The sequence below is a fragment of the Halichoerus grypus genome, chromosome 9, assembly GCF_964656455.1.
Source record: "Halichoerus grypus chromosome 9, mHalGry1.hap1.1, whole genome shotgun sequence".
Taxonomy (NCBI): domain Eukaryota; kingdom Metazoa; phylum Chordata; class Mammalia; order Carnivora; family Phocidae; genus Halichoerus; species Halichoerus grypus.
This window is the reverse complement of record NC_135720.1, coordinates 144,970,310-145,108,496: the sequence shown is the minus strand read 5'-3', so window position 1 is coordinate 145,108,496 and position 138,187 is coordinate 144,970,310. Positions and strand designations below refer to the sequence as shown.

The window sequence follows — 138,187 nt, the reverse complement described above, 5'->3', positions numbered from 1 at the left end:
CAAACTGAATCAGGAAGAAATAAAAAATCTGAACAAACCAATAGAGACTAAAGAAATTGAATCAGGAATCAAAAACCTTCCAACACAGAAACCTCCCTCAGGACCAGACAGCTTCACTGGAGATTCTACCAGACAGTCAAAGAAGAATTAACACCAATTCTTCTCAAACTCTTCCAAAACATTGAGGAGGAGGGAATACTTCCAAAATCACCTTGTGAGGCTGGCATTGCCCTGATACCAAAGCCAGAGAAGGACTCCACAAGCAAAGAAACCTACAGACCAATATCTCTGATGAATCCAGATGCAAAAACTCTCAACAACATATTACCAAACTGAATTCAAGAACATATAAAAAGGATTATACATCATGAGCAAGTAGGATTTATCCCTGGAATGCAAGGATCATTAAACATACACAAATCAATAAATGTGATCCATCACATTAATAAAATGAAAGGGAAAAAATCACATGATCATCTGAATACATGCAGAAAAACCACTTGACAAAATACATTATTTCGTAAAAACCCTCAGCATATCAGGTATAAAAGGAACATACCTCAATATACTAGAGGCCATACGTTATGAGCCCATGGCTAACATACTTGCTGGTGAAAATTGAAAGCCCTTCCTCAAGAAGCAGGAACAAGACATGGATGCCCACACACACCACTCTTATTCAGTTTGGTATTAGAAGTCCTTGCTAAAGCAATTAGGACAAAGAAATAACAGGCATCCAAATCAGGAAGGAAGAAGTGAATCTGTCACTGTTTACAGATAATATGATTCGGTATATAGAAAATCTAAAAGGCTGTTAGAGGTCAGTCAAGTTGCAGGATACAGAATCAACTTACAGAAATTGTTTATGTTCCTATACACTAAGAATGAAACATCTGAAAAAGAAATAAAGAAAACTACCCCATTAACAATAGCATCAAAAACAATAAAATATTAGGAATAAATTTAACCAAGGATGCGGAAGTCCTGTACAGTGAACTGTAAGACTTTGCTAAAAGAAATCAAAGAAATGGAAAGACAAACAAATGGAAAGACATACTCTGTTCATGGATCAGAAAAATTTATATTGTTAAAATGTCCTTCTTGAGGAAAAAAAAACAAAACCAGAGATATCACACTTCCTGACTTCAAACTATACTACAAAGCTTCAGGAATAAAAACAGTACATTACTGCATAGACAGACAAAAATAGACACATAGACCAATGGAACAGAATAGAAGGCACAGAAGTGAACCCCTGCGTATACAGTCAAAAAATTATTCAACAAAGAAGCCAAGAACACACAATGGGGAAAGGACAGCCTTGTCAACAAGTGAGGTGGGGAAAACTGGATGAGAACATGCAATGAAATTAGACCCCTATCTTACACCAGTCACAAAAATTCACTCAAATAGATTAAAGACTGAAACAGAAGGACCTGGTACTATAAAACTCCTAGAAGTAAATGTAGGGAAGAAGCTCCTTAACGTTGCTTTTGGCAATGATTCCTTGAATATGACACCAGCAGCACCAAAGACAAAAGTGAAAATGAACAAATGGGGCTCCAGGAAACTTAAAACCTTCTGCACAGCAAAAGGAACCATTAACAAGATGAAAAAGCACTCTACAGAATGGAAGAAAATTTTTGCAAGACATACATTGGATAAGGAGGTTTTTTTTTTTTTTTAAGATTTTATATGTTATTTTGACAGAGAGAGACACAGCAAGAGAGGGAACACGAGAAGGGGGAGTGCGAGGGAGAAGCAGGCTTCCCGCGGAGCAGGGAGCCTGATGCAGGGCTCAATCCCAGGACCCTGGGATCGTGACCTGAGCCAAAGGCAGACGCTCAACGACTGAGCCACCCAGGCACCCTGGATAAGGAGTTATTACTGAAAATATATAAAGAACTCATACAACTCAAAATCAAAAACAATCTGACTGAAAAATGGTTGGAACGAGACCTTTCTCCAAAGAACACATCCCAATGGCCAACAGACACATGAAAAGATGCTCCACATCACTCATCATCAGGGAAATGCAAATCAAAACCACAATGAGATATCACCTCACACCTGTCAAAAGGCCTATTATCAAGAAGACAAGAGATAAAAATTGCTGGCTACAGTCTGGAGAAAAGGGAACTCTTTCATGCTGGTATGCATGTACATTGATTCAACCACAATGGAAAACTATATGAAGCCTTCTCAAAAATTAAAAATAGACCCAACAATGATGCAATGTGATTCCACTTCTAGGTATACACACAAAGGAAATAAAAACAGGGTTTTTAAGAGAGATATGCACTCCTATGTTTACTGCAGCATTGTTCACAATAGCCCATAAGTGAATGGATAAAGAAGATGTGGTATATAAATACAATGGAATATTATACAGCCATGAGAAAAGAGGACATCCTGCCATTTACAACAACATGGTGGACCTTGTGGAAATTATGCTAAGTAAAATAAGTCAGACAGAGAAAGACAAATACTATAGGACATCACTTATAAGTGTAATCTAAAAAAGCCAAACTCACAAAAACAGAGCAAAATGGTGGTTACCAGGGGTTGGGGAGTGGAGAGGACAGGGCAGATGTTGCCTAAGGGTACAAATTTATGATGAATAGTGAACACAGACAACAATATTGTATTATAATCAACAAACTTGCTAGGAACCTAGAACTTAATTATTCTAATGACTAAAAAGACAGGATAATTGTGTAATATGATAGAGGTGCTAATTGTTGCAATCATTCTATGATATATAATGTATTAAGATACATAAATGTATCAACATGTACACCTTAAATTTATACAATGTTATATGTCAAATATATTTCAATTAAAATAATGGATCAGGGTCAAGATCTGGGTAAGTCTATCGGGTGAATATCAAAGCAAGGTTGTGCATCAGGGTCACAGTCGAGGATAGGATAAGGGCCTGTGTCAGTTAAGATTTTGAATAAGGTTCAGGGTCGAGGTCAGGGTTAAGTGAAGTTTCATGATCAGTATGTGGGTGGATCAGGATCATGAGGGTCAGGAACATGATCAAGTCCAGCTGAGGTTCAGTCAGATCACTGTTAGTGGAAGGGTCAAGGTCAGTGTTAGGGTGAGAATCAAGAAGAGGGTGAGGGTTAAATTCACATGAAGTCCAGGATAAGGGTCGGTGACAGAGTGAAGGTCAGAAGGGTCAGGTTAAGGTTGAGTTTTGTCAGCAAGGTGTGAGGGTGTCTCAGGGCCTGAATGACAATCAGTCACATCAATCCAGGGTTGTTGAGTGTTAGAATCAGGGTCAAGACCAGGGTTAAGAGTAGGCTCAGATCTGTGTGAGGGACAGAGTCTGGGTGACGGTTGCATTTTGGGGTCAAAGTCAGAGTCTGGTTTATCAATAAGGGAAGATCAGGGCTAGGGTCAAATTTAGATGACTGTCAGTTTTATGGTCAAGGTCATGATGAGAGTCTGGGTGAGGATTATGGTCAGAGTCAAAGCAAGCCTCAGGGTTAGAGTTAAGTTAAGGTCACAGTCAGGGTCGTGGTAAGGGTCAGATAGCATTTGGATATTTTCAGAGTGAAGTTCTGACTGAAAATCAGGGTTATGTGAGGGATGTAGTCAACATCAGTGTCAGAGTCAGACATGATCAGGGGAGGGTCCGGGTGAGACCCTCAGGTAAGAGTGAGGTTGAGTGAAGGTCAGGTTGTGGGTAGGATTAGGGAGAGATTACTGTTAGAATGAGGGTAAAGCTTAGGGTAGAATCAGAGTCAGGGTAATAAGTCAAGTTCAGAGTTGGAATTAGGGTGTGTGAGGTTGAGGTTCAGGGTTAAGTGTAACAGGGTCATGGTCAAGGTGAGGGTCAAGGTCAGTGTCACAGTGAAGTTGGTCAGCAATCCCTTCCCCACCGCCCAGCACCACGTGCAGCTCTTGCAGATGCTACCTCCTGAAACGCTCTCCTGCACTGAGCTCACCTGCTGGGAGTCCTCAGTGCTGCCTAACCCTCCCTGCCGACCTCCACGGGGATACAAGTGTCATGAAGCCAGGGATCTTGGAACAGAATGTTTTGTCCATTGATGGATTCCAAGCACTCAGAAGAACCTGTGGCCTACAGTAGGTGCTCAATTGAAAGCTTATTTAATAAGTAACGAGTATCCATTAAGATATTTCTGGAGGGAAAAAGTACATCTGGAAATAAAAGAAACTGTTCACAGTAGTTCTCTCTGTGGAAAAATTACAAGAAACGTTCATGGTTGACTTGACATATGTCCAAACTATTTAAAATTTTTAAAAATTAATGTTGATTATTTTATAATGACCAAAAATGGATTCTTCCACTTTGAGAAAAAACAAAGAACTCCAGGTAAAGTTCCTGGTAAAGTGACAAGAGACTCATTGCACTGTAGCTATTACCCAAACCTCAAACAACTGGCAGCCTTTTGGGGAGCCTTGGAGCATCCTCGAAGAAACCCTACTCTAGTTCTCTTCTCTAAGGAGGAAAGACACACCAAGAGGCAAGACAACACGGAAGGTCTATTTATTCAACAGCAGCTTTGAAAAGGAATCCTCAAGACAGTGAGGTGATGTATTTCCCCATTTCTACTTCACTTCTTTCCCATATGGTTCTGTCCTTCGCAGGCTAGAGCCTGATGCAGAAAAGGGGACTGTCTTAGATGTACGTATACACGACCTTGGAGGGCACAGTCTGAAGGTGCAGACGGACAGGACATTTGTAAAAGTGGGACAGCAGAGTCTCACTGTAGCCCACCAGGAAGTAGAACTTGTGTGCAGGCAGCTGCCTCAGGACCAGGGCACAGATCTCCAACTGGTTAGCCCGGCACTTTAGGATGAGTTGGTTGGCCAGACACCCTGGGAAGGTGCCCAGCATGAACTTTCGGAGGAAAACATCCTCCACTGTTCGCTCTGCAGCATGATCCTCCCCATCCAGGTTACCTGAAAGGAGAAGGGCACCTTGAAGACTCAGCAGAAACTCCAGAGGTAACATCCAAGAGCACTGGGCACTCAATTCCACCCCCACTCTAGCTTCTTCGCTCTTCTTCTACAAGTGGAATAAAAATAATAACACTTTAAAGTTCAAAGTACATTATTTCATTACATTCACAAACAAATCCTGTGAAGTAGGTATTATCGGTTATTGCAAAAGGGAAGACTGAGGCCTTAGCAGGGCACAAAAGTCAGATGATCCTTTCCTGTCTAGCCTTTTCACACTCTTTCTGGATGTTTATAGAGGCGCTGGCCATCCCTTAGCCCAGAGAGATGAGGCCACCAGCTACTTCTGAGACTGGGGACATGAGCTCTCTCACCAGCCAGGGCCATGGCCTCAACCAGTGGATTCTCAGTGTAGATCCTGAGACTCCTACACCTCGTACAGTATGCCTGAAGAGTCTCCACACCCATAGTAGAAGGGAAGTAGGGTCCTGATGACGACGTTTGGCTGATTTGTGGTCCTTACTTCCAACTACTGAGTCCTAGAACTTTTGCCTCCAGATAATGCTGTTGCTGTCATTAATTAACATGCTTGATTGAGGTGAATCCCTTAGAAGTCTCCATCCCTTAGAAGTCTTCGTATTTGTCTGTTGCAGAACCAACACCTCTCTAGGCACATGGGCCTGGGATGTGCTGGAGTTGGGTCACACTAGCTCCTGACTGTTAAATTTTGGGGACTTTTGTGAGTGAGAATTAAACTATTGGTAGCTTGGACCAGCCATTGTAGGAATATTTACGCCACAGAACTTGGCTAGCCCTTCAATCGGGGGCTGTATTTCCCCCAACCAAACTGGTTGCCAAACACTTACCAGCATGCCTCTGATCACCCACACAACAACTCCGTGCACCCTCTCCCTTTGATGGAGAGAATCTGAAGCAGAGAAAGATTAAGTCCCTTGTCTCAGACAGTACAGTCAGTGAGCACGAGAGCTGATATTTGAACCTAAGTGGGCTGGTTGCAGGGGCTGCATGCCAACCTCAGCGCACCACATCCCTGCAGGGAAGGGGAGGCCCCAGAGGTCAGAGGCCCCTGCTTGTGAACAGCATTTGCCCTCGGGCTGGGGAGAAGGTAGGTTGTTTCAGGGGCACAGGGATTAGAAGGGTTGATCTGATGCTGGAGGGAGGGATTGCATGACTCCCATCCTATGGAGACAAAGCTCACTAATTTTATTAAGACCTTAGGGTCCCACAGTCCACAGACAATTAGTCCCTGATTGTTGTAGAGAGGCAGGGGACTATCTAGAGGAACCATGCCAGCATTTACTATCCCTGTGGTAGGTAAAGAGGTCCCCCACTGCTTCTTTCTGTCAGGAATAACAAGGTGGTCTCCTCCCTACCACTCCAGACACTCTCCCAGGCTTCTAGATATTCCCCCAAGCCTCTGATCCAATCATGTAGGATCCCACTCTTTAAAGTACTCAACTTCCTTCTGTTCCATCGACTTCTGTCTGAGTTGGACCTGACTGCAACAGCACAGAATTACAAAACCTTAGGGCTGGAACAGTCTAAGGCTCATACAACATAGCTGAGTCATTAACATGCCTGTCCTCCATTGCAGTAGGGGCTCATGGGGTCAGCTAATCAATGGCACCCTGGCCCTGGTCCAAATTATAGTGGCTCTGTGAGGTCCATGGGCCTACCTAGTAGTCATTTTTATAGTTCCTGAATGTGTAATTGGAATGCATACACCTGGTGTTTGGCAGAATCCCCACATTGGTTCTTGGGCCAGTGGAGTAAGTGATATGGTAGGAGGATGCTGAGTGGGAGTCCCGAATCTGTACTCCCTCTCCACAAAGACACTAAGTCCAGAGCAATATCACAATCCAAAGGAAATGGTGGAGATTGATGCAGGAGGTGGTTGTTCCTATCCTGTCCACTTCACTGACCACTCTGGTCACTACAAACACCAGACCAGATCATGGAAGAAGACAATGAGCCACCAGAAACACAACCAGGTAGTTGTCCGAACTGCAGCTTTCATGCCTGATTAACATGGTTTGGGGCTCGGTTACATGGCTCTTGGGTACTGGTGAATGTGTTTTCAAATACTATCAGGATGGAGGACGAGAAGCAGTTTGCATCTACACGGTGTGTGTACAACTGTACATTTATGTCACTATATCATAACTCTGGCATCATAACATGGTCCAAAGGGACGTGGACAGCGTGTGCTGGTATCTACACGGTGTGTGTACGACTGTACGTTTGTGTCACTATATCATAACTCTGGCATCATAACATGGTCCAAAGGGACGTGGACAGCGTGTGCTGGTATCTACACGGTGTGTGTACGACTGTACGTTTATGTTACTGTATCATAACTCTGGCATCATAACATGGTCCAAAGGGACGTGGACAGCGTGTGCTGGTATCTACACGGTGTGTGTACGACTGTACGTTTATGTTACTGTATCATAACTCTGGCATCATAACATGGTCCAAAGGGACGTGGACAGCGTGTGCTGGTATCTACACAATGTGTGTACGACTGTACGTTTATGTTACTGTATCATAACTCTGGCATCATAACATGGTCCAAAGGGACGTGGACAGCGTGTGCTGGTACTACAGGCAGAAAAGTGTGGTCTGTCCTATTTGCTGATTTCTGTAGAGGGAATATTTCTACCACACCCAATTTTAAGCTGCCAGTGTGACTTTACTGAAAATGCAGATTTGGAGAGCTGTACATGGTAACACACTTCCGTGCAGTATATCATAGTATTTTTTTTAATCATACAGACACAATAGATGTCAATAAGCACAGTTTAGCATAAAATATAGCTCTTCCCGTAAGCAGCCTGAGGTGATCTCTGAAAATATTTCACTATTCACTTGACCCAGGAAACCCTACAAAATCATGCCAATCAAGAGGTTCGAATCTTTGTGTTCACTTTAGGAACACACCTGAAACTGCCCTGGCCATCAAGAATATGCATATCTGGAAAGCCACCAAGTATCTGAAGGATGTCACATTGCAAAAGCAGCGTGCACCACTCCCTGGCTACAATGGTGGAGTTGGGAGGTGTGCCCTGGCCAAACAGTGGGGCTGGACACAGGGCTGGTGGCCCAAAAAAGAGTGCTGAATTTTACTGCACATGCTTAAAAATGCAGAGAGTAATGCTCAGCTTAAGGGTTTAGATGTAGATGCTCTGGTCATTGAGCACATCCAGGTGAACAAAACCCCCAAGATGCGACACAGAACTTACCGGGTTCATGGTTGGATTCACCCACACGTGAGCTCTCCCTGCCACATTGAGATGATCCTTACTGAAAAAGAGCAGATTGTTCCTAAACCAGAAGGGGAGGTTGCACAGAAGAAAAAGATATCCCAGAAGAAACTGAAGAAACAAAAATTTATGGCCTGGGAGTAAATTCTGCATAAAATAAATGCAAATAAAAGTAAAAAAAATCACAGAATATAGTAAAATAGCTAGGAAATTATCAGTTTTAAATATTATCTCTGCTTTTAATATAACTTATAAATTTATAATGACTTATTTTTAATAGCTGTATTTAACAACTGGTTTGCAAAATGCCTGAAAATCTAACAGCTCTCATGATATTTTTTTTTCAAAGATTTTATTTATTTATTTGAGAGAGAGAGAGAGCATGGGGAGGTGGGGAGGTGGGGACAGAGTGGCAGAGGGAGAGGGAGAAGCAGACTCACCACTGAGCAGGGAGCCCAACGAGGGGACCCATCCCAGGACCCTGGGATCATGACCTGAGCTAAAGTCAGATGCTTAACCCACTGAGCCACCCAGGTGCTCCTTTCATGAGACAATATGAGGCAGCTCCAGCAGCCCCTGGACATGGCCCTTCTGGACATTCCACAAAACCTCACTCGGTTCCATCATATTGATGACATATAATTATTCGAGCAGGATGAGCCAGAATTGGTGAATATGTTGGTGGTATTGGTACAACAAATGTACTCCCAAGAGTGGGAGAGAAACCCTGTGAAGATTCAAGGCCCTCCACATCCCTGAAGTTTCTAGAGGGCCAGTGGTCTGGAGCATGCCAGGTCATCCCTGTAAAGTAAAGGACAGATTATTCCTTGTCATATTTAACACAGTTAATGGTAACACCACTAATGCCTGGTCATCCTTTTATTCTAGAGGCAACATGTTTACATTTATGAGACCATTTCCAGTGATTGGCTGGAGCCCAGAACAGAACAGGGCTCCGTAGTAGCTCCACCACATCCAACAGACCCTCCGGCTGTAGAGGTCACCGTGGTGGGAAAAGATTCAGAGTGGTGTTCCTGCTGGTAAGCCCCCAAAGGAGAGTCACAACACAAACCCCTGGGTTCCTGATCAAGCCATGCTATCTACTGCAAAGAAGCGTATCCTATTAGGGGATAGCTCCTGCCTCGCTACTGGGCTTTAGTAGAGACAGGGCTCCTGACATGGGACATCAAATGTCCATGGGGTTATCGGGAACTGCCCATCATGAGCTGGGTTCTATCAAACCAGTCAAGGGATAAGGTCAGGAGTTACAGCTTTAATTACCGTAAGATAGAAATACTATGTCCCAGATCAAGAATGAGCAGAACCGAGTGCTGCACAAGGCCTATGAGCAAGTGGTTCAGCTCTCCACGCCATCCACATTCTTGCTTCTACCTCTCCCTTTACTCACACCGGTGGCTGCACTGGGGGTGTTCCAAGTTATCTACTGTTGCATAACCAATTGTCCCCAAAATTGGTGACTTAAGCCAACAACTATTTAATGGTAGCTCATAATGTTGTGAGCCAGACACAGGGAAAGTTTGGCTGGTGTTTCTTTTGTTCCATGTAGCATCAGATGGGATCACTTGGAGGGGTGCAACCGGTAAATGGACTGCTCTAGAGCATCAAAGAAAGCTTTATTCCTATGCTTAGTACCTTGGTTTGTTCAATCATAAGTCTCGGTTCTTCTGGATTGCTTTCCATCCACCTGTTCTCTTAGGACCTCTCCACATGGTCCCTCAGACATGGTAGTCAAACTTCTTACATGGTGACTCAGGGCTGTAAGAGACCAGGGTGGGACAGCCAGTTCTCATAACACAGTCATAGCCAAACCTAGACTCGAGAGGAATGGAAATGGACTCCCTTGATGGGAGGATTGTCCTAGAGTTTGTAACTACCTTTAATCTGCCTTGGAGGAAGGTGTGCCTTATGACACAATGATGGAATGAAAAGAAACTGACCTTGGTTCATGATGGATCCACTCAATGCATAGATGAGAGCAGAGCACGACTGCTGATGACCATTTGGACCGTAACCATATAAGCTGTATCCTAAGAATAGCAGAGTTCAAGGAGCATGGCCCTGAGTGTTTTTTTGGGGGAGAACTACCATACTGACTCTGAATCGTCTACCTATGGGTTTTGACGTGGAGTGAAATATACTGCTGGCCCTGTAAAGCCATGTATTTTCACGTTTGTTAATGGTAGCACAGCCTAATCCTGAGTGAAACCGCCAACTTACAGAAGAAATTTGACCACATGGTAGTCAAACTTCTTTTTTTTAATTTAAATCCAATTAATTAACATATAATGTATTATTGGTTTCAGAGGTACAGGTCTGTGATTCATCATACTGGTTCATAATACCCAGTGCTCATTACATCACATGCAGTCCTTAATATCTATCACCCAATTACTCCATCCCTCCACCTCCCTCCCCTCCAGCAGCCCTCAGTTTGTTTCCTATGATTAAGAGTCTTATGGTTTGTCTCCCTCTCTGGTTTTGTCTTGTTTTATTTTTTCCTCTTTTCCCCTAAGATCATCTGTTTGTTTCTTAAATTCCACATATCACTGAGATCATATGATAATGTCTCTCTCTGATTGACTTATTTTGCTTAGCATCATACCCTCTAGTTCCATCCATGTTGTTGTAAATGGCACGATTTCATTTTTTTTCGATGGCTGAGTAATATTCCATTGTACATATATACTACATATTCTTTATCCATTCATCTGTTGATGGACGTCTGGGCTCTTTCCATAGTTTGGCTATTGTGGACACTGCTGCTATGAACATTGGGGTGCAGATGCCCCTTTGGATCACTAAATTTGTATCTTTGGGGTAAATACCCAGTAGTGCAACTGCTGGGTCGTAGGGTAGCTCTATTTTCAATGTTCTGAGGAACCTCCATACTGTTTTCCAGAGTGGCTACACCAGCTTGCACTCCCACCAGGGTGTAGGAGGGTTCCCCTGTCTCTGCATCCTCACCAACATGCGTGGTTTCCTGCCTTGTTAATTTTTGCCATTCTAACAGGTGTATCTCTGGTGTATCTAACTGGTATCTCATTGTGGTTTTGATTTGTATTTCCCTGATGGCTAGTGATGTTGAACATTTTTTCATGTGTCTGTTGGCCATTTGTATGTCTTCTTTGGAGAAGTGTCTGTTCATGTCTTCTGCCCATTTCTTGAGTGGATTCTTTGTTTTTTGGGTGTTGAGTTTGAGAAGTTCTTCATAGATCTTGGATATCAGCCCTTTGTCTGAAATGCCATTTGCAAATATCTTCTCCCATTCTGTGGGTTGCCTCTTAGTTTTGTTGACTGTTTCCTTTGCTGTGCAGAAGCTTTTGATCTTGATGAAGTCCCAAAGTTCATTTTTGCTTTTGTTTCCCTTGCTTGGAGACATGTCTTGAAAGAAGTTACTGTGGCCGATGTCAAAGAGGTTACTGCCTATGTTCTCCTCTTGGATTTTGATGGATTCCTGCCTCACATTTAGGTCTTTCATCCATTTTGAGTCTATCTTTGTGTATGGTGTAAGTAAATGGTCTGGCTTCATTCTTCTGCAGGTGGCTGTCCCATTTTCCCAGCACCATTTATTAGAGACTGTCTTGGGGCCCCTGGGTGGCTCAGTCATTAAGCGTCTGCCTTCGGCTCAGGTCATGGTCCCAGGGTCCTGGGATCGAGCCCCACATCGGCTCCCTGCTCAGTGGGAAGCCTGCTTCTCCCTCTCCCACTCCCCCGCTTGTGTTACCTCTCTCTCTGTGTGTCTCTCTCTGTCAAATAAATAAATAAAATCTTTTAAAAAAAAAATAAAGAGACTGTCTTTTTTCCATTGGACATTCTTTCCTGCTTTGTTGAAGATTAGTTGACCATAGAGTTGAGCGTCATTTCTGGGGTTTCTATTCTGTTCCATTGATCTAAGTGTCTGTTTTTGTGCCAGTACCATACTGTCTTGATGACTACAGCTTTGTAACAGAGCTTGAAGTCAGGCATTGTGATGCCCCAGTTTTGGTTTTCTTTTTCAACCTTCCTTTGGCTATTTGGGGTATTTTCTGGTTCCATACAAGTTTTAGGATTGTTTGTTCCAGCTCTGTGAAACATGTTGATGGTATTTTGGTATGGACTGCATTGAAAGTGTAGATTGCTCTGGACAGCATACATAGACATTTTCACAATATTTTTTCTTCCAGTCGATGAGCATGGAACATTTTTCCATTTCCTTGTGTCTTCCTCAATTTATTTCATAAGTGCTCTGAAGTTTCTAGAGTATAGATCCTTTGCCTCTTTGGTAGGTTTATTCCTAAGTATCCTATGGGGTTTGGAGCTATTGTAAATGGGGAATCAATTCCTTAATTTCTATTTCTTCAGTTACATTGTTAGTGTATAGAAATGCAACTGATTTCTGGGCATTGATTTTGTATCCTGCCATGTTGCTGAATTGCAGTATGAGTTCTAGTAATTTGGGGGTGGCGTCTTTGGGGTTTTCCACATAAAGGATCATGTCGTCTGTGCAGAGAGAGAGTTTGACTTCTTCTTTGCCTATTTGGATGCCTTTTATTTCTTTTTGTTGTCCGATTTCTGAGGCTAGGACTTCTAGTACTATGTTGAACAACAGTGGTGATAGTGGACATCCCTGCTGTGTTCCTGACCTTAGGAGAAAAGCTCTCAGTTTTTACACATTGAGAATGACATTTGCTGTGGGCTTTTCACAGATAGCTTTTATGATACTGAGGTATGTTCCCTCTATCCCAATATTTTGAAGAGTTTTAATTAGGAAAGGATGCTGTATTTTTATCAAATGCTTTTTCTGCATCAATTGAGAGGATCATATGGTTCTTGTCTCTTCTTTTGTTAATGTGGTCTACCACGTTGACAGAGGGGATTTTAATCTGACTGAGGGTAAGTAGAAAGTTTGTTCTTCTCCAAGATGTCAGCTCCTACCTGGCCCCCAACAGTGGAGCTCCAGGGTGGAAGTTAACCAGGGTCTACACTCCTGGCCCTGGCACCTACTGGATGGGTGACCTTAGCCATGTTTCTTAACCTCCGAAACTGTTTACTTCTTGATACAGTTGGAATAAGAGCATCTTGTTTGCAAGGTTGCTGTGAGATCCAGGTGATTGGGTAGCTGTGAGGCATGTAGGAAGCACTCCACACATGCTAGCTACTAACAGCCGTAGCAAGTAGCTCTAGATCATCACAAACTCCTTTGAGTGGGCCCCCCACCCATGTCCTGGCTCCCATCACACTGCTGGCTGGCACTCCTGGAGCCCAAGAAACGAATAAATGCAGAAACCACTGAATGACTGTGTCAGGGGGGAAGAGCCAGGAACAAAATGGTAAATGAGAGAGTGTGGAAAAGACAGAGACAAGGGAGAAAAGGCGAGGTGTCACTAAGGAGAGGCCATCTACAGGAACTCAGGAAGGAGGGAGGGGAGCACCAGGAGAATGAGAAATTCAGAAATGCAAACAAAGTGATTAGGAAGAGATTTGAGGAATAACAAAAACAGCTGGCTACTGTTTAGGTTACAGTAGTTGACTATCACAAAGAAAGCAAAGGAGGGGAGACTGCTCCTTGGCATGAGGTTTTGTTTGGGGCTGATGAGATGTTCTGGAGGCTGATAGTACTGGTTGCACAATAGTGAATATACTAAAAACCACTAAATTATACACTTTAAAAAGGGTCTATGTAAACTCTATCTCCAGAAAGAAAACAAAGGAATAATTAGAAATGCAGTATGGTGGTTCCATCTGGGGTGTGGGCACGTGGGAGCATCTAAGATACTTGAAACATGTGCTCAGTTCTTCGTGGTCATGCCAGGGGTTGACTTTCTTACTCATTAAACTGTAGAGATGTGCTTTACTCACACTTTTTTAAATGTATAAAAATATTACAAAAATTTAAAATATGTCCTATAAGGGAGAGAAGCATTGGTGAAAAAGAACAAACCAGGGAAGATAGAGAAGCAGAAATCTCTAGGAAAAAGAGATGCAACAGGATGGGAACCTGTATTAGGAGATGCTCACGCTACCCTGCAGGCTACCCGGGCACTTGGGCCAGCCGGCCCCACCCCAAGCCCTCCCTGATGCTGGCGGTCGGCTAAGACCAGGGAGCTGCCCTATCTCTGACTTGGCCTTCTATGCCCAATGCTCCTCTTTTTTATAGAAAACATACAGTCACCTCCTCTAGGATGCTTTCCCTGATACATCCACCCAAATTCATCCTTCACCTTATTAGAGACCTTATTCCCTCACTCAGTGTGCTAGTATTCCTGACCCTGAAAGCTCGGGGTCTTTGATAATGTTTCTGTGAACTCAATGATTTTAATGTGCTTGGGGCCATGCTTGCCTCCTACCTGTAAGCTTGTCAAGGCAGTGACTGGGCATGTGGACCAATCCCCCCAGCCAGACAGTTGGCTCAGCAACTTGGGCAACCAAACTGCTCTGTGAATGGGGTTGTTAGACACAAAGGGAAAACCTCTCTCATAGATACAACATCCTGTCTCTAATAAGCTCCCTTGCAAAAAAAAGATGCACAGAATATATGTAGTATAAATAGCTCTACAACATTCGTCTGACAAATAGATAAATGATCAACTCTAAGTAGATAGCTTATAATCTGAAAATCCACTTGAAAAATTCATGACTTTGCTGGTTCTTCCAACAAACGCATAGGGACAATGCAACACTTAGAACAGCACTCAGGACACAGAGGCATTCCATACACGTGGTGCTGAAGTATTTAATCAGCTCACGCCTGCATGCTTTCCACCAGCTTCCTTTATGCTCAGCCATCAGCCCAAGGCCCCAGCATACAGCTCCATCCATCTGCCAGCATGTCCTGCTGCCCCCAGCCTTCTAGACCACACTGACCGGGAGGGACAGGAAGGGAAGGAACTGCTGAGGGAGGTGTGCCTGGGAAAGGACACTGGCGGGAAGAGGGGAAGAAAAAGGTGCGCCTGCTGTGACCTGACCAGTACCAGGTGAGGTTTCGGACGACAGCTCGGAACACACTGCCCTCATCCCTCCAGACCAGGGCAGGAACAAGCCATGGCCAACCAGAGCTCCCCTGGGGGCTTCCTCCTTCTGGGCTTCTCTGAACACCCAGGACTAGAAAGAATCCTCTTTGTGGTTGTCCTCACTTCCTACCTTCTGACTCTGGTGGGCAACACCCTCATCATTCTGCTGTCCGTGCAGGACCCCAGGCTCCACTCCCCGATGTACTTTTTCCTCTCTAACCTGTTCTTCTTGGACCTCTGCTTCACCACAAGTTCTATCCCCCAGATGCTGGTCAACCTCTGGGGCCCAAAGACCCAGCTTCCTTGGCTGCTCTGTTCAGCTCTTCATCTTTCTGTTCCTGGGGACCACTGAGTGCATCCTCCTGACAGTGATGGCCTTCGACCACTATGTGGCCATCTGCCAGTCTCTCCACTATACCACCATCATCCACCCCCGCCTGTGCTGGCAGCTGGCATCCAGGGCCTGGGTCATCAGTCTGCAGGAGTCAGTAGTCGGGACACCACCAACTCTCCGCCTGCCCTTCTGTCCCCACCAGCAGGTGGATGATTTTGTGTGAAGTCCCAGCTCTAATCAGACTGTCCTGTGGGAACACCACCTACAATGAGATCCAGATGGCTGTTGCCAGCATCCTCATCTTGGTTGTGCCCCTCAGCCTCATCCTTGTGTCTTACTGTGCCATTGCCCGGGCAGTGCTGAGGATTAACTCTACAAAAGGGTGGAGAAAGACATTTGGGACCTGCTCCTCCCATCTTGCCATGGTCACCCTCTTGTACAGCTCAGTGATTGCTGTCTACCTCCAGTCCCAAAATTCCTATGCTCGCAAAAGGGGCAAGTTCTTTGGTCTATTCTATGCTGTGGGCACTCCAGCACTTAACTCTCTCATTTACACCCTGAGGAACAAAGAGGTAAAGAGGGCCTTCAGGAGGTTGCTGGGGAAGGACAGGGACACAAGGGGGAGCTGAGAACTGCTCCTTGTGCTTTCCAGTCCAGAGGAGGTCCTCGTGCTTTTGATGGGAAGCCTGTGTTCCCCACGCCTGTGCCCTCCCCCACTGTGCCATGCCGGTGGATGATAGCCATGTGCGTGCGTGCATGTGCTGTTTGTGTGTGCCTGTAAGGCAGAGACTGGAGGTGGGCTGAGGAGGGGAGCGTACCAATATGTGAAACAGGATAGATTTCAGATTGAGTATTTCTTCTTTGCTCTATTTTGTCTTTAATGGTCTTTGCCTCCACCATGATGTGCCTAAACTATGTGTCATAACAGTTTCACCCCCATTTCTGATCCCTGCCACATCATTTTGCTTCTCCCTCCAGTTTTTCCCACTTCCGTCTGTGTGTTTTGCATTGTCCATCCATTTCATCCTCCCAAATGACAGCAGGAGAGGGGAGCTGAGGCCAGACAAGCTCTGAAACCAGACCAAGAACACACACTTTAGACCTAAGATCCAAGCCATGCAACCTCTCTTATGGTACTCAAGTGTCCCCGCACCTTAGGCTTAGGAACAGAGGAACCTCGGGAGAGAGAGGGGAGAGTCACTTGAGTGTCTGCATTTCTCACACACGCACACACCACAGGTCACCTCAGCACCGGCATTGCTTCCCAAATGTGTCCACAGGTCACCTTAGTCCCTCCATTCCTTCCACCAGCATCCACGGGCCACCTTGTCTCCTCCATTCCTTCCCCCGGCATCCATGGATCATCTTGGTCCCTCCATTCCTTCCCCTGGCATCCACGGGTCACCTCGGCTTCTCCATTCCTTCACTCGGCATCCACAGGTCACCTAGTCCCTCCATTCCTTCTCCCGGCGTCCATGGATCACCTCGGCTCCTCTGTTCCTTCCCCCAGCACCCACGGGTCACCTCAGTCCCTCCATTCCTTCTCCCAGCGTCCACGGGTCACCTTGGCTCCACTGTTCCTTCCCCCAGCGTCTATGGGTCACCTCGGCTTCTCCATTCCTTCCCCCGGTGTCCACGGGTCACCTTGGTCCCTCCATTCCTTCCCCCAGCATCCACGGGTCACCTTGGTCCCTCCGTTCCTTCCCCCAGCATCCACAGGTCACCTTGGTCCCTCCGTTCCTTCCCCGGAGTCCACGGGTCACCTCAGTCCATCTGTTCCTTCCCCCGGCGCCCACGGGTCACCTAGGTGCGGGCCTCTTCCTCTCCAGGCCAATCTCGGAGCCAGGAGCACCCCCACCTCGGGGACTGGGCAGGAACATGTCCACCAGGTGGGCTCTGGCAGCTTCTACCGGTGGAGTGTGGCACAGCACCTGGCTTCTCTTGGAGGTCATCATCAGTCCCACACTCTGCTCAGACAGATGGAAATGGTGACATTGTCATCGTCAAGTATTTATGTATTGATTAGGGCACTCCAGGTACCATTTAAAGTGATTTACACATATTGACTCATTTAATCCCTGTCACAACACCATGAAGCAGATCCTAGCTTTTTCAGATGCACAAAGACACAGATTTAAGCAGCAGCTTAAGGTCAGTGATTTGCCCCCAGGAGGCCGACTCAAGTCTCTGTGTACTTAACCCTGTCTTTTGGTAGAAACAGTATTTCCACCACCCGGGTAAGAAGTCTCAGCTTCTCAGTAAACTTTGAGGAAATCATCCCCATCTAGAAATATATCTAATCCGATTTTGCATCCGAAGGAGGTTTCCTTCCTGGGAAGAAGAGTTTATTGAATGCCTCAAAGCATCCCACGTGATCAAGTAACAGTATCTGCTTGGAAGAAATTTTGTTACGGCTCATGGTGTGTGTTCCTGGCTTAGATCCCCCACTAGATTTCAGACTCCTGGAAGGCAAGGGCCAAAATGTTGCGGAAAATTGGCACTCAATTAATTCTATGAATGAATGAATGAATCTCTCCAAAGAATGCGTAGAGCTTTCTGGGGGTCCTAATTGCACACATGCTGTCTCAGCTTTTTCATGGCAATGACAACACCAAATTCTCTTTGGTGCATGCTGATGAAATAAGAAAATGGAAAAATCCTACTTTTATTCTAATCCCAACACAAAATGGCTTTGGTGGAACTTTCTCCCTGCACCAGCACACAACAGCATCCTTAACTCTGTGTTCATCCTACTCTTCCCAGCCATCCAGGTGCGGTAATCTTATTGTCTCCTCAGCCTCCTATTAGACTATATCCTGATCTTAATGTAGATCCCCCATCTGATATTAATATGCTAATCTCATTCCTACAAGTATTGCTAACCCTAATCCCACTTTTCAAATCACTTATGTAATTTCTTTTTCTCATGACCCCTTCCACCTTTTCTCTCACCTGCACCTGTTCTTCAGCTCTGTACACAGAGAATTATATGAAGCAGTCTAAAAGAAACTGTTTTAATGAAACCTGACCTGTTGAATACATGGTTTAACACTCGCATCTCATTCTGAATTAATTCTACCTCTGAAGTTATCTACTCAAAACTTCAGGGGAAAATCTATGCTAACTCAGTCATAATCCTCAAAGTGTGCAGGGAAGATAGAGATGGTCAGAGACATATTTCCAGCTTAAATAACTGAGTTTGAGGCTGTTAGCCTTACGAGTAAAAACTGCCAGTTATCACACCAGCACAAGATGGGTTTACTCAGGAATTAAAAAAAAAAAGAATTGTAATCTGGGCCAAACAAAGTGCAGCAAAACAGTAGACAAGTCCAGGAAACACAGGAGAGGCACACTTTTTTTTTTTTTTTTTTAAGGATAAAGGGGTAAGTGGAGAAGGCTGTTAGTAACTAGCAGTCCACTGCAGTAAACCGGGGATGGGGGTTCAAAGTGTGGTGGCTCCTCACTGCCTGAGCGGCGGGAGGGGAGGGGGATGAGAAAGCTCCCTCCATCTTGCTGGAATAGTAGAGTGGTATCCACCTGCGAGGTCCCCTCCCTGTCTTCCTGTCGGGCCTGCTGGTCACCAGGAGCGGTAGGGCCGACAGCTCCCTCTGCTGGCCTCCCAGCACCGTTTGTGTGAGATCTCCCATCACTCCTCACAAGGAACCCAAAGGAACAAAGTGCGTGAGTGCATGGGTGTGTGGGAAACAGAAGGTTCTTCCTAGAGGTTTGAACCACCGCAGAGGGAGCAAAATTAATATGGAATATTTGCCGATGTACCACGTGTAAAGTGGTAAACGGTCTTGAGTGATGAGGGAACAGAAAGCTACCTGAGGACAAAGCGGAAGCTGACATCCCACAATCTGCCCCCCATGGGATGTATGTGACATTCCTCAGGCACTCCTGGCTGACCTCAAGGAAAAACAAATAGGTAACTAATGAAGATCACAATCCTGCAAGACCTGAGTGTCCCTCAGTTTACAAATGTCTTCGCAATCTACAAGAACAAAGCATTTCTATCAACGGCTTAGCTTCCAGAAGAGAATGTAGATAGAATTAAATGTCCTCATAACCTGCAGCCCATGGACAGAGACTTTAAGCGGGCAGAGTGTAATGTTCCTCCAGGAAGCTCCCAACTGTCTTCATGTTACTGCCTTGCTAGAGGGAAAAACAACCTTGACTCGACAATGGCAAGGCCTCCGGTTTCCTATGAACCTTCTTTAACACATGAAAGCTTTCTCGAAACCTCCCTTTTTCTTACCTCCCCCAGCCTCACAGTATATAATCAGCCTCCCCTCCCAACCCCAGGGCAGCAGCTCTTTCTGCCCACGGGTCCTGTCCCCGGGCTTTACTAAACCACCATTTTGCACCAGAGACGTCTCAAGAATTCTTTCTTGGTCGTCAGCCCGGGACCTCACCCCACCGAACCTCACCTATATTCCAAAACCACATCATGAGGATGGGATGCTGTGGGAGAAGGAGTTATACCAGGGAGTGGAGTGATTAAGGAGGAAGGTAGGCATTATTTTAGGAGTGCATGCAGGCTACTGAACTGGACGGAACTAGAGAAAGGGATCCCTCACAAATGCTTGAAGCCTGTAAGAATTAGGTCCCACGAGGACAGGCACTTACCTGCCCACCTAGTACAGCACTTGCGTTGGAAATATTTAAAGGCCAGCATTCAAGGACTCAGGGTTTTAGCTGCCTACTCAATATGGACACCAGCTCCCTTCTGACAGGCTCCCTGAATCCTGAGCAGATGCAAATGCACAGGGCCCAGCTCCCGCTGCTTGCCTCCAGCCCCTGGTGGAGCCAGGCTCCTGTTTCTCCTAGGCAGAATTAATCACGTACCCTGGGAGGGTACCAGCGGACGCCTCCAAAATAGGCCTCTTTGGCATATGGATTATTTTGAGCCAAGGCCGTTGAGGACCAGCCAGGCAGGAAAAGCTCTAAAAGCAGGGCAAAGTAATTCACATTTGTAAAGGTGCCTTCCTCCCTGAGACAGGGATCTTCACACCTTCTATCAATGGTGAAGTCATTGACTTAAATCTGCCTAACCGAACTATGCAACCCTCCTTTACCACTCCTTCCCTGACTTCCTCCCTTAACTCCACTCAACTACCTTTTCCCTGTTTGGCCTAAAGTGGTTAAGCCCCACCTGTAACGGGCCCCTTGGGTCACTCATCACTGGGTGTCCCGCATGTATGTGCGATGCAGTGTCCAAAAACGTGTTTGTCGGGGCGCCTGGGAGGCTCAGTCATAGAGCGTCTGCCTTCGGCTCGGGGCATGGTCCCAGGGTCCTGGTGTCGAGCCCCAGGTCAGGCTCCCTGCTCCGCGGGGAGTCTGCTTCTCCCTCTGCCTGATGCTCTGATGCTTGTGCTCTCTCTCTCTGTCACTCTGACAAATAAATAAAATCTTAAAAAGCAAAACAAAAAAATGTGTTTGTCTTTCTGTTGTGAACACCTCTAGCCTTTCCTTCCCTGCTCCAGGGGGCCATATAAGGGGACACCATACTGGAGAAGTATTTTTGAAAATCACTGCTGTTTGGAGGAGTGGGGAGCCTGTCCTCTGATTTCCCTTGTTAACGGACCATGAAGTGCAAAGGAACAAAACTCCCTGCTCCAATAGCCTGAGTCCCCAGTGACCTGAAATTACAAAAGATGGTGGGAGCGTCCACCATTGGCAGAAAAAGCTAGTGTAGGATGGCTGCTGGCCCTGAATTGCCCAGAAGTAAAGGCCCCTACTAAAAGTCTGACCGCCAGCAGGCAAGACTGGGTGATCAGAGTGGGGTGCAGACACGCAGTGTGAGGAGGTGGGTGACCCGGCTTCTGAGTAGGCAGACCAGCACAGCAGGGGATGGATCATTCTTCCCAAAGGCAGCTGCAACAGCGTACTTATCCCATCCCACATGGTTTCTTACAGTGCGATGCTCGTCCCAAGAGGTGGGGTCTGTGTTTCTTCCCCTTGAACCAGGGACGGCCTGGACCAATGGGATTCGGCAGAAGTGATGCCATGGGACTTCCAAGGCTACGCTGGAAAAAGGACACCCATCAGCCTAGCTGGCTCCCCTCCCGTCTCTCCCAGGATACACCCCATTGGATCCCAGGCCACACAGCAAGGCCACGCGTAGGGCTCCACCGACAGCCACTTAAGTCTCAGCTGACAGCCACCACCCATCTTCAGACCTTTCCCATGACTCCGACCCCCAGCCTTCAAGCCTCCGGGCATCTCCCCACCATCCCGTGTGAGTTCCTGACCCACAGAAACCAGGAGAAAAAAATTGTTAGTGTCTTAGGCTACCGTTTAGGGTGACAGGTTCTGCGGCAATAAATCCCAACAGGCGCGGCTTGCCGGCGGGCTCCACTCCTCGTTAGTGGTGCCACCCTGGGCAAGGGGCTCCCTGTCCCTGAGCTGCAGTCTCCATGCCAGAGCACACAGCACCTTCCTTACAGGGCTGCCCTGAGCCTCAGAGCTGAGGACTGCCACACCAGCACTCCAGGTCGCTCTCCCACCTACCTTGTTTCTGTCCTTGACCTGCTTCCGTAGTTACTCTGCCTTCCCACGACGAGAATGTGCGTCCCGTGAAGCCCAGGGCCCAGAGGGACGCCTGCCCCAGCAGCGCTCCCAATCAGAACTCTCTCACAAAACCAACACAGCACAGAGCCCTCCGAAATGCGCTGCTAGTGACCGAGTGGGCAGAGAGGCCAACCCCACACGCAGCCCAGACCCGGGCGTGCTCCAAAGTCAGGAGACGACGCTGATGCACGCCTGTGGGTGAGTCCTGTCTGGACAGAGGCGGCGCTGGAGGACGGCTGGGTGCTGCTCTCACCACCTCCCTCCCCCGGGGGCCTCTGCCAGCCCTCCTTCAGCTGTCTCCTGAGTCCTGCTTGCAGAGAAAATCTGGCTCACCCTGGGTCCCAGCAGGACTTCTGATCCTTTGTCTATAATTTACACCCCACCTAAGTGCAAAGAAAGTTGGAGGTGGTAATTCTGGTCTTTTCGGTTCTACCCAGGGCGGTTCTGAAGCCAACCATTCATTTTCCAGGCTGCAGGCTTATCCACGGGCATCTCCCCCTTTCTTGGGAATGTGCCACTGTGGGAAGAGGGGAACTCATTTCTTCCAATTGGCCTGAGCCAAATAATCACAGTGGACTCAAGCACTGGTCTGGCAGTTAACCTGCATGCACTCTCATGGAATTTCAGAAACTGGCTCCTGAACAGGATGATGGACCCACTCAACCCTTCAGCTCTTTTGCAAAAATGTGAGAATGGCTTAAGAAAAAAAACCAGTGCCAAAGGGAAAGAGAAAAGTCCAGCTGCAAAGAAACACTTCTCTAAGAGGACATGAAGATTTGTAAGAGTCTCAGCAAGTTTCCTTTCCCTCATTGAGCACTCAATACTTTCTTTTCTTGGACAGTAATTTCCTTCCCAGCTGCTCAGAGCTCTCAGACTTTGCAGGCTGGAAGCCCTCACAGGCTGTCTCATGGGCTGTCTCACCCACTGTTCTTGGTTCTTAGGAGGGAGGGGGCTCACATCTGAGCAGCCACGTCCTCTGGGCTCCCAGGAAGTGCCCACCACTGTCAGAGGGCTCATGCAGCAGGACTGACTGTGGCTAGCAAGGACGAGCATACTCCATGGGCCAAGGACAGTCCGAGCACCGGTCCTTGCACCCAGCGTGACGGCAATGAGCAGGATGTCTGCTCTTACCTTCACAAATGAGGCCACGGAGAACAGAGATCAGGAACTTGTTTCCACGCGGTAGTGACCGACGCTCGGGTCGGCGGACCCAGAGTGGACCCCTCCACACTTGCAGGCACTCATGCCATCACTTGTCTCAGCCTAACCCTGTCCTGATTTGCCCTGCTAGGCCCTCAGTGGACCAACCCAACCCCTCTTTCCACCCCTCCACCCCAGTGCCTTTTCTCTAACATGAAGACCCCGAGCCTCCCTCCTTGGACTGAAGCCCAATCTGTTCACAGGAAGGGGCGAGTCGCTGAGTCACATTGTTCACTGGTTTATTGAGACTGGGGGAGATCCCTCCCCAAGAGACACCACGGCATGAAGGGGATGCCTCCATCTGTCTGTGCCAGTTGTCACAGGGCCTTCTTGTGGTTGGGATTCTCACCAACTGTCTATTGGAAGCAGCTCCCCAAGCCTGCCCCCATTTCTTCTCCCTTAACTCCCCCCAGAAAAACACAAAACCAAAGGGAGCAGTCCTGGGAAGGAGGACTGGGAGTGTGGACCTAGTGCAGTACATGAGCACAAAGGGGGGTTCAAGCAGAAAGCATGTGAGGATGGGAATTGGGGAAGGTGCACAATGACGTGTAGGGTGGGTGCCTCTGGCTCTGTTGGGAGAATACAATGATTTTAAGGTACAAAGGTGAGGGTACCCAGGTGCCATGAGCACACACAGGGAGAACGCATGGGTAAACACGGACGTGCGCCGGTGGGGAAGGCCTCCGCGCGGCAGACAAAGGGCGCAGTGGCCACGAGAGCGCCGGAGGGAGGCGAGGACAAGGCGCACACAGGAGCACAGGAGGGAGAAGAAAGCACATGTGAGCACGCATGCACACAAGCACGTGTGTTGGGAAGCATGAGCACACACAGGGCGGAGGCCGGAAACTCCAGAAGGACGGAGCTGGTGGAGGGGTGAGGCGTGGGCCAGTGGAAGGAGACCAGGTAGGGAGAGAGGGCACTAGCGGGAGGGGAAGGGGCATGGCGCACTGCGAGGGGCCAGGGAAGCTGCAGCCAGGCACCCACTAGACGGCACAGTGGCTATAAAACAGCGAGCACACGAGAGAAAACACGCCGGTTCCACAGTCCTGGGGACCCAGACAACCCCAGAGTCACAGAGGAGGCCTTCCCCCAGCCCCTCCTCCTCCCCTCGGGCCCTCACTTGTACAGCAAATGAACCCGGCTCCCGTCACAGCTGAGCCGGTCAGGGGGCTCGTGGGGGCCCCTGGGCAGGCCCCCTGAGGGGTCTGGGGGCGTAGGGGGGTGGCGCCGGGGGCGGAGCTGCTGCCGAGACCGAAGCTGATGGCGCAGCTCGGAGACGCGCTCCTCTTTCTGCAGGAAGAGAGATTGGGAGAGGTTGGAAGAATGTGGGGAAGGTGGGCTGTGAGCGTAAGACAGGGGGACGGAGGCCAGGGTGGACAGCAGACGTGAAAATGGGGCAGCAGGAAAGATCGAGGAGAGCCAAAGAGCAGAGGGGGCAGCAGGTGAAAAAGAGGGACCAGGGAAATGAGGAGTGGGGGGCCGGGGAGGGGAGAGAGGTCCCTGCGCACAGATTTGTGCCAATGCCCCTCACCCCCCACCGCCCCCGCCGCCCCCACACCTCAGCAATGATCTTCTCCAACTCCCGGTTCTCCTTCTCCAACAGCCGGGACTTCTCTTCCTCGTTGTTGTTGGTGGATGAGCCCGTCTTCATGGTGTCCTGCGCCTCCGACTGCCACTCTCCCCGGGTGATCAGCCTGCGCATCTGGGGGCGAAGGTTTGCGGCATGAGGTGGTGGAGCCCCGACTGTCAGCGACTAGCAGGTGGTGGGTTGGAGTCGAAAAGAATGAAAATAGAGGGGCAAGCTGGGCCCCAACCAAGGGCAGGAGTGGGAGAGGGTCCCAGGAAGTAGGGGTGGACTGCGGGGACAGAGGAGTGGGGGGCGCCTCACCTTCGGCACGAAGAGCACGACCAGAGTGATATAGGAGGAGAACACTATGGCAAGAGATGCGAAGGCGAAGGCTGCGTCCTGCTGGCTGGACAGGATCATGGTGACCGGGGCAGTGATGAGGCACAGGACCTGTGGGTGGACCCTGTTTGGGACCTCCAGGCTTTCCTCCCCCAGGAGAGAGCCCATGAGGACAGGTCCTGGGGGAACTTCCCATCGGAAGAGGGTCCAGACTCCAGGCCACCCTCAACTCCAGATCGGGAAGAATCCCAAACCACATCCCACTCCAGGTCAACCCCTCCCTCAAGGCAGAGGTCCTAGGATCCTCACACACGCACAGAGTCCCCAAGCATCGAGGGTCAGGGAGATCTGGCAGGAAGCTGACTCGGATTCCAGCCAGGGAACCACAGACAAGCCATCTAACCTCCCTGCTTCTGCTTTCTCACCTGTTTAGGGGGGCACTAATGTGTGCTTCATGGGTGGTCACGGGAAGAGAGTCCGCTTTACCCACTGGAAAGTGCTTTACAAACCAGAGGCACTAACTTCCACCCACTGACCCAGTGCTGATTCTCCCCCGGCAGCCCTGGGGTCAGCGCCAGCCGTCCGGGGCTCACCGCCACATTGTAGATGGCCATGCCCACAGCCCGGTGGTCGTTGATCTTCTCCGTAGACACGCTCTTGGTCTCGTAAGCAAGAAAGATGCCCAGCAGCAGCAACAACCCCTTGTAACCATAGAAAATGCCTGGAACGGAGCAAACGGTCACCTGGGCAACACGACCCCATGCGTCCACTCCCTCCCTACGCCCTCCACGTCCTTCACCTACTGCTGTTCCTGCTTAGAGCTCCAGTCGGCCCCTCCGACCTAGCACACCCGTCTCTGTCCATCCCCCCAATGTGTCCAGACCTCACCACTTCCTCCTGGGACACGGGAAGAAGACTGCTGAGAGCCGGCGTCAGCCACACAACGTCTCACCTCCTTACCCTCCAGGCTGAGGGGAGGCTTTGCCCCTTCTGGTCACAGACCAATGTTCAGGGGCCAAAAGGGGCCTAAGCCAGGCCCTCACAGCCCTGGTCTCACCCTAGGGAGCTGACCAGACGGATGGTGTCAGGCTGTCCCCATGGGCCGCTCTGCCACCGGTCTGCCTCATCCCTGCTTTAGACCCCCAGCTCCTCACGGAAAAAGACCAACTCTCCCCCATTCCCAGAAAGGACCAGTACAGTGACACAGAGGACACTCACACTGCCCCTTCTCCCGAAGACCCTCTGTCCCCCAGCCTGCTGTCTTCGCCCCACCCCTCCCCCACACCCCACGCACCAAGCCACGTATTCATCTTCTTGGAGCTGCAGTGCTCCAGCTGGGGCAGGATGGACACGTCGATATCTTCCTTCGGCTCCTCCTTGGCAAAAGTCTAGGGGAGAAATAGGGCCCCAGGGAAGACGGCGGTCACCCTCCCTGCCCCACCTCTGCTCAGTCCCTGACCCCCAACGCTGCCCCCTCTTTCCCAGGCCAGGCCCCACTCTAGGCTCAGGAGTGCTTTCACGAACACCTCGGAAGTGCATGTCCCCCAGCTTTCCACGATGCCTGGGACGTCTACACATCCTTCCTGGACCCCCACCACCTGGATCCCCACCTGCGCTGGGGCTCCTGACAGCTGCTGTTGTGCAGAAGGCTGGAGAGCACTCTCCACGAGTGGCTTTCCTCCTCAGACCCCAGGCAGCGCAGAGACCCCCAGTGCCTTCCCCTCAACGGCTACCTCAATGGTCCGGTGCAAAGGGTCCACGATCTGCCAGATGGCGAGAGTGAGGACATCCATGCCCACCAACAAGCCCACCGTGGCATACAGCTTCCAGGGCTCCAGGGTCTGGATGGACACAGAGCACAGGCAGGTCGGGGAACCCTCTAAACCCCGAGAGCCAAGGACCTAAGGCTGAGGTTAAGAAGCAGCTCACCTTCCTCCACTCCTTCTTCTCCTCCTTCTTTGTGAAGACCGTGTGGACCCACCAGATCTTAGTGAACATGGAGCCGTAGCCCAGGCTAAAGCCCAGACCCAGGAGCCAGAGACGCGCCTAGGATAGGAGAGGGAGCAGGGCAGAACCGTGTGCAACAGAGGTGCAGCCAGGAGCGGAGGGGGTGTGCAGAGGGCCAGCAAGCTTCCTCCCACCCACCTTCTCCTCTGCCAGCAGGGCGACCTTGCTGCGATCTCCTGGGGTGAATCCCTTCGGACCCCCAGTGTGTGGTGCAGCACCAGACCCTTCACAACACAGCTCCAGCCCATCCCCCCAGGCTCCTCGGCCCTTTTCTCCCCCAGGCTCCAGCCACACCGAACCTGATCTACTGGTATCTCCGTCCCTGCAGGCCACATGAGTGACCACCCTAATTCCTCCAGCTGAGGAAAGCCCACGCATCTTTTGATATTCCAATGCCGGTCCAGCTACCTCCTGAGCAGCTCCCTCTTTGCTCCCACAGCACTTTGTGCAGAAACCTCTCATGCTGCCCCGCAGCTTAGCGCCCACCCCCCCACTGCTCTCTGGTTTCACGGGGGACCTACAGCCTCTGGGGAAGTGTGCTTGTGTGTGCAAAGGCCATATGCAAGCCGCATGGTCGGGACAGGGCACAGGAAGGAGGAGTACGGACGGGCAGGGACGGGGGCCTGTTTCCTACCAGCAGAACAGAACTGCACAAATATGGCTACTGAAGCCAGCCTTTCCCACAGCCCCAGGACCTCCCACACCCCAAACACCAAGCACGCACCTCCTTCCTGCCCCCAGCCCCCTGCTGTCAGGTCAGGTCTCTACCTCGGTCCTTCCCCCCCTCCCCCTGGGAGCGCAGTTCCTGGGCTCAGCCCCCACAGCACAGCCAAGCTGCCAGGGTTGGAGGGTTCTTTGTGTAGACCCCTTCCTGCACCCTCAGAGCCTCCCCCTTCTCTGCGAGGCGTGCCATGGCAACCTTGGAACTGGCTAGAGCCACACAGTGAAAAGGTCTGGAGGTCAGGAAGAAGGGATGCAGCCAGGCAGAGACCAGGGGGAGCAGGGACAGGGGAGGAAAGACCAGGCACTGTGCCTCCAGGAGCGGCTCCAGGGCAGGGCCACGTCCCATGGGGAGTCTGCCCACCTCCTGCTCACCTGGCAGACGAAGGGGAACTGGCTTCTCCCGATGTGGTAACCATCCAGCCCGAGGGGGAAGACGGCAGCCAGCGCCAGGGAGCAGCCCACAGCCGTCAGATTGTTCAAGTTGGGCTGGGAGTTCTGGATATAACTAGGGCAGAGGCGGGAGAGGAGGAGGGAGAGGAGAAGAATTAACCTCTTCTTCAGGGAGGCTGGCTCTTCGGAGCCACCAGGGCCTGGCCCAGCCTGCAGCCATGGGCAGCGGCAGAGCGCCTGGTGCAGCCTGGGCCGGGGGCGGGCGGTGCGTGCACAGGGCTCCCCAGCACCCCCGTGGCACACACGGTGTACAGCCCTCACTGTCACCCCAAGAACTTTTAGTTTTCGGTTAGCTGCTCTGGAGCTGGAATAGGACGTGGGTCTGGTTTCCCCCTTTGGTGGTCACGGTCCCTGGGAAAGCATAGGTCAGAGTGGACACCTCGACCCCCGACGACCTCAGCAGTTGCACAGGTCTCATCTCAGTCCCTGCCAGGGGCATGCTCACTGTCTTCGAGGGGCAGACAGAGGAGGACAGTGACAGAAAGGAAACTTACCGGACATGAGAGTTGTAGATATTAAACGACAGACAGACCACAGCCAGGACAATGCCCAGGCTGGAGAGCACAGAGACCGAGATGAAGAGTTTCTGGGACATGAAGCGAAATGTCTTGATGACCAGGGTCTGGTCAGCCGGGGGGGCCCCTCCTGCATGGCATTAGGGGTAAGGGGAGCTCTGGTCAGCTGGAAGACCCTCCTGCAGGGCACTGGGGGGATCTGGTCAGCTGAGGGGACCCTCCTGCAGGGCACTGGGGGGAGGGGGTCTGGTCAGCTGGGGGCCCCTCCTACATGGCATTAGGGGTAAGAGGAGCTCTGCTCAGCTGGAAGACCCTCCTGCAGGGCACTGGGGGGATCTGGTCAGCTGAGGGGACCCTCCTGCAGGGCACTGGGGGAGGGGGTCTGGTCAGCTGGCGGGCCCTCCTGCAGGGCACTGGGGGAGGGGGTCTGGTCAGCTGGGGGGCCCTCCTGCAGGACACTGGGGGGATCTGGTCAGCTGGGGGGCCCTCCTGCAGGGCACTGGGGGGATCTGGTCAGCTGGGGGGCCCCTCCTGCAGGGCACTGGGGGGATCTGGTCAGCTGGGGGGCCCCTCCTGCAGGGCACTGGGGGGATCTGGTCAGCTGGGGGGCCCTCCTGCAGGGCACTGGGGGGATCTGGTCAGCTGGGGGGCCCTCCTGCAGGGCACTGGGGGGATCTGGTCAGCTGGGGGGCCCCTCCTGCAGGGCACTGGGGGGATCTGGTCAGCTGGGGGGCCCCTCCTGCAGGGCACTGGGGGGATCTGGTCAGCTGGGGGGCCCTCCTGCAGGGCACTGGGGGGATCTGGTCAGCTGGGGGGCCCCTCCTGCAGGGCACTGGGGGGAGGGGGTCTGGTCAGCTGGGGGGCCCCTCCTGCAGGGCACTGGGGGGATCTGGTCAGCTGGGGGGCCCTCCTGCAGGGCACTGGGGGGTCTGGTCAGCTGGGGGGCTCCTCCTGCAGGGCACTGGAGGGGGTCTGGTCAACTGGGGGCCCCTCCTGCAGGACACTGGAGGGGGGTCTGGTCAGCTGGGGGGCCCCTCCTGCAGGGCACTGGGGGGGGGTCTGGTCAACTGGGGGGCCCCTCCTGTATGGCACTGGGGGGGTGGGTCTGATCAGCCAGGGGTCTCCTCCTGCAGGGCACTGGGGGGGTCTGGTCAGCTGGGGGGGTCCCTCCTGCAGGGCACTGGGGGGGTCTGGTCAGCTGGGGGGTCCCTCCTGCAGGGCACTGCGGGTTTGGTCTGGTCAACTGGGGGGCCCCTCCTGCAGGGCACTGGGGGGAGGGGGTCTGGTCAGCTGGGGGGTTCCTCCTGCAGAGCACTGGAGGGGGGTCTGGTCAGCCCGAGGGCCCCTTCTGCAGGGCACTGGGAGATGGGGAGGAGGGGACAAGGAAATGAAGATGAGGCAGAGAAAGGAGCAAGGGACAGCTGTCTCTAGCCCTGAGGACATGGGGCCCTCGCTGCCCTGAACCCTGAATCGGGGTTGCTTCAGTGGGGTGCTCCCTACAGCTCAGGGTCTCGGGAAGCAGTCAGAAGTGAGAGGAGGGAATGCAGCTGGAGGCTAAGATGTATCTCCAAAGCTGCAGTCTGTTTCTGTTAATGTTTGTTCTGTGTTTTCTGTCTTTTTGGCAGCAAAGGAAATAGGAGGGAAAGAAGGGAAAGACTGAGAGGTAAAGTTCATGAGGTCTCTCAGAATTCAAATCAAAAGCTGCAAAAGACAGTTGTAGGATCATAAAGCTAAAGAGTTCAAAGTATCCAGTCTGGTCTCCTAACCTCAGGAAAAACACCCGATCTGTGATTTTTAACCCCAGCAGGATGATATTCCCAGAGGTGTTTTCTAGTTATTATTAAGAGGAAGCTCAAATTTGTCAACTAGTTCACAGCGGGGAAAAAAAAAAAAAAAAAAACTAATTTCAATTTGCTTAGCTTTAAAAAGAAAAGTGTAATTTAGGCCATGCAGCATTTATAGCAGTAGAGAATACTGTCCTAAATTCAAATTATAAAAAACATGTCAGAACTCCAGCAGTGCTGGGAGCTAGGAGCTTCCAGTTGGGTAGGGTAGCAGGCAGCTGCCTCCATCCTTAACATGCCAAGCCTTTATTTATCCGCAGGTCCTTCCTTTTGTCCACCTTGAGTATCTTTCCCATTTCCAGTTGTTTAGCCCACCAAGCGCACAAGGAATAATCGCTCACTTTGTCTCTTTAAAAAGCACATTTGAGTGGTAGACAATCATATGAGGTTTTGCAACCTCTCCTATAATTTAAGCAACCAGTTTCCTGAGAGAGATGACGAGGCGACTCCGGGCTCAAAGTAGCTAGTTCAGATATATCAAGGTACCAGAACATCTGGGAAACCCAAACGGGGTTTCCATGGCTACCCCCTGTGCACCCGCACTTCTGATCCTATTACCTGAGCAATGCATTATTTTGGCTAGTGCACTGCTCCCTCTCCAAATACACAGTCCCCTACCCACGTCTTAGCCCAGACCCTGGCCCATCTCCCTGGCACCCTTCAAGCTAATGGCACCTGCCACCCCACCCTCGTTCACACGCACAATGCTTCCCCTTGGCTGCTCAGAGGCGCTGAAGGAAAACACAGACAGGACCTGCTTACCAATCCACTTGTCCGTCTTGGACCAGGAGAGATCATCCTTGGTGCTGTCATAGTAGCCGATCTTCTTGTAGCTGCCCCCTGGGTGGGAGACAAGAGGGGGGGTGAAGAGCCCGGCCCCAGCACCAGCTTCCCACTCCCCTGAAGTCGCTCTCCCTGCCTGTGCCTGAGCCCCTGCGGGTCCCTGGGAGCACCTCACGGCTCTCTCGAGTCCGCAACCTGACTGAAAGGCAATGGAAGGTGGATGCCAGGGCAGCGTAAGGACAAGTATGGGGAGCATCTTGTGTGTTTGAGGCCTCCTTGGAGAGGGCTCCACAGACACATCCCTCAGCCTCACGCCTCTCCCGGCCGTCGTCTGGCACTTTGATTCTGGCTTCTGAAGCTTCAGCGCTTCTGCTGATTCTCCCTCTCATGACAGACAGAATCACAGGATCTAGTTTCCCAGTGGCTTTCATTTTAATTTTAGAAATTTCTCTTCTGTTGGCTTGGGTTTTAATTCCTTGGAAAGTTGCATCTGCCTCTTAGAGCCACGAGGGGGGAATTCAGCCATTCCTAAGAATTCCCGCTCCAGAACTGTTCCCTCAGAAGCCAACCCACAGCCCTCTGGTCTGGGCTACAAGGAACATCTGCGGACGGGGTGGGGCGGGGGCTGGGAGAAGGAGACTTTGCACGTTCGAGGAGGCTGGGAGCGGCATGTGGACAGTCCAACTCGCAGAAGCTCGCCAAGTACGTGTGCGTGCTGACGTATAAGGAAATACAATCTAGAAAAGCCAGACTACACGTGAGACACGAAAATCGGGAATGCTAGCTTATATAGCAAGGAAATGCAATAGGTTCCTCTAAAAATAGCAGGTTTGCTAGATTCGGCTTGCCTGGAGTCCACAGGGGTGCACCTGACAAGGCATTAGCCCCTCAAAGCCAGGCCACCAAAAGCAAATTTCTGAAATCACAAGGGAAGCCACTGGAGAAAGACTGTGTCTGCCCCTCCCAGCTCCGGGCATCCCACCCCTCTCTGAGCTTTTTACTATTCTTACTATGTAAACACGGGATGAACCAGTTCAGAGAAGGGCAGGAGGCGGGGAGGCACCCTCCCCAAGTCCCTCCCCGGGTGGTGACCCAGCCCAGTCCCCGCCCGGCCGCCCGGCCCCGCGCCCGAGCTCACCCTGCAGCTGCTCGATGAGCGTCCAGGCCATCCGGGCTCCACTGGCATCAAACACCACGTGACCCTGAGTGCGGGAACAGGCAGGGCCGGCCAAGGTGATAAAAGCAGGAGCCAAAAGAGAGCGTCAGGCACTCTCCGGATCCTTATGTGTTTGATGTAATTGAGCCTCTGAATGAATTCTATTTATGGCATTTGCCTGCATATAGGACATACCCCAGATGCCCATACCCTAGATTTTAGAAACATTCTTCTTTGGAAAAGCTTCACCCATGGGATTTGAGTGGGAAACATCCCCAGCTAGAGCCCCAGGAGACCTGGCCTCTGGCTGTGACCTGGGCATGTCACCAAATCCCTCTGGACTCTAATTTCCCCACTTTGAGAGCGATAGGAGATGATCTTTCAGACTATCTCCTCTTTTAAAATCCTATGATTCGCATCTGACTCATCAATATCTGGAGATACATGAGGGAGAGGTTGAAAGGAATGGAATACAGCATTTTCCCTTCTGGTCTCTCACGGGTTTTCTGGTTTGGGGGTCTGAGACCGATTACTGCAGGTTAATGGGTGCGTGCAGGAAGGAGGGCGCGCTCCCTCTCAGGGGAGGATAGGGGAGCGTGAGGAGGTGCTTTCACTCACAGAGACACCCTCGAAGGACGAGGAGTTCATTGCCCGGTAGATTTGGTCGGTGATGGTCTGGTTGTTATAGTTGAAGTCTTCCAGGCGCACCCCCGAACGGCCACCCCCTCCGGACGTCTTGTTCAGGGCCAGCGCCAAGGCCCAGATGGCATCGTAGGCCAGCGGTGCCTCCTGGAAACCACCTGTCTCCTCGGGGTGTCTCTTGAGTCTCTTGGTCAGTTTCTCCACAAACTCCTGGGATGTCTGTGGAGGGAAGGACGGGGGGAAAGGGCTGGCGTGGGTGGGTGTGTGGGGCACGGCTTCTGATTCCAGCTGCAACACTTGTAATCAAACGGATGGTTCGTGTTCCTGTTGTCAGAGGGAGCAGACGGACATGTGGAATCTGGAACGACGCCCGTGTGCCTGTCTTGGAAGCTGCCGGACTGGACCTGGGGTGAGCGGGATCCAGTGGCCTCGGGTGCACAGACACGAGCTCAGAACTGGAACCAAAGATCTAAGGAATGGACACTCTGCATGACGAGTGGCTGAAGAGAGTAGACATGGAGCTACAAGGCGATGTTCTCCCAGGCTCAGACTCTCTCAGTGGGCTGGACCCGGGACCTCACAGCTCCTCCGATTCTCAAACAGCCTGGAGGGGCCCCCGCGGAGCCTTCCTCGCTGGGCTCCTCAACCAGTGGGCTACCTCCCTGAGCATCCTCACGTGCTCTCAGCTACAGCCCCCTGGAGGGTTTTCGGGAGACTGGCCCCAGAGACACCCTTCCTGTGTTTGAAAGCCAGTATTCAGCCCCTACCCACAGCCCTCCCCACCCCCAATCTTTGTTCTCCAACATATATAAAATGCTGGGTATAAAGTGTTTCTCTTTGTAAATTTCCCTGTCTCTCAACCTCATCTTTGTCACTGACACTCAGATCTACAGTCCAGCTCAGCATTTCATGTCCTGTATCTCCAACTGCTCTGAGGTATTTGTAGCTATATGATCGATGATCCAGAATTAAAAATATCTAAGACGAAGCTCCACTTTTCCTGGCACTTCCCAGTACGTGAGACTGAAGCCTTGGAATCACCAAGTCCTCTTAATTCTCTGTTGAAATGTTTCATTAAGACCATCAGTGCCTACACAGAATAGTGTTAATAATAATAGCTAGCATTTATATTTCCTGACAATGTTCCAGGCATTTTTCCATTTTTCTGAGGTATGTGTATATATATAATATATATATTATATATATGTATATATATAGAATCAGGCACAGAAAAGTTTAACTTGCCGGAAGTGATACTGCATGGCAGGGCTGGGATTCAAGCCCAGGCAGCCTGGCATCAAAGCCCATACTCTTCCTAACCACCTCGCATTGCTTCTGCATGCTGACATGCCTCTCTCCAAGAGCACCTGCTCGGCAGCCAGCCGCAAGGCTGAGACTTCCTGAGTAATCCTTCACAAGTCTATCCAATCTTCAGTTCACAGTACGCACTGGATCAGAAAAACATCCAGATGGAAAGGGATTCATCTGCCCTGCATGGTGCTCTCCCCACCCAGATCTTCAACTCTCCGCGGGCTCCAGGTCACTCGACCAACATGCTTACCCAAAAAATCATTCCGCCTTGGGCCAACAAAGATACCTTTGCAAATTTTCAGGTGGAAACATTACTAAGCAGCTCAAGGAAAAGTGAACAAGAGCAAAAATTCCACAACCCATAGAAATTAGTAAAGTAATCAAGGGCAACTTTATGACCCTAATTTTCTATCAGCCCTGCTGGCTGTCTCTATGTGAGGGATATGACACCGATGCCCGACTGTGACCTAAACCATGTATCCTGAGGCAGCTTCTGATTTTGTATTGTACTGAGATCTGATGGGACCTCTATCCCAATTTGTGAGAACTGGAATAGAATCTTACCCCCAGGTAAGGCCACCTCCCAGCTGCCCCTCTAGCCCAGAGCTGTCAAGTGTCCCCAAAACCACTCCAACCCACTGGCCCATTCCTGGCTCCTTTCTAAACCAGGGTTTCTCGATCTCTGCTCTACTGACATTTGGATCAGGAGAATGCTTTGCTGTGGGGGACTGACCTGTGCATTACAGGATGTTTAGAAGCATGCCTGGCTTACCCCTTAGATGAGAGCTGTGACAACCAAAATTGTCTCCAGATATTGCTCCAGCCAATAGTCCTCAAAACCAATAGCATCAACATCCCTAGGGAAACTCATTGGAAAGGCCCACCCCAGACCTACCGAATCAGGACTTCCGAGGGAAGAGCCCCGTAATCTGTGTCCTAACTAACCCTCCAGGACAGTGTAGACAGCTCTGCTTCTCTTCTAGATCTCCATGGCTCTGGGTCCCCAGGTCCAACCCTTGCTTCTGACCTACTTCTCCTGGTCTTGCTTGATTCATGTACGATCCATTCCCTGGTCAGCTGTTAAGGCTGCTTCTACCCTCTGGAAAATCCTGGCTTTTCCACCTGGCAATTTCAGCTACCAAGCAGGCCTGCAGTCTCTAGAAGCCCTATGACCTCAAAGGCAGGCACCACCTTTCTCTAGAGACCAAGAGCCAGAAAGACGACCCTCCAGCGCATTCCGCTTCAAAGCCCAGATGTCACTTCATACCCCTAACCAAGGCCCTGCTCCCACCAGGGGCTCCTCTAGTCCCCTGCTATGAGGTAGAAGCCACGATGGGCAGGTCCCGGGCTCAGGGTGCCAATAAACATCTTGGCTTTGGGTCCAGCTCCTCTACTTCCCCAGGTCTAAGGATGACTCACTTCTCAGGTGCTCTACAGGGAAGTGATCCCTCCAGAATCTTCCCATTGTATGTTTCAACCAAGATACCTTAAACATAAAGTCCCTTGGAATTTCCTAGGACAGTGTCCAGAGTCCGTGTGACACAATCCATGGTTAGGACAGACTGCCTGAATCTTCTTCCTCCCTTGCTCAAAAACCGCCATCAGCCATACAGTATCCGCCAATAAAGGCAAAGACTCTTTAATCGGATTTCACAGTTTTCCACGGAGGGTGACAGGGCAGAGTGCTTTGGAGTTAGACTCAAACAAGGGTCAATTCTGGCTTCACCACTCAGCAGTTACCAGGCCTGGGCCAAGTCCCTCAACCTCTCTGAGTCAGTTTCCTGGTCTGGAGAATGGAAATGAAAAACCTTCATCAGAGCTTGGCTGGGAGGATCATAGAAACCATGTCCCTAAATTCCTGGTTTATTGCACAAAAGCAATTATGACTACACCTTTGTTTTAATGAGATATTTGGGGTTTTACAACCGTTAACTTGCCCCTAGCGTGCTTCCCAAAACAGGTCTTCCAGACCTGGGGCTACCCCCGGTGATCATAAGCAGACATGGAGCTTGCCTCATAAGCTCGCTCAAGATTCCTATATTCCTCCAGATAGAACCCTGAGCAAGACAGAGCCTCGGCCTCATACCCCACTCACTCGTGCCCCTTGCCTGCAGGGCTGCCCCAGCCTTCCCAGATCAGAGGACATGTCTTCCAGCCCCAGGCCTGTCACCAATCAGCTCTCTGGAACGAACGGATCTCAAAAGTCCCTTTTACATCTAAAATTCTAAAAGAGGATCATTTAAAAAACATCAGGAGCCAAGCTAATTGAGTATCAGTCAGGAGTGAATATTAAGCAACTCCAAAGGGCTCTGAAGTCACTAAGGAAATAAACCGTATTTCTGCTCAGGAACAGTGCTCGTGTCAAGGTGTGCTTGCGTATACGGCATCTACATTATCATTAACGCCTCTCCCTCATTTGACTTCTTGCCAACCAGTCCTCGTTGCCATGGGAACAGCCCTTCGTCTCAACAGGGGCCTCGTGAACATACCACTCCCATCTCTCTCTCCGGTTCCTGCTCAAGGAAGTCAGCGCAGAGGTGGAAGCCACAGGACGCACAGTGCAAACAAGCCCCACGTGCCCTCCTGTGCCTGCAGATGCCATCCCGCTCCCTTCCCCCGCAAGGCACCCTCCGCTGTCTGCACCTGCCCAGGGGCTGGCCCTTGGTCCCCACGCTCACCATGTTGGAGATGCTGCGGGTGTTGGCAGGGTTCAGCATGACAATCTCGGTGGTGATGTGGCCTTCCACGGCCTCGGTCATCTCATCCACTGTGCAGTTGATGGAGGGGTCATAGGTCTTGAACCAGTTGTCAGCGTACCACCCAATGAGGAACCAGACATACTTCTTCCCGAAGAGCCGCTCCTTATACACCTGAAGGCAGAGAAGGAGCAGGGCGGGGACTTTGTTTCTTTTTCTGTCTCAATTCCCTTGACACTATCCAGCCTCTTGGGAATCAGAGAAGAGCAGAAAATTGAAAAGAGGAATCTACAAGTCTTGGAGGGAGTAGGAGAGGCTCAACTCCTCCTCCTCCTAAGTTCCTCCCCAGCAAGTCAGGAAAGATGGGGTTCAAGGGTTCCTGTAGAAACACAAGGGGGTAGGAAAATGAGATCTGGAGAAAGAGCTGAGTGCGAGAAGCAAAGAGATGGAGTCAGAGCCAAGAGACAGGGACGTCCTGTTAATCATCGCCTCAGATCATCTGCCATCAACCTGAGCAGACGAGCAGAGAGACCCCATCAGGCACCCAAGGTACAGAGCCCACCCAGGCCCCTCCCGCTTCGGATTCCAACTCTACCTCACAAAACACTTTCCGGGCTTCAGTCTCATAGAAAAGTCCCACGATGATCCGGGCATCCTGGCGCTACAGACGGAGAGAAACAGAGCTCCTGAGGGAGCCCCGGAAACACCCAAGCACCTCCACACCTTGGATTCCCTGCCCTGCAGAGCTCAGTGTAGGTTTTGCTCACAGGGTGGTGGATAAATGCCAACTGGACGATGAGAATAAACGTCCCCAGGAGATGCTACTCTCTCCCAGCATCAAATTCTGTGATGTAATAGAGCTGTTGGCGAACGTTAATCATATTGCAGGGGATCAGTGTATCAAATCAACACTAAGCTTACACAACATCATTCATCACTTGTATGCAATATATAACTGCATATAATATATAATGTGTATGATACATTATATAATATATAATTGCAGATTGTAGATATGTATATATAAAAATTTATCAAATCAACTCTTTGCACACCTTAAGCTTATACAATGTTATATGCTAATTATATCTGGATACAAAAAACAAGACAAAAAACAAAAGAAAACCAAAAAAAACCCACCTGCCCCTGCCTGGTTCTCCTCTCCAACCTCCCACTTTGTTCCCCCAACCTGGTCCCTCCGCAGGCTGAGCCCCCCACTCCCAAGCAGCACACCTTAAGGTTTTTGACTGGCACGGCTGGATCTGAGAAGAAACTCTGGCGGAAAGTAATCTCAATTCCAGCCTCCTTCACTCGCTCCTCTAGGTCGTCCAGAGTCTTGGGTGGGCATGAGAAACAAATGGAGAAAACGTGGGGTGTACAATGGGGTCAAAACCAGACATGTTACCTGGGGACTGCACACTCAGAGCAGGAGGAACAGCAGTTCTGAACCCTCCTTCAACCGAGTCTGTCCCCGGGGTGGGGAGAGCTCGAAGGAAAGCATCTGCCGTCTCAGAATGTAAACTCTACATACGAAGGTGCTCGAGAGCCCCTCCTGCGGATCTGTGTCCTGGGAAGCCACCCCACTCACCCCACTCCCAACAGACAGCAAAAGTGGGGGAAAGGAGAGCAGAGGACGTGGGGAAAATGAGTCAGGGTCTGGTGTGCACAGGATGGTCTCAAGCTCAAGAGGCAAGTGCACAGACAGAGGGATCAGAGAAGAGTGCCCTGAATCCCTGAGAGAGAGTGGGGGGAGGATTAAAGGGCCACAGAACATAAGGGTGGGTGGGAGATCCAAAGACTAGAATAAAAGAGAGGGGCTGACTATCTTTTCCAGTTCAGAGCCCTGCATTTCCTCTCCGCACTTCACCTGTCCTGTCTCTCTCTCATTCCCTCCTTCTCTGTTCCTTCTCCATTCCCACTGTTCCTACTCACACACGCACACACACCACCCCCTGCATGTCTCTGGAATTTGCTGCCTTCCTGCATTCCTATCTCATATTCCCTCTCTTATCTCAACTTCGGAGTGAACCTACTTTAATAGAAGTGGGTCATTTGGGGTCTGTCTGGGAAAGAGAGCATCAAAGGGAAAAATTGTCCTAAAACCAAAAACTTGGACAGGATCCTGAAAACCCAACTCTGTTTATTCCTCTGGCTACAGAAAGAACATGCACTTAACCCACTCAGAACGTGTTTGCTTTTGATAAAGAAACAGGCTCCTTGGGGCGCCTGGGTGGCTCAGTAGGTCAAGCATCTGCCTTTGGCTCAGGTCATGACCCCAGGGTCCTGGGATTGAGCCCCCGCATCGGGGCTCCCTGCTCCGCTGGGAGCCTGCCTCTCCCTCTCCCTCTGCCACTCCCCCTGGTTGTGCGTGCACTCTCTCTCTCTCTCTCTCTCTGTCAAATAAATAAATAAAAATCTTTAAAAAGAAAAAAGAAACAGGCTCTTCTCCCCAAAAGGAATCCCGGCCACATCTCTCCGCACTGAAGTTTGAGTGCATGCACGCTCACCGAGGTGAAGACCTCAGTGGTCTGCTGGATGGTGGCGATCTTCCTCCAGCCCCACTTTTCAAAGAGCTTCACGCGGGTAGGATTGTGGAGCGTGGCCGACGGATGAGTTCGAAAGAATGTGGGAAAGCGCTGCCTGTTGGACAGGGCCGGTGAGCTGGAGCCGTAGGAGAGCTAAAGGACAGGGACACAGAGCAGGACATGCTCGCCCAGAGCTCCGCTGCAGCCCTCCTGGCTGCCCCCAAGCCTCCTGCCCAGCTCTGCCCTGCGAGCACGGGTTCTCACAGGCCCACAGCCCCTGGCACAGGTGCTCACTTCCTGCTGAGGAGGGGCAGTGAGCTGTGCTCTCAGGCCACTGCTGGAGGGCCGTAAAGGACCATGAGTCCTGAAAATGGGTCCTCCGCAGTCCCTTAAATACAGAGCTGCAGGACTCCCCTTCCCAGCCCCACAGCCCGGCTTACCACGATGAGGTTCCACATCCTGGCGGCCTCAGCCACAAGCGTGGAGACAGAACTACACCCAGGCATGAGGATGATCTTGATGGGGTCGTTGTAGAGCAGCTCATACAGGTACTTGGTGGCTTGGCCTGGGTCACACTGAATGGGGAGGGGTAAGTATCGGTCACCCGTGCTCCTCCTCGTGGCATCCCCAACAACCTAGTTACTTCCCAAGTACCCGTCCCTCCGCTGGATCCCTTCCGTCATGAGCACCGTTTTCTCCTCCTTCCTGACATCTCTTCCTGTCCAGTCTTTCAGCTCCCCTCATGCATCAAACACCGTCCCCTGTCTTCCCCCTGCCTCCTTACCCATGTCCTCTCCTGCACACACCTCCATCAGGATTACTGCAGAGACCACCTTTCCTCCCTCAGCCCCTCCTCAGACCTCCCCCAGCCTACCTTCCTCTATCACCCCGTCCCCTTCCCCATGTTTCTAAACTCCAAATATCTGTGAGTCTGCAGGAATGTGAATGAGTCCCCAGAAAGCCTCCTCAGAACCATGCTATGAAAATTCCTCCTTCACCTCTGCAAACTCCCACTCCCCACCTTCCATTTGTCCCTGGCTCCTCTCTTTTCAGGGCTAGTGATAAATAAACACAAGGAGAACAGGGAACAAGACCACTAGGGAGTCCTGCTTGGCGGTCCCTCCCCTCCTGCTGGGCCCTGACATTTGACGGGTCCATTAGAAAAAGAGGCACTTGGGGAGGGTTGGAAGTGGGGGAGAAATAGATGAGGAAGAACTGGGGAGAATAAATAGAATGAGGCTCTCAACAAACCAGATGCTTTTAGGGGTGCCTGAAGGAGGGGCAGGGAGATGGGGAAAGTAAACAATGCAGAGACCTGGGGAGGGAAGGGACGGTGGGAGGAAGAGCCGCATGGTGAGCCCCTGCCTGTTCCCCTCCTGCTGAAGTATGACATTTCAGAAGCTGCTGGAGCCCCAAAGGAAGTCGAGAAGAAATGGAAGGCAGTGGGGAGCCAGGGTAGAGGAGGAAGAGACAGGAGGCGCAGGGGCTGGGGAGGGTGACAGGGGGCAGGCAGAGAGGGAATAAGGAAGGCCCCCTAGAGCCTGCTCACTTCCCACTGGGGCCTGACATTTGAGACACTGTGGGAAGTTGGAGAAGGGGAACCGGAACCCTCTGCTGTCCCCCTCACCCCCACCCCCTGCTAGGAGGTGTTTTTGAAGGCTCCTCACCCTGGCAGCTCTGCCATTCTCAGGCCCCACCTTCCTGCACTCTCCCAGCAGGTTACCCCAGATGCTGCCCCAGCTCCCCCTTGCAGCCTGGGGAAGGTTGGCAGGAACAAGTAGGAGCACAGACAACACACACACACACAGGCTGACCCAGGGCTCTTCTCTGGCTTGCTCATTCCTCCCCTACCTTCTCTCCTTCCACACTCAGTTCCTCCCTGCAAATTCCCTGATTCTCACCCCTCCCCAGTAGACTTCTTCTCAGCCTCTCTTCCGCTCTCTCTTCTGCAAAGATCTGGACTTGCCCGCAGGAAAGCACACATTCCAGTTTGCGGCTTTCCCCTCTCCCTCGCTGCCTCTTCTAGTTACTCTTCCATCTCCCTTCTCTCAGGCCCCCCATCTGCTCCCCAGCACCTCTAGGGAGTCACCTGTCACAGTGGATGAGTCTGAGCTCACACACGGGGCTATGGGGCTCCCCGGCTCCCTGTGACCCCCTATCCTGACCCCTGTACCCATCCCTCCCAGTCTCTCGCCCCAGACTCCCACCTCCAGCAGACCTGACCCTCTGCTCCTCTCCCTGCCTCTCCCCCTAACACCTAATGTTTTTTCCTGTGCGTGGCTGATCTTCCATGGGGATCCTGAGGGTGGATACTTAGGCATCCACCAGGACAGGACGTGTAATGGCAAAAGTGCAGATGCTTGGGACTCGTTCCTGACCAGGGAGTTAGAATCTGTTTTAAACCCACTCCTCTGGTGATTCTCATGTACACCGAAGTTTGGGAATCCCTGCCAAAGTGTCAGGAGGGGTTTGAAGTCCTCTCTCCAAGCTCCTTACCGTCCTTGTGCTCTCTTCTCTCCAAGCACCCCCTTCAACCCCACTCTGCCCACTCCTCCCTCACAAACCTGTTTCTCGGAATGACTACATCCTGAGTCCACCCAGGTGAAGACAACCAAATCCTCACCTCTGTACTCCACTCTACTCTCTCCCAGCCCCTTACGATGCTGGGGCCACATGTCAGAGAAGATAAATTTGAGGTCCCACGTTTCTTTCCTTCCCTGTGGCACATACTTCCCCATACTCCCAATTACTCATAGGGAATAGGGTGGGAAAGGAATCTTACGGAGCCACCCTCTACTACCCGACCCAAATGTTCTTTCCTTCCCCCTTTCTCTGTTCCCCGCCTCCCTCACCCTATATCCTATTTCCCTTCTCACATCTCAGAGGCCACAATGCTGTAAGGAAGATAAACTCAAGACCCAAGTTCCACAGGATGCCCAAGAATTGATCTCTATCCCACTCCTCCTCATCGCCCCCCTCCCCTACCACCATTCTTTCCTCTTCTCTCTCCTGCCTATATCCAGACTCCCCTCTATCCCCATGCAATTTTGAGGGCTCCTGTGTGGACCTCTAATCCAATTCATTTTCCCAGGGCCTCTGCCCATCTCCTGACCATTAGCTTTCCCAAACTATAATATGCCACATATCCCACAATCCAGGAATCTTCAACAGGATAGGGCTCACAGCTACCTTGCTGTTTGTTGTGATAAATAAACCAGAGCACTCAAGTCCCTCAAATTTTTCCTTATTCAGAGTTCCAACCTGCTGCCAAGATTTACCTTGTTACCATGGTAAATCTAAAGCCCTGCTCCAGCTCCTCACCTGACACCTCCTCCATCCCCTGAACCCATCCCAGGGTTAGTTTACTCCCAGAGGACCAGGATCAGCTTGTACCCTAAATCCACCACCAGTTTCCCCAACCCTCCCCCGCCCCTTCCATGCATCCTGGGGAGCAGAAAGGTCTGCCTCACAGCCTGATTCACCCTCTTAAACCCCTAGACCCTCATCTTGAACCTCCAGCCCGTGTGACTCTCCCCAAGCTCCTGCACCCCCAGCCCATCTCCCCCGCTAGTCACACGTGGGAGGGGTCTGCTTCGCAGTACCAGAAGTCACTCAGACAGAGGCCCGTGCAGCTGGCCCCCTGCCCCCCAAGCCCCCACCGCCCGCCCACTCCCATGTCGGGGGCTACCTTGCTGTCGTGGTGGATGAGCTTGAGCTCATAGTCCGGCAGGATGTCCCTGCGGCTATTCACGTCCTCCAGCGCCATCTCCACCGCGGGCTGGCAGGCCTGGCCCCCGGGCCAGCCCCCGCTCATGGGAAACAGCGCCCCGATGTACACTGCGCGCCGTTCTGAGGAGGGGTGTGGGGGGACCCGCGGGTGAGGCCGCGGGAGATGAGGGGAGTGGGAGGCCCACAGCGGAGTCACCCCCGCCGCCATCACCACTAGGAGCAGCAGCGGCCACCCCACCCGGGGAGCGGGGACCCCCGGACCCATGACCGGGAGGGAGAGGGGCTGTTTGGGGAGGGGGAGGAGCTCAGGGGGGACACTTTTCCCGCGGAGGGCTGCTGAGGGGGTGTCGAGGAGGCGCCTCCATCCTGGCCTGTGTAGGGAGGAGAGGGCGAGGGCCCCAGGGAAGCGGGGAAGGTTGGCTTCCTAGGGCCCCCACGGCTCCAGCTCCCGCCCCTGCCACCGCCACCTCCGCCGCGGACTCTCCTCGCGGACTGACTGACCGACCGAGGGGAGGAGGTGGAGGAGGAGATGTCTGGCTGGGAGGGGGCCCTGACGTCACGGGCGGCGCGCGGCAGCTGCGGGGGGGAGGGGCGGGGAGGGAGGCGCGCGCCGCCGTGGGAACGACAGGCGGAGGGGAGGGGCGGGGAGGGGAGGAGGACGCGACCCCCCGCGGGAGAGGCCTGGACCGGGAAGGGGGGGGAGGTCCCACCTAGGGGGCGGTCAGGGAGGAGCCGAGAGGGGAAGGGGCGTGCCGGGAGGGCGGGGTGAGCCGAAGCTCGGGGGAGCCGGGGATGGAGACGCGAAGGACGGCGGTGGCACGCGCGTGTCTCAATCGGGGGTGTGGATGGATGGGGCGAAGGGCTGAGGGTGTGGGGGACAGGGCGATGGCAGCGGCTTAGGAGAGAGGTGGTTGGGTGGGAAGGGGGTGGCGTGAAGGGGAGTGATGGGGCGGAGGCTGGGAACCCGGGGCTGGGGAGACAGAGCTCGGGAAGGAATGGGAGCTGCGAGAAGGCAAAGGGTGGAGGTGGAGGGACTGCCGTGCGGAGGAGCCGAAGGGGGGAGAGCCAGGCCCGGCCAGGGGGAGACGGCTGCGCGGGGCTGCCGGGTTGGTCCGGCGGAACCCCCCGGGGAGCAGGCGGCGGACGCGTGGGGTCTGCCCGCGCCCCCCGCCCCCGGCCGGGCTCTGCCCTTTGGCAGGAGCGGAGCCCAGGGCAGGGCAGCCAAGCGGGGAGTTGGGAGGGACCGCGGCCTCGCAGAAAACCGGGACTGGAGGCAGAAAACAGGTAGGGAAAGAAGGGGCCGGCCACGAACTGGGAGGGGGTGGTTGGGGGAAGAAGGACAAGACCCCACAGCCTGCGGGCAGAACCCCTGGGGGTGGAGGGTGAAGAGTGAGGGGTAAGGGGATTGCAGTGCGCGAGATGAGTTTCTGATCTCACCTGAGTGCGGCGTTCGATTCACTGGCAGCAGGAAAGACGGGGATCAGAGAAGAGTTACCACTGGCGCCCAGCTTCCCCGGCCTGATCCCCAGCCCCCTCCCACACCTGTCCAGGCCGGAGAGGACCGGGTAGAGCAGAAGCCTGCGTTTCTGAGGGGAGGGTGCCTGGGGATAAGAGCAAGGTGGGGCTGTGGGTCAGGACCTGTCGGTTTTCTTCTTTTATTTTTCATAGGACAACAGAATTTGAGACAGGAGTGCTAACAGCTAAGACATGGGCAGATCCTGGTTTTGTGGAGCCTAAATATTATAAAATGCAGGGGTCTCTCTTTAAGAGAAAAAAATACAAATTACAAATACAGTTGATTTTAAACTATTGCTTTTAAAATCTTACTTTTGCATTTTTTACAAAAAGCTATGACCATGTGAACACATTATTAGAGCACAAGAAGAGACCTGGGTGAATGAGGAGCCCTGACGCTTAAATTGCATTAGCTTCATGGGAAATCCACCCCTGGATGGGACTCTCAATTTCCAAAATGGAATGGTAAACTACAAGCAGAATAATTATGTTAAGGGAGGAAAGCCAGGTCCAGGACCTTGAACGATTCTACAAGAATAGGGGAAGCATGAGGTATGCCTGCATCTCGCAGAGAAGATTGCAAAGGGGGAATCTGGGTGCCCAGGAAAGGGGAAATTCTGCAGAACTGACTGACAAAAAAGGTGTTGGACACAAGACTGAGTCCCTTGAGAATGATGGAGTTTGTCTGAGAGTTCCAGAAAAGGACTGTCCTCTTCCCCCTCCCCATCCCTGGGTGGTCCTTAGTGCTCTGACAGTTCTGCCCCCAATTTTAAGTCTTTTAAATTTTTACCCTGATAATTTTCCACCCCAGATATTCTTTCCAATCTTAACATTTTTTTCTAAGTACGACATATGATTTATTTCTGAGTCTTTACAATAATTCAGTTATATAACAAATGGAGAGGAATCAGTTGTAGAAGAGGGTTATGCATAGAAAGTTCTAAGTTTAGAGAAAGGGACTGAGGCTATGGGAAACTGGAGTATTTAAATCTTAAGAAAGGTGATGGAGAGTGAGACTCATAAAGGAAAAGAGAACATGTGAAGAATTGGGAGCAGGGAGGAGATACAAAAAGAGGGAGGTAGAGGAAGGAAGCCTCCGGTGTAGGTAAAGTGGGCACTGGGGACAGCAGGAGGGGGCTGGAGACAGGTGGGAGGGGGAAAAGAGTTGGGTTTTCACCTTCACTCCCCCAAAGCCCCCCATGTTGCATAGCACCCCGTTTTTCCCACCAGCCCTTCCCACCCCACTCCCATCCTCTGCAAGCGCCCTCAGCTGCAAGCACGCAGCCATTCCCCTCACCCTGGCAGTGGGGCTTGGGGGTGCTCCACTGGCCCTGGCTACAGATGCTCCGGGAGCTGCCCACAAGATGGAAGTCAGGGTCACATCGGAAATCCACCCGGGCTCCGTCCAGAGCGGGGAGGTCCCCACCCGTCAGGAAAACCTTCCCATTTTCCAGGGCCAAATATGACTTGGAGCAGATGCGGACTGTGGAGAGATATGAAAAATGAGAAAGAGAGGCACGTTGGGAAAGGAAGACTCCTTCCCCTTAAAGAGCAGGGGTCTCAGATTGGGGTTTGGGGCCTCAAGCATCCTAATCTGCAGGAAATCAGGGGTGCAAAGGATTTGCCTCTCTAGTTTCCATTCCTCCCTTAACCCTATAAGCATCCACACATTACCAACAGAAAAAAGGAAAAAGCGTTTCCATGGTAGGAACCCAAGATGGAGCTAGAAGCACATAGAAATGGATCTTTTCAAAGTCAGTGGCAGTGGGCTGTTCCCCAGCTTTGAGACATGCAGATGGATGTAACTTTAGATGCACAATCAGATTTACCATTCTTATTATAGTTGACTTACACTAATGTTAAACTGGGTTTTGCTTTGTGGGTATATGATCTCTGCGTTGGAGACAGGTATTCAAAAATGCCATGAAATCATTTTGAGTGTTTTTGCACAATCTGTCACTAATAATCCTCAAAAAGAAGAACTCACAAGATGAATAATCAAGTTATTTTATCAGTCAGTGACCTAATGCAGGGAGGATGAAATGAAATGAAAGGTGTGGTCGGCTAGCTTGACTGCCTCCAAGTGCACATAGTAAAATCCTTCTTACATAGTGTTCGCTCAATAAACGTATTTGTGAATTTTGTTACAGTGGATTTAAAGTGCTGACTTGTAAGCAATAATGGTAAGTTTGAGGCAGGAAGAGGAATGGTCTTGAAGAGAAGAGGGGCTTTGCAAGGCTACTCACCGCATCGGCTGGGTGTGTCCATATCTGTCCAGGAGCCGTTGGCCAGGCACTTTCGGACCTTGGGCCCCACCACCTCGCGCTCTCCCCGGCACACATACTCAATCTCATAGTCCACGGGCAGGAAGTTGATAGCCTTCACCTGGTCCCGAGTCAGGCCCCTGTACCTGATGCCCCCTTCCCAAGGCGGGTGTATGATCTGGCAACCTGAGGGGTGAGTCCCAGGAGTCAGAGAGGGAATGGGGGGGGGGGGCGGGCAGAGTCAGCTGCGGGAGGCGCAGGAGCATAGGGCGTGGTCAGTGGGCAGGTGGCGGACGAGGGGCCCAGATGGGATGCTAGGGGGTGGGAGTAGGAATGGGTACAGAACCCTGGGCTAAAGGACGGAGAGCCCTGAGCCAGGTTCAAGGCCAATGAGACAGCTCACAAGTGAGGAGGGAAGCGTGCTGGTTGGGGGTAATAGGGAAAATTAAGAATTCGTGAGAGGGTACAATATGCCAGTGAGCTTGGTAAAACAGGCTAAAGGAGGATTTTTGAGTAAATTAGGATGAGAGTACAGGGGAGGCTTCTTAGGTTACCCAGGCAGCAGTGTGGCAAGGAGGGGTGGGGTCAAGAAAACAATGCAGGGTCACCGAAAGGAGGCCGATGCAGTGACGTGGGGCAGAGAAGAAGGGGTGCTGGGTCATAGGTGGGGTAAGGGAAAGGAGGTCAGGGGTGTTAACGTGGGGCCGGGCAGACAGGGTCGCCAGGCCGGGATGCTATCTATGTAGGGCTGACGGGATAGTAATGAGGACCAGAAAAGGGGGGTGCAAGGAGGGGCGGAGTGGGTGGGGTGCCCGAGGTGGCCGGTGAAGGTGCACCTTCTGAGGTGGCGTTGGGGGTCTGCGCCCCGCCCGCGCCCGGGGGGCGGAGGAAAAGCGGCGCCAGCGGCAGCAGCAGCGGCAGCAACATCTGAGGGACAGGCGGCCGTGAGGACCGGACCGAGCCCCGCCGGCGCGGCCCAACCGGGGGGGGGGGGCGGCCTCGCTCGCCGGGCCCCGCAGGCTCCGACCCGGCTCCGACCCGGCTCCGCCTGCGGACGAGACGCGCGCCCCGCGGAGGAGGCGGGGGCGGAGCCCGGCGCGCGGGGCGGGGGGGGAGGAGAGAGCGCCTGTCCCCACCCTCCTCCTGCCTCCCTCGGCCCCCCACCCTCCCGGGACTCCACCTCTAACCACCTCCTCTACCCCGGCCCCCGCGGCTCTCCGAGCCCGGCGTCCCCGCGCTCCCCGGCCGCGGCCCCGCGCGCCCCGGCGCGGCCCTCCCCCGCGCGCCCCTCTCCGAGCCCGGCTCCCGGCCCGGCTCTTACCTCCGCGCGCCGGCCCAGCTTCCCGGCTCTCCGGGCCTCAAGGCCCCAGGCCCGGCCGCTCCTCCCGCTCCCCCTCCTTTCTCCTCAACCTTCCCCTCCTCCCAGCCCTCCTCCCCGCGAATCCGGGCTCCTGCCCGGCCAGGGTCTCGCTCCCCTCGCGCTCCCCCAAACCCCACCCCGGTCTCTCCTTCCCGGGGCGGCGGCGGCCGCGGGAGCGGGAGCCGGGAGCGAAGGAGGCGGCGCCGGGGACCGGGGGAGGCTCCGGGCGGAGGGAAGAAGGAGGGTGCGGAGAAGACAGGGCGGGGGGAGGGAGGGGGAGACCGAGGCGAGGGCGCCTCCCACAAGCCGAACCCCGGGAGCCGCCCCGGATCCCGGCCCCGCCCTGGACCGCCCACGGCGCCGGGGGGCGGGCGGCGGCGGGTGGGAGGCTGGGGCGCGCACCGGAGCCGGGTGGGGGCGAGGGGCCCCGAGTCGAAGGCGGAGGAGCGGGCGCCGAGGCTGGGAATCTGGGATGCAGTTGGAGAAGGACGGCTGCACGAGGAGTAGCTCCGGATCGGGGTGAGAGGAGAGAGGCGGAGGCCGGAGCCACGAGGGGAGCGAGGCAGGTGGGAGGGAAAGGAGAAGCTGAGGTCAGACCGGGAAGGGCGGAGGAGGGGGGTGAAGGCCGGGCGCCCGGAGAGGCTCCCGCCGCCCAGCCGCTTTGCCTCGCTGCCCTGGGCAGGCAACTCGGGGAAAGGACTGAAGGCGAAAGCCGGGGAGGGGAGCATCAGGAGAGAAATGGAAGTAGTAGAAGGGGAGAAAAAAAGGAGACAAAGGAGCCTCCAACGGGCTGGAGCCAACCTTATCTTTCTTTACTCCAGCTGGGCTTGTCAGTATTTCTGGGTAATGGGGAGCTGGGAGCCTGGAGACTGCGGGAAAGTACAGGCCTCTGGACAGTTCCCTTGGCTTCTCGCCTTTGTGTGGTGGTGAGGGTGTGTGTGAGTGTGTGTGTGTGTTCATGGGAGTGAAGGGCGTGAGTGTGTGTTCATGGGAGTGAAGGGCGTGTGTGTGTTCATGAGAGTGAAGGGCATGTGTGTGTGTTCATGGGAGTGAAGGGCGTGTGTGTGTTCATGGGAATGAAGGGCGTGTGTGTGTGTTCATGAGAGTGAAGGGCGTGAGTGTGTTCATGGGAGTGAAGGGCATGTGTGTGTCCATGGGAGTGAAGGGTGTGTGTGTGTGTTCATGGGAGTGAAGGGTGTGTGTTCATGAGAGTGAAGGGCATGTGTGTGTTCATGGGAGTGAATGGCGTGTGTGTGTTCATGGGAATGAAGGGCGTGTGTGTGTGTTCATGGGAGTGAAGGGCATGTGTGTGTTCATGGGAGTGAAGGGCATGTGTGTGTTCATGAGTGAAGGGTGTGTGTGTGAGTTCATGGGAGTGAAGGGTGTGTGTTCATGAGAGTGAAGGGCATGTGTGTGTGTTCATGGGAGTGAATGGCGTGAGTGTGTGCATGGGAATGAAGTGCGTGTGTGTGTGTTCATGGGAGTGAAGGGCATGTGTGTGTTCATGGGAGTGAAGGGTGTGTGTTCATGAGAGTGAAGGGCATGTGTGTGTGTTCATGGGAGTGAATGGCGTGAGTGTGTTCATGGGAATGAAGGGCGTGTGTGTGTGTTCATGGGAGTGAAGGGCGTGAGTGTGTGTGTTCATGGGAGTGAAGGGCATGTGTGTGTTCATGGGAGTGAAGGGTGTGTGTTCATGGGATTGAAGGGTGTGAGTGTGTGTTCATGGGAGTGAATGCCATGTGTGTGTTCATGGGAATGAAGGGCGTGTGTGTGTGTTCATGGGAGTGAAGGGCGTGAGTGTGTGCATGGGAATGAAGGGCGTGTGTGTGTGTTCATGGGAGTGAAGGGCGTGAGTGTGTGCATGGGAATGAAGGGCGTGTGTGTGTGTTCATGGGAGTGAAGGGCATGTGTGTGTTCATGGGAGTGAAGGGTGTGTTCATGGGAGTGAAGGGTGTGAGTGTGTGTTCATGGGAGTGAATAGCATGTGTGTGTTCATGGGAGTGAAGGGCGTGTGTGTGTTCATGGGAGTGAAGGGCGTGTGTGTGTGTATTCATGATTGAAGGGCATATGTGTGTTCATGGGAATGAAGGGCGTGTGTGTGTGTTCATGGGAGTGAAGGGTGTGAGTGTGTTTCATGGGAGTGAAGGGCGTGTGTGTGTTCATGGGAGTGAAGGGCGTGTGTGTGTGTATTCATGAGTGAAGGGCATATGTGTGTGTGTTCATGGGAGTGAAGGGCGTGTGTGTGTTCATGGGAGTGAAGGGCATATGTGTGTGTGTGTTCATGGGAGTGATGGGCATGTGTGTGTTCATGGCAGTGAAGGGTATGTGTGTGTGTTCATGGGAGTGAGTTTGGGCTGCTAGAGGAGATAGGAGACTCCTTATGGGGGAAAAAAGCTCCTTTCTGTCTGGTCCTGCAAAAGAGGTGGGAAAAGGCAAACAGTGTGAGACTGATGATAACAGGTTCTCAGCCTTCAGCCTTTCCTATAACAAATACCTTGCAGTGAATCCTTTACTATGCTGAACTGAAATTCATCAATGATACAACCTACCTACACACATAACTTTGAAAAAGTCAACATGCTTCTCTATCTGTGCCATAAAGGGACAGTGAAAAACAATAATTTGTAATAAAAGAACATGAGCTGTATTTTACCGTGTGCGTGTTGAGCCCTGACTACGCCAGAGGTTGTAATGAGGGAGGCAGGTGCATGCAACTGTGCGGAGACTCACAGGTGTGGGACTCTGCAAGTGGGCAGACACAGGTGCTGAGTTAGTGACTCAGCACCCCCCGCATGTTGCCGTCAATGAAGCGATTTTAAAAAATGTTGAACTCTTGATAGCAAAGTCATTCTTCCCTAAATTCACACAGGACTGTATTGCATTCCTAGAAAGTTCACTGTATATTAATACCATTTTTTAAACAGTATTAATTTCTAGGCTCAGATAATTAAACACAGGTTTTCACCTACATGAAGGTCCTAGGGGACATTTGAGATTCTGGATGAGGGACAATTCATTGTGCAGGCTATGCCTGGAAGAATATCTTATTCCTCTGCCTTACTCATCGATGCCAACGAGGGTCCCCCCATCGCTGTAATTACAAAAGAAAAGCCCACAGCGTTTTTTAAACATTCCCTAGGGAATGGTTGAGACCCACTGAGCTAGAAAATGGAAGAAAGAGAAGAGACTGGGGCAGGATTTCTAACCACTAAAACAAGAGCCACCCCTCCTCTGAGTGGCCTGCTGTCCTCCCAGCAAGGCAGGACCAAAAAATGTGAGTGTCGAGGAAAATAATGTTCTTGACCCCAGGGTGAGAAATTTACCAGACTGCTTTGAAAAGAAGAGTTTCCTGCCGGTGCCCAGTCCGCAGCTAGTTCAGCGGTCCGGCCAGAACGCCATGTCTCTGTGCTGCTGTGTGGTCCCGGCTGCTGGCCCGGGGGACAGTCCAGTCTGCAGCTAGTTCAGCGGTCCGGCCAGAACGCCATGTCTCTGTGCTGCTGTGTGGTCCCGGCTGCTGGCCCGGGGGACAGTCCAGTCTGCAGCTAGTTCAGCGGTCCGGCCAGAACGCCATCTCTCTGTGCTGCTGTGTGGTCCTGGCTGCTGGCCCAGGGGACACCCTTCCCAGACCCAGCATGGCCTTTCCATAGGGGAGGGTGTGCACAGACGCCCTCTCGGGAGCCTACAAGTGAGTTCTCGAGGTCCTCCTCTCATCCTCATTCTGGCAACTTGTCTCTGGCTTCCCCAAAGTCCTGACTGCTTTGAGGGGAGTGGAAGGGTGGAATGCCCCCTGGAAGAGGAGTCTGTGATAATACGAAATTGGAAATTATTCTGGTGATCTTTATTGCCACACTGCTGGTGCTAAACCAGGAAAGGAAACCACCGTCCCGTCCAAATCACAGAATATTGGTTTCGCACATTGGAATGTATCCATTCAATGGAATAGCTATGAAAACACATTTTAAAAAAGAAACTAATGAGGGGCGCCTGGGTGGCTCAGTCGTTAAGCGTCTGCCTTCGGCTCAGGTCATGATCCCAGGGTCCTGGGATCGAGCCCCGCGTCGGGCTCCCTGCTCCGCGGGAAGCCTGCTTCTACCTCACCCCTGCTTGTGTTCCCTCTCTCGCTGTGTCTCTCTGTCAAATAAATAAATAAAAATCTTTAAAAAAAATAAAAATAAAAAAGAAACTAATGACATTAACATGGGAAAATATGAGAGTTTGAGGGGGAAAACAGAATACAAAATTTGTACAACTATGGTATATATATGTTTAAAGCTGGAAGAAAATGCATCAGAATGTTAACAGTAATTGCCTCTGGGACCATGAATCAATGGCCTCCTTTGTGGTGTTGTTATTCAATTTTTGCTCAAATGTTTTACAAGTGTTACCTTTATAATCATTTAAGTTTTCTTTTCAACTGTCCTAAGCACTTTGAAACTGTTCACCTTTTTCCACCAATAGCTGCAATTTCCTCCTTTCACACTTTCATCCTCAGATGTCCCTTCCCAGATCCCGGCCCACTTTCCTCAGGACCCTTGCTGAAGTCTTCCCCATCAGTATCCCAACCCCACCCTCCCACAGCCAGTCCACTCCTTGCCTTCCACACCGAGCACCAAACTCCTCTCCTCTGGGAAGGACCCACTCAATCCCGTCCCCTAGTCCTTGTGCCTTTGGTGACACTGAAAAGGATACTTTTCAGAGATGGTAGCATTCCTGCTCAGAGTACCTGAGAACGGGACTAGTCTTCCTGTTCATTTTATTTCCCATCCTTCCTCTTCCTTTCCTGTCTTTTGCCTCATCTTCTGCCCGTAGTGTATAGAGCCCAGAACTTAACACCCCACAAGCCCTGGTAATATATTAACCAAAGTAGCCAAATTAACGATGGTCCGCTGGGTGCTAAGTGCCTTCAGAGGGCATCTAACATAATTCTTGCCCAGTCATGCAAAGTACATATAATGGCCTGAGTTTGGAGACCAGTCCACTGCGATTTGGGGAAAATAAGTACAAATCAGAGGTCACCCAGCTATGAGATTGACAGAGCCAATATTTGAACTCAAGCCTCTTGGTCCGTTTCCAAATTCTTAACCCTAACCCTCCTCTGGCCCAACTTCCACGCCAAGGCACCCTTGTCGGAGGTCAAGGAGAATCTCAGTTTCCCCCATCCGAATTACTGGGGAGTGGTCTGTGTGTGAAGGGGGGTATTCAGGTGAAAGTCGCGTCTTCAAGGACGGTCGTCTGTCCTATGCAGCTCCTGCGATTTTGAAAACGGTATGGGACAAAGTCTTAAAATTCCAACATGAAGTTATTTACAAGCCAAGCCTCACCTTGGCTTTTTCGTGAGGGCTGGAACCCTTTCTGCCATTCTGCAGCACCACCAAGACGTTCCCGTTGGTCTGCGAGTGCTCCCCCTTCCCCGTGTAATGGGATGGGCTCACTGCACTGCCCCTGGCCAGGAGAGGATCAGCAGTAAGGGAAATCTTTCTTTAACAGATGCCCTCAACTGCTCCCCATGCCCAGTTCTAGTCCAGTTGTGGGTTCTTGACTGGGCAGGCCGTGGGGCTTTGTGCCAGGAAAAGGAAACAGCAAAGTTACAAAGTTATTTCCAGTATGCCTTCCCAGGCATGTACAAGGAAACCCAGAGTGCAGTTCAGAAACTTCAGTGAGATACAAAAGCCCCTTTGCAGTTCCTGCTCTGAAGCCCCCTCCCCTCCCACAAGATGCTCAGGGTCTCGGGGACTCACAGGTGCTCAGGGCCAATCGCCAGATTACAAGGTTGACACTGTTGCTTCTGTAAATAACTTCTCCGTAAGGGAGGCCTTCTGTAATAAATAAATGAACACAATGTCATGAAATGCTAGGCTAACCTAAACAACAGAAAGGAAAAGTTAGCTTGTTTGTCCCTCCTTCTTAAGGGAATGTGGGGCCAGGTTAACAGATTTAGAAAAGATCCAGTTCTCACAGACAAATGCAGTGAGTATTTCTATTCCTGGAACTACAAGAGGATCGGATTTTTAAGGTTTCAAAACAAAACAAGTATTATGTTTAGTTAAATATATGTAATTAAGTATATACCAGGTATGAATGTTCATACCAACCCAAAAAGTATGTATCGTAATGCATGTATGCATTTGGGCATCGGGTTGGTAGAGTTTTTGTTTGTTCATTTTGCTGTAACAGATTTCTCTCATTATGTCCAGTTCAGGAACCGATAATGTTTGTTCATTTATTCAGAGCACACCAGCACACCATCCAAATACTCAGAGAAAAAAGACACATCACTGCATTTTTTTAAAAGATTTTATTTATTTATTTGACAGAGACACAGCGAGAGAGAGAACACAAGCAGGGGAAGTGGGAGAGGGAGAAGCAGGCTTCCCGCTGAGCAGGGAGCCCAATGCGGGGTTCAATCCCAGGACCACAGGATCACGACCTGAGCCGAAGACAAACGCCCATCGACTGAGCCACCCAGGTGCCCCTTATCACCACATTTTTCTAGTAGAAACTACAGAATGCTGAGAAGTCCGCTATTTGACTTGTGTGTACAGGTCTAACATCTGTAATAAGCACAAACATGTTTCTGCAGTAAAATACATGAATTTTTTTAAAGATTTATTGATTCATTTGAGGGAGAGAGAGCATGAGCGGAAGGGCAGAGGGAGAGGGAGAGAGACTCTCAAGCAGATTCTTCGTTGAGCATGGACGTGGAGCCTCACGCAGGGCTGTCTCTCGACCCTGAGATCGAGACCTGAGCCGAAACCAAGACTCAGTCACTCAACTGACTGTGCCACCCAGGTGCCCCAAAATACATGATTATTAACATTAGGTGCAGTGAATAAAGACCATGAATACCTTCACATCTGGTCTTGCCACCAAACGAGTTAAAAACAAAATTTTTGCTTTTCAGAGCACTGTGGGTTTTGGAATTACAGAATAGGGTGTGTGGAACAGTGTACAAACATGAAAAAAGATTCACAAATGGACATTTTAGGAGTCAAGTGAACAAATCTGAGGCAACAGACCAGAGATTTTATTTATGGAAATACTATAAAAACACCAGCAAGGACCCCCATAATGACCTTGTATGGAAATTGTGACCCTATTGCAGTGGGTGGGATGGGTCCTGCCCTGTCCAGGGACCCAAATAGACAATTCTAATCTGAGCAGAAAGGAAAGCCTGGGACAGATGTGAGGCAAGCTCTGCCTTTAGCGATGTAAGCAAACACCTGCTGAGTTTTAACTTTCCTTCCTTGTCTTTCCAAGCTGTCACTCTGAAATTCTGAAAGCCAACGTGACTCATACACATCTTCGGATGCTTTCAGTATTTATTACACTTAGATCAGTGCAGAGACATACTACTTTTTGGTGCATCACCTACAAGCAACTCACATTATCTGTCTTAATTCCCCCAACTGTCTCTGTGCGCTGTGTTATTATTATGATCCATTTTCGGAAGAGAAAGCTGCAGCTCAGAAAGGTGAGAGGACCTGCCCAAGGTCACACAGCCAATGCCAGCAGAGCTGAGGCTCCAGCCCAGGCCTCTGCTCCTCCCTCTTGCTCATGGTGCTCCAGCCATAATGGCCTGATTGCATTCTTTGACTTTGCCCAAATACTTTCAGCTCAGGGAGCAAGCAGCCTGGACACACCCTCTTCAGCCTGCACACCCCGTGCCATCTTCTTCTCATTAACTGCTTTAGTCACCTCCTGGAGACCCCACCCCACCAGCCAGGTGCTTTCCCAGCACAGCTTTCATCTCAGCGGTAATTTTTTTTTAAATTACATAACGATTTATTTAATACCTGACTTCCTGACCGGACCTTAAGCTCCATGGGAGCAGGGACCCTGAGCATGGTGCTCATTTCCTCCCCACCACAAGAACTGCACAGTGCCTGCTACCTGGTTAGAAGCATAATGAAAGATCAATCAACAAAAACATCTTCTGACTCAAAGATCAGTTTTCACTCCACGGTGTGGGATTATCTCACCAGTTGCCAAGCCTGTGAACCTGTTGCTGGTCTCTGTTGTTTGTCACAGATCTCCTAGGCACTGGTGACATGAGATGCTTTCTTCCACGGGCCATGATCGTGGTACCTCCTCCACACATTTAAATCCTGCCACCACACGTCCTCCAACAGCCCTGCAGGTAGGACTTCCGGTGCGTGCAAGTTCTCGTCCACATGGCAGCACGCATGGTGGCTCACGGCAGCCTATTAGCAAGCAACATGGTACCGGGAAGATGGTCTTGCTGCTCTTCCTGCTGCTCTTAGGAACGTGCCTTTCCAAAGATCAGCCTCTCTGGTCGTACCCCCAAAATCCTGCTATGAAATAGGGTCAAAAGTGGAGAATTTCCAGCTCTGTCGAGAGCAAACTTTCATCCTGTCTGGGTAATTACAAGTAGGAAAGGGGGAGGAGACAAGGAAGGAAGGAAGGAAGGAAGGAAACAAGAGCCGATGGACCTTAGGAAAAGGACTGGTGGCCCCATTGTCCCTGTTTTTTGTCAAGCAGCCAGCCCCTGACACAGGGCTCTCACCTCTTCCTCCTGCGCTAGACACCCTCAATCCTAGATCTGATGCTGTGCTTGCATTCTCTCTCCTACATCCAACCCAAGTGAAGCCATGGTGGGAAAATGTCCAATTGTATGAGGAAATGTATCAAGCAAGTATCCTTCACTTTTTTAGTTTCTTATTTTTTTAAGATTTTATTTATTTATTTTAGAGAGAGAGACAGAGATTGTGAAAGAGCACAAGCGGGGAGGAGAACAAGAAATAGCTCAAAACAGAGGTACAACCATTCCTCTTGAGTTTAACTCCTGAGTGATTTCCTCCTCTGAGTTTTGAGAGAGAGGGAGAGAAGACATGAACAGTGGGATATAGTCACATCTGCTTTTCTCAGTTGTAAGACAGTTTCACACGCAATATAATTCATGAAATTCTTTGAGATAAAGGGAGGCAAAGCATAGGTAAAAAAGGTAAAATCCAAAACCCAAAAACCTGGAGTCCAGTCTGCTGTGTGGGCCAGGAAACAGCAGCTGGTGTGAGTGAGCAACTTCAGTCCCCTGACCCCTGGCTTCTTTTCCTGTCAGTGGGGGGCCACCCCCTGTCTGCTCACTTGCTTCAGGACGTCGTTCTGAGGCTCAAACAAGCTAGAGTGCTCTGTAAGCCTGAAACACTGACAAATGTTAGTCCTTAAAATTTTATTATGGGAGACAAGTAGATGAAAGAGGAACGATGATCCAGTCCTCCAAGAAAGTAAGGGTCTATGTGTCAGGTTACAAAGTAGCAGCCACAGTCTGTGATGTGCGGTCTTTACAAACAGAAGCATGGAGCTTTCCCGATTCCCCAGCCCAGAGTGCGCACTTTCCACACCCTCTACCAGTAACCGTTCGCAGTGCCCCGGCTGGGGGAAGCAGCAAGCTCAGGAAGGTGGTGAGCCTCCTCTCCGCCCAGACTCTCAGATCTCTCCTGTCTGGGCACAGCTCCCGCACCCAGGCCCAAACTGACCAGGAAGCACCCCAGAATCCACCTCCCCAAGACTTGCAAAACATTGCTTGGCCTCTCTGTGCCCCTCACCTCCCTCATTCTTAAAATGGGGATAATAGTGTATCCCTCTGGTGGTGTAGGGATTGACTGACAAGTCACCCATGTGAAAGTCCCTAGCCCACAGCGGCCCTCAAAAACAGGTAGCGCTCTCTATGCCCCTAAATTCACTGTGGACACATCTCAGCTCAGACACCTCACAGTGGATCCAGAACAGATGTCCTGGGGGCCCCCTGGCTGGCTCAGTCAGAGAAGCCAGCGACTCTTGATCTCAGGGTCATGAATTCGAACCTCACGTAGGGGGTACAGATGACTTAAATAAATAAACTTAAAAAAAACGAAGAGATGTCCTTGCCAGGCCTCCTGATGGACAGGATTGTGTCTTATGCTTCCTTCAAGAGAGAGATTCCAGCTGTTTATTTTTTTTTAAGATTTTATTTATTTATTTGAGAGAGAGAGAATGAGAGAGAGAGAACACATGAGAGGGGATAGGGTCAGAGGGCGAAGCAGACTCCCCGCCGAGCAGGGAGCCCGATGCAGGACTCAATCCAGGGACTCCAGGATCATGACCTGAGCCGAAGGCAGTCGCCCAACCAACTGAGCCACCCAGGCGCCCCGAGATTCCAGCTGTTTAAACAAATGTGTTTCCCCTTCGAGACTGTAAGTACAGCAGAGTACCGTAGTTGAGGCAAGAATTCCACAATGATAAACAGAGAGCTCCCTCTTGCCTATGATAGCTAAATATTCCTCCACTGCATGGCTGTCTCATAGTTTATTTAATCAGTCCACTTTTTAAAAAAGATTTTATTTATTTATTTGAGAGAGAGAGAGAGCAAAGTGGGGGGAGAGAGAAGCAGGCTCCCTGCTGAGCAGGGATCCCGACACAGGGCTCAATCCCAGGACCTCGGGATCACGACCCCAGCCGAAGGCCGACGCTCAACTGACTGAGACACCCAGGTGCCCCAATCAGTCCACTTTTAATAGACCCTAGGATGTTTATAATCTTCTGCAATTACAAATAATACTGCATTGAATAACTTTATACATACATCATTTCCCAGATGTGGAGTCTGCTTCTCCCTCTCCCTCTGCCACTCCCCCCGGCTTGTACTCACATGCTCTCTCTCAAATAAATAAATCAAACCTTTAAAATATGTTTGATTAATAACAGAAATGAATTGTGCATAAACTTAGCTTTGTTGCTAAAAATCACCTCTCCAAACAGAGTTGAAGTTGGGGCAAATAATAAAAAAGGTATAGAAACCATAACAAAAGCTATAGAAATGGTAGAGAAAGGTTAGGGAACCACTAGGTCATGGGCCCCGTTAAAGCACCTGGTACAAACCAAGCCTCTGTTCGTGGGCAGCAGACGTGCCTGGCAAAGGACCCCGGTCTGTATCTGGGGCCCAGGCTTCCAGGTCTGGCCCACATTGGGCTCCTCACAACTCCTCTGTCCTCAGTTGCCTCATCTCAATATAGCTATTTGATCCACTTATTGATCACATGTTATTGTAAGGGACACATACAATCATGGAAAACGTTTTGAGGACGTTAAAAACTCCGCATGAAGGCAAAAGAGTATTTCCTCCACTGACTGGATTCGATTCAGTATGTTACACACCAGCAGGTCCTTGAACAGGAGTTCATCGATGGAATAATTGGCCAGTGAGTATAAACTGTGGGCAACCTTGAGGAACGACCCCTGCGTCCTCTCACCTCCGGCTCCTCCCAGCTGAACTTCAGGCAAGTGGATGGACCCTGCACCTGCTATGGGTCCGCCATCAGAGCAATAAGTCAGTGTGACCATTAGATGGCGCCAGTGACCAGGAGAGCCTTCGGTCTTCCGAAATTGAGCATTTTCCCTACTACGGAGCTTCTTCAGGTTTGTTTGTTTTGTAACTTAAAAATATATATATATATTATAAAGACCATATGCTCACTGTGAAAATATATCAAACAGTATAGGAAATAAAAATGAAATCTCCCGTTTCTGGTAAGCTTTGGAGCAGTGTCCTCTCCCTGGTTTGAATGCAATAATAGTGTGTAACCCTGATTAACCCTAACTGGGCAGAAAGCCCTGCTGGGCTCGTTGGACTCACCTCAGAAGTATAACCATAGCAACACAAAGCCCCTGCGTCCACATCTCCCCCACCCACCCCCAGACACACACATGTCCACATTCAACTCCACACTCGCCAGTCCCCTTCATCACTTACTGGCTTCTTACGAAGCCCTCATCCGGGTTGAGGGAATGGCATTAACAGGCTAACTGAGCTGGTTAGACTTCTGGGGTGTCAGCAAGTCAGTAACTGAATCAACAGTTTCAAGAAGCATATTAAAAATCTTACAAACATATTAACATAGTTACCCCACACACACACACACACACACATAATATTTTTTCTGGGGTAAAACCATAACTACGTTTGCCTCCTTTACGGAGTGACTTAGTAATAGCAACCATTCCCCGCGCCTCTGAGAACCAAGGGCAAATGGGGACCAAACCCCCAGCTGGTCAAAATGGCCGTCAAAAGTTTCATTCAAACCAATAATACATTATATGTTAATTGAGTTTAAATTTTAAAATGGGGAAAAACTAAAAAGAATAAATACAAAAGGAAAAAACATTTTTCAGGTTTATAAAATAAACATTCTAGGTTTCTTTGAAAATAAAGTTATTACTATGTTCAAAAAACAAGGTTCAGACGAGATCGGGTGCGTTCAGGGTGGTATGCCCGTAGACGCCCAAAAAAGACTCAGTTTAGTTCAATTTGATTTGGCTCAAGTTTTTATTTTTATTTTTTTAAAGATGTATTCATTTATTTATTTGAGAGAAAGGGGGGTGGCAAGGGGCAAAGGGAAAGAGAGAGAGAGAGAGAATCCCGAGACGATTCCCCACTCAGGGCAGAGCTCAACACGGGACTCGATTTCAGGACCCTGAGACCAGGACCTGAGCAGAACTCAAGAGTCGAGGCTTAACTGACCAAGCCACTGAGGCGCCCCTGATTTGGCTCAGGTTTCAAAACGTGGACGTCAGCTTCCTAATTTGCACTCGGAGGATCCCTGAGCGGTCCCCAGACGTGTTCGCTGTGGGTGCACCAGTGCATATACATCCTGGCATATACACAGAGACCCACCATTGCTGCTGGGGAAAAGCAGCGTGCCCCTTCTGGGAGCAGGGGGAAGATGGCGCACAAGAAGGACACCTTTCCTGGACCTGTGAGTCCAGCGAGTAACCGGGAGAAAAGAGAGCAGGGAGGGGAGGGAGGAAACACTGGCCCCTGTGATCTACCTTTGTGCCTGGCCCTGAAAGCAGCAGAGCCGTTCCCTCCAGGCCAGCCGACCCCTGAAGCTCCTCTTCAGCACACAAAGCCCTTAACCCAGAATTCAAAGCCACTAATGTCCAGGCGCCTGGGAGGCTCAGTCATTAAGCGTCTGCCTTTGGCTCAGGTCATGATCCCAGGGTCCTGGGATCCAGCCCCGCATCGGGCTCTCTGCTCCGCGGGAAGCCTGCTTCTCCCTCTCCCTCTCCCCCTGCTTGTGTTGTCTCTGTCTGTCAAATAAATAAAATCTTTAAAACAAAACAAAACAAAAAAAACAAAACCACTAATGTCTGAGTCAACAAGTTGGTGTGATCTAGATCAAGTAAAAGTGCAAATATTGACCCCTGGGGCTAGAGTGCAGGAAGTGTCCCCACAGCCTGATAGGGTGGAGAGCATAGAGGCTGGGGTCCACTTTGTCATTCATTCCTCCAGCACACTTCTTCGGTTATGTATCCCCCGAGGAGGGAGCTGGGAAAACAGGAGAAAGTCCTGCCCTCCCGACCTCACTTTCTGTGCACAGCGGCTGCTAGTATGGTCCTAAAGCGGCCAGACACAGGCCTAGCACCTCGTGTCCCTGTCTCAGTTACTCCTCCCGTCAAGCCCACGGCGTGGGCGTGGGCGTGGGGGGTAGTCCCCCCGTCACAGTAGAGAAACTGAGGCTGGAATGTGCATCTGACGCTCAGGTGCAAGCTTCTATACATCCTCCAGGTGCTAGAACGGGACATCCTTGTGCCAGAGCTCCAAGAATGCGACTGTCCCCTACACGCTTTTCTCTGCCGGAAAAGACTAATTGCCAGGCAGCGACAGGACAGCCAGAATGGCGGCTGCCCAGTTCCAAAACGTTCAGCAGCGCCTTTTCCCAGCGTCGGGCAGTCCCGTGGAGCCCAGCGGGCCCTGGGCAGGTGAGTGCCGCCCGGTGAGTGCGCGGCGGCCAGGTCGGACCGCCGCCGGGAGACGCGCGGCTCTCACCTGCGGATCCCTCCGCCTCTTCCCCGCCCCCAGAGGCTCGGCAACCAATTCTCGGCGGCGGGGTCGTGACGTCACCGTCGCCGGGCAACCCGGGGGCGCGCTCGGGCCTCCGCCCGCGGATCCTGCCACCGTGTGGGCGAACAGCAAAGGCGCCAGGGGGACGGAAAGGAGGCGAACTAGCCCGGGGGAGAAAGATGGGGGACGGAATTATATTCTTGCAGGATCGTACAGCTAGGAAAAGGCCATAGCGTTACCTGGCCTAACCTCCTCGGCGTCGGCGTGACGCTCCAGCAGTGGGAAGAACGGGAAGCGCGCCCGGTCCGGGGGGTCCGCTTGGACGGCTCCGCCAGAAGCGTCCTCTGTGTGCTGAACTGGAATCGGCCTCCCAGGGCCTGCACCTGACCCTTCTACCCCGCCGGGACCATACAAGACCGCTCCACGCCTCTTCCGCGGAACAACCCGTCTCGCCCAAGTGCCTGACTCACCTGATTTATAACAAGCTGGATGCTTTTCTTTATAAAAGAGGAAAATACGGTTGAATTTCAGAATAATAACAGGGAAGACACAAAAGTGGGGAAAATGTTGATAGATAAAATGTAAACCTTTGGCAGAACATTGTTGTTCGTATTCTTCTGCCCTGTGGGTCACTTGCGTAAACACACCAGTGTGTATACAAAGGCCTGTGGCAACACGCACGCTCACAGCTACCAGCGCTCGCTCGCTCGTCACCTGCGCCAGGTTGATCCAGACTGTGTTCTCGGTCCTCCCGCCCACCTGGAAACACCTGGCTAAATGGATATAAGTCAGACCCTTTACAGTCCATCAGTCACTGAGCCTCCAGGACTCTCCAGACCAACTTAAACACAAATGCATGGAAATAGAGCCACAAAAGTGGAAAAGGAAATGTCACATTCCTCTTGATATTTACACCACTAGAGGCAGTCCCAGAAGAAAAAATCGGTGTGGGTGAGCATTAACACAGCACAGAGTGCTCATTGTGTGGGATCACAGCTCACAGGGAGTCACACCCGTAATTCTCGGCATTGCCCTCCTACACTGGAACAAAGGATACACCTTGGTGCAGGGCAGTTCATCAGTGCTTATTAAAATGACAAATGCACATGCTTCTTGAACTAGCAACTCCACTCATGTGGAAGGCAGTGAACCTCGTGGGCAAGTGGCCAGGACACTCACACTGCCCCATGCTTTGGAGGAGGAGGGGCCATGCACTGGCTTCTCACGCTCTGTGTCATCACCTTGAAATTCTTAGCCATCTCTTCTTTCAATGTGTGTTTTGTGAGTGAAGTCCAAAGAGATTGCACCAGGAGCTTGGAGCCCATGCTCAAGCTTGGTCTTGCTGTTCATGCCTCCCAGCATCTGCAGGACTGGTTTTCAGCTACCTCCCACACCCCCCCGGAGACACCGCCACCCTCTGTTCAGTGTTTTCCCAGGAGGGGCCAGGGCAAAGGGGAAAGGAAGGGTCAGGCATGCACACCTGTCTAGACAAGCCTGGCTCAGGGCCTCAAGTATCTGTGTCCCTGAAGGAATGTGACATTAAATAGCAAAAGCAAAAACGTGACACCAAGACAGATCAAGAGTGAACACACAAGAAAGGAAAGGCTTCTTTCTTGCTATTTGGACAAGGGGACTCATAGTTTCACTTGGTACAGGGCCCCTCACTTTATGTAGCTGGCCCTAGCAGACCAATATTCATTAGCAAATTATATGTAAGAACATTTCATTATATGAAAATGGTGGCCTGATACTCCGTGACTTGTGCCCTTTGGTGACATATAACTAGAATATAGCTCTTTGGCTCAGGTCATGATTTCAGGGTCCTGGTATCGAGCCCTGCAGGGGCAAGTGGGGCGGGCTCCCTGCTCAGTGAGGGTTCTGCTTCTCTCTCTCTCCCTCCACTCCTGCCCCCCACCCTGCTTCTGCTTTTTCTCTCTCTCTCTCAAATAAATAAAATCTTTTTTTAAAAAAGTATCTAGCTGTAACGTAATAGGAATATAATTTACATGAAGGCAAAAACCTATCTGTGTTCCTGAAACTTTTATTATCCGCACCTAATACAAAGCTTAACACATAAGATTTTCTATGAAATATTGATTAATTTAAATTAATTAAATACATTTTTATTTAAGCCAGTAAAATAGACACTTAAAAAATTGAAACAACCTAAATGTTCTTGGAAACTAGTTAAGTAAGTTTGATACATTCATGCAATAAAATACTGTGTAGCTGTATAAAATAATGGGTATGTTCTTTAGGTACTAATATGGAAAGGTCTCTAAGATAAATTATTACCACTTATGGGGCACCTGGTGGGTCAGTGGGTAGAGCATGCGACTCTTGATCTTGGAGTTGTGAATTTGAGCCCCATGTTGAGTGTAGGGTTTACTTGTAAAAAAAATTACCATTTATGTTTTTAAAAATGCAAGATGAGGGGAGTGATTTCTCCTGGAGTCTCCTTCAGTGGCACATATGTGGAAGGATTCAGAGAAATATGTTGGCTCCGGGTGGCTGGGAGGGAGGTTTTCAAGGAACATTATTTTATACCTTTTAGATTTTGAAACAAAAGCATATGAATGACGAAATAAACAAGAATTAAGTTGGGGGGGCTGGGTGGCTCAGTCGTTAAGCATCTGCCTTCGGCTCAAGTCATGGTCCCAGGGTCCTGGGATGGAGCCCCGCATCGGGCTCCCTGCTCTGCGGGAAGCCTGCTTCTCTCTCTCCCACTCCCCCAGCTTGTGTTCCCTCTCTGGCTATCTTTCTCTCCGTCAAATAAATAAATAAAATCTTTTTAAAAAAAAAAGAATTAATTTTTGGAAGCACAAGAGAGCTAAATTATGTGTTCCTGTGGAATGACGCCTTGTTAAGCGAACACAAGAAGCAGAACAGGGGGTCTGTCGTCCTTTGTGTAAGACACGTATTGAACACCGTGTCTGGGAGAGCTACACAGCACTCGCACTGCATTACTACCTGAGTAAGCTACCTCTTCCAGAGTGCTTCCACCGTCGTTGTGTATGGTATGCCATTCTGCCGGCATGACCGTGTCCCCAGGCTGCGATCAAACATGGTGAGAAGAGCAGATAAAATGGAACTCACTGAGGAGAGAAATACACACAAGAACAACCCAAGGATGCCGGTGAAATCACAGGACATATGCTACACAAAATCAGTTAAAGTAACACTTAAGCACTGAGGGAAATGCCCAGCTCTGATCAACGCAGGGCAGCTTCACCACATCTACTCCTGTAGCTCATCTCCACGCCCAGCAAAAACCTGACACTCCTATACCCAGATTTCTGTAAATGGTGACACTACTGGATTCTTTGTCCTGGCGGCCCCCTCCTCTTGTTCACATCACCTTTGCACAGAGATCCCGTCATCCTTGGGACAGCTCCCCCAGCTCCAGGGTCCACCCGCTTTCCAGAGACCTGAAGCAGAAGAGGACCTGAAGGTGAGTCCGAGGAGGGGACTACACTGATCAAGCGCCAGTTCGGGGAGAGAAAACCTGGCTCAGATTCCACCCTGCCACTCCGTGGTGATGTGACGTGGAGCACGTTACTTAACTTTTGTGCTTCAGTTTCCTCATCTGTAAAATAAGAATGGTAATAGTTTAACATTTGTTTTATTGTTGTAAGGATTAAATGAATTAATACAAGCAAATCGCTTAGGACAGCGCCATAGGGAAGCATTTAGTAAGGTGTTTCTTTGGTGTTTGTTCGTTAGTTTTCAGAGACGCTGCGATTTCTCCAAAATGGCTTTGATTGGCTAACTTTTTTAAAGATTTTATTTATTTATTCAGCAGAGAGAGAGAGAGCACACAAGCAGGGGGAGCAGCAGAGGGAGAGGGAGAAGCAGACTCTCTGCTGAGCAGGCAGCCCGATGCTGGACTCGATCCCAGAACCCTGGGATCATGACCTGAGCGGAAGGCATCCACTTAACCGACTGAGCCTCCCAGGTGCCCCTGATTGGTGAGCTCTTGACCATCTGCTCTCCCAGCCCTGCACTCCACCTGATCTCCCATCCAGCTTTGACAACCACACGGTGCTGGATAATTTCAAGCCCCGCCCAGGGAAGTATCTTGTGCATAACTCTCCCCCCTGCATGTGCATCATGGAGGAAGAACATCGCAGGATATTTCAGGTTCTGGAAGGAAAAACTCCCCCCCTGGGGAGACAGTCAGGCAAGCACAGAGCCTGCCCCTCCCACCTGATTGACCCCTGCCGACCTTGACGTTCACCCTCACAGCTCCAGGCCAGCCTGCATGTGCCCAACTCCAGCTGCCTTGCAGGAAGGAGGAACAAGACACTCCAGGCTCAGCTGACCAGTCTGTTCTCCCAGCTCCTTGGGCTCATCTCGGACAAAAGCAGAAATTGTACACCCCAGTCGAGGTCCTAGCCCTTCAACAGTGCTGCCCAATATAACTTTCTGTGATGATGAAAATGGTCTACATCTGTGCCGTCCTGTGTATTACCCACTAGCTGCATGTGCTGCCGAGCACTTGAAACATGGCTGGTGAATCAAGGAACTGACCTTTAAATCTTACTTAATTTTAACTTGAATGACCACTGTGGCTAGTGACTACTGTGTTGGACAACATGGCTTTAAACTCTCCTTCCTGACCCTTTTTTTTAATTTGTGAGACAGCCTTGCTTGAAGATTGGCAGATATGTTTTTCAAATTTGGTGATCGATGTGAAAATGTTGGGGTTCAAGAGCAAACAGCCAAGAAAGAATTCTTGAGATGTCTTTGATGCAAAAAGGTGGTTTTATTAAAGCATGGGGACAGGACCCGTGGGCAGAAAGAGCCGCGCTGGGATCATGAGAAGGGGCCCATTGTATACTTTCAAGTTGGGAGGGGGTTAGGGGGGAGTGTAAGTCTCTAAGGAATTTGGGAGCAAGGTTTCCAGGACCTTGAGGGGGCTAGCTGTTGTTGGGAAAAAGTCATTTATTACCGTCTAATAAAACCTTAGTCATGAGACCCTTCAGATATATATCAGGGGGTCATGTGCTTGGGGGATGATTGCCAACACGTATCTTGGGGGGGTTAGAGATAAAGGAAGTTTCCAAAGGAATTTTTATATGTTAGAGTAGACCTACAGAATCCTGGGGGTCGGGATGATGTTAAGCTCTGGTTGGCCTTTTGCCCTCATCAGGGTATTAACATTGAGGCAGCTGAGCTCCCAGAGGAAGGTCTCTCTGCCTATTTCAAGGACTTGTCAGTGGGCTGCAGGTAGAAAGAAAGTTTAATTTTTTTTCCCTTTGCCTTTGTTCTCCCCATCAATGATGCTACTGGTCTTACTCTTCAGGGATCCGCTGAGTCTGAGGGCAGGGAAGAGGTCCTATTTCCATTCCAGGTCTCACTTCTCCCTGTGACAGTGAGGAAGTCAGATCCTGACGCCAAGGCTGGGAGAAGCACCCTGACGGCCGTGCTGCCCACCGGCCACCGACCTCCATGAACCCCCCTCCTCCGTGTTGGCCTCTCTGAGCACAAGCAGTGCTTAGCTCCCGCCTTTCCCAAACGTATTCTCTGGGAACGGGAAGCTGACGACGCCCAAGCGATCCAGCACACGTCTGAACATAAGGAAGGGAGTTTGGCCGTGCATCGGAGAGGGAAGTTAGAGGTCAGGGAGAATGCCTGCCTTCCCTTTTCTAAAACCCACAGTAATTCCTCCCCCTTGGTGGACAGCAGGAAGAGAGGGGTCGAAGGAACCTCACAGACCACACGACAGCCTTTCCCGAGGCCCAGGCAGTGCTCGCCCCCAGAAGCCCCAGGAATGCTGGGCTGCCCGGAGCGGCTGTGGGGGGCAGTACCAGGCAGCCTCCGCTCCGCAGCTTTGAGGGGGTGGGGACGGCAAACCCTGGTCATCCCCTGGGTCAGTAGCCCTTTTGTGTAAGTGCCTGGCAGGGATGACCCGGCCGTTCCTGGGAGCACAGCTGCAGCACACAGCTCGCAGGAGGCTGCCCTCCCAGATCCTCCCCTCAGGCTTTGTCAGAGGTAGGGGACATGCACCCCGAGGGCCTCCGCTCGGCCTGACCCTGCTGCAGGGCCGCTCTGTCCCCAGTCCCAGTGGAGATGGCTAGTTTATTGAGGTCCTCTTTGCCCAGCTGCCTTCCCTCCGTCCTCCTCCTCCTCCAGCTGTCTTGCAGCTCTGCAGGTAAGATTTATCTTTATTTCTGCCCTGGGGAGACCCTGACGACAGAAAGGCCAGTTTCCCTGGGTTCACCTCCTTCAATTCATCCTCAGCTTGTCTTGCATGTTATCTGTCCAAAACATGGGTGTGCTCAAAGGGCTCCCCTCCTCAGAACAGGGTGTGAACAAGGACAAAAGCAAACCCACCAGGGGAAAGTAGGGAGCAGCTTGGTTAGGTTCAGACAGGGGGCCCCCATCCCAAGAATTAAACTGCAAGATGCCAGACCACATCCCACGATGGGACCTAAAGGCTGGGCCGCAGAGTCAGAGATGGATGCAGAAGGCAGAAGGGTGAGCAGCCCTGCTGAGTGACCACATGCTAGAACATTCCTCCCATCCAGGGCACTCGCGGCACCTCTACAACTGGGGGTCTCTCTTCTCCCGTTCCAGAACGCCATGTAAAAATCAGTCTTCTTCCTTCACTGTTAGGAAGCAGCCCTTCCCGGGACATGCTTGTGTGTCAAGGTCCTGTGACTCTCGGTTTCTTTTCTTTGGTGTCTTGGACAGGACAGTTCAGAGTAATAGGACCAGGCCACCCCATCCGGGCACTGGTGGGGGATGAAGCAGAGCTGCCGTGTCACATCTATCCCGGGAAGAACGCCACAGGCATGGAGGTGGGCTGGTACCGGCCCCCCTTCTCCAGGGTGGTCCATCTCTACCGAAATGGCAAGGACCAAGATGCAGAGCAGGCACCCGAATATCGGGGGCGGACCGAGCTGCTGAAAGAAACCATGGGCGAGGGGAAGGTGACCCTCAGGATCCGGAATGTGAGGTTCGCAGATGAAGGAGGTTTCACCTGCTTCTTCCGGGATCATTCCTACCAGGAGGAGGCGGCAATGGAACTGAGAGTGGAAGGTGAGTATCTGCGGGGGCAAGACCTCCCTCTGAGACTTTCATCACTCTCTCCTCGGAGATGCGGCCCTACAGCCCAGACATCCCACTCCTGTGTCTGGCTGTCTGGGTGGGGAAGTCGCTGGATCAAAGCCAATGCCAGGAGCAGGGAAATGATGGAATCCGCACTGTTACCCGGACCCTGATAGGTTGTCTTAGGGCTGTGCCCCACGGCTGGGGGGCACTGTGTGAGGGGCTGTTGGATGTAGGGAACAAGCATGGGACTTCATGTTCCTGGATGCAGGTGTACATGCAGAGACACTGCAGTAAGACATGAAAGGATCCCATAAGACAGTTAAGTGACTGTGGTTCACTTTGGGGGAGGAGGGGCAGGAGGGAGGATGGAGTGTGATCCAGCCAGAGGAGACACTGGAATTATAGGGCCATGTGTATGAGTTAATAGAAAAGAGCTGAAAATAAGTACATTTGTGAGTACATATAGAGAAAGCATAAACAAAAAAATTTTTTTAATTAAATAAAAACCAAAGTAAAAAAGCTGAGAAATAGAAGCAGCACAACCCAAAATAATCCATTTCTGATTGTTTTTTGCCACTAGAAGGGGATGTGAATAACCTGAAGGTTAATTCCAGTGTCAACGTGGACTTTCTTCCTTCCATGTTTGGCTTTGGAATGTCCCCTCGTTTGTCATAAACAAAGGCACAATTCCTAAGGAATGACCAAAATGATCAAAATGACCAAATCCCACTACAGTGGATACCTCAGTGAATGTATTTGTGGTGTTTTATTAGACAAGGAACATCACTGAAAAATGCATTCCTGGCAAACGTGGTCCAAGTAAATACACAAATGGAGCAAATGTGTGAAAGAAAGACGCCACCTTCCGAATTCCCTCTTTTGGTGCCTTTTGTATGATGGGGATTTTGGCATTTGGTTTTTGGTCCTCTCACAGGCTGGTTAAGATGTGCACAGGGTGGGAGAGGGAGCCTTACTGTTCCCTGCTATCGACCGAAGAACAGTGTCTCAAGGTCCTTTCCCTCCTCCGCACCTGCTCATCAGACAATCCATCGCTTCTGTGTCGCGGCCAGAAGATGGCATTGTGTGCGCGATAACAAAGCCCTGTTTCTGGAGGAGGGTGTCCGGGATGTGAATGGCTTTGTGTGCCGCGGACTGTTGTGCACACAGCTGGTCCTCCTGGGGGGTTGTACCTGCAGGGACGTGTGATCCTGAGGACCACCCATGTGCAGCTTTTCCGCCTTCCTGTGCCGTGTCAGCCTCCCCCCAGCACAGCCCCCACCCCCAAAGACAAGAAGAAAGGGAGGGAGGAAGGAGGGAAGAGAGAAAGAAAGAGAGAGAGAGAGAGGGAGGGAGGGAGGGAGGGAGGGAGGGAGGGAAGAAGGAAGAGAAAGAAGAAAGGAAAGAAAGAAAGAAAAAGAAAAAGAAAGAAAGAAAGAAGAAAGAAAGAAAGAGAAAGAAAGAAAGAAAGAAAGAAAGAAAGAAAGAAAGAAAGAAAGAAAGAAAGAAAGAAAGGAAGGAAGAAAGAAAGGAAGAAAAAAAGAAAGGAAGGAAGGAAGGAAGAAAGAAACTGCCTCAGGGGACAACGTTTTTCTTTGGGTAGATTTTCAACATTCCTACCCCCTTCCTCCCATCTCAGAGTCTGCATGCCTGAGAGTCTAAAAAAAGAGTGTTTTACAAGTAAACAGGGACCGCCCGCCTCGCCTGGGGAGCAGGAATCTGAGCCGAATCGTGGACTGAAATGCAGTGACTGTGTTATAGCAGATAAATACCTCCCCTTCTTCTCTGAAGAGTCTTTTATCTTTCTTTCCAACTTTTTTTTTTTTCTTGCATTTTTGTGATTTTACTACCTGGTGTCTCTAATCCTTTCTTTAAACACTTCATTATGAAACTTAAAAGCATCACAGAAGCAGAGAGACTATTACAATGAGCCTCCAGGGACCCACCACCTTTCTGCAGCAATCACCCAGGCGGACGGACAAACGACAGACAGACAGCCTGCTTCACCTGACCCGTCACCTGACCCACTCATCTCCACCCTCCCCCACTGAATTACTGGGGCAAATCCTAGGCCCTATTATCATTCCCTTGCTAAATGCGCAAGAATGTGTCACTCAGGGGCACCTGGCTGGCTCAGTCCGTGGAGGACGAGACTGTTGATCTCAAGGTCAGGGACTCTTGATCTCAAGGTCATGACTTCCAGCCCCACATTGGGGGTCGAGTTTACTTGGAAAACAAAAAAGAATGTATTGCTCACATGTAAGAACTCTTAAAAAAAAAAACAAACATAACCACAATACTGTTATCCTATCTTTTCTAAAATTAACAAAAATGCCTTAAGGTCCTCAATATCCACTCTGTGTTCAAATTCCCCTGATTGTTTCACGAATATATTTTTACAGTTGTTTAGTCTGAGTCTAATCTACACAAGATCCACACCTTGGTGTTTGCCCTGTGGAGTTTCCCATGGCCTAGAGTTTGCTGATTTCATTCCCATTCTGTTCAGCACGGTGCCCCATACTTGTATTTCTTGTAAACGGAGAAAGAAGTATACAGTCAGATTCAGGTTTAATTTATTTTTCCAAGCATTCACAGGTGATGCCGTATACTCCTATTCCATCAGAAGGCCCCTAATGGCTCCTTCTTTTCTGTTTTTTGTGATCCTAGTACTTTGTGAAGGTATAAAAGTGTGCAAAGAATGGAAGTCTATACCTGCTAAATCACATTGCTGCAGGGAACTTTTTTTTTTTTTAAGATTTTATTTATTTATTTGTCAGAGAGAGAGCACAGGCAGAGGGAGAAGCAAGCTCCCTACTGAGCAGGCAGCCCGACGCGGGACTCAGTCCCCGGGCCCTGGGATCATGACCTGAGCGGAAGGCAGACGCTTCACCGACTGAGCCCCCCAGGCATCCCAACTGCAGGGAACTTCTGATAAGAACTTGGAAAGTAGAATTGGCTACATTTTCTTCTGGGGAACATAATAGACAGGAGCCTTAATCTGCAGCTTGAAGGATTTTGTTTATACCTAAGAAACCCTCCCGGACCAGTTGCTTGCTGTCAGTTAGTCCCTGCCCTTGATGGCCGTGTGTTTCTCTAACCCCCGAAAGGAGAGAACAAGGGCTGAGCCAGCCGGGCTCACTGAGGTTAGTCAGGCAGAGCTCTTGGGCGCTGACGAACAAGATTCTAGAATGGCAAGTTCTAGGTGGGAGCCAGAGCTGAAGGCCACCCCCATCAGTGGTCCCACTCCACGTCCCCTCAGTCATCAAACCCTACGTATCCCACTGTCTCAGAACCTCCACAAGAGGGGTTCTTAACTGGACTGGTGAAGTCGACGGAACCCTCTGCTCTCTCTCTTTTTTTAAGTAAATTCTGTGCCCAATGTGGGGCTCGAACTCACAACCCCAAGATCAAGAGTCGCGTGCTCTGCTGACGGAGCCAGCCAGGCCTCCCCCGTCCTTTTTTTTTTTACCCTTCCCAGATGGATGTTTTAAATGCATTAAATAAAACACATTTGTACTGAAACACAGCTATCAAAAATGTTACAACAAGATATGGAGTGGCCCTGATACTTAGTGACGAACGTAAGTGATTATTTTGAGGTTTTTCTGACAACTCTAACGCGATACGAAAATATCTGTGGTTTTACTGATGACAAAGTCACGGTTCTGTTCATGGTATTGTGGTGCGTTGCCCACAGACATGCTAATGAAAAGAAATGCTAAATTTCAGTTCAAAGATTACTAAAAATAACTGCATGGTTTTCCCCTCTAACTCCACAGATCCTGCCTCCCTAACCCCATCCCGTCCTCATTCAGGCTCGGGCCGTGTTGTACTCTCCTCGTGACTGTGGCCTCCGCACTGGCCTCCCTCGTCCAGTCTTGTCATCCTCCCCGTGGAGCCCTTCCCCATGCCCCGTGAGCACCAGATCTAAGTCTCTTGGCTGGTTCCCACGCTCTGTAAGACGGGCCTCGTATGGAACCTGGAAAACCAAGAGCCCTTCCCGGAAACAGACCCACTTTTCCTTCAAGCTCTGTGTCCTCTCTTCCCATCGGTGCAACCCCGGGCTCCGTGCGGGGCCTGGGGCTGCAGCACCGCTCTGCCTTTCAGACCCCTTCTACTGGATCAGCCCCGGCGTGCTGGTTCTCATCGCGGTCCTCCCCGTGCTGCTCCTGCAGATCACCGTGGGCCTCGTCTACCTCTGCCTGCAGCACAGACTGAGAGGTACATGCTGCTGGGCCCCTTCCCTGAAATACCCTGGCCTCTTGGAGCTTGTTGCCTAATGTTTAGTTTTGAGTGGCTTCTGGGTTCAAAACTGCAGAATGACAATCTGACGTCTTACCGAATGCTTTCATTTCTGTAACGGGTGCTTGCACTTCCCTGTGAGGTAGGGCCGACCTCCAACACCCCCTTTTACAGAGGAGGCGCCTAAGGCCTGGGGTGGTGGTTCAGTAATTACGTGAGCGACACACTTGTCCGTGGCAGGGCGCGGGCCTGACCCACGCGGTCTCTGGACCACACCTGGCAGCTTCATGCCGAGGGAACGTGAGCCTCCGAGTCGGACAGGTCGACGCCTACTGGAGGTTTAAATAACGACCCTGAGCCAAAGTCCCCACCGCATCGTCAGCGTTCGAAACTTGTTTCCTCCTTGTTTTCCGCTCAACACGGAGGACCCGGCCTCAGCTATCAGTGAAGCTCCTCTTCTGTGCCCAGAGCGTCCCCCCTGCGCCTTCTCCCTGAGCCAAAGCTCACGGGCCCTGGGATTCTTCTCCCCCCACCGGGTGGTGAGAGCATAAAGCTGCAGGGAGGGCTGGGGTGTGCGAGGGCGTAAGGGTGGGTCCTTTCTCTCCCCTTGAACTCATCCCGGGTACTCGGTGCCCTTCTCCCCCCACGTGAAAAAGGCTGTCAGTTCCCACGGCTGAGCAGAAGGGACCTGTGATGGTGTCTGGCCGCCCGGGTTTGAATCCAGCGCAGGGCTGATGGACCTAGTCTTGCGGGGAGACCTGCCTCCCTCCTGTCTGGGAAGGGATATTGTGATGCAGCGTCTACTTGGGAGCCTGTCTCCTTCCGCATTTGGACGTTAGTGGCTTTAGATTTACCAAGTGACAGCCCAGCGGGGGGCGGGGGGGGTCGACGATGCAAACCTGCGAGCCCAAGGCGAAGAGCCGGCGCGGGAGGTGAGGACACCTGAGGCTGGTTTGGGCCATTGCTGTCCTCCCACTGGACTCGTGTTTCATGCTGACAGCAGCCAGGGAGAGAGCTCCGAACCCGGGCTCTCCCATCCAGCCCCTGCGGGCAGTCCTGGGCTGCAGAGAAGCCGCCTGCACGGAGGCCCCGGCGCCGGGTGTGGGAGGGGCCCCGTCTCATGCCAGGGCTGGAACTAACAGTGTTGCCTTTTTCTGTTTTAGGAAAACTTCGAGCAGAGATAGGTGAGTTTTCGTCACCCTCCCTCTGGTCCTTTGGCATCAGTGCCGTGGTCATTTTCTCTGACCATCTCTGCCTCTGTCCCCATACCCTGTGCTTGCTTCAGACAGGACCTCACTAGTATTTCAGACCCCGGCAGCCACGCATGGATTGTAGCGAGACTCCCTCCTCTGCCACCAGCCGGGGTAGAGTTCAGCAGTTCCCTTTCCTCCGCGGGGTCACTCACTAGAAAGAGTTTTAAGTGATTCAATCACAGAGGCTCCGAGGGGAAGGGAAACCCTCCGAGTGCCCCACTGAGTCCCTTCCTGTGTGTTCCCTTTCAGAGAACCTGCACCGGACGTTTGGTAAGTGCCAGGACCTGGTCCTCCCTGGTCAGCGTGCTGTCTGTGGGACCCGGTCACCAGGGAAATAGAACCCTTGCTCGGGGCTGGCCTCCTGCCTCTTCCTTTCCCTTGAAGAAGTCACGGGTGAGATGATGATGGCAAGCGCCCTGTGCCACTCCTCCGTGCCGGGCACTGTGTACCGCAGCCCCGAGGGCTAAGTCCTGCTGTATCAGGTGCAAGGTTTCTCTGCGCAGACGCTAACGGAGGGGAGGTACACAGAACATCCCATGCATGCCTGGTGTCTAGTTGGGGACGTGAAATGAATTGACTGGAGAACTAAGTACTTACGCATCAGGAGCACAGAACAAGTGACTCTACAGGGTTGATTAGGGAAGGCTTCCTGGAGGAGACACCAAGCCCCTTTACAATGTTGGCCCTTCAAGACTACAGTCCCTGTCGTTTTTGCTCACTGCAGATTCCCCAGTGCCTAAGGACCATGCCTGCAACAGAGGGGCACCCACATCCTTGTTGGATGGATGTTGCAGAAAGTATAAGATGCCTTAAGGCAGAGCACAGATGGTCCCTGCTCTGAGTAGCCTTCCCGAACGAGGAGCACTCCATCCGAGTGTTTAGGACATCACATCAGCATGCAGACCACGCACACACAGTCTCTGCAACCCAAGAAGGGAGGAACACGATCTTTGTTTTGTAGGATTCAAGTAGCAAAGGTCTTACCTCTTTCTGTACCATGAGTCTCCTTGGCATTCTGGTGAAGCCTAATGGACCCTTTCCCAGAATAAGGTTTTTAAACAGTCACAGAAAACGTAACAGGTACGATTGCAGAGAAAACCATTGAATTGAAATACAGGTATCAAAATATAAACCCATTTGTAATATAGTAACAAATGTTTCTTTAAATAATAAAAACACACTAACAATGTAGCAGCAGGTCCAATAACTTTGTCAAACTATTGACAAGCATTTCGTGATTTCAGCAATAACTCCAGTGGGAATGAAAGTATCTGTGGTTTCTTTGGTGATAAAGTCACAGGCACTGCTGATGACTGGTTTGTGGCCTCCATTTTTAATGGAAGAAATGCTAAATTCAGTTAAAGGTTGGTGAAAATAAGGATGCAGGGCCTTTCTCATCTGAGTTCACCAGCGCCCTGAACTCTGCACAGAGCCTGGTGTTCTTGGACCACAGGTTAGGCTCAACAATACACGGAGAAGGGCGGGAGGGGCGGGGGACACCGGCTAATCCTGCTTGCTCTGTGGCCACGGCTCAGACCCCCACTTCCTGAGGGTGCCCTGCTGGAAGATAACCCTGTTTGTGCTGGTGCCGGTGCTTGGACCCCTGCTCGCCTTGGTCATCTGCTATGAGTGGCTGCACGGAAGGCTCGCAGGTGCAGTGGGGGTGGCAGGCAGGGCCTCTCGGTGGGGGGGCCGAGACCCAGAGCGCCCAGTCGGCATTCGTCTTCTGCCCCCAAAGCCAACTCCGGGTCCTCGGAGAATCCAGGAGGGGAACCGCTTGCTGAGCCCCCCTGGGGCTGGGGCCGCCCTGGGGCAGGGAAGGGGGGTGCGTGGGGAGGGGACCAGTCATCTTCCACCAGTCACGGCTTGCTTTCTTCTTTCCAGGGCAATTTCTTGAAGAGCTAAGTAAGTTTTCTTCTCCCTAGGAAGGCAGGGAGAGGAGGGGGGGCAGGGGAGGGACCAGAAGCCCTGGGGAGCAGGGGCGGGGGGGGCGGCTCTCCAGCTGGAGAGAGCCTGGCTCAGGAGGCGCAGGGCACTCCAACGTGCTCTGCTGGTGTCCCTTCCCAACCCTCCGGCAGCTGCCCTGGGCCTCACCTCCAACACCAGCCGCTGAGGCAGGTGCAGCAGAGGCAAGGGGACCCCCGGGGGACTTTCCTCTCCGTGGACTAATGGCTTGGTACTGACAGATTTTTCAGGTTATTTTCTCCTCCTTCTAGGAAACCCCTTCTGAGTGATGCTGCATCTTGGCAAGGATGGAGGACAGCCTGGTTGGTCCAAGCACTGACCCTCAGGGTGTGGCGTCCCCCTCACTGGCCTCCTCACCACCAGGACGTCCAATCTGCATTTCTAGGAATGCTCTGAATCCCAAATGGGACTGAGTCCTCTTCTGTCATCTACCTTCCCTCTTCCCCGTTTGGCTACCCACATCTGTCCTCTCTCCTCGCTCCATCTGGAAGCCGCCTCTGGCCGTGGCCAGGCAGGTGTCCTCTCTCTGACGAGACACCTGTGCTGCAGAGTGACGGGCAGGACTGAGACCGGCAGCCTCCCTGCTGCGAATCTGTTCCTTCGACGCAGTCCGTCCTGGGGGGCAGAGCGGAGAGGCGGGGAGCGTTGACGGGAAGGAGCAGAGGGAGTGCGAACCCTCGGCACTGAGTGAGCTCAGGTGAGGCCACGGGCTGGAGCACCATCTGGCCCTGTGGAGCGGCGAGGGCAGCGGGGCGTGCGTCACACCGGCCTCGACCTCCACCCCTGCACGGATGGGTCCCCCAGACCCCTTCCCTCCTCTTGTACTTCCTCTCCCGTGTTATCCCCTATCAGAGCACTGATTTCTTCAACAACTACTACTTGATGGTCTACCAGACACAAAGAAACAAGGCAGGTGCTAATTAATAACAATACGAGTTTCCGTGTGCCACTTCTCATGCCTGTCCTTTCGGCATTTCCCTCATCGCCCCTCCCCTCTCTTCCCTGAGCCTGCAGGTCCATCCGGTCCCCCCCGAGCCTGCAGGCCAGACTGTAGGAAAAGCAACCAGAAGAAGACCTCAGTCAGAAAGGCCGCTTCTTCATGTACTGTGGCCTCATTGGCTCTCCCCCCTCCGGTGCCTTCTCCCCGCCCTCCCTGCCCTCTCCTGGGAGCCTGGATCCTGGGGCAGATCCATGTCCTTCCCTGACAGAGGGGGGGCATGGTGAAAGAAGCCGAGCCATTGGCCCAGGATGGCCCAGCATGCCTGAAGGTTGCCCAGACACAGGTCCTTGCTTTTGGAGCCCCCCCAGTGACCCATGAGGCTGTCCTTGTCCCCGAAGCAGACATCACACACGGGGCAACGGTAGATCTTCTGCCTCCAGTGTGTCTGCTGGTGTCTGGCCAGCCCCGACAATGAACTAAAGGACTTGCCACAGCGGAAGCAGGCACTGGGCTGCTCCGAGAGGTGGGCCTTCTGATGGCTAGAGAGACAGGCTTTCTTGCTGAAAGTCACAGGGCAATGGGGGCAAGAGAAGACCTTGAGTCTTGAGGGCTTTGCTGGGGGACAGTGGGGCCTGGTGTCCAGGGAGGGGGCTCTCGTGCTGGGTGTCTGTGTCCTGGTCCCAGGCCCCGGGGCTGCACTGGCTGATGCCCACCGTCTCACAGTGATCACCTGCTTCCTGTCGATAGGTGGCTGGCCCTCAGCCACAGGACCCTTGGTTCCAGTGGTGGGTTCTTGGGTCTTGGCCACCAGGGCGTGGGTCACAGCCACAAGCTCCTGGCCGGACCGCTGGCTCCCGTCAGTGCACTCCTGAGATCCAGTGCCCGGAATCCTCCTAATGTGCTTCTGGTCTCTGGCCACCGACTCCTGGTATTGGTGTGTCTTCTCGTGGCGTTTGAGCTCGGACCGGTCCCGGAAGCCCTTCCCACAGCAGGGGCAGGAATGGGGCCGGTAACCCAGATGGACACGGCGGTGACGGCTCAGCCCCGACGCGTCACAGTAGGTCTTGTCACAGAGCGGGCAGCAGAAGGGCCTCTCCCCGAGATGCGTGCGCCTGTGGTAGCTGAGGTCCCTGGGGTTTCGGAAGCACTTCCCACACTGGCCGCAGCTGTTCGCTGTGTGGGGACTGTGCACAAACTGGTGACTGTGCAGGTTGGAGCGCTTGCTGAAACTCCGGCCACACAGGTGGCACAGAAAGGGCGGCCCGGCCTGGGATGCGGGCAGCGCGGGGGCCCTGTGCGCGGACCCCACGGCAGCAGAGGCTGGGCCTGCCCCTCCACAGGCAAGGGACCCCTTGTGGTCCCGCAGCCTCTGAGCCTCTTCCTGAAGTGCCTTCTTCCTGCCACCTGCAGGGGGGGAGGAGGAGGGACACAGGACTCCCCACGAGAACCCAGCACCAGCTCCCCATCAGGCCCCGGCCCCCTGCTCCCTCATGTGCCCGTCGGACATGCTCTCTCTCACTCTTGAACCTCACAGGCTACAGGCAGAATGGCCCTCTGGGTTTCCAAATTAAAAGTGAATCAACACTTAAAGTGGAGTCTTTCAACAAGAGCGGAGGTCAGAACTTTAGCCTATACCCACATTTCTCGAACTCCATTTCCTCTCATTTTCAGTACCTCACGCTCCCACAACACCCACAGGTGACCTCCTAAGTGGGGACCCTGAGTGAAAGGCGGCGCCGTTAATCATCCAGCTAGAATGGGAAGTGCACGCCAGCAGCCGTGGTCAGCCCGGCCTGAAATCTCTCTCCTTCCTATTCTATCTCAGACATGAGTCTCTACTTGGGCTCAGCACAAGCTCCTGTCCCTTCCTCTCCTGTTCCCCTGGAAGGGATGTAGGCAACCTATATGTACTCCAATCCCTGAAACTGCAGATATTTGCTTGTCCTAAACAGATATTCCTCTGGAGCCAAGGGATGCAAGCACGTGGTCTCAAGCCCTCTCGCGGCTCCAAGTGGGGCCAGGTGAGAAGGCTGCAGGCTGGGATAGGACGTGCCCAGCCCTGGTGCTCGGAGGCAGGCTTCCACCCTCCCAGGGCATGGCCTGGGCCCCTGCCTGCCCCCCTCCTCTGCCATGCTTACCTGAAGGGAGGCCTTCTCCATTTGGGGGACGGAGCTGGAGCTCTGCTCTCCGCTGTTTTTCCTCTTGTTCAAGCTCGATGATCAGATCTGGGTTAGACAGAAAGATTGTGACTGGGGGTGGGAAGGAAAGAGAGAGTTGAGGTCCCAGGCTTGGCTCCTTCATACCCAGGGAGCACAACAGGCTACCTTCTTCTGTATCCTTGGCCTAAGAACTTAATCTGGGACACTTAGGTGCAGGGGGGAGACCCTCCTAACGAAGTTCCTGGCACATAATAGGAGCCATTCCGTAAATACTGGTACATTTGAATAGGTACATTTTCAAATTATCATGTTCCAAGTATTATCTTTGCCTTCGTGCAGGCTTTCATTTCTTGTCCTTTCACCCTGAGCTTAGTGACCTAGATCTTTCACACCTGGAAGGTATAGAAGGTGCAGGGTCAGTGAAGTGAGCTGTGAGCTGATCTACCTACTCAGGGAAGCCAGGTGTCCCCGGGTCCTGGGCGGGGTCCTGGGGCAGGGGGCGTGCTGAGGGAACCCTTGCCTCTTACCCACAGACATCAGGTTTCTGAATGTCTCAGACATGACATCCTGGTACAGAACCCTCTGACTGGCGTCCAGACACACCCACTCTTCCTGCGTGAAATTCACAGCCACATCGTCAAAGGTGACTGGCTTCTGGAAGAGTAGGAGAGACTCAGGGAGTCATCCAAGCACAAGGTTTAGAAACCCGAGAGAAAAATAAAACCATGGAAGGAGGGGAGAAATAGGAACAGACAGGCACAGAGCCAGCAATGTTAATCTACAGAAAGGAAAGGAAGATGGGGGGGGGCGGGTAGCTGGTGTGCACTGAACAACATAAGAAGGGCTGCTGCTCCATGGAGGGCTGCAGGGCGGGGTGGAGGCGGGGGCTGAGAAAGGCCTGGCAGCCCTTGGTTCCGGGGGGGTTGTTCAGCTTGGAACCGTCTGAAACCCCATCTGACCACGGACGGGGTAGGGGGACAGACGAAACAGCTCCGGTCTGGGAGTGTCCCGCCCTCCCTCTGGCTCTGCTCACCTCCAGCCACGCCCCCCACCAGCACTCTCTCTCCATGGCTTCCCGCCAGGCCGCCTCATCCACCTGCAGGAGCAGCTTCTCTTCCACGGTGTCTGCTTCCAGCTTTGTCCACTCCTGGCCTGGCCCCCAGGACTGACTGGACCCCTTCCTGGGGCTCTGTGTGTCCCGGTCACTGTGCAGACGGAGAGGCTGTGCAGAGGCCTCCCTGAGGTTTGTCATGGCTTCCCGGGATGCATGTACCTGCTCTTCCTGGTTTTGTTCTGCAGTCACACCTCTGGTCCCTCAAAGCCCAGGCTTCAGGGCTCAGGGACTGGTTACCGGGGCTCCGCTGCTGGTGTAGGGGCTACGAAGACATCTGCCTTCTGTCCGCCCTGCCTCAGCCCCTGGCCGGTGCCCGCCTCTCCAAACCTGAGGTCAGAGAGAAACAAAACGCATCACCAGATGGGGAGTGAGCAGCAACGGCGCCCGTATCTGGTCAGGGAACACCAAGAATTATCAAAGCCCAGCTCTGTGTCAGCGCAGCCCTGGGAGGTCATAATTACCAACCCCATTTCAAGGAACCTAAAGTGCAGAGATGCTAAGAAGCTCCGTCCACAGCAGAGTTAGTGTTCAAAGCCTAGACTCTACCACTGAGGACAGGATGCCCGTGTCTCAAGCACCCTCTCGGGCAACCGTGCAGAATTCTGCACAGAGGGTGTGCCCTGGATCTGTCTCACCCTTCTGACAGCGTCTCACTAGAAAATGGGAAAGGAGACACTCTAAGACCCTATCTAGTACCGAAAACTGGGATTCTGTGGGTTTTTCACATGTACTTCTTGTAAGGGAATCATAAAGATCCTTGTGAAGACTAAACAGGTAACAAGCCGGCAGGAAACACTTGGCTCTGGTGAGCCCCGCACTGGGGACGCCGGGCCCCTCAGGGAGCTCCTGCCCAACCCCCACCTCCTCCGCGGGCAGCCTCTCACTTCACTTCTCCTTCTTGAGGTGCAATCCCTTGAACAAAGACATAAAAACCCACTGACCTTTTTTTTCTCTCACTTTTTCTGGACTGGTGGTGAAACTGAAAATAGCCAGAAACAGGACATTTGACGATGGAGTTAATTGGATTGCTGAAAAGGAGGCAGAAGTGCACGGTGAGGTTCAGTCCCTCTGTCCCTCCTTCCTTCCCATCAGGACTGTTCACAGTCGTCGTTCGAGATGTCAGGTGGGGATGGTTCCCCTACCCGGCAGCCCGAGGACCCAGGAGGCTGTCCTGTTCCCCGCTGGTCCTCCAAACAGCATTGCTGGGGGCGCTGGGAAGAGGCCTTGGTCCAGATCCTCAACCCGACGTCTGGTTTGGGGACTGAGCAAGGCTGTGGGGTCGGAATTGCTGGCAGCTGTGGCAGGCCCCTGGAACGTCCCCGAGCACTTTCTACACCCACACCCCTCAGAGGGGAAGGCGACCCGGCGACCCGCCCTTCCCGAATGTAAATGCCCTCAGGGAACCTGTCGCCATCTTCCCGTCCTCACAGAGCACCCAGTCTCTCTGACCCAAAAGAAAACCACCGTCAGCGCCTTCCCACAGCAATTCTGAGAAGGACCAAAAGCCCCAACACCCCTGCCAGACTTTGTGGGACCCGCCAGCACCCCGGGCTGCAGCTGCTGGAGTCTTGGGCTCTCCAGCCGGGGAAGGCCCTCAGGCTCTCGCCCTCCGCCCCTCAGCTCCGGTCAGTCCCTCCAGGACCCTCTCCAGCCAGGCCCAGCCCTGCGATCAGATCCTTTAGTCGCTTCGGGGTGAACCCTCCCACAGGCAGGAAGGAGACAGAAGACTATTAACTCCCACTGGATGGGGCTGCAGTGCTCCCATCGACCGGCCGAAACTTCCCTTCTGGGATCCCCTCTTTCTCAACTCCAGCCAGGGGCCCCCATTGTGGCCGAAGAAGTGGGTGCCCCAGGCCACACCCCTGACACCCAGGTTTTCCCCAGGGCCCAGCGGTTGGGAGCCTCTCCAAGATGATGGGTGCAATGCCCGCCTGCCTGCTTCAGGCTCGAGGAGTGCGGGACGAACACCCTGCACTTGCCTCCATCCCCGAAAGCTCAACACCCAGCTGCCCCACTCACCCGCAGTGCACTGAGGACAGGGACTGAGGGGGCCCAGTGCCCACTTGCCCAGCGCCGGCAGCTCCGGGCAGCCCCGCTCTCCCGGCCGGGTTCCACGAGCCCACCGCGTTCCCTGCCCCCGGGGGCCTAGCTAAGGCTGCGGACCCACCAAGGTCAAGAGTTCACAGTCGGAGAAGCCAGAAAGGAAGAGAGCCCCGCCCCCTCACCAGCCCACCCTCCTACCAGTAGCAACCGCTGGTCCCACCTAGCGCCGGGATCTTGCCTTATTCCCAATCTTAATTTGCTCTTGAGAAAAGAGGATTATCTCTGATTAAAACTCAACCTCCAACCACCACCATCTAGAGCCAAAACGAGACGCACGGGCCCCCAGAAGAGAGGCGGAGGCACATCTTAGAAAAACGAAGGTAAAGGGGAGATTGCACACCTTGACCAAAATGCTGGAGGTAGGGGAGCGCGGGGAGGACCATGGCAGGTAGAGGTCACTTCCTCGGCCACTTAACCTCACCCAGTTCAACCTGGCTCAGTGATATTATTTTTTAAAGATTTTATTTTTTTATTTGACACAGGGGGCGGGGAGAGACAAGCAGCGGGAGCATCAATCAGAGGGAGAAGCAGCCTCTCCGCTGAGCAAGGAGCCCACTGTGGGGCTTCGTCCCAGGACCCTGGGATCATGACCTGAGCCGAAGGCAGACGCTTGACGACTGAGCCACCCAGGTGCCCAGGCTCAGTGGTACATATATAGGTCTTTAATCAGTCCAATGGGTATCACATTTATTGTTTTCCACTTAATTAGCACTTGATGTGGGAAACAAAGGCAAAAGAAAAATTTCCTTGACAAGTCCTTGAACCAGGCAGTGACCTTGCTCTGGGAGCTCAGCTGCCTGGATGTGGACACTTTGCTGAGGGCAAAAGGCAACCTTAGCCCGACCCCAGGATCCTGTGAGTCTATTTTAAACATAAGAAATTCCTTTGGAAACTTCCTTTATTTCTACCGCCCAAAATGTATTTTAGCAACCATTCCCCAAGCAGATGACCCACTGATACACATCTAAAGGGTCGAATGACTGAGTTTTTACTGACAGTAATAAATGACCTTTCCTAACAATAGGTCATTTATTTTGTTTCCAAAATATCTTGGAGGCCTGTGCTGTCCCTACCCCCTCCCAACTAGAAAGTATATAATGGGCCACTGCTCATGACCCTGGTGCAGCTCTTCTCTGCCCACGGGTCCTGTCCCTGTGCTTTAATAAAACCACCTTTCTTGCACCAAAGTCTCTCCTGGCCGTCGGCTCCAAAACCCACCATTCCCACATCAACACTTATCATATTCCACTTTGTGTTATGATCATCTTTTATGTTTCACGTTGGCATGGGGTTTTACAATTTACAAAATACATTTGCAAACATGGCCTACGTTGAGTCCCCTCAAATATCCCCTGAGGTAAGCTTGTTATTCTGTCTGTGCAAGTAGGAAACAGTCCCTCGGATGCTGAGCCTTTCCAACCCAGGTCTGGAATTTAGCAACAACCAGGGCGCCATTTTGGCAATTGTCTTTGAGGATTTAATGGAAGCAATGTTTACAAAAGTTTCTTCTTTTTTTTTTTTTTAAAGATTTTATTTATCCATTTGACTGAGAGACCATGAGCAGAGGAAGAGGGAGAAGCAGGTTCCCTGAGTGGGGAGCCCGATGCCAGGCTCAATCCCAGGTCCCTGGGATCATGACCTGAGCCTAAGGCAGATGCCCAACCAACTGAGCCACCCAGGCGCCCCAACGGAAGTATTTTGTAAATTGTAAAACCCTATGCCAATTTCCTGGTCCTTGGTCTAGAACCGCTGCCCCAATTCTTTCTCATTCAGAGACAACAAAAGGGAAGTCCTCTGCTCCATTGTAACAATCTACCAAGCTGTGGCAAGCTCTCGGTCATTGGAGCTACTGTTGGAGGGGCTCATCGAGAGGACATGACCACCCATTGACCCGAGAGCAGGACCCCGGCGATCCTCCTCCCTCCCTCCCTGTCCTTGGAATGTATATTCCACCCACCATCTTCACGGTGGGACGTGTTTCAAGGACACAGTCTTGAGACAGAGCTGTTGTGGAGACCCTCTGGATTGAATACATGACTAAACCCAGTCAAGGCCTCTCTATAAACTTTTAAGATTCTGGTGGGCAGGTGTGGACACCTACTTGTCTTGTGACCACCCAAGACAAAGGTAATATGTGAGTTCCCTTGCTTATTGAAACTGCCACGTACCAATCGGGAGTGGCCTGCTTTTTCTTCAGTTTCTCCTTGCCCTGCACGTATGGGGGCCAATTTGAGCTTTCACCTGGGGAAATTCCTGAGGTTTCCAACCAACAGCTACAAGTGTCTGTGATTGATGGTTTTGCTGATGAGAGCCTCTGACGAAGGGAGTAGCCTGTGCTCAGTGGCACCCTCAGTCTCGGACCCACCACCCTCTGGACACAGTTACTGGGTACACTCTTTTAGAAAGGCAGCTTTAGCTTGTTTCTGGGCTCCTGTCAAAACTCAACACCTGACCCAAGGAAGCTTTCTGACATTCCGGCTGAATAGTCACATTGGAGGGTAGGTCAGCTGGGACACAACTTCTCACAAAGTGGGGAGGATCCAATAGGCCTTGCTTCTGAAATGGAAGTGGTACATTTAAGGGTGCAGCTGGCCTGGCCCCCATAGCTCAGTCCATGTGGAGAAGTGGCAGATGTCCCTCTGGGGACAGTGCTATCCCTCACTCTGCCATCTGGACCAAAGCTGCTGGCTCAATAGGGCTCTCAGGGCCCTGGTCCTGGGTCACAGTGGGGCAGCTGAGCTGAGTGCTGTCTCAGGCTGAAGCCAACATTCAGTCCCAGTGCTAGTTATTCAGAACCAAAAATGGAGGCCGCCATTCTCCCTGCTGGGCAGAACCCAAGGCCGTTGTCATGGCTCTCCCCAGTACTCCCCTTGATCAACCTTCCTGTCATTTTACTGACTCCTGGGCTGTCCCAATGGTCTGGCACTTGGAAAACTAGACTGGTTAGACACCTCTCTCTGGAGCTGCAAACTGGAAATAAACCCAACTGCTGACCCAGCCATCTGTCACTCAGGTGGATGCCCCTAGGAGGCACCTGTTCTCTGATGAGCCAAACTGGAGCCCATCTGCTGAGGGAGACTGCTTTGTGCAGATCACCCCCACTGCCGCCTGGATCCATCATCATCCCAGACCTGACAGGACAACCACAATCATAGACTGGGCACACAAGAAAGGATTCAGTCTCTGATTTGGACTTGTGACCTGCTTGTCTTACACGCAGAGAGGCCCCATGACAAGGGGCCTTGTCCACACCTGCTCCGGGCAGGTGGACTCATCAGACCTCTGGCCCTCTCTTGCACCTATTAGTGCTGACACTTTTCTAGGGTACAGTGTTGCTATTCTAGTCCAGTCAGCCTACCCCAGCAATAGTACTGTGGCCCTTGAAACTAGTCTGTGCCATGCTTTTGGCTTTCCAGACCATTCTAGTTTGACAATGGCATGCCTTTTATTGCAAAGTCTCATACAATGGGCTGATAGTCAAGGTAGTTAGTGGATCTTTCATGCTTCCTACCAACATTCAGAGGCTGAACAGTCTTCTCAAAATTGACTAAAAAGGATTTTTTCAGTCTTTTTTCCTCACTTCCTCCTGGCCCACACACCTTTGTAAGGCAGCTTGGCCACCGTAGGCTGCTATCCCCCCAAAAGTATCATCTCCTCTTGACCACTTCCTAATGACCAGGACAGGAGGTTCTATAGACCTATCTTGGAAATTCCTGGACATGGTGTTTCTTTCTTTTCCCTAATAGCCTAATAATAGCCCCAGGCTGGCCTGGCTGGTACCCCCTGTTGGGAGCAATCCAGCCGAAATGGGAGGGGGGTGGTGCTAAGAGATTCGAACTTAATTCTGACCCAGCTTCTTGGATTCTCAGATTTACTTGGTCCTAGATTATAAGGAGAATGACCACTTGATTGAGTACACTGCTCACTACGTCCCAAGTCCCACGCAGACCAAAGGGGAGTACATAATGAGTTTCTGTACATTTTATAAAAATGTTCTTGTCCCTCCTGTTGAAACAGGGAAGGATTCTGATTGGTGTCATTTGACACACATGCCAACCACTGGGTACACTGATGTCAGTCACTGTGCCAAGAAGATCAGGTGCTGTGGTTGGCTGGGACTTTGGGGGGAAGCAATTCTCTAAGAGGAGGAGGGTGGGAATTTGCTTACCACAAAGACACCTTGGGCAAGCAAAAAGAGACAGACCCCCACATTACAGAGCACAACTTTACATCTATAAAAGATGTATATAAACATAGAAGAATATCTGGGTATGTTACATGCACATCCCAGAAAGTTTGAGAAATCTATTGGCTAAATTTCTTATTCCTCTCAACAAAATTTTATGTCAATATGGGAAACTTTGGTTTATTCTCTAGTAAGTCAGGGTATATTGATTATCCTGGAATCAAGATGTATTGATGATTCAGTGAAAAAATTGTATTTGATGCATGGCAGACACGTACTGTTTTATTTTCTCCTTCTATACAACTATCCTTCTACTCTCTGCTATGAGGTTACCAGCAAAAATATGATTTATGACAGATGAGGTACAGTTCATTCACTATTTGAACTGACAGTAGGTAACAGGTGAATTTTAGAAAGCCTATACTGTCTTGGCATTGCTGACCTTGTTCGCCCTTATTCTAATTTGTGATGCTAATCCAATGAAAGGCTATATAATTAGATCTATATAAAACAACACACCAATCTTGTAAACCGTACGTCCTGAGGCTCAGTTTCCAAGCACTTCAACTTTCATGGTTAAAGATGCCATCAGACATGCTTTAATGAGTTCAAAGTCTTATTTCACGTACCTGACTCAGCATGAGCATTATAGTAATTGTCTGCTCTGTCTCCTGGCCCTGTAACCTTATAGTCTGTTTCTATTTTGGGCTTTCTTAACTCTCACCAGGTGGTTGCCTATCCCCAGTGAAACCCAAGTCCGCAGTTCAGTTTTGTCAACCTTTCTACTCCTGCTCTGGTCTTTCATCCCGAGTATTCTGTTTGCTTATCTTGTACCTTAGGTGCCCTGCTCCAGTTCCTTGAATGGGCTCCATTGGTTCCCTATCTACCAGTCCTCAGGTCTACTGATGTCCTTGCCCTCCTGCTTTCTAAGGACTGGACACCTACCCTCCAGCTGTGGATGTCTCTTCCAGGCTGCCTTTGCTGCCACATGCCTGTCAGGTTCTGCCTGTTGTTGGCACCCTCTCCTTTCTTCATTCTACCCTCAAATGTCCATTGGGCTTAGCTGCATGGAGCTCTTTGATGACTCAGTGACAGGGGATTTGTGGATTGATGGGCACTGGGGCCAGAAAGCAGGCAGCTTCTTCTTCTTCTTTTTTTTTAATTGTTATGTTAATCACCATACATTACACCATTAGTTTCTGATGTGGTGTAGGCAGGCAGCTTCTACAGACTTCCTAGGAGATCTGGCTTGGAAGGAGTGCAAAGGAATAGCATGGTAGCTTGCTTAAATGGGAGAGATTTGAGAATATTTATAGTTCAGTAGGACTGACCCAGTTGAAAAGGAGCTGTTGAGTATAGAGGAGAGACAATAGCTGTTGGCATACGTTTCTGAGAAAGCAGAGAGGTGCCGTTTTCCACTATGAGAACAAAGAGGGAACAGGAATGAGCAGATACAAGGAAAGATGCAGAAACAAGATGGGTAGGGCGTACTTACTGCCTTGGTTCCAATCTCTTGTGAGGCCCAGTGACATGAAATATTTTAAGATACTTTCTACTGGTTTTCCTTTTTTCTTTATACTCACCCAAGCAAGTTTCTAAGGCTTGCAAACAAGAAAATTTGACCATGACATTGCTGCATTTCAACTCATCACACTTCCCAGCATTATTTTTTTAAATGTGAGTGTAGTTGACAGGCGATGTCCCATTAGTCTCAGGTGCACAACAGTGATTTGACAACCCTGTAGGTTACAGCGTTACCCCATACAATGCTATTACGATACCCTTGACTATATTCCCCGTGCTTTCATTCCCGTGACCAACATTATTCCTAAAGGGCAGACTCTTGACTTGAGTCTATAATAAGAAATTCCAGAATCCCTGGTCCATTTGGAACCCACTACTCAAGACTTGTTTTTCCTCTATCTCTAAACAGATGACCTGGCCTCCTGCTACCCACAGAAAGTAAGCCATACTCCTTCATATTTTTCCCTTGTACCTTACCTCCTGGGAATTTCTGCTACATTCACAGGGAAAAACTTTGAGGAAACCTATCAGCTGGGGGTGCTCCTCCAATAACAAGTTTCCCGTTTTTCTTATCTTCTTCAGATGCACCTTATCAGTCCATGTGATGGTTTGTGAGGCATCTTTCATTTCAGACAGAACTTATCACTGTAAAAACATGCTCAAATGGAGAACCAGCCACCCTTGCACACAGCCACCAAGTTTGCTACTTGCGTTAAACTTACCCAAATATTTAGGGATGCCAACATTCACAATTGCTCTCTCTAGGCGATTGCTTATAAACTCAGAAACCAGTAAGTAAGTGCAGCTATCCAAGGCTGCCTCAGGACTTAAATCCACCAGCCCGCCTCACACCCCAAACAAAACGCAGGTGTCCCCACTTTCTGAGTTTGCAGTAGCCCGCTTCAGGCTTACGGAAGACCCGTTAGTACGGCAGTGGCTTCTTTCCTAGGAGTGAAAACCCTCTTGGGATGTTTTTCTGTTAGAGAAAACAGGTAGTAATGTAAGCTGATGTAGAAACAAAGTGGGGTACCAGGCGCATTTGGAAAGCAGGGCTTACTCTTCGCTTTATGTCATTTCTGCTGAGTTTGGTTCCACAGGAATGCTCTCCCGTTAGCGAGCAGGGAGGGAGGCCTGCATTCTATCGCATAAGCTCAAGATCAAAGGAACATCCATCTGTAAGGGATCACCCCCAAGGCCAGCAGCGCGGGGCGCGTGCGGAAGGGGCTGCGCGGCTCTCAGCGGCACGCTCCACCGGGTAGAGCTGGTCACCGTCGGAGACCTTTCCAGATACAGCCCTACGGATTTCTCTGGGCGCCAGCCTGTGTTCTGGTGACTTCTTTGACCGGTTTTGGCGGGATGAGAGCTATAGTCTCATGCCTTTGCTACCACGGGCTGTACTCTGGCATTTCCTGATCCATTTCGCCTTCTAAAAACTCCACTTTTTAGCTCAGTTTCCAATCCTGTTTCAATGAAGGGTTGATGGCAGTGGTACCACCCCAGACGCTGAACGGGGGCTTCTCAGTGCTGTTTTCCTAATTCAGTAATTCCCGTCCCTTTTGCCCGTTCTTGTTCGTCTGCGCCTCCCAGCTGCCGGAGCCAAGCTGCCGTCACCTGTGGGGATGGGGGCAACTCTTCACGGCTTCCAGCGCTGGCCTGGCCCTTCTCCTTCATCCAGTCCTCGCAGGCCCTGCGCACCTGCCGCTCCCGGGCCGACTGTCCCTTCTTTCTCATCTGTTATTAAATCTCTGTCCTTCAGCACAAGTGTCCACCTCTTCTCTGAAGCTTTTCCAAGAGGCTCTCTAGCTCTGTTGCAAAGGGCCGGGTGTCCTTCTCCACTGCTTCTGAAGCACTTAGGATGTTTCCGTTAGCTTTATTACTTCTTCTTTTTAATTTAAATTCAGTTAGCTAACATATAGTACACCATCAGTCGCATGTAACACCCAGTGCTCATCACATCACATGCCCTCCTTCATGCCCATCACCCGGCTACCCCATCCGCCCACCCAGCAGCCCTCAGTTTGTTTCCCAGAGTTCAGAGTCTTGCGTGGTTTGTCTAGCTTTATTGCTTCCGTCATGGGATTATCTTTCTCAATCTATACCGCTAGATTGTAAGCTCATACAATGCAGAGGACCCTGCCTTGTCCATCCTTCTATCCCTGTCCAGCAGAGGCTGCGACTCACAAGATTCAGTAGGTACGGAATGAATCAATAATGGGCCTTGAATGCCTAGGCCTCCCGAGTAATGACTTGCCATGGTCTCTACCATGTTAGCCCACCCCAGATTCCACCTACCATGATATCCCGTGCCCACGTATTTCAAACAAGCTTATAAACACTTGGAAAAACTTGCTTTATTATCCATCTAAATTTTCTACTCTCTGCTGTTTTCCCTTGTCTACAAATTGACCTCTTTTCATTCATATCTTTCTTCTCAATTTTAAACCTGAACTGTGGGGTCTCCATACTTCTGTTTGGGTAGGAACTTACACTGTGAAAGTAGGGGAAGAAAACCAGGAGAAGGACATTTCATGATATTATGGCCTTTTATGCTACAAAGCACCTCATTTACCCCACCGGAATAACTGGGTGAGGAAAGGTTTATTATCTCATTCCAGACCCTAACTTACCTTCCTCACGTCAGCCAGCTGATATGTGGCAGAGTTCAAGCCCAGAACAAACCCCACAATTCTAAACTCTACTGGGGCTAAGCCACAGAGTGCTCAGGGCTGGCAAACTGGACTCTCGTTCCGCAGAGAAGTGTCACAGACGCCTTCCCTGGCGTCTCTGCGGACTTTCACTCCGTCCTCTTCCTCTGGGAACTCTTTTATTCAGACTTGAATGAAACTTTAATTTATGATGCTGCCAGGGACCTTGAGAAGGCATGGGGGTGACCCTGTCTGGAAGGGACCAGCAAAGTTCTAGAAAGGGGATACATAAAATCATGAATTTTATTGAAGGGTATTAAAAAACAAATTAAGCGAACAAAGATATGTCAGGACCTCGACTGAAGTACAAGAACAAAGAAAGGCTGACTATGTTTGTGCACGACAGGATGTAAGAAGGTACAGTGGCACATGATCAGCTGTTTTTGTACTTTGGGGCCAGGCCAGCAGTTAACCAATGTCCTTCCTTCTTTCAACAGACCCCTGAACAGACCCTAAGAACAGGCTTGTGGGCACTCAACCACAGTGCCATGAAAAGCGTACAGGCTCCAGGCTCACAAGCTGCCTTCGGCTCAGGTCGTGGTCCGGGGTCCGGGGTCCTGGGAGTGGGGAGTCTGCCTCTCCCTCTGCCTGCTGGGTGGGTGAAGATGTTGCTTACATCTCTCCCCCCGCTTGTGCGATCTCTCTTTCAAATACATAAATAAAATCTTAAAAAAAAAAAAAGAATACAAGACAAAAGAAAAGCATCAAGTGTGACTCAGGATTTAAGGGTGCTTGGGGTAATTACGGTGCTGCTCACACACAGTCCAGGACATGAAGGTGAACTGTTTGTGAGGCAGAGGTGACGGAATCGGGTTTGGCCAAACTGAGCCCTCTTACCAGACTTTTGTTCTTGGCCATATGAGGTGGGAAACTGCCTTGCAATCACCAGTTGTTTTTCTGCTAGCTTTGGAGGAGAAAGGGGGCAGCTGACCTCACCAATGTGTCCAGCACGGAAAATTCTCATGGTAAACAATCACTTAGAAGGGCAACCCTCTCGGGACCCTCTTGAGAGCTTTTTCTGTATCTCACTTAATAAACTTCTATCGCTTTACTCACACAAAAACCAAAAAAAAAAAAAAAAAAGCAATCACTTACAGTTAAGTCATCTCTACACCCAGTGTGGGGCTCGAACTCAGGACCCTGAGATGAAAGGTCGCAGGCTCCAGTGACGGAGTCACCAGGGGCCCCTACAGTTATGTATGTCCCGCTCAACTCAAAGGGCTTATCCTCGCCCTGCTGATTTGGATTTCTACGTCTCCTGCCCCTTGCACTCGGGTGATACGACCGTGCAGGGCAGAGGCTCTGCCACTGGGACATGGAGATGGGAGGCCAGAGACCACAGTCTGCGGGAGGCAAATCGGGGAGCTGGGGAGGCAGAGTGGGCAGGTGGCAGACACGGAAGAGCCCCATCACTAAGGAACGTTCCGCTGCACGCTGCTGACGTTGTGGTATTGGGGTCACGAGGGAACTGCCGGTCCAGGGGGTGGGCGTCAGGACCACGCGACTTGCAGAGGGTGCTCCTTAGGGTGTCCAGCCTCTACTTCTCTGATTCTCTGCTCACCCCCTACCTTCCCAACGTTTCGCTATCTGGAAAGAAAATGAACTGAAAATGAACTGAAATCCGTAAATTTCATTCTGCTTGATTAAAATTCTTGCTCAATGCCTAAATTTGTCTTCTGAGTTATCCGTGAGGGTTGGGGGACACCTGCCTGAAAGAGGGTGAGTCGGGAAGATGTTGCTTACGTGGGCTGTGGATCCCGCGGCTGTCCTCCTTGCTCAGCTGGGTTGGGCTCGGTGTCCCTCCTGGGCACTGCACTGGTGCAGGCCTCCACCCCAGCCCCGACCATGCTCTGCGTGCGGAGCGGTCTACACCATTACTGGTGGCCCAGTCAAGGGCGGGACCTGTCACTCACTCCCGATACCTAGCACACAGGAGGCTCTTGAAGTCCCTCGCACAAACAGAAGTGCAGGGTGCGAGCCAGATGTGTAGGGCTGGTCGGTAGTGAACTGGAAGACCACATACTGAGCCTCAGCAACCTCAAGACAGCTGGGAGGCTGGGAGCAGGGACAAAAGGAGCGCTGGATCACAATTCCTTACTCACCATCGTTGTCCAGCCACCGCCCAGCTGACGACACCGACATCAGAGAAGATTCGCCACGTGCGCAAACACCAGGTGCCTAAGACCGCACGCCAGGTGCAAGCCCAGAACCGGCTGATCCTTCTGCACCTGATACAGACACAATATTCATGGAACTCTGCGCACAGACGAGGACGAGTACGAAAAACAAGAGTTCACTTACGACAAGGGATTTTATTATAAAAGCACTGAAACTTTACTAGTCTTTTATTTTTCCTATTTGGCTTCTCAGAAAGGGTGGCATGGTTAAGAACTTTCTTTGATGTGGTTTTATAATAGTATTCACTTCTTCTCTATTCTTTTCCATAAGGATATTCACTTTAATCCGGCTTCTACTGCTTGGCTGGTAAAGGGGATACACAGTAACGCTTTCAAGCTCTTTTATCTCGCTCTTTGCTCTCCCACGCCTGTCCCGTGTTGGCGGCTGGCTCTGGCTTTTTCTCAAGACTCTCTCCTTGAGCCTTTGCTCCAGGAGTTCTCTCCCCCGAAGCATGCGATCCTGGTGACCTTTAATTTGCATCTGCTCCCTCTTGCTTACCTGCCTTCTTGTCTGTGCGCTCAGGACGCTGTGCTCTCCTGGCACAATTTTTGGGAATGTTGTTTCACTAGGGGGCCGTGGTAATTGTCTACACGTTTTGGTCTTCAACTCTCTGAGCTGACCTGCTCTCTGAATGTGCCTTTCTATGTGTTTCACCTCTCTCTCCGGAACGAAGTAATTCTGCTTTTGTCTCTCTAGCCTGTGGGTCATTTTCCCCTCCAATCTCTTCTTCATTTCATGGCCTGTCTCTTGTTCTTTCATCATGTCCATTATTCTTTTATTATAATAAGACTCTGCTTTGGCAAGCCAATAGTCAAGAGAAAGAGCTTGCTCCCTACACAGTACTTCATACTCCTCCTGATATTTTTGAGTTATCAGCTGTCTTGCCACTGCTGTATGCACGCCACCTAGATTCTGGCAAAGTGACGTAGAGAATTTTATAATGTGACTGTCTTTTTAAACACATTTAAACAGGAGCTTCCCCTCATTACTGACACTGAGAAGATATTCGGTCTCTTGTTTACTTTGGTGTTTAACAATCGTGATTCTTACTCCCATCACTCCTAGGTGAAACTCTCAGAATTGAATTACCCACCACCAAAATCAATAACTAGTTTTAAAAAATATAGTATTGGGCATTTTGAACATAATACTCTGTTTTGCAAGTATGGATATAGCTAAACACATTTGCCAGTGTAGACACACTCCAGGGAGGGGTCACCTGTGCAGGATTTTAAACCTAAGGCTCCTTCTCCTAGTAGTTCCAAACCGTGCCACGTGAAGATTATTTACCAAGATTTTCTTCTCCAGTGGGGACTGCTGACCTACAGCAATCCTAGGGTCTGTAGACGTTTTAGCCCAGGCCAAACTGGAAGATAAAAAAAGCAGAGGCAGATTAGGATGTGGGAGGTGTCAGAACCTATCTGCTCACATACTGAACCAGAGAAACCAACTGTTTTGGTCAAGGCCAAGGGCATGTCCCCTCAGAAAGAGAGATCCTGCTGCGAGGCAGGACTACTTCCACCAGGGAATTTAACACCAGCATCTAACCCTTTCATAGCAACAGTGCGCACATCTCTCGTGGACTCAATGAGAACCATTCTGAATCTGGAATCTGGGCCTGGGAGAGGGAAGACGTAGGCTCCTTGGTGCAGCGCTGGGCAAGCACGGCTCTGTCGGACTGCTCACTCTCCCAGCCTCCTCTGTCTTCCGAGGGGCTTCCAGACTCCAGTGGTCCCAGTCCCTCTCTCTGCAGCTTCTTGGTCCAGGCCCTCTCTGCCTCTATCAGCACATACAGCATCTCTGCCTTCCAACCTTCTGTTCCGAAATTCTGTTCTATGTGATCGCTCGCCCCTCTGCTTCCCTGCCTTATACTGCTACTCATCCTTCACCCTAAATCCATTATGAGACTGCTCCCTGTTCAACCCTTGGGGTGGGAATTTGTGGTTACCCTTTTTTAATGGGTCAGGCTGATGGCAAAACAAGTGAAGACTGCCAACTTTTTATGTGTCATCCCTGGTCTAAGCCGAGTTTACTGTGAGGTCGTGTTGAACCCACTGGGGATGCCTGGCATTTCATCTCTGGCCTTTTGTACTGTTTATGGCAAAGAGCATGGGCTTTGAAGCCTGACAGGGCTATGTCTGAATCCTAATTGCACGGCTTCTGAGGTGTGTGACTCTGGGCAAGTAACAATCTCGGTCAGCTTCGTCATCTATAAAGTGGACATAGAAGACACAGTCTGCTTCTCAGGTTATAAAGAACAAACGTGCATTAGATTAAAGAGCCCGGCACAGTGCTTGACATGCGGTAAGTTCTCAGGAAATGGCACCTGTCTGTCCTCCACAGGTCAAGCCCCAGACTCTATGTAACTGATTTTTGCCTTCTTCTGAACACTTCACTTTTTTTTAACTCATTGGAAAATCAATCAGGGTTTACACTGTGATACCTATATTCCTCTATCATTTTTAACATTTTCATGCTTAAATTTAGACTCTAAAAGGGTGGTAACTTATAATTTACATCTACAAATATATTATTAGAATGAATCTGATACCGAATATTGGATCTCACGGACTTCTTGGGCACATTCCTATTTGCCTATGTATACCTATTTTGATATTTAAAAAATACAACCATCTTACTTTTATTTCTCAGTACGTAGAACCTAGCAGAGTGCTTAACATTAGAGTATGTGATCCCAAGTTCTCAAAGTTAACGATTTGTTGATTACCTTATCACATGATATTTGAGCATCTTTCTCTGGTACACTCTCTGTAACTCTATCTTTTTGCTGAAACATTTGCCAGTCTTCCTTGAGGTACAGACATGTTTGTTTTATACGGCTGTCCTGGGCTCTCACACTGGGTCCTACCTGTGTACTTTCATTGCATTCTCATCATTTGGACTCCTTAAGGTCACATAACAGTTTTCAACTTTGCATAAATACTAGTTGAACAAATTGTGAGGTTGTGTTGAGAAAGGGCCATGCCTCATAGCAAAGGCACATGAGGACAGTATTCAGCGCATGGGGGATCCTCACTGAATGCCTGTCCAACTGAAACGGGAAAGTTAGGGGGAAAAAGCTAATTTCAATTTCCGTTTTCAAAGGAGACACACAGAATAAAAACTGCCTACGTTGTGGGCTCAACGACAGACCTCCCTTTCTAAGACAGATGCAATGACATCCAGTAAAGTGAAATTACGGGGTTTGTCATTCTCAGTAGCTTGCTCGGAGTTTTAACGCCGTCACTGTCGTCTTCCCATCATTGCAGAAAAGGCAGAGCGGAGGCCCTCTCCAGGAGAGCACAGCTGCTCTTTCAGAGGAGGGGACAGTGACCGCTCCAGAACCTTCCCAGGTAGGGAGCTTCCTTGGCACAGCTCCCTGACTGGCTGGGGTGGCGGGACGGACGGAACTAGGAACTCATGTAGCAGCTGTCCCTTCAGGACAACAAGTTTCTACTCCAGGCTGTAGGTTACAGATGAACGAAAAGAGCATGATTCTCTCAAGATACTCGCCCTCATGTTTTATAAATCTTACATTAGGGAAACGTCAAGTGTCCACGTAATGAATGACGATGCGAATTCACTGTTGGCTGCGCGGAGCCAGGGGACCAGGTGGAGGTGGGTCAGCGAGCGCAAGCCAAGTCAACTTGGTCACGGGGGAACCCACCCACGGCTGCCCGCCCCCCTCGACGGAGGCTAGCCTCCCCTCCTCTCCTTCCGTCCCCTGCAAACTCCTGCGCCTCCTCGCACGTGTAGCCCTCCAGGCCTGGTTCCCCCACCTTCGCCCGCACCTATTCCTCCGCCCGAGGAGGCGGTGCCCTGCCCCGACCCGCCCGGCGCGCCGCCGCAGAGGGAACCCCGCTCCGGGACAGCGAGAGCTGGAGCTCCCGAATACCAGGAACTCAGTACTCGGGAAGGTCCGCACGATTTCCAGGGCCAACGCCCCCCGTGACTGGGTGCGGGAACAGAAATGCCCTAGGGCGGGACTCCTCCCGCTGGGGGCTCAGCGCTCATTACCGTCCTCCCAGCCCGGCTCGCAGAAGCGGCCGCACGCCGAGCCTCCGCCAGCCTCCAGAGGCGCTGCTCTCCCTTTCCGATGCTCCGCAGCGCGGGGCGACGGATTATGACGTCACGGCCAATGACGAGCCGGCGCGGCGGACGCTCTAGCCCGCCCCGCGCAGGGCCGGCGCTCTCGCCTGCTCTGGAGGACCGCACGCGGTTTGCGGGTCCCGACGCGGAGCACCGCGGGTGGAGGGAGGCGGGCTCGGCCTGCGGCCGCTCGGTCAAATCCACGGAGGCGCTGCTCTCCGTCGCTCCGCACCCCGTGCGTCATGGACCGCGCGCGCTCCGGCTCCAGATTCCAGTCGGACTTGGACTTCTGTCCGGATTGCGGCTCCATCCTGCCGCTGCCCGGGGCGCAGGACACGGTCACCTGTGTTCGCTGCGGCTTCCGCGTCCCCGTGCGAGGTGAGCGGCCTGGGGGTCGGCGGGGGGCCCTGACGCCGGAGGCCCCGGGGCAGAACCCGCGGGGAGAGCGGTGCGGGAGCTCACTACCGTGCTTCCCGCCCGCGCAGACTTCGAGGGGAAGGTCGTGAACACCTGCATCGTGTTCAACAAACTGGGGACAGCCGTGCCTGTGTCGGTGGAGGAAGGGCCCGAGTTCCAGGGACCCGTGGTGAGTTAATGAGCTCCAGGACTGGCCCCATCGGGAGGGCGGTGAGGACATGCAGGGGTGACTGCTGAGGTCTGGAGGGAAGCAGAGGAGTGTGACATGTGATTCCCATGAGCGGCCAGGGGTAGGATGGGGCCTCCCTGATCCTCCCCCCCTTGCTGGCCAGGTTGACAGGCGCTGCTCTCGGTGCGGTCACGAGGGAATGGCCTACCACACCAGACAGATGCGCTCAGCCGACGAGGGGCAGACGGTCTTCTACACCTGTACCAACTGCAGGTGCGCACCCTTCCCCGTCCCCCCGCCCTTTCCCAGCCCGCTGGTTCGCTGAACATCTCCGCTGATTTCTCCTTGTACTGAAGAAGCAGCCATTTCCTTGGGTCCCATCCCTCTCTACAGTTCAGTTAACAGGGAGGTTTGTGGTCTTTTTATTTTTGAAAATTAACAGTTTTCTTAATCTTTTTATAGCTAGTGAACTAAGCCTTTTAAGATATTTAAAAGGCAGTGAAAACATACAGAAGGCAAGTACTGCTTAGTGGTCAGCATGTTGTGTTGGAATCTCCCACTGGTTCGAGGTAGTCTTCCTTTTGTGAGAATCAATCACGCATCACTTCAAGAACCTGGGAGCTCCGAATGGCTTGGGGGCACCTGGGTGGCTCAGTTGGTTAAGCGTCTGCCTTCGGCTCAGGTCATGATTAGGGGTCCTGGGATTGAGCCCCACATCAGGCTCCCTGCTCAGTGGGGGAGTCTGCTTCTCCCTCTGCCTCTGTCCCTCTCCCCACTCGTTCTCTGTCAAATAAATAAAATCTTAAAAAAAATAAATTCTCGTCCTTTTATTCTTTTTTTTTTTTTTAAGTAAGCTCCACATGGAGCCCAATGTGGGGCTCAAACTCAGGACCCTGAGAACAAGACCTGAGCTGAGATCAAGAGTCGGATGCTTAACGGACTGAGCCACCCAGGCACCCTCCTCCTTTTATTCTTAAAATATGTATTACATTTAAGTATGTTAAATATGAGTATTTATATTCTATGCTGGTAATTCTGATACCCATAGTTGTGGGTCTGATGCTGCTGTTTGTTGTTTCTGCTGACTGACTCGTGCTTTTTTTCTGTTCACTTATTTACTTATTTAGTAGTTACTTGTTTAGTTAGTTTATGTATGTAATCTCTACATTGAATGTGGGGCTTGAACTCATGATCCCGAGATCAAGAGTTGCATGCTCTTCCCACTGAGCCAGGCAGGTGCTTCTCATGGTGCTTTTTCGATTTGTTTTTTTGGTTTTTGACTATAAACGCACATTTTTTTAGAATTTGAACTATGGGAAGTCTTTTGAGTCCTGGGGTGAATTCTATATTCTAGTGTTTCTGTTTCCCATTCAGGTGCCTTGAGACACTCACCAACCTGGAATCACTTTATGTTTTGTTTTATTTTATTTTATTTTATGATTTTATTTATTTGAGAGAGAGAGCAAGAGAGCACAAGCAGGGGAGAGGGAGAAACGGGGATGGGACTCGATCCCAGGACCCTGAGATCATGACCTGAGCCGAAGGCAGATGCTTCACCGAGCCACCCAGGTACCCCTGGAATCACTTTAAATAAATTCTTGGCTTCAGGTTTTTTGGAGCACATAGGTATTATGAATTTGGGCTGCAAATCCATGTAAGGGCCAGCTTAGCCTTAGAAATTCTCAGGGGAGATCTTTTTTCTCCCTCTACCTAGTGAGACCATCAAATTCCACTTCTGCAGGGTTGAATTATTTTTTTCTTGTTCACTTTTACGCAGATGGGTAGCCCTTTGGGAATCTCAGATTTATGCAGAGTGTCTCCCATCAGACATTCTGGGTATGTCTCTGGTTCCTGTATGCGGCTGTCCAAACAACAAGGGACCCGTGGTAGCAAGGGCTTCAGTTCTGGCTTAGCTGTCTAGATTACTGGCTGTACATCGTTTTACTCAATGTAAAGACTGCCTTTACTTTCTTGCCATCCTATTGGCAGATTAAAAATATTTGTAGTTAGATATACCTTTGAGAGTCTAACGTTTTTCCCCCCAGTCTGATGTATTAATTTTAACTTTTTTTTTTTTTTTTAAGATTTTATTTACTGAGAGAGAGCAAGCACAAGTGGGGGGCGGTGGAGGGGCAGAGGGAGAAGCAGGCTCCTCGCTGAGCAGGGAGCCCAATGCGGGGCTTGATCCCAGGACCTCAGGATCCTGACCTGAGCCAAAGGCAGACCCTCAACAGAGTGAGCCACCCAGGCACCCCTAACTTTTTTTTTTTAATGAACAGAAGTTTTTAATTTTTATAAGGTCCAGTTTATCCCTTTTCTTTTTTCCTTTTTTTTCTTTAATGGCAAGTGGCTCTTTGTGTCCCTAGATAGCTTTTGCATATACTTTATAATTCATTAGATGTATTTTTGGAATGCTTATGTATATTTTTACTTTTTACTTCAATTAATTAACATACAGTATATTATTAGTTTCAGAGGTAGAGGTCAGTGACTCGTCAGTTGCATATAACACCCAGTGCTCATCACATCAAGTGCCCTCCTTAATGCCCATCACCCAGTTACCCCATCCCCCCACACCCTCCCCTCCAGCGACCCTCAGTTTGTCTCCTATAATTAAGAGTCTCTTATGGTGGAGTGCCTAGGTGGCTCAGTCGGCTAAGCGTCTGGGTTCGGCTCAAGTCATGATCTCAGGGTCCTGGGATTGAGTCCTGCATTGGGCTTCCTGCTCAGCAGGGAGTCTTCTTCTCCCTCTGTCCCTCCCCCACCGCTTGTGCTCGCTCTCCCCCTCTCTCTTGAATAAATAAAAATCTTAAAAAAAGAGTCTCTTATGGTTTGTCTCCCTCTGTTTTCATCTTATTTTATTTTTCCTTCCCTTCCCCTATGTTCATCTGTTTTGTTTCTTATATTCCACATGAGTGAAATCATATATTTGTCTTTCTCTGATTGACTTATTTCACTTAGCATAATACCCTCTAGCTCCATCCACCTCGTTGCAAATGGCAAGATTTCATCCTTTCTGATGGCTGAGGACTCCATTGTATATATGGACCACATTTTCTTTATCCATTCGTCTGTTGAAGGGCATCTTGGCTCCTTCCACAGTTTGGCTGTTGTGGACATTGCTGCTATGAACATTGGGGTGCAGGTGCCCCTTCTTTTCACTACATTTTTATCTTTGGGGTAAATACCCAGTAGTGCAATTGGTAGGTCATAGGGTAGCTGTATTTCCCAGTTTTTGAGGAACCTCCACACTGTTTTCCAGAGTGACTGTACCAGCTTGCATTCCCACCAACAGTGTAGGAGGGTTCTTCTTTCTCTGCATCTTTGCCAACATCTGTCGTTTCCTGACTTGTTAATTCTAGCCATTCTGACCAGTGTGAGGTGGTATCTCATTGTGGTTCATTAGATATATTTTTAGTCCAGCAGTTTTAGTTCTCTTGAATTTGAAGGATTGTTTAGGGGAGCTAGTCTTCCACAATGTCATAAAACTTCCTCCTTGATTTTTCAAATGAATGTCTTATCTAATACTGCTAGAACCTCTGTGCTTAAATGTAATGAGTCCTTTCTTTCTCCTTAGGTTCCAGGAGAAGGAAGACTCTTGATTTTTTTTCTGGGCAACTCAACAATTCTCCCTCTTCTCTTCTTTGGACGGTGAGGGATATTGGGTTCTTAGATCCTTTGTCCATCCTAGTTGAAATGTTTTGCTCCCATAGAAGGAAATTAATCATGTGGGGATTAACATTGTCCCTAGAGTACACCTACTCTAGTTGAGTTTCCTTATCAAAGTTACATTTTTCTATATGAGCCAGACATATGTATGTTATTTATAATCTGTGTTGTTCCAAAAGGAACTTAAATGAATTTGGAAATATATTTGTTCTTTCAATAAGTATATCAGCTACAAAAATATATATAAATTATATATGAGAAGGAAAAGGGGGGAAAAAAAGGACAAAAAAATGGAGCCAGGAATGAGACTAATAGAAAAAGTAATTAAAAGTATTCCATCACTAAATCTATTTGGTTTCTGAGTTTAGGGAAACAAAATGTAGGAATCTGGATAGTGGGAGATTGAACAAATAATTTAACCAGATCTCTTTAACATGTGAGCTTGCACAACAAAAAATCTGATACTAAGGGACACCAGTATGTGCTTACTAAGTTGGACTTTTTGAAAATTGGTTTTTTTATTGATGTTGAAATAAATGTAATATATACTCATTGTAATAGATTCATACGTAGAAAGGTGGAAAGAAGTAAAAATTACAAGGAATCCCACTTCAGAGAGACACTTTTTTTTTTTAATGGGTTTTACTATATACATGCTGAGTTGTATCTTGCTTTTTATCAGTTTGACCAAAAACTTTGGGAAACACTTTGTAGTCCGGGCACAATAAACATTCAGATTTACTCTGGGAGTCTGTGTTTTTGCGTTCCTAGCCCTTTACAGGTTCAGAGCTCTCAAACTCACCGTCTGGTCCCCCCCACCCCACCTCGGCCACGTGGAGGGGTGGGCGGGCGGGCGTCACTTTGCCTGTCAACCGTTCCACTTGACTCTCCCGCCCCCGCTCTGAAACCCGAAACAAACCTGTCGGTCTGTCCAGCCCACTTCCAGCCGCCCCTGACCCCCAGCACCGCCTGGGCGCAGCTCGGGCTTCTGGGAGCGGCGCGCGGGCCTCCGCCCGGGGGAACCGGGGCTCCCGGGGGGCCTCCGCCGAGCCTCCCCGCCGACAGCCCAGCGCGCTCCGCCGGCCCCCAGGCCCCCCCCCGCCCGCCCCTCCCGTGCTTCTGAGACACTGGCAGTGCTCTTATCAGAGCGCACGGTGCCCCTGTGGTCACTGACCACCGTCCCCGCCGCCACCCCAGACAGTGGGCAGTATAGGGCTTCGGTTTCACGGACGAGACGCACACCTGCGCTAGTTAGTATCTCAGAGTCTAGCCCGCCAGCCCCCCGCCCCCCGCAAGCAGACTGGGTGGGGGCTCCGAGGCGGGGCCTGGGGACAGTCCGAGTAGACGGCGCATGAAGCACCCCGCCCCAACGCCCGCAGACCCCGGCAGGGCCAGAGCCGGGTCCTGACCAGGTGCGTGCACCTGCTGCTGGGGCCGGAGCTCCATTTCCACAGGAAGCCGGGAAACCCAGATGGGCGCTGCGGGCTGCTTACTGCTGCAGCCGCGGGGTGGCCTTCCCAGTCCCGTAGCCCCGCCCACGGCCCCGCCCCAGCCCCGCGCGGCCGCTCCGGTCCGCCCCTCCTGCCTCGTCTCCGCTGCGCGTGCGCGTGCGCCTGCTGCGCGTGCGCGTGCGCCTGCTGCCCGCGCTCCACACCCGCAGTGACGCCTCTTCCGCCAAGTCTGTGGCTGCCTCTTGCGGCGCCTGCGCACTGTCACGTGACGGCGGAACTAATCCGGCGACGCGTGCGCTTAGACGCCCTTAGTGCCCGGGAAAGGAAAAGGGGAACTACGGAGTGCGTCACACCCGGAAGCAGGGAGCCGGAAGTGGGGTTGGACAGGTTATCCCCCGGGGTGGGGAAGCGGAGGCCCAGGAGGAGGGGAAAAAAGAAGGTGGAGGATCCTGGCTGCTACTCTGAACCCGATACCGATTGTCTTAGACCCCAGAGACACAGAAAGGGAAGGGTGTCTCCTCCCCCTTCTTCCCCTCCTCCCTCTCCTCAGCCTTAGCCATGGCCGAGGCAGGGGCCGGGCTGAGTGAGACCGTCACTGAGACAACGGTTACCGTGACAACCGAGCCTGTGAGAAAGGCGGGGGGGCGGTGCTCCTCGGGGTCTTCGGGAGAGGCCGGGAGGGAGGGACTGGGGCTCTGGGAGGAGCGGGCTGGACTGCCTGGGGTCGGGAGAAGCGCCAAGGGTGCGGGATTCCCGCAGTGGCAGAGATGGTGCAGGAGGCCGGCCAGGCGGCATGGAATGCGGAGTCAGAGTTGGGGTGCAGGTGCTGCTGCCCGGGGCGGGCACATGGGGTAGGGAGTCAGAGTTGGGGTGCAAGTGATGCTGCCCGGGGCGGGGACATGGGGTAGGGAGTCAGAGTTGGGGTGCAAGTGATGCTGCCCGGGGCGGGGACATGGGATAGGGAGTCAGAGTTGGGGTGCAGGTGCTGCTGCCCGGGGCGGGCACATGGGGTAGGGAGTCAGAGTTGGGGTGCAAGTGATGCTGCCCGGGGCGGGGACATGGGGTAGGGAGTCAGAGTTGGGGTGCAAGTGATGCTGCCCGGGGCGGGCACATGGGGTAGGGAGTCAGAGTTGGGGTGCAAGTGATGCTGCCCGGGGCGGGGACATGGGGTAGGGAGTCAGAGTTGGGGTGCAGGTGCTGCTGCCCGGGGCGGGCACATGGGGTAGGGAGTCAGAGTTGGGGTGCAAGTGATGCTGCCCGGGGCGGGGACATGGGATAGGGAGTCAGAGTTGGGGTGCAGGTGCTGCTGCCCGGGGCGGGGACATGGGATAGGGAGTCAGAGTTGGGGTGCAGGTGCTGCTGCCCGGGGGCGGGGACATGGGGTAGGGAGTCAGAGTTGGGGTGCAAGTGATGCTGCCCGGGGCGGGGACATGGGGTAGGGAGTCAGAGTTGGGGTGCAGGTGCTGCTGCCCGGGGCGGGCACATGGGGTAGGGAGTCAGAGTTGGGGTGCAAGTGATGCTGCCCGGGGCGGGGACATGGGATAGGGAGTCAGAGTTGGGGTGCAAGTGATGCTGCCCGGGGCGGGGACATGGGATAGGGAGTCAGAGTTGGGGTGCAAGTGATGCTGCCCGGGGGCGGGGACATGGGATAGGGAGTCAGAGTTGGGGTGCAAGTGATGCTGCCCGGGGCGGGGACATGGGGTAGGGAGTCAGAGTTGGGGTGCAAGTGATGCTGCCCGGGGCGGGGACATGGGGTAGGGAGTCAGAGTTGGGGTGCAAGTGATGCTGCCCGGGGGCGGGGACATGGGGTAGGGAGTCAGAGTTGGGGTGCAGGTGCTGCTGCCCGGGGCGGGGACATGGGATAGGGAGTCAGAGTTGGGGTGCAAGTGATGCTGCCCGGGGCGGGGACATGGGGTAGGGAGTCAGAGTTGGGGTGCAGGTGCTGCTGCCCGGGGCGGGGACATGGGGTAGGGAGTCAGAGTTGGGGTGCAAGTGATGCTGCCCGGGGGCGGGGACATGGGATAGGGAGTCAGAGTTGGGGTGCAAGTGATGCTGCCCGGGGCGGGGACATGGGGTAGGGAGTCAGAGTTGGGGTGCAAGTGATGCTGCCCGGGGCGGGGACATGGGGTAGGGAGTCAGAGTTGGGGTGCAAGTGATGCTGCCCGGGGCGGGGACATGGGGTAGGGAGTCAGAGTTGGGGTGCAAGTGATGCTGCCCGGGGCGGGCACATGGGATAGGGAGTCAGAGTTGGGGTGCAAGTGATGCTGCCCGGGGCGGGGACATGGGGTAGGGAGTCAGAGTTGGGGTGCAGGTGCTGCTGCCCGGGGCGGGCACATGGGGTAGGGAGTCAGAGTTGGGGTGCAAGTGATGCTGCCCGGGGCGGGCACATGGGATAGGGAGTCAGAGTTGGGGTGCAAGTGATGCTGCCCGGGGCGGGGACATGGGGTAGGGAGTCAGAGTTGGGGTGCAAGTGATGCTGCCCGGGGCGGGCACATGGGATAGGGAGTCAGAGTTGGGGTGCAAGTGATGCTGCCCGGGGCGGGCACATGGGGTAGGGAGTCAGAGTTGGGGTGCAAGTGATGCTGCCCGGGGCGGGGACATGGGGTAGGGAGTCAGAGTTGGGGTGCAAGTGATGCTGCCCGGGGCGGGGACATGGAGTAGGGAGTCAGAGTTGGGGTGCAAGTGATGCTGCCCGGGGCGGGGACATGGGGTAGGGAGTCAGAGTTGGGGTGCAAGTGATGCTGCCCGGGGGCGGGGACATGGGATAGGGAGTCAGAGTTGGGGTGCAGGTGCTGCTGCCCGGGGCGGGCACATGGGGTAGGGAGTCAGAGTTGGGGTGCAAGTGATGCTGCCCGGGGTGGCGGTGACCCAAGGATGGTACCTGGGGGATTGAGGAGCAAGGCAGGTGCTGGGGGAAGATGAAGGGTTCTGTAAATAAGCATGGCTGGAGGCCTGCTGTAGGGCAGTTTGCCCAGAAGCATACTTGTCAATAAGTATTTGTTGAACAGGTGACTCTAAAAGGAAATGGAGGAAATGAGTGAACAAGACAAAGGAGGCGGAGATAGTATTTTGAGAAATCAGAAGAGATGAAAATAGAAAAATGAGTAGCATTTTTGCAAAAACAGGTTAAGTTGTTTTCAAAGGGAGCAGGTGTATTGGGCTTAATAGCTCCTGGGTTAAGGGCCTTTCAAATAAGAGTTAGCAGAGCTGACCTATTCCCTAGCATCCTGGCATCTCTGCTATTATTTGAAGATGCTAGGGCATAGGTGGACCGGAAGTGGGGAGCGAAGGGCTTGAGGATGAGAGAGGGGTCTGGAAGAAGAAAGGGAGGTCAAGGATTAGGTATTGGGGACTGAGAAAATAATGTTCAAGTATTAAGACCCCCAAGGATAATCGATTTGGGGAGGAAGACGGAGAAACAGCGAGGATTATCATTTCCTTTGAAGATTTGCTGGGACCTTCCCTAGGTTAGGAATTGTGTCTTCTCTGTATTCTAGCAGTTATGGAGAACATTCGATTCCCCAGGGACTCCTGGAGGTCAAAGCCCTGTTGTGTTCTGTCCTCTCCCAGCACTCAGCTCCTCTGCTGCCATGTCTGTGACTGAACTGGGGCCCCGGGAGGGAGTGGGAAGGGTCAGCTGCAGGGGACTAGATAGGTATGCCCGCGCCTCTCCACCTTCCAGGAGAACCGGAGCCTGACCATCAAGCTTCGGAAACGGAAGCCAGAGAAAAAGGTAGAATGGACGAGTGACACTGTGGACAACGAACACATGGGCCGCCGCTCATCAAAATGTGAGTGATTGTTGGCCGCCAGCAGTGCCGGCGCTCTGGCTCCCCGCTGCCTGCAGTCCTGTCCCTGGCTTCAGGGAGACCAGGTTCAAGTAGGGGGAGCAAGGTGGGGATATGCCGAGGCTTGAAGGCGACAGGTGTCAGAACGGGGAGAAGTGGAGCTTTGGATTCCTGGCGGAAAGGACAGGGGTTTGGGTGCCTGAGCCCCAGGGGGTGGGCCTGGGGAAGCTGGATCCTGGAAGGGAGAAGGAGCCCATGGTGGAGGTAGGAGTTGTTACTGAGATCCAGTGGGAGTAGAACTGTCTGTACACCCTAACTTTTGCTCCTTTTTTACCGGGCTCCTCCCTCCAAATCCAGGCTGCTGTATTTACGAGAAACCTCGGGCCTTTGGCGAGAGCTCCACGGAGAGTGATGAGGAGGAAGAGGAGGGCTGTGGTCATACACACTGTGTACGGGGCCACCGCAAAGGACGGCGTCGTGCAACCCCAGGACCGAGCCCCACCACCCCTCCCCAGCCTCCTGACCCCTCCCAGCCCCCTCCAGGGCCAATGCAGCACTAAATTCCTCTCTCCCCCACCATTCCTGTGTCTGTCTGGCCCTGAATGTATTCATGTGGCTACCTGGGGACTAAACCCGTGGTTTGATCCCTCCTCCAGTCCCCTCCTCCCCTCTCCTCTGCCTGATGGAGGGAAGAGGGAGATGAGGGTAGACAGAGATCCTGGAATTCTGACTTGCTGCTATTCCAGAACCCAGACTTCTGGGTTCCCCCAGCCCTCATTTCTCCTTCCAGTACTCATCCTCTATCTCCAGGGATCCAGACATCTTGGTCCCAGTCTTTCCCCCTTGTTCTCACTGCCAAACTGCCTGTCCTGGGATCCAGTTATCTTGGCCCCTTGCATTCTCTCCTTGAGTCCCAAACACTTAAGTTGGGTTTTCAACAGCCCCAGCTTTCACTGCCAGGGTCCCAGTCGGATTTGGGGCAGTCTTGCCCCAGCTATGCTTGTTAATCCTGGCTTTGAGCTCTTCCAGTAATGTATTTATATAATCCGAACTCCTAGTCCTTGCCTGTGGGATGTGAGGCCTGTGGGAGACCTCAGGGCTCCCAGGGGGCTCCCAGCCCTTCCCCTCTCCTGCCCTCCCCCCTCATGTCCTCCAGAGGAGTTGGGAGAGAGGTCTTTGCTTTCTCACCGTTAATGGGAAATAGAAAAGGAAATAGTCATGGCCTCTCCTCACCCTTCTTGTATGATACAGGATTTCCAACAAAGCCAGCTTGAAGACTGGTCACTTAGAGCCAACTATCTCCTCCGTCTTCTGGCCTCAGAGACAGATCCAGCATAGTGCCAGGGCCCTGGGTCCCTGGGAGAGGAAGGAAAAGAGAGGGAGCAAAGAGATGGGGGTGTGTCCCCTATACTACTCTTACCCCTTCCTTCCTAGGCTTTGATGTGTCTGCCAGCCCAGATGTCCGGCTCTCAGCCCTCCCCACTCCTTACTGGGATCTTGACATCATTTTCTAGGCCTCTTGCCATGCACAGTTGCAGAGATGAGTCAAATCCATACCACCACTGAGATCTCATTTATTGCCACAGATGCACAAAATAAATAACCCAGCATCACAAAACGTGTTAAATATGGGCCCATTTATACATACGGAGAAAGATGTGAAGCTATATACAAGGATGAGCTTGGGGTGTCTGGGCCATTCCCAGGTCGGGGAGAGAGCACCAGTGGTTCCTTACAGGGGGGAACTTTCAGGAGGTTCCAAAGGGGGAAAGGCTATGAGCACAGAAAGCAGGCAGCACGGAGTAGAGCTGCCTGCCCCCTTCCCCAAAAGGACAGTAAGCCTCCTAGAGGGCCCTGGGACCCAGGCAGTGTTGAAGAGAAAGCTCAGATTGGACAGGCAGGGAAGCCCGAGCCTTAGAACTGTGGAGAAGGGCTGGGCCCTTCCTGGAGACCAGGAGAGGAGGCAGGAGCGGGAAGGGAGGCCGTGGATAAGGATCCTGGTGGAGCGCTCTGGTCTGGACTAGCGGAAGGTGGGAGGGGAGAGATGAGGCGGGAGGTAACCGAACGTGGAGCCGCGTCCGGGAGGGAGGGGCAGGCATGGACTCGGCTTTGGGTGTGGACGCGGACACTGAGGCCAAGTGGAAGGGTGCACACGCTTCTGCGTGAGTGCCTCGCTCCCGGCAGGTGTGGGTGGGACTCAGCCTTCGGCCGGCACGATACGGAGCGGGGCGCGGGCGTCGCGCGTGCAGAGCAGCGGGAAGACACGCTCCCCCAGGGGCCCGGGCGCCTGGAAGGCGAAGAGCAGGTCCAGCGAGCGGCCGTCGTAGAAGGCCACACGGCCCCGTTCCCAGTCCAAGTCCACACGGATGCGGCGCGGCGGGGGCCCGGCGCCGCCCAGCGGGGTGGGCTCGGGAGCCGTGAGGGCCCACAGGCGGCCGCCGCGGCCCTCCACGGCCCACACGGCCCCCGCGGGGCACAGCCCCACGCGGCCCTTGCGGCGCACCGACTCCCCGGCCGCACCCACGGCGTAGCGGCTCTCGCCGTAGTCCTCGTCCTCCCCAGAGGAGTCGGGGCCGGAGGCGGCCTCGGCGGTCTCCACCTCCCAGCAGTGCCGGCCGGCCCCAAAGCCCTGCGCGCCCAGCACCGCCGGGAGATGATCGAAGCGCGCGGGGCCGTCGGGGGGCGCGGGTGTCCCTGGGGGGGCCAGTCGGACACTGCGGCGGTCCGCCGAGATGAGCAGGCGGCGGTGCGCGGTGCCAGGGTCCAGGGTCAGGTCGGCTGCACGGGGAAAGGCAGGAGAGAAGCGCTTGAGGGGCTTTCCGAGTCAGAGGCGGGAGGAGACTGACAGCGTGCAGCAGAGGGCACTCAAGAGACCTCAGCGCAGCTCCAAAGGCGGCCGTAGGCCTGAGTGGGGGAACGCGTAGAAAAGGGCGGCTTGGGCAACACTCACCGCACTGATGCCCGCTTGTGTGGAGCTGGATTTGGACAAGGACCGTGCTGACCCTGGGCAGGGGACGCAGTGCAGAGGGCAAGAGAGAGCTTGGTGTGTGGGGTCGGGAGAAGAGTTTAGCCAGTCCAACTTGCAGGGAGGGGTAAGGACTGGTACTTCCCTCTGCTGTATCACGTGGGGCAGGGAGCTGGGTCAGCCGGATGGGGAAGGTGGCTCAGAAGAGAAGCACTGATAGGAGAGACACTGGGACCCCAAGGGGAGGTGGGAGTGGACTGGCTGGTTGCTTTGGGAGGCTGGGGCAGAGGAGGAGAGGGACCGTGGTGAGAGCCAAAGGGACCAGAAGTATTCGTGTGTGGTTTGCTTTTGAGGAAAGATTTCTGGATTGGGGTTGCTAGAAGCAATCTGGGCCTGGTGGGATGGTGGGTGACCAAGACCGTGGAGCACCTTTGGCAGTTTTTTTTTGTTTTTGTTTTTTTAAGATTTTATGTTTAAGTCATCTCTACACCCAGCATGGGGCTTGAACTCACAACCCTGAGATCAAGAGTCGCAGGCTCCGCGGACAGAGCCAGCCAGGCGCCCCTCTGGCGGTTTAAAGAAGGTAGGGGGCCGCTTTGGTAGTGGGCGGGGCGGGAACTCCTCAGGAGCTGCAGAGAGATGCGGGTCTTCTGGAGAGGGGTAATGCCACGTGGGAGAAGCAGTTGACCCCCAAGGGTCTGTTTGTGAGAGTGTGATGCTGGAATATGGGGAACTGAGGACAGACATTGTTATGGGTCGAACTGTGTTCCCCCCAAAAAGGGAATGTTGCCGTTTCCCAGTACCTCAGAATGTGAACTTTGTTGGAAATGGAGTCTTTACAGAGGTAATTAAGTTAAAATGAGGTCATTAGGGCAGGCCCTAGTCCAATATGACTAGAGTCTTTATAAAAAGAGGAAATTTGGACCCAGAGACAAATAAGTACCAGGGGAAACAATGTGAAGACACAGGGAGAAGGCCATCTTTGGGCCACGGAACCCCTGAGGTTCCCAGATGCTAGAAGAGAGGCAGGGAGCAGATTCACCCAAACAGCCTTAGAAGGAAGCAATCCCACCAACTTCTTGCAGAACTGTGAGACAGTTTGTGTTAAGCCACTCAGTATGTGGTGCTCTGTTCCAGGGGCCCCAGGACACTGATGCAGACATCAGAAAAGACTTGAGCATGTTTGAGAGAGAAAAGGGAGCAGGCCTGAGACAGACTGTTACTCGGTGGGGTCCCTTCTGCCCTCCTTACCCGTCAGTCTGTGGAGCATATTTTTGACCACTGGATAGTCTTCGGGGAGAGCATCGTCTGAGTTAGATGACTTGGGTGGTGGGGCATCAGGTCTGGACAGATGAGGGAGAAGGGTCAGGAAATCAGGAGACACCCTCTGCCCTCTGATGCCCCCACCCCTACCCCACTCACATCTCTGGAGCAGGAAACCTGTCCGTGAGTGGGGACAAAGCTGTGAGCCCATGGAGAAGGTGATGGATGTGGTGGCCGGTAGTGGAAAGGAAGGGATGGTAAAATGGAACTCACCTTCTCCAAGTCTTCCTTATATCCTGGGATGGGCAGAAGAAAACATGGATGTGAGCCCTGGGCTTTGTACTCAGGAGCCCTCCCCCTCTTCTCCTTCCCCAGGTAGCTGGGTCTCTGTTGGTGAGCTCCCCATCACCTCTCAGAGTGATCTCGCTCACCTCTTTGTCCCCTTTCATGGCCCGGCCATCTTGTCCATTATCATCCACTGCCCTCCTTCCCTTCCCCTTCCCCAGCCTCATCCAGGTCTTTTTTCTGCCCCCCTTAGCTTCCAGTCCTTACCTTTCCCTGCTGCCTCTCCCAGCCTCATTCTGTCTCTTTCAGTGGTCCCCTGTCCTTGTCTACCTTCCTGAGGGTGTCCTTCTCCCCTCCATCACACAGACCAAACACCCAGAGCCCCGGGGCTAAGAGTTGGTATATAAAAGCCTTCTAACAAAGCTGCTTCCCCTGTTGCCATAAAAGCCCCGTGGCGTTTATTGGGCCCTTTGCTTTGTATCTGTCACGCTGGCCAAGGAGGCAGCCGGACTTGGATGTGTCCCGGGAGGTCCTGGCGGATCTGCAGGGTACCATGGGAACCAGGAGCCCTGGATGCCCCCCTCCAAATACCAGGGTCCCCCTGCCCCCATCACTATCCCTTGGGGATGACTGAAGCAGGCCAGCGTGGTGGTGAAGGGAAGAGAGGAAAGGCAATTTGCCTAGTTATGCCAATTACACCTGGACTAATTAGGTCTGTGTAGACTTCAAAGTGTGGAAGCAAGACCCGAGACCGGCTAGGCTGCTGGGGGAGAAGCCAGTCAGGAATCCGGGACGTCTGGGGGCCGGGCAAGGGAATGGAGCTGGTTGATGGCCAAGGAGTCAGGGCCAAGAGTGGCGCAGGGGTGCGGGGTGCGGGGTGGGATGCGGGGCGGGAGCCAGAGGTCCCAGCGGACCTGGCCTGCACCCGTCGCCGCCCCCGCCGGGGGCCCTGGGAGGAGCCGGGGACAGCAATAACAAATAGTGCCCAGCGCGGCTCGGGCGGGAGCCCGGGGCTCACCCCTCGACGCTCCCGGGGCGTTTGGATGTGCTTTTCCTCCCTCGCGCTCTCCTCTGACAGCCCCTCCTTCCCCGCCCCTGCACCCCAGCTGGTTCTCGCCCTGCCCTAGGCTGGTTCTGACCCCCGCCGTCCTCGCAGGCCTCGGCCGGCCCGCGCCCACCCGTACTCCCTCCGGGTCCCCAACTCCCCGGCGCGCAGCTCCCGCGCTCTGCCAAGGGGCTCCGGACGCCCTGCGTTCCGTCCAGCCCCCGACCCCTGGGTAAAGTGTGAACTCCTTCCCCTTGTCCTTCCTGGCACCTCTCGCGTCACTCCAGGGACTTGGGGTCAGCCCCCCGCCCCCTCGTCCTTTGCTTTTCTCAGAGCCATTCTTTGCCTAAACTTCCAGGAGGGCCCCGCCCCCGGGAACCCCTAGTCTCGCCCTTCCACCAGCGCAGCGGATCCGCGAAGCACGACCCGCCTCACCTCTCCGTGCGGGTCCAGGCAGCCCATGGTGGGGATGCGGCCCCCTCTGCGCCTCCCCGCGCGGGCCCCGGGCTCAGCCAGCTTCTCCCGCAGCTCCCGGCTGATGCGCACCTCCACCGCCAGCCGCACGTTGGACCTCAGGCTGCGGCGGGGGCACGGCTGGCCGCAGCAGGGGCAGGCGGTGGGGGGCGCCTGGGCGCCGGCGGCCGGCGGGGCGCCCCAGCAGCGGGCCAGGCACGCGCGGCAGAAGCTGTGCTCGCACGCCAGCAGCACCGGGTCCTCGAAGGGGCCCCCGCATAGCGGGCACGTCGCCAGCTGTTCCAGACGCTCCACCAGCCCCGGGCCCAGCTCGGGCGCCTCCATGCGGAGCGCGCGTCCGGGCGCCGACCCTTCCGCGCCCCCCGCGGCCCCCTGCCAGCGCGCGCTCCGCGAACCACGCCTGCTGCCAGCCGAGTGGAGGGTCCTCTGTCCGCCCGGCGCATGAACTTTCGGACGCTGTCCGGACGCCCTCCCTCCCTTCCCCCAGTCTCGGTCTCCGCCGCGCTCCCCGCCGCGTTCGGGCTTTATAGGGCGGAGGAGGCCCCCGCGGCTTGTAAACATCAGGCCTTGCGTAACACCTCATCTGGTTCTCCGGCTTCCCGGGGAAGGTTTGGGGGAGGAGGGCGGGAGGAAAGGACTTCTGGGTCCTCGAGGCGAGGGCGTGGTCAGGAGGGGGCGCTCCTGGGACAAGGCAGCACCCCGTGGGGAGGAAAGCGCGCCCCCCCCCCGCCGTCATCCCTCTAGGGCCCGAATCTCCCCTCCCCCTGGGCCTGTGCTGTGCCGGTGGGCACGGTGCCCAGGCTCGCTTTTGGCATGGGTGCCCGCATCGCCAGGGTGTGAGTCATTCCAGGTGGCCGGCACACCTACATCGGGCCTGGGGGCGGAAGCAGGAATCCTGGTTCCTGTGGCTTTGCAGGCCTCTGAGTGTTGGTGTGTGCTGTCATTCCAGGACTCTCCCCTTTCCGTCTTCCTGCCTTACCTATTAAGGGCTTAAGAACACTCTGAAGCTTTGGGGTAAGGGGCGGGGAGCAGGCGCCCACACCCCTGCCTCTGGCTGGCGCCCAGCTCGTAGTCCTCTCTTCCTATGTCTCTCTAGTTCTTTCTCTCCATTTTTCCCGGTGTGTGTTTTCATTTCCACGTTTCTCTCTCTCTCTCCTTCTTTGGGAGGTACCCAGGGGTTATCTATTTCAAATCTCTTGGCAAACAGCGGCGCAGAGAGCCCGTACTGCCAAGCTCCCACAGCAAGCAAATAACCAGAATAACCCATATCTGATCTGTGCCCTTGCTGGGACTCCGCCCTCTGCCTCTTTTATTTCAGGTGCTTTTTCAATGTTTTCCTCTCCCCTCACCTTCATCTCTCCCCTCTCCCTAGTTCCTCTGCCCCTCTCATGCTAGGCCTTTCTGTCTGGATACCCCGGAGGGTTTGTGAATAAGTAAACATCCAGAGGTCCACAACTGTGGTCGCATACGCTGTGGAACACACACGCATGTTCGTCCGCCTGTGTGCACATTCCCCACAGTGCACAAACTTACGGACAGAGGCACTCACACTATGCTGACGTCACAGATACGCCCAAATACTCCCGTGCACACTGAGCATCACCGGGACGGACAGCCAGTATTGCTCAGGGACAGATGGACAGACCCAAAGAAAACACGCAAAGAGACAGTCTGTCCTTAGTTTTATCGTCAGTAAGAACAACAGCTGTGAGTCTTTATGGAGCATGGAGATAAACAAAAATAAAGATCAGGCACCCCTCAGGCATCCTTGTCCTTCCCTCCACCCCATACTTGCTGGGGAGATACTCAGACTTGACACCCTGATAAACCTACACAGATAAACCCAGGTATACTTAGCCTGGAACTAACCTCCCAGCCAAATGCTCATAAAACCCACAACTACCCAAGCAAAAGATGACAAACGTGACCAAAACCGTGTTTTGTAAACTGCTTTCATGTTGTGGTAGGTTGAGTACTGGTCCCCCAAAGATGTCCACGTCTTAATTCCTGGAACCTTTTCATGGCAGAGAGTCATGAAGTGTGCAGATGGGATTCAGGTTGCTAATCAGTTGAGTTTAAAATAGGGAGATTATTCCAGATTATGCATGTGGGTCCAGTGTAATCACAAGCACCCTTAAAGGGGAGGACGGCAGTGGGGAGAAGCATGGAAAGTACTTAGCCTAAATGTTGGCTTGGAGGACAGAGGGAGGGACTGCGAGCACAGGGAGTGGGTGGTCTCCAGAAGCTGGAGGAGGAAGGCAGTGCATTCCAGGAGGGACCCAGCCCTGCTGACGTCTCGACTTCAGCGCCAGTGGGACCCATCTTGGACCTCTACATTCAAACATAAGTCTGTGATCATGCTGTGGCAGCAAACAGCAGAGGAATGCGCGTGCTTTCCCTTTTCCCTCCATCTCTGATCCTTCGGGATTGTCTGCGCGGGTTTGTTTTTGCTCCATCCGCTTGTTGTGTTTTCTGGATTTCCCTGGTCCATTCTCTTTAGTTTCTCTTCCTTTGGATTGCTTCATTTTCTTGGTTCTGTCCCCACCTCAAGGCCTGAAAGACGTTGGGTCCTTTCTGGATCTGGGCCTGGAGAATTGGGGAAGGCCTCCGAGTGTCTGCAGATACCCTCATTGTCAGCCATCCACGGGCCTTGTCCGTGGTTCCTGTTCTGGGTTGTGCAGGAGAATCACCTGGGGAAGTTTTCAAGGACACACCTCAGATCAATTAAACAGAATCCCTGGGGATGGGTGAGGCATCAGGAGTTTTAAAAGCTTTCCAGGTGATTCCAGTGTTCACCCCGGGGCAGGTAGACCTGCCCTCCCCATTTCACTGGGCTCTCTGCAGGGCCTTCAGTTTTTTGTTCCTTGAGCAAACAAAGGCTGATCTCGCTGCCGGGTCTTTGCACTTGCTGCTGATTCTGCTGGGGCCCCTCTTGCTCCAGAGCTGGACGTGACTGTGTCCATCTCGTCATTCAGGGCTCAACCCAGACGGAATGTATTCAACAGAGAACGTCTTTCAGCACTGTATCTCCAGGAGTTTTCCCCAAAGGCACTCACTATCTCTCTACCCAGATATATTGTCTTTGTGGATTTTCTCACCGTCTGAAATGATCTATTTCTATGTTTTGAGCTGTTTCTATCCACCACAAGGTAGTTTTATGGGACCAGGAACCTGGTTTTCATGTTGCTTTCCCTGAATCTGGAACAGTGCCTGGCACAGGGCAGGTCTCAATAAACATATACCCGGTCATTGGATTGCCCATCACCACTTGGGCAAAGAGAGGCTCTTCTGACAGACTCTGCTTAGACCTGAATGCGCACAGGATCCTCACCCTTCTCAGTCAGCAGTCCTTCCCCACTGGCAGAGGCCAGCATGGCGCTGGGGATGCTCGTGTGCAACGAGACACGGCCTTCAGCCTGGCTCGGGCTCCTGGTCTGGTTGTCCCCTTCCTGTTACAGACGTGTAGGCTTCCGCTCAGCCTTATGCTGTGCTTACCATGAGCTCACACCTGCTGGTTCTGGGACATCGAGTACAGGGCAAGCTCTGGGGGACGGACACTGCTGGAAATGTCTCGCTTCCCAGGGCCTTCTCCCTCCCTCGCCAGAATCCCTAACACCTCTGCCCCATCCTCTCATCCCTGTTTGGGGCTCATTCTGTCCCCAGACAGCTGGGTGGGTGGAGGTGCCCGTTGGTGTGCCTTGGCTCGGCTTGCCGCTGACGGCGACTGGATCCTGCCTCTGCGTTCACGCCACATGGATAGAGGTGCCTCCCACCACCTGTCCCCACCCCTTCCCGATGCCTCCAGGATGTCTCCTTGGGGTGCTGTGCAAAGTGCCTACCCATGCACAGACTGGGGCGTGCTGGAGCTGGGGCCTCGGCCCATCGCTGGTCTCTTTTCTTCTCTTCCTGCTTCTTTCTACTTTTGTTTATTCTTCAGTCTGTCTCTCCTCCATTTCAATGACATCCCTGTCCTTTCAAAGAGTCCACAAGTCTTCAGGAGCCTTCGAGGGGGAGAGGTAGGTACAAAGAGGTGTTTGGGAGACTGGAGGACAAGGCAGTCATGGTCTTTGCCCTTAGGGAGTGTGACAAGGCACAGAATGCACCATGGCTGAATTAGGGAGTGTGATAATGCGCACAGGTGTACCCATCATCCCCCGAGGTCTGTCATTACTACATTGTAAAGGTGCACCGAGTGCAGAAGAGTGGGTTGCGGATTATGGTGACAGACTGGAGAATGAGTGCGAATGATTTCAGGAAGGCTTCCTGGAGGAGGTGACTTGTAAGTGAAGTGGGAAAGAAATGGAAAAGCTGGAACAAAAAATATGAAGCACCTTTGGGGAGAAAACTGGACGTGGGAAAAGAACGCTTGGGGGTAAGAAGCGTAAGTGAAGGAGACCTGATTCTTTCCTGGTTCCCACTCCCTATGCCCATTCCCAAAGATTGTCTTCTGTGGGTACACCTATGTTTGGGACATTGGCGGGCAGCCTTCCTAGGAACTGCGCCAGGTGCTCCGGGGAGGGCAGCCTCCCCAGAGGACAGAGATTCGACCAGATTCACCAACCTGTCCTGATGCTCAGGCACACGGCCCAGGTTATAGGGACTGACCTTCTCGATTGGCCCTCCAACAGCCGTTTCACCAGACGGCTCTGGAAGTCGCGGGGTGAGGGGTGTGCTTGGCTCACGCCGGTGGTCCGAGGCAGAGCTGGGGCTGAAGGTCAGATCTACTACCTCCAGACTCTGTGCTCTTTCCCCAAAACATTGCTTCCTCTCTTCTGAGACTTTACTTTCTCTGTTCTATCCTCCTGGGAACGGCCTTCCTCCCTCTCCCTTCAAGTGTTGCTCCTCCTGCAGCTAATCCTGGATGCTCATTTGCTCTCTGTCCTTCCTACCACCGCCCCCAGCAGTTCCTCTAGGAGCCCTGTTTGCTCAGCCCTTCAGCTCCCGCTCGGCACCCGCTTCCTGAGGGCCTCCTATGTGTCTAGCACTGCGGTAGGAGTTAGGGTGACTAAGCCAGCCGTAGTCCCTCATCCTCTAGCAAATTAGATTCTGTTGGGAAAGACTAACCATCAGCAAGTAAACAGATAAATTAACAAGATAATTACAGATGTGATAAGGGCTTTGAGGACCATGAAGTGGGTAATAAGGTGAATTAACTGGAGGAGGTGAGCACTGCTTTTAAAAGGGTGTTAGAAAACGCTTCTCAGAGGAGGTGATATTTGAGCAGAGCCCCGCGTGGTGAGAGGCAGCCCGCACCGCCAGGGAACAGATCTTGAAGAGTGACGTGAACGGTGGTTCGATATGAGGTGCCCAGGTACCAGGGGGACAGGCGCTGGGTTCTGTGGTCGAGCCGGGCATTCCGTGGCCCGGTCTGTGCGGTCAGACTCCCACTCGGCCCCAGCAGCCCTCGCCCCCTTCCCTGGTGTAAGTCTCGTCCTCCTTTGCATGCTCACGTTCCAGATGAGCATCCGTTTCCATGTCCACTTTCCCATCAGGGAGAATGAGCCTTCCAGACAGATAATCTGTTAACCTGGACAGTGCACCAAATGTAGCTAGCTTGGTTCGGGTCCCACTTTCACCACTGAGTTCGAAGAACCGCTGGTTGGTAGAATGTTAGAGTTGAAAGGGACATTCACGCCATGTAGTGTCACCCTCACATGGCAGATGAGAAAACTGAGGTCCGAGGGGTGACCGAGCCGGTGCAGGGTAACTGCGTGGGGCTGCCTTCTTGGTCCTCACCCCCGAGCGTGTAGGAGCAGGCTGCTTCCTGTCTCTTCCACATGTATTTCAGTTAAAAAGGTGCTCACTGAGCACTCACTCATGTGCAGAGTGAGGCCCTGTCCACAAGGAATAGAAGGAGCAAACGATGAAGTCCAGGCACGCCAACACTGCGGTGGGACCCTGAGCGTATCGGCCACAGCCTGTGGGCAGCGGGAGACACTAACCAGTCCCCCCGCACCTCCACGCTGTGCCTCGGAGGGCAGGGCCGGTGCTGGGACCCGCAGCAGGTAGGCCCCAGTGCAGGGGGCGTAGGCAGCAAGGATCTCATACAAGGAACTGGCTGATCAGAACATCGTGGGAAGGCCTGGAGGGTGAGAAGGCACAAGGTTCTAACTGGACCATTGGCTTCAAGGTCCGTCAGTCCGAGTCAGTGCGCCTGCCCACTCCGCGGACCCCAGCCCCTCCCTGCGGGAAAATGACCTTGCCTCACTTCTGCCTCTCGGATCTCGTGCAAATCTCACCGGCAGAACCCTAGCTGAGAAGGAGAGGTTCCTTTACTCTTCAGCCTCTCCAACCAGAAGAGGAATGCAGTCAATCCACACATCTAGGCTTGCCAAATAAAATCCAGGACACTCAGTTAAATATGAATTTCAGATAATCAATGAATAGAAGTATCTCCCAAATATCGTGTGGGAATAGTTGTACTAAAAAAGGATTCATTCTTTGTCTGGGATTCAGATTTAAGTAGATGTCTTGTGTTTTTGTTTGCTGAATCTGGCCACCCCACAAAGATCCGGCATGGGGCTCTAGTGTAGATGGGGGCGTTGAGGAAGGCCTCTCTGGGGAGGCCACATTTAAGAGACATGAGAGGCGAATACGCGCTCATCAGGCACAGCGAGGAGGGGAGGGCATTCCAGGCCGAGGGGACAGCTTTGCAAAGACTCTGAGGAAAGGAAGAGTTTGGGCTGATTTAAAGACAGCTGGTGCGTGGTGAGCTGGAGGTCGAGGGTGCCAGCCGATGAAGACGCAGCAGAGACCAGATCATGCAGGGTCTCCAGTTAGAAGCAGCGCGGCCCAGTGGCACCCCCAGAGTTGTGCAGGTCGGTCGTCCTGAAGAGAGAGACGGCTGCAGTCAGTTAGCTGAGAGCCGATGACACCTGGTAGGGCTGGAAAGGAGCAACCGCTCCGAACGGGTTTTGTAGATGGAGGCCGCCCACATGGTCCCTGGAGGGGAGGGGGTCGTCCAGGGTGAGTTCTAGCTCCTGGGAGCACTGGGTTCCTGCAAAGCTCTTGAGGAGCGCTGGGTGTTGGGATGGGACCACAGGAGAGGAGGTAAAGACAAAGTGACGCCCCCTCTCAGTGGGACAGCACCCCCTGCCCTGCACTCCCTGCGGGCTCCTTCACTCCCTGCCTCCTGGTCTGCATCTCCACCAGCCTTGCGTGCTTGTTTTCACCCTCCCTTGGCTCTGTCCTCATCCCATTTCCTGCAGCTGGAAGCTCAGCCAGTGTGGTGGATGGAGTGTGTGTACCGGTTTCCCACAGTCGTGTGGTCTACAGTCTCCCAGTGGACCCAGTAAACCGTTAATCTCCCCTGGGTCCCCGGGAGGGCTGAGGCTGGAGGAAGGAGCAGCAGGTTGGAAACCTCATTGTAATTCTTGCCCCGTGTGACTAGACTAGGTAAGAACCTGCCCAGAAGGAAGGAATGCACACCCTCCTCAGAAACAGTGGGATTTCCAAGATTTGACTCAACTCTTGTTAGTTTTGTGGCTACAGAGTGGGAACACGTATACTAGTCAAAGACTCGTTTTAATGATCAAAGGAGATCGTTTATATGCATTTATTCAGCAGATATTTATGAGGCCCCTACTATGTGCTGGATACTATGTTGGGAGCCGAGGACTCCGGAGAGGAGGAAGCAGACAGGAATCTGCCCTCGTGGGAATCACCCTGTACTGGGGAGACGGAGACATAAAATGGGAAATGTATGGCAGGTACCGTGGGCATCCTGAAGCTGGAGCACTGGGTAGGTTGGTCAGGATGACAATGGCAGCACGTAACACCTGAGCAAGGATTGAAGAAGGCGAAGTGGTCCAGACTGAAGGAAAGGCAGGGTGAGATTTGGCATGAAGGCCTGGCATCTGGAGCCGAGTGAGGGGGCACCGGGAGCCGTGGGAAGCGGAGTGGGCAGGGTCGGCAGGGTCCCAAGGACTCTGGTTCCAGGGCAGTGGGCCTGCCGTGGGATGCAGGCGGCAAGAAGAGGCGGGCTGCCGGCTGCAGGATCATCATCTGAGGGTGTGCGGCCTGCCGGGCTGGCTGCGGGACGTGAGCAGAGCAGGGGCTCCAGGGGCAGAGGGCGAGGCGGGGGGCGGGTTTGGGGGGGAAGGAGGGGCCTGTCCGACATCCTGTAGCTCAGGGAACTGTGCAGTCCCAGCTGAGCCTGGGACACTGTGAGTAAGGGGGCACCAGCAAGAACTGTTCGTGCTTACGTGGCGACTGCTCATCTTCAGAGCCTCGTAGTTTATCTTCTACGTTTCACTAACCACTCCCAAACAGTGTGTAACCAGTGACAGGGAAGAAACTGGGCCCTGGCTTGCTTGCCCAGGTCAGAGGCTGCAGGGGCAGAGTCGGGGCGGGATGCCAGCCCCTTGTCCCCCCTCCCCCCGGCACCGCAGTGGAGCCCAACTCCCCTCAGGGCCACCGAGACACAAAGAGAGTCGGGGGCAGGGACTGTTAGTCAGAGAAACCGAGGCAGGAACATGAAAGGAAGCTGGGGCAGAGCAGGGAGCCCGTGACGGACGCACAGCAGAGAGTGACCTAGAAAAGCCTACTGAGCTGGAAGTGAGCTGAGAGGGGCCCACGTGCTTCTCAGATGGTCCTTCCTCCCTCCCTTCCTCCTCCCCGGTGACCTGTCACCCAGACATCACTGGCATGCTGTTGGCACCCGGCCTGACAATTAGCTGGGGAGCTTCTCCCTCTGACTTCCTCCCGAGCCTCGGCGGCACCCCCACGGCCCTCCCACAGCCCTCCACCCGGTCCTGCCCGCCCGCCCGCATGTCTGGGAGGGCAGCTGGCCCCTCCCTGTGCGGAGCATGGCCTTGCGCTCCTTCTGACCGCCATCTCTGAGCACCTGCGTGAGCATCCTTGAAACCAGGGCTGGGGGAGGCGCCCGGACCACGCCCGCGCCCCCAGGCTGCTGAGCCGCATGAGAGATGGGGGGGCTGCAGAGAAGTGGACACTGACGAGGACGCAGGGGAGGACAGGGCCCATCACGTTAGATGGAGGGACGCTGGCACACCTGCCCCTGGGACCGCTGGGCATCCCGGGTGGGAGGATTGGGAAAAGATGGTGTCAGAGTGAGTTTGCAGGGGGGTGAGAATGCTTGCCACATTTTAAAAAAGATTTTATTTATTTATTTGAGAGAGAGAGCGCAGGAGCAGGGGCAAGAGGGAGAAGGAGAAACCCATTCCCCGCTGAGCAGGGAGCCCGATGCGGGGCTCGATCCCAGGACCCTGAGATCATGACCTGAGCCGAAGGCAGACGCTTAACGACTGAGCCACCCAGATGCCCCAATACTTGTTACATTTTTTGAGCACCTGCATACATTTTAATTTCTTTCATCCCTGTGAAGTAGATATCTTCACCCCCATTTTACAGAGTAAGAAACTGAGGCCCAGAGAGGTGAAGGGACAAGCCCCAGATCATGAATGTTCTGCTTTCTCTCTTAGGCCACAGCTGCAGCTGCTTCTGTAGGTAACACATGAAGTGGAAGAGAGATTCAATTTTTAGGAAGTTAAGGTTTTATCCAACAGACGTGCATGGGGCGGGCTTTATGTGCCAGGCAGTGTGCTGAGCTCCTGACGGGGGTGACGGGAGCGCAGGGACGGCACAGGGACGGGCCCAGAGGGCGGAGTGCTCTGTTCTGGGGGAGGGCAGCTTTCACGGGAAGTGACAAGTCTGGTCTTGGAGGAAAGAAATATCTCCCCCGTGCATGGCAGGGCTTTGAGGTGAGAGCCAGGAAGCTGGTGCGTGGGAGAGCTCCGTGGGACGGGGACGGGGACACCGAGCACGTCCTCTGCCGCGGGACGGGGGACGGGGACACCGAGCACGTCATCTACCAGGATGGGGGACGGGGACACTGAGCGCGTCCTCTGCCACGGGACAGGGGATGGGGACACCGAGCACGTCATCTATGGGGATGGGGGACGGGGACACCGAGCGCGTCATCTACCGGGACGGGGGATGGGGACACTGAGTGCGTCATCTACTGTTGGACAAGGGACGGGGACACCGAGCGCGTCATCTACTGTTGGACAGGGGACGGGAACACCGAGCGCATCATCTACCGGGACGGGGGACGGGGACACTGAGCGCATCCTCTACTGGGATGGGGACGGGGACACCGAGCGTGTCGTGTACTGAGAACCTGCAGAGCTGTAGTAAGGCTGAGCAGGGGTCTGTCCACCACAGTGTCCTGGGTGTTTCTCCATTATGTTGGAGTGATAGGAACTGAAGTGAAGCAAACACACGTCCCCCCGGGTATTTCCATGTGCCAGGTGGCAAGCAAAGTGCTTTAACAGACATTATCGAATTTAGTTCACGTAGCAGTTAAAAAGAACGAAGAAGACCTACTTGGATTGACATGAGAACATCTCTAAGTGTTTAAAAGAAAAAGCAAGTGCAGAATTATTTTGTGCTGTGACTTGTGATCCGTATTAAAGAAACACACGCAGGGAGGGTTTCGTCAGAGGGAACAGGGATCTCGGAGCCGGGAAGGCCCAGGAGCAAGGTCCCCGTCTGCAGAGAGGCAGGCCGCTGGGCAGGCTGGGGAGCTCAGCAGGCTGGGGATCCTGGGTGTGGTGGGGCGGCGGGGTCCAGCCTGGGGCTGGAGCTGAGGGGAGCCTGGTGCTGTGGTGCAGACGCAGGAACTTCATGCCAACGCTGCTCTGGGAGGCAGTGAGTCTCAGTGTGTGAGTGGGAAGAAACACAGTCTGACTGAACCTGTTGCAGAGGTGGTCCTGGCTGCCGGGGCAGATGGGACTGGAGGCAGAGGGAGCCCGTGGCGGCCGTGGGCAAGGAGAGGAGGAGGGAGGAAGTGTGGGAAACTGGTCTGCGGAGGAGTGGGCAGCAGATCTCCCCACGCTGATGGGAAAGAAAGGAACTCAGAATACAGGTTATTTTTCAGGATTTGAATCAGTTATACACGCTCGTAGAACGTCAATTAGACGGGTTACTGAGAAAAACTAGCATCTCCATCCCCGTCTCCACATCTTCGGGCGCTTGGCTGATTTGCTTGGTGGTATTTGCCGCCGTCGCTGGAAACAGCAGGGTTTTATTATTACTGCACGCTCTTTCAATTGTAGGCATCACCTGTTGATTGGCTTTTATAAAAAATACAGCTTTTTTTTTTGGTAACCACCAACCTCTCTTGGTCCACAAGCAGACCTCTTCACCACCCCCACCATCCTCATTTCATAGCTATTTCGTGAATACATATACACACACATTCACACACGTGTATTTGCATGTGTACATAAATAGCTGTGTAAATGTCCTGAGGGATCACATCAAAGTAGGATTCCAGGGGACAGTGGCTGAAAGAGACCTTCATTCTACCCTGTCTGGTTTAAATTCTTTACCAATGAATGTATATATTAATTACATGTGCAGTAAAAAAACAAAAACAGAGAACTAATCCACAGGACAACAGTAAAAGGTAATTACCACTACCCACAGTTTACAGATGCAGAAACTGAAGCCCAGAGACTTAAGTAATTTGTTCGAGGTCTGCAAGCAAGCCCAACTGGCAAAACCCAGATTTAAACCGACAGGAAGAGGAGGGACGAGTTCTGGGGCCAGAAGGCTGGCGTTGGGGGTGGGGTCAGGAACAAGGAACCAGACGGGAGGGAAGCCTCTCTGGCAGAGAGGGATGATGCCGGCCGGGGGCAGGAGGATGGATTTGAAGGCAGAGGTAGGTGCTCTGTGGGTGGAGAAGGGCAATCGCGGACAGACAGAAGCCCTGGGCTGAGGAGGAAAGGTCACGGCCCCATGTCCTTAGAGAGCATCCCCAGGGAACTCAGGTGCCAGGCATCTGCAGTGAGTCACTGGATCCCAGAAGCTGATGGCAGGGGTGAGGTCATCACCCCAAAAGGCAGGGAGCAGAGACAATAAGGCCCTTGGGGTCCAGGGAGCTGAACCTGTCTGGTCAGAGACCATTGTCCCAAAACCAACAAAGAATTCGTATCTAATAGGTTTTCCTCAGGGCTCAAATGAGTAGCTCTGGGAGTCACTGGGAGGCTGTGATACGGGGGAGGGTGACAAAAACAGCCTGACAGGACAACAGGCTGCGAATTTCTGGGAGGACAGGGGCTGTCTGGGGAGCAGAAGCCGGGAAACAGGAGGTTGCAGCCAAGGCAGCGGGCCCCCCTAACCTGACTCAGCTTCACCAGTGCCCAGGGCCACCGCCCCTCCATGACCGTGGGGCTGGTGACCATGAGGGCTGAAAGCATGAGGCCCGGGATTGAATGGCTGGGGTGGGGGTTGGATGCCGGAGATTAACTTGAAACTTGCTCTACTGGAAAAGGTTTTTACATTGAACTGGATTCTACGCACACACACACACACACACACACACACACACACACACACACACGCCCCAGCCCCCTATTCATCCTTTGCCCAGTTCCCCACTGAGAAGAACAGAAGGGCAGCCTCTGACGCTCAGAAGCTGGCCTGACAAATCCCTGCCGAGCCCAAATCCTGTAATCGTGCTGGGGACCTTCCTGTGCCCTTCAAGGTCCCACCAGCTGGACTAAGAGTCAAATTGACGTGAAACAGATTAACAGGAGAAAACCGAATTTAATAGCATAGGGATGGGGACTCCATGCAGAGGTGGAAATTCCACAGACAATGAGGCAACAGGAGGCTTATGGGAGCTCAGGAGAGGGTAGGGTCCGAGGCTACAAAGGGGAGGAGGGCCACTGGCAGGAAGGGGAGAGGAGGGTTTTGAAAACAAAGTTGCCTTTGAAGCAGGTAAGTTTCTTAGGTCGGGGGGAGTCTCTGTTAACAGCTGTCTTCCTGGCACAGGCTCTCCTTTCCAATGTAAATTTAGGCAGGTGAGGACAAGGAAGACAGTTTTTCTTGCATCTGCTGCAATTTGATTCCTTTTTTTGGAGAAGATTTTATTTATTTATTTGAGAGTGAGAGAGAACAGGAGCAGGGGGAGCGGGAGACGGAGAAGCAGGCCCCCCGCGGAGCAGCGAGCCCGACCCCTGGGGTCCTGACCTGAGCTGAAGACAGACGCCCAACCAGCTGAGCCACCCAGCTACCCCCATTTTGATTACTTCTAACTCGAAATAATGTTCCTGGCAAAGTGGCCCATCTTGGGGCGGCCTCGGCCCTGTTTCCAGCTCCCTCCTACGCCGTTCCCTGTGCTGTCCCCTCTCTCTTGCTGCGGTCACACACCCAGCTCGCTTCTGGGCGTCTGTGGACGACGACACTGGTAACGCCTAGTGCTCTTTTCCTCCTTCTGACCCTCTGGGACCCACGGGGAGGTCTGGACCCAGGCTGTGTGGCCGAAGATGGTGGCCAGGCCAGGGGAGCCGTCAGAAGGGACAGAACCAGTTATGCATTCACTCAACAAATATTTATTGGCCGCCCACACTCGCTGGACTGTTGTCAGTGCCAAGGACAACAGGCAAATGAAGTGGGATCCCTGGTTTTGGGGGAAGCTCTCTGTTGGGGGCGGGAGTGGGAAAGACACATAAGCAGTTGGTTTTGATTCATGGAGGTACGCGCGGGCTCGAGGCCTGGCCTGGGGGCTGCTACGGGCTCACGAAGGAGCTGCCTCCGCACCAGGGTGCTCAGTCACACTAGTGGGGTGTCAGGAACGGCTTCTGGGGGCAGTGCCACGAGCCGGGGCGACCAGAGTTGGCCAGGGAGAGCACGCGGCATGGGGAGAGGCGCTGCTCGCAGACCACGGGTCTTCCTTGACTGGAGACTGGGAGCCGGCCGGGGAGGGGTCCGGCTGGGGCACCTGCACATCCAGACGGAGTCTGGCTTCACTCTTCAGCAAAAGGGAGCCGCAGAACGTCCGTTCAAAGACACGAGCAGATTCTTTGTTGTTCTTGTTGACAAGATTTGCTGTTTATGGGGAAAACCTCAAACATTTTATTTTTTTAATTTTTTTATTATGTTCAATTAGCCAACATGTAGTACATCATTAGTTTTTGATGTAGTTCAGATTAAAAGATCATTTGAAGGGCGCCTGGGTGGCTTTGTCGGTTAAGCATCTGACTCTTGATTTCAGCTCAGGGTCATGACATCCTCCCGGCCTCAGACTCTGTGCTCAGCATGGAGCCTGTTTAAGATTCTCTCCCTCTCCCTCTGCCCTCTCCACCTGCTCTCTCTCTCCCTCTAAAAAAAAAAAAAAAGAATTAATTTAAAAAAGTTTAGGGGCGCCTGGGTGGCTCAGTCAGTTGGAAAACTGCCTTGGGCTCAAGTCATGATCCCAGGGTCCTGGGATCGAGCCCCGCATCGGGCTCCCAGCTCAGCGGGGAGCCTGCTTCTCCCTCTTCCTCTGCCGCTCCCCCTGCTTGTGCTTTCTCTCTCTCTGTCAAATAAATAAAATCTTTAAAAAAAATAAAAAAATAAAAAGGTTTAAAAAATCATTTGTCTGCAGCTTACTCTAGAATGCATAAAATCACAAGACGGACTGATGGATGGAGCCATGGAAGGACAGGTGGGAACATCTGGTAAAGCAGTTCTAGCCCAGTGGTGATGGAGTCTGGGTGATGGGTCTGTGTGTGGCCACGGTAAAATCCTTTCAACTCTCTGTCCGGGATTGTCAGAAGATGTAGGGGACAGTGACCTTGGCTTCAGTCACAGAGGCTGGATTAGGCTTGGGGATGAGGCTGTGGTCCTGATGCAGATGAGGGTGGAGGGCCTGCTGTGGGCAGTGGTGGGATGGTGGCCCGGGCCAGGCGTCTGGGGTTGGGGGGTGTGGAGCCCTGAGGCAGGAGCCCACCACCCAGCGTGGGGCCCCAGGACAACACCCAGACAGGGCAGTGGCCAAGGCACGGATCTGGGGGGTGCGGGGCACAAGAAGACCAGATGAACTTGAACCGTCGTCAGGAACGTGCTTTGTCACTCACCCACCCGTGGCTCCGCACCCCTGTATGGTGGGGAAGGGGGCTCGGCACTTGGGTCCCTCCCTCCCATTTACCCCAGCTGGACTCTTCCGCTCCCTCGAGCTGTGTGGACTCCCTGCTTCCTCTTCCACTGTTTGAAGACCATGCCTGGCCTCCCTCCAGTCCCCCGATCCGGTGTCCAGCCCTGAGTCTTCGCAGAGAAGGCATCCTCTGTCCCCCACTGCCTTGTCCCCTTGTCATCCCTCATCTCAGCCTCCTGCAGATCTTGGCCTTGGCTCTCTTCCCAAGGCCATTATCTCCCTCTCGCCCATACCAACACTTGCCAGTGGGTGGAAGATGTGTTGAGGTCCTAACCACTGCACCTCTGACTGTCCTTGTTTGGAAGTAGGGTCTTCTGGGTGTAAGGGTTAGAGTGGACTGGACACCTAGTGCAGTGCGGCTGGTGTCTGGATAAGAAGAGACGACTCTGGACACACAGACACAGACACAGGAGAAGGCCCTGTGAAGATGCAGGCGTAGACCGCACCGATGCACCCCGCGGCCAGGAGCACGCAGAACTACCAGCAAGCACCAGGAACCCGGGGACACAGGGAAGGGTCCGTTGCCAGGCCCTTAGGAGGAGCTTGGAGCTCCAGAGCTTGAGAGCGTGCGTTTCTCCCAGCTTCCACCCATGCCGGCGTCCAGGGGGTCAAGACGGGTCGCAGGGCCCTGGGAAAAGTGACTTTCTTATAACCGTTCTGTCGTGCATTTCAGGGGGTTCTCCTGTTTTCAAGACAGCATCACTGTCATATCTGGAATGTCGGGATTGAAATTGTTTAGGAGAGGGTTGAGGTCTGTAAACGGGTTGTTAGCAGAAACTACCCGGGACCCGGGAATGGACTTGCAGGCCTTGGTCTCACTAACCAGCTGACTTCCCAGCCATACTCTGCAGAGCAGATGGGACCCTCTTCAGCTCCGTCAGCTTCCACAAAGCCACCTAGTGCGCCCTGCACTCAGGGATGGAGGAGGGAGTGGTCACAGCTCACAGCTCGATGTTGTGGACCAGGTGAAAGACCTGCCCCTCAGACTGAAACCCTCCCACTCGGCCAAGAGCTCTGGAGGAGGGTGGGAAGTGAAACCACATGAGTAAAATCCTGCTTCTGCTTCTGGCTGCTCACAGCCTACCACAGACCCTGCTGACACCCCGCAGTGTCTTCGGGAGTGTGCACCCTCCGGACAGGAACAGCCAGGAAGCCTGCCTGGGGGAGGCGTCCTGGAGGAGGTGGGCCGAAGGGGTCCACGAAATTTGAGTGAGATTTCCAAGACATCAGAGACATTGGGGGATGCCTTCAATTTAGCAAATATTTATTAGTCAACCACCCCGTTCTAGAGTCTGTGCCAAGTGTCAGGGGTTAGGAGAGGGGGAGACCGTCCAGGAAGGTCTCCCTTTCTACTAAGGAAGCTAAGTCTGGGTCAGTTAAACAGCGAGGTCAACAACCGCGGCATTTAGACTGGGGGGCGATTCTGATTGAGCGTGCACAGGAGTGTTTCCTGCGTGTCCCCAGTCCTCAGCTACGTCCCCTACCGGCAGGTGAGGGCGCTTACATCATGGGCGGTGGCTGGCGCGCGGCGAGGGGAGCACGCCCGGCTGACCGCGCTCTGGGGTCCGCGCGCGCTCGGGGCAGGCTCTGCACGCGGGACCCACGGCTGCCGGGCCCCCCACCCCGCGGGCCCCCCACCCCGCGGGCCCCCCACCTCCGCGGGACCCACCCGTGCCGGGCCCCCCACCCCGCGGGACCCCCACCCCCGCGGGACCCTCCGCCGCCGCCGGGCCCCCCACCTCCGCGGGACCCCCTCACACCCGCGGGACCCCCCACCTCCGCGGGACCCTCCGCCGCCGCCGGGCCCCCCACCTCCGCGGGACCCCCTAACACCCGCGGGACCCCCCACCTCCGCGGGACCCCTCACACCCGCGGGACCCTCCACCTCCGCGGGACCCACCCCACCTCCACGGGACCCCCACTTCCGCGGGACCCCCTCACACCCGCGGGAGCCCCACCGCCGCGGGACCCCCCAACCCCGCGGGGCCCCCAACCGCCGCCAGGTCTCCTCGCCCCCCAGACCCCCCCTACGCCCCCCCCCGCCGGGCCCTCCCCTGCTGCGCGCACCTGCTGCTCATCTCCCGGAGGGCGCCACCTACGCCCGCAGCAGGCCGGCGCCTCTCCCGGGCCGCACAGGGCGGCACAATAAATGATCAAGATTTTTGTTGTGGGTGGTGGTGAGGGTTCGAGGGGAAGATGCGTCTGGACCTGAGATTCATTTCGGTTTCTGAGTATGAGGAAGTAGAAAGAGCAGATGGATTTGTTTTTGAAAGGCGAACGACATGCACCCCCACTCCAGGTAAAACCAGTCTTAGGTGAGACTCCAAATCTTTTCAGCACCTGCGGAAGAATGTCCGGGTTCTGAGTCAGGTTCACTCCCAAATATTGACCACACTGGGGAGACCACACTTGGAGAATGTTTTCATTTTTTTTAAGTGTCAACTTTTTTTGTTACACAAAATGACAAACAGAGAGAGTATAATATGGTGAACTTTCGTACACCCACTACCCCCTTCAGCAGTGATCATCAACTCATGACCAATTTTGTTTTTTTAATAACCTCCTACTCATCGGCCCCCTTTCCCCCACTGTGTTAGTTTTAAGCAAATCCCAGACATAATTCTTCATTGACAAAAACTTCAGTATGCACACAAAAACCTCCTTTTAAAAAAGTACAATCATCACATCTTAAAAATGCATAGTTCTTTAGTATAAATGTATACTCAATGTTCAAATTTTGGACTTATGCTTTTAAAAATGAGATTACAGTGAGTTTGTTCAAACCAGGATGTGAACCAGTCACCAGTCCGCCTCTGTGTTTGGCTAATATGTCCTTTAAATCTCTTTTAATCTATTAGGGTCCCTTTCTCCCTTTTTTTCTGATGGTTTATTTGATGAACAAAATTGACCCTTCGTCCCACGAATTCTCCCAAACTGGGATTTGCTGTGTGTCTCTGGCAGTGTCAAAATGAGTCTGGTAGATCCAGAACCCCGTTAGGTTTCAGGTTCATTATTCTGGGCAAGGGTATACCTTGTCACTACTGTTGTATTAAACTGGAAGGCACGTCAGGTCGGATTGTCTCTGTGATGTCACTACTGATGGTGAGTTCAGGTGTCCTCAGCCTGACCTATCCCCATAAGACTCCCCCATGGCTTTCCACTGTTTCCAGCAGCTCTTGATGGTTATTGCCTACGTGTGCATTATTCCACTCGCTGTTACAAAAGAATGATATTCTTTCCTCCTTTCTGCGTGTGTAATCAAGAACTGTTCCTCCACCAATTGGTTATCCTAGCTATACTTGCACCAGAATGGTAGCATGAAGACTGAGTCTCTTCATTTACCAGTTTTTCTGATGGTTGAGTGGGTTCCTTACCTCCTCCAAAAATGACCAGTGGTTTATGTTTTAGTTATTATAAAGAACTGACAGGTTGTTTTTTTTTTTACATATTTGATGTGTTTCCATCAATTGGAGTTATTATCCATATCGATTCTAAAAGTATCCCATCTTTGACTCTTCAGGTTGGCTCCTGAGTCATTTTTGACCTGACTGCAATGGCTTTCTCATAACCTGGGGTGACAGGATGTTCCCGAGTCATCTTGTGTATCTCTTCTCCCGGACCTAAAATTAACCAATTCTCCAAAGACCTGTTTTCCTTTCAGTGGGAAATAATACTTAGAGGCCCCTATCTGAGTGCGAGCGTGCGTGCTCAGCATATCCAGTTAGGGCATTATTTTTAGGCCTCCTTATAAACAGAGCTAAAAAATACATTTTGTTATTTTTTAAGAGAAAATACATTATGAGTTTATATTGATTTTCTTCATTCAAATTTTGGATTACTATGTTTTATTTCTTCCTTTTATGTCATAATCATAAGAGAAAACCTAATCTTTTCTTTTAGGTTGAAAATTCTGGTTCTAGTAACATTAACGTAATCACTTATTTTCTTTACCCTACTATATATGTGTATATACGTATATGCACATACATAAACAATAGATTCCGAATAACAACAATAATACTATTATTACCAAGATGATAAATGAAAAAAATAAGTTTTATTTGCAATTCTTTTTGAATATATCCCACTAAGTATATACAGTCAAATGACTGCATTTTATTTATTTATTTATTTTTAAAGATTTTATTTATTTGAGAGAGGAAGAGAGAGAGCATGAGCAGGGGGAGGGGCTAAGAGGTAGGGGAAGGACAGAGGAGAGGGATGAGCAGACTCTCTGCTGAGCAGGGCTGGATCCCAGCACCCTTCTCCCCCATATCAAGACTTGAGCTGAAGTCAGACCCTTAACCCACACAGCCACCCAGGCGCCCCTCCTGCATTTTAAAGTCACTTAAGATAATGCCTCTCTATGCATTTAAGTTACCAATTACATACACAGGGTCAATTTGTCTTGTTTTATTTTATTTTGTAATGATGTAAAACATTTACATGTTTCCAAACTCAAATGTACAAGATAGGGTACATACAGAAAATACCAGTTTCCATCTCTTCCACCTGGTTTTCCTCTCCCCATAGGTAACTGTTTTTGTTAGCCTTTTGTTTATACTTCCACTTATAAAACTGTAAGTAAGCCAACAAATATGTATATTTACATTTCTCTGAGGTGTCTGTTCCCCACCTTGTTGTTTTCCTTTTTTCCCCCCACTTAATGGATCCTGGAGGTCATCCTATAATAATATGCAGATATTCTTCATTTGCAAAATGGATAGAAGGCGAGGGCCTGGCTGAGCCCCCTGGAGAGCCAATGTCCAGGGTCAGGTTTTTCAGATCCTCAGGAAGGATGAGATCCAGATGGGCCAAGGCTGCATCCAGTGTTGGGGCGGGGCGGGGGACGGGGGGGGGGTGGGTGACGGAGGAATGACGGTGGAGACGGAGGGGGGACGGAGGAGGGGACGGAGGAATGACGGAGGAGAAAGGAGTGGTCTGGGGCAGGTGTCTATCCTCTGTGACTGCGGGTCAACCAGGACGCAGCTGGATGCGTCCCCACGGCAGTGCTTCATCATAACCTGTTCGCTCTGTGTCCAGTCTGACCAGTCCTGTTACAAGTTGTGCTGCATTGAGCAGCCTTGTGTGGAGTCCGTTCACGTATTTCAGGCTTTCTGGTCGACACAGGCATAGTGGGGAAAAGGAGACTGAAAGAGAAGGGAAATTTAGGGCCGGGTCAGAGACATCAAGCCTGGCCTAGGAAGCGCGAGGGGGTGACCTTTCTCAAGGGGTCCTGGAAGCCCCGCTTCAACCCTGCCAGCGGCAGCACATCCCAAAGTGAGGGGACGAAGGAGAGGAGGCAGAGAGGAAGGCAAAGGAACAGCTCTAGGGCTCAGGACCATCTGGGTACCGCAAAACAGGCGCCCGCAAAAGGGAAGCAGGCCTGGAAGGTGTAGCTGTCGTTGCTGGTAGTGGTCGCGGAGGACCGCATCCCCGCTCTCGCGATGCTCGCGGGCGCTCGGGGAGATCCCCCCTAGTGCGGGCCTCGGCCAGGGCCAGCCGCCGCGCAGCGCCCTGAGGCCTCCAAGAAGCCCCGCCCCGAACCGACTCGACGCCACGCCCACCAGCCAGGTCCCCGCCCCCGGGCCCGCGGAGCTCCGCCTCCCAGGCTTGGGGCCTGACGAGAGGCAGGGCCAGCCCCGCGCACCATACCGCCCCAGACGCTCACAGGGTCAGGGGTGCGTCGGAGCCGCCGGGAGGAGGGGGGTCCAGAGCCAATGTCTTCAGACCCCGGGAAATGACGAGGTCCGGGCGGGCCGAGGCCCCTTCCAAAGCCCTGGGAGCTGCGGGAAGATGAGGAGGACGAAGGGGGACGTCCCGTGTCAGGTCGTCCAGCCCTTACCTCCGAGCTCCCCTGGATGCAGCCGGACGGAGGCTTTCTCTTTCCAGTCACGCCCTCCTTGTCCCCAGGGATGTCATAGTCTCCTTGCAATTAATCCCTAAATTTCACCACGTGCTGCTCTGTGGGTGCGGAGCGGGAGCGCCTCACCGGTGGGGAGGGGGGTTCATTTTAACACCCAAAGCTGAGCTGTCTCCAAGCTCCTCTTCCTTCGCGCTTTCCTGGGGTCCCTGATTCTCACATCTAAAGCAAGATTTGGGGCTGATATAAGAGGTGTCGAGGCTCAGACTTTCTGAAGTCGGGTAATTTTCCAGCGGAGCCCCGCAAAGACAGGGATGCGTGGACCGTTAATTGCGTTTGAACGCGGAGTCCTAGTTTATCCAGGCTACAGGGCCCTCCCCCACCTCCCCGACGGCTGGAGCAGCCGTGGTTCCAGCCTCTGCTAAAGTCTTAGGACCGGGGCCTTCCTGTCTCCTGGTTCTCTCACACCCTCTTACTGCAATAGTGATTACTTTCCCTCCGCCGGTTGTGAGGGGCTGGGGGAGATGCAGGAGGTGGGGGCGTGAGGAAGCCGAGTGGTCGGGTTCACGGGGTGGGTTAAGCAAGGCTTTCCTCCTCTCTGGCCCCCACGCCGGGCTGAACTGCTGCCTCGGTAGACGGTTGTGGAAAAGGAACGAGTGGAACACGGAGGCATCAGCTATACGGGCGTAGTTTATGCACCGGAACGCACCACCGCCCGAGCAGTCAGGAGCCAAGCGTGGGGCGGAGCGCCGGGCGCCCCCGCTCCTCTTGCCCGGCTGTGCTCGGGCGCACCCGCGTCCCTTCTGCGAGTCCTCCCGGCCCCCGCCCGGCCCCCGCCCCGCGACGCCGCGCTCAGAGGCCCCCGCCCGTGCCCCCGCGCTGCACTCCTCGGCCCGGTGACCCCCCCGCTGCACTCCTCGGCCCGTTCCCCCCCACCCCTGCACTCCCCGGCGCGTCCCCGCCCCCCGCAATCCTCGGATCGTCCCCCCCTACCCCGCGCTGAGCTCCTCGACCGGTCCCCCCGCGCTGCACTCCTCAGCGCGTCCCCCACCTCACCCCTGCACTCCTCGGCCCGTTTCCACCCCCCTGCACTCCCCGGCGCGTCCCCGCCCCCCGCAATCCTCGGCCCGTCACCCCCCACACCCCGCGCTGAGCTTCTCGGCCGGTCCCCCCGCGCTGCACTCCTCAGCGCGTCCCCCACCTCACCCCTGCACTCCTCGGCCCGTTTCCCCCCCCTACTCTCCTCCGCTCGTCCCCCCCCACCCCGCCCTGCGCTCCTCGGCTGGTCCCCCCGCGCTGCACTCCTCGGCCCGTGTCCCCCCCTCCCCGCCCCACTCTGCGCTCCTCTGTCGGGAGGGACCCGGGACCCGCGGCCGCTCTCAGCCCACCTGCGCTCCTTCAGGGCCCTGCTCCCGCGCCAGTCCTGCGCTCGCAGAGCTGGCTGGGTTTAGGGAAACCTTCCCGAAGGAGCAATGCTGGAGGGGCGGTTTTCCCAGCCCGGGAGGCCCGCAGTAGGGGGGGCAACGGGGAGCTGAGAGGTGGGGTTTGTGACACAGGTGTAGTTGTTCTGTCATCTTTGAGGGAGAAGGACGGGAGACAAGAGAGGTCTGTGGGAGCGAAGCTGCGGAAATCCCGCCAGAAAATGCTGCTGAGCTCCAGATACAGCGGGAGAGATGGAGGTGAGACTCTAGAAGGTGCACCTGAACGAGTTGGGAGGGAGTTGACCTGGGGGTGGGCGTGGGATTTCCTGCAGGAGGAATAATTTGGGAGGAGCAGAGGAGGCGGATGAAATGCCCCCATCCCCCACCCCCGCATCTCTGCGCGTCTGAGTACCCGATGTCCTCAAAACCTGTAGACTCCACAGCCTGTCGGCCCCTCCTCTGACCCCCAGGCCCTCTTACAGCCTCTCAGTTCGTCCCTCAGCTCTGTCCCTATTCCCTTCCCCAGGGATGTCCCTCAGCCCCACCCGGCTGCGGTCACAGAGGATGACCTTGTGCGCTGGAAGTTCTTCCTGCAGTCTAATCCCCCACCCGCTTCAGGCCAGGTGGGTGGATTCCTGTCTGTGCTTGGGGTGGAGTGTCTGACCCCCTGCAGAAGTGGAGGCCCCCTCACGACACCACGGAAGACCTGGACACAGCGACCCAGGCTCTGAGGTTGTGTTCCTTTTAGCATTTATTTTTCTCTGGCAGACGAGAACTGGGGAGAGAACAGCCATTGTGGTCTCAATAACCAGAAGCTGCACATTAAACACAAACACCACGCCATCATCAGTAGGACATCTGCCACCAGTTACCTGTGAGGGCAAGTGTGGAAACCTTTCCACCGTCCTGCTGCCTGCAGGAGGGGCTTCTCTGCAGCCATGGGGCTTCTGGGGGTGGGGGAGCTGGGGTGTGAAGCCCTGGACAGGGCACAAGGCAGAGAGCACCGTGGAGACCTGTCCTCTGCAGAGGCCAGCAGCGCCTCTCCCGGCTGGAACAGAATGGAACAGAATCCCGTTGTCTGGCTTTGGAATGCATGATACAGTATTCTGGCTTTGATGAAACCAGCTCTACTTCAGTCTCTTCCACTTAGTAGTCACAGGACCTGGGTAACAGGCAGTTGCAGGAACCTTCCTTATCCGTAAATTGCAGATAACAACACCTAGTTTGGAGGATAGTTGTTGGGTTTTGAAATATCAGACATAGGGTGTTTAGCACATAGTGGGTCTTTAAGAAATGGTACTGCGTAGTGTTACCATCTCAGGGGGCAGAACTGTCTGCGTCCCCTGAGCTATCCTGACTTTATTACACCCCCAGGGGTTTGCCCAGAAACCCAGCATGGGGCTGAGGGCACCTAACACCTCCTCCTTGTCCTACCTCCTTCCTTGCTCTGAGGAATGAAGAAGCACATTTATAGTTTTCTATTACTTTTGAAGCTTTTAAATTTGGGGATTGGTCACTGTTTTGTGAGTTACCCAAGTTTAAAATAATAATGCATGTCCATATGCCTGTTCTTCCCAGTTGGCTGAGGAATGGGTGTTCGCCATGTCTGGCTTTCATGTAACCCTAGAGACAGAACCCTTGCCCCTTCTCTTTTCTCTTTCCCCACCCAGCAGAGACAACCGGCAGCCCCACTTACAGCTCCTTCTGAGAAATCTGCTCTTCCCTTTCTTCCTATCAGCCTGGAGGTGTCTGCGGGGAGACAGGGAAATGAGGTGGGGACAGTCTAGAGAGGGCAAGCAAGAAACCCAGGACGGTGCAGCGGGGTGAAGATCTGAAATGCCATGGGCTAGCAGGAGCTGGATTTGTCTCTGCTCTTAGTGGACCAGGAAGGTGGAAAACACTGAGAGATGCCTTCTCTGTTTCTCTGAGGTAACCATCTAGCCCAGCACAAATATCATTTACAATGCTTAGTAGTCATTAGCTGGGGAGGTGGGCAGCAGGCAGGAAAGGGGTCAGACCTCCAGACAAGCTGAGTGCTCTGGAGGGGGAGGGGGGAGGAGAGGGAGGAAGGGAGGGGCCTGGGGGAGGGGAGGAAGGGGAGGAAGGGGAGGAGGAGGAGGGAGAAGAGGGGTTGGAGGAGGAGGAAGGAAGGAAGGAAGGAAGGGAGGGAGGGGGAGGAGGGGACAAAGGGGAGGAGGAGGAGTGGGGAAGGAGGAGGGAAGAGGGAGGAGGGGGAGGGGAGGGGGGAGGGGAGAGGGGCAGGAGGAGCTTCTGCTGCCTCTCAGGGAAGTTCCCAGAGCCTCCCTCCTCTGGCTCCCTGCTG

General features: G+C 52.7%; 7 protein-coding genes and 2 long non-coding RNA genes across 14 annotated transcripts in view; 5 read left to right on the top strand and 4 right to left on the bottom strand.

The window, feature by feature from the left end:
* The first annotated feature begins 15,260 nt into the window (after nt 1-15,260).
* On the top strand, nt 15,261-16,192 carry LOC118525892 (olfactory receptor 2H1-like). Its single transcript, XM_036076814.2, is given in 3 exon segments — nt 15,261-15,523; nt 15,525-15,779; nt 15,781-16,192. Coding segments are annotated over 3 exon segments (930 nt in total).
* Nucleotides 16,193-23,558: 7,366 nt separating this feature from the next.
* Nucleotides 23,559-48,860, bottom strand: GABBR1 (gamma-aminobutyric acid type B receptor subunit 1). 3 transcript variants are annotated; one of them, XM_078055847.1, is made up of 23 exons: nt 48,724-48,860; nt 48,239-48,329; nt 47,385-47,588; nt 46,436-46,621; nt 45,061-45,081; nt 43,583-43,743; nt 40,335-40,469; nt 39,877-40,047; nt 38,603-38,704; nt 37,965-38,030; nt 37,352-37,543; nt 33,339-33,581; nt 32,703-32,766; nt 31,544-31,621; nt 28,917-29,067; nt 28,345-28,477; nt 27,172-27,288; nt 26,976-27,083; nt 26,537-26,630; nt 25,836-25,963; nt 25,225-25,353; nt 24,895-25,089; nt 23,559-24,626 (listed from the first exon to the last, which is right to left on the bottom strand). In XM_078055847.1, exons 2-23 carry the CDS (start codon nt 48,327-48,329, stop codon nt 24,453-24,455), a joined length of 2,943 nt encoding a protein of 980 aa, XP_077911973.1. In that variant the 5' UTR covers nt 48,724-48,860; the 3' UTR covers nt 23,559-24,452. The 3 variants fall into 3 exon arrangements, with proteins under 3 accessions (XP_077911973.1, XP_077911974.1, XP_077911975.1); XM_078055848.1 differs by having other exon boundaries at nt 24,895-25,038; nt 48,724-48,855; XM_078055849.1 differs by lacking the exon at nt 48,239-48,329 and having other exon boundaries at nt 48,724-48,817.
* A 19,583-nt stretch (nt 48,861-68,443) lies between these two features.
* MOG (myelin oligodendrocyte glycoprotein) lies at nt 68,444-78,062 on the top strand. The gene is made up of 8 exons (XM_036117771.2): nt 68,444-68,753; nt 69,296-69,643; nt 73,760-73,873; nt 75,058-75,078; nt 75,397-75,417; nt 76,683-76,799; nt 77,032-77,052; nt 77,364-78,062. The coding sequence occupies exons 1-8, from the start codon at nt 68,672-68,674 to the stop codon at nt 77,375-77,377; spliced, it is 738 nt and encodes a 245-aa protein (XP_035973664.2). The 5' UTR covers nt 68,444-68,671; the 3' UTR covers nt 77,378-78,062.
* Nucleotides 78,063-78,196: 134 nt separating this feature from the next.
* Nucleotides 78,197-81,463, bottom strand: ZFP57 (ZFP57 zinc finger protein). Its single transcript, XM_078054381.1, has 4 exons — nt 81,245-81,463; nt 80,739-80,865; nt 80,187-80,277; nt 78,197-79,449 (listed from the first exon to the last, which is right to left on the bottom strand). Exons 1-4 carry the CDS (start codon nt 81,461-81,463, stop codon nt 78,225-78,227), a joined length of 1,662 nt encoding a protein of 553 aa, XP_077910507.1. The 3' UTR covers nt 78,197-78,224.
* A 10,011-nt stretch (nt 81,464-91,474) lies between these two features.
* On the bottom strand, nt 91,475-98,153 carry LOC144379150 (uncharacterized). 3 transcript variants are annotated; one of them, XR_013441513.1, is made up of 4 exons: nt 98,039-98,153; nt 95,312-95,387; nt 93,946-94,099; nt 91,475-92,508 (listed from the first exon to the last, which is right to left on the bottom strand). It is a non-coding gene; the product is annotated as an uncharacterized LOC144379150 (long non-coding RNA). The 3 variants fall into 3 exon arrangements; XR_013441514.1 differs by having other exon boundaries at nt 91,475-93,430; nt 93,946-94,071; XR_013441512.1 differs by having other exon boundaries at nt 91,475-93,430; nt 98,039-98,152.
* Nucleotides 98,154-98,183: 30 nt separating this feature from the next.
* POLR1H (RNA polymerase I subunit H) lies at nt 98,184-103,106 on the top strand. Its single transcript, XM_036117774.2, has 4 exons — nt 98,184-98,488; nt 98,596-98,696; nt 98,860-98,969; nt 102,274-103,106. Exons 1-4 carry the CDS (start codon nt 98,353-98,355, stop codon nt 102,296-102,298), a joined length of 372 nt encoding a protein of 123 aa, XP_035973667.1. The 5' UTR covers nt 98,184-98,352; the 3' UTR covers nt 102,299-103,106.
* A 1,061-nt stretch (nt 103,107-104,167) lies between these two features.
* PPP1R11 (protein phosphatase 1 regulatory inhibitor subunit 11) lies at nt 104,168-109,222 on the top strand. The gene is made up of 3 exons (XM_078055846.1): nt 104,168-104,443; nt 107,499-107,607; nt 107,962-109,222. The coding sequence occupies exons 1-3, from the start codon at nt 104,375-104,377 to the stop codon at nt 108,162-108,164; spliced, it is 381 nt and encodes a 126-aa protein (XP_077911972.1). The 5' UTR covers nt 104,168-104,374; the 3' UTR covers nt 108,165-109,222.
* RNF39 (ring finger protein 39) lies at nt 109,159-114,613 on the bottom strand. Its single transcript, XM_036111286.2, has 4 exons — nt 113,598-114,613; nt 112,106-112,128; nt 111,821-111,912; nt 109,159-110,382 (listed from the first exon to the last, which is right to left on the bottom strand). Exons 1-4 carry the CDS (start codon nt 114,195-114,197, stop codon nt 109,802-109,804), a joined length of 1,296 nt encoding a protein of 431 aa, XP_035967179.1. The 5' UTR covers nt 114,198-114,613; the 3' UTR covers nt 109,159-109,801.
* Nucleotides 114,614-135,635: 21,022 nt separating this feature from the next.
* Nucleotides 135,636-138,187, top strand: part of LOC118547704 (uncharacterized) — a 3,671-nt gene continuing 1,119 nt past the window's right edge. Inside the window, exons 1-4 of one of the 2 annotated variants that reach the window (XR_013440989.1) lie at nt 135,636-136,122; nt 136,391-136,487; nt 136,633-136,738; nt 137,603-137,793. This is a non-coding gene — a long non-coding RNA (uncharacterized LOC118547704). Of the gene's footprint in view, nt 136,123-136,390; nt 136,597-136,632; nt 136,739-137,602; nt 137,794-138,187 lie in introns of both variants that reach the window. The other variant, XR_013440990.1, reaches the window with a different exon arrangement.

What these genes read in the sequence shown, in the direction of transcription:
- GABBR1 (XM_078055847.1), bottom strand. Translation starts at nt 48,329, where the DNA reads ATGTTGCTGCCGCTGCTGCTGCCGCTGGCGCCGCTTTTCCTCCGCCCC. An exon ending in CCCCAACGCCACCTCAGAAG is followed by an intron (nt 47,589 to 48,238) that starts GTGCACCTTCAC and finishes CTCACCCCTCAG; the next exon opens with GTTGCCAGATCATACACCCG. An exon ending in GCTCATCGAGCAGCTGCAGG is followed by an intron (nt 31,622 to 32,702) that starts GTGAGCTCGGGC and finishes TCTCCCACCCAG; the next exon opens with GGGGCAGCTACAAGAAGATC.
- MOG (XM_036117771.2), top strand. Translation starts at nt 68,672, where the DNA reads ATGGCTAGTTTATTGAGGTCCTCTTTGCCCAGCTGCCTTCCCTCCGTC. An exon ending in AAAACTTCGAGCAGAGATAG is followed by an intron (nt 75,079 to 75,396) that starts GTGAGTTTTCGT and finishes GTTCCCTTTCAG; the next exon opens with AGAACCTGCACCGGACGTTT. An exon ending in GAACCTGCACCGGACGTTTG is followed by an intron (nt 75,418 to 76,682) that starts GTAAGTGCCAGG and finishes GCCACGGCTCAG; the next exon opens with ACCCCCACTTCCTGAGGGTG.
- ZFP57 (XM_078054381.1), bottom strand. Translation starts at nt 81,463, where the DNA reads ATGACAAACCTCAGGGAGGCCTCTGCACAGCCTCTCCGTCTGCACAGT. An exon ending in CAGAAACCTGATGTCTGTGG is followed by an intron (nt 80,278 to 80,738) that starts GTAAGAGGCAAG and finishes TGTCTAACCCAG; the next exon opens with ATCTGATCATCGAGCTTGAA. An exon ending in GAAGGCCTCCCTTCAGGTAA is followed by an intron (nt 79,450 to 80,186) that starts GCATGGCAGAGG and finishes TGCAGGTGGCAG; the next exon opens with GAAGAAGGCACTTCAGGAAG.
- POLR1H (XM_036117774.2), top strand. Translation starts at nt 98,353, where the DNA reads ATGGACCGCGCGCGCTCCGGCTCCAGATTCCAGTCGGACTTGGACTTC. An exon ending in CCGAGTTCCAGGGACCCGTG is followed by an intron (nt 98,697 to 98,859) that starts GTGAGTTAATGA and finishes CTTGCTGGCCAG; the next exon opens with GTTGACAGGCGCTGCTCTCG. An exon ending in TACACCTGTACCAACTGCAG is followed by an intron (nt 98,970 to 102,273) that starts GTGCGCACCCTT and finishes CTTTCTCCTTAG; the next exon opens with GTTCCAGGAGAAGGAAGACT.
- PPP1R11 (XM_078055846.1), top strand. Translation starts at nt 104,375, where the DNA reads ATGGCCGAGGCAGGGGCCGGGCTGAGTGAGACCGTCACTGAGACAACG. An exon ending in TTACCGTGACAACCGAGCCT is followed by an intron (nt 104,444 to 107,498) that starts GTGAGAAAGGCG and finishes TCCACCTTCCAG; the next exon opens with GAGAACCGGAGCCTGACCAT. An exon ending in GGGCCGCCGCTCATCAAAAT is followed by an intron (nt 107,608 to 107,961) that starts GTGAGTGATTGT and finishes CTCCAAATCCAG; the next exon opens with GCTGCTGTATTTACGAGAAA.
- RNF39 (XM_036111286.2), bottom strand. Translation starts at nt 114,197, where the DNA reads ATGTTTACAAGCCGCGGGGGCCTCCTCCGCCCTATAAAGCCCGAACGC. An exon ending in ATAAGGAAGACTTGGAGAAG is followed by an intron (nt 111,913 to 112,105) that starts GTGAGTTCCATT and finishes TCATCTGTCCAG; the next exon opens with ACCTGATGCCCCACCACCCA. An exon ending in TATGCTCCACAGACTGACGG is followed by an intron (nt 110,383 to 111,820) that starts GTAAGGAGGGCA and finishes TTCCCCGTGCAG; the next exon opens with CCGACCTGACCCTGGACCCT.